The following is a 144,179-nucleotide window of genomic DNA, read 5'->3' as shown; positions in this document are numbered from 1 at the left end:
AAACATAGGTGCATGAGTCCTTTCTGATGAAACGGTGCTGTACCACAACACTTGGTCCTTTCTTACCATGCATTCTAGTGTGCAAAAACATGCCGCTAGCAAGGTGCATTCAGGTGTCATTAAGAATTAATGGCAAAACTGATGGCCTGAAGAAAGGGATGCACATTTCTGTGTGCGGCAGGACAGTACACGATTTTGGGCAAATTCCCTCAATGCACAAATGTGAACCTAGTCTTGGAATTCTCTATAGGCACATGTGAGCTGCAGTTGACCTCCTAATAACCTGCATTTGACCCGCTTCAAGCTGTTTTAGCATTAACATTTTCATCCAGCATAGGTCTGAATGTCATGTTTGTGCTATGTCTCGAATCCTTCGTATCACAGCCCCACCCCCTTACATTATGGTTTCCCCTTTACATCAGTGTCATCAGTTCTCTCTTTTACATTACAGAACCCCCTCTTTACATGACAGCACCCCCTTTACAATACATTGCCCCCCTTTACATCACAACACTCCTTTACAATACAGCCCACTCTTTACAATACAGTGCCTGCTTTACATCACAGACCCCATTGCATTCAAGTCCCTCCATTTACATCAAAGCACCCCTTTACATCAATGCCTTTTGTCCCGCCTTCACATCACAGCCCCCCTTCTTACATCACAGACCTTCCCCCTCAGGGGCGGACTGACAACTCACGGGGCCCCCGGGCAATAGGGGATCATGGGGCCCCTGTGTCCTTGCCCAAACTCAAAAAAGCCTATGAAAAAGGTACCAGGGGCATCTCATGGGACCCCCTACTGACCCCAGGCCCTCGGGCAGTGCCCAAATTTCCAGATGGTCAGGCCGCCCCTGTTCCCCCTTTAAATCAGTATCCACAGCCGTCTTCCTTGTAGCCCAGCCCCATTCACAGCCCCCCTCCTTGTATCTCAGACCCTTTCACAGCCACCTCCCTTGCATCCTAGTCTCCATCAAAGCCCCCCTTCTGTGTATCCCAAACCCCTCCAATGCCTTCCTTAATTGCACCCAGTCTTCTTCACAACCCCCCTTCATTGCACCCCAGTCTCCTTAACAGCCCCCCTTCCTTGCACCCCAGTCTCCTTAACAGCCCCCCTTCCTTGCACCCTAGTGTCCTCCACAGCCCCCCTCATTGCACCCCAGTCCCTTTCCTAGTCCACCCTCCATGCAACCCCAGTCCCTTTCACAGCCCCCCTCCTTCTATTTCAGTCTGCTTCACAGCCCCCCTCCTTGTATCCCAGGCTCCTTCACATCCTCCCTCCTTGCACCCCAGTTCCCTTCACAGCCCCCCTCCTTGTATCCCAGTCTGCTTCACAGCCCCCCCTCCTTGTATCCAAGGCTCCTTCACATCCTCCCTCCTTGCACCCCAGTTCCCTTCACAGGCCCCCTCCTTGTATCCCAGGCTCCTTCACATCCACCCTCCTTGCACCCCAGTTCCCTTCACAGCCCCCCTCCTTGTATCCCAGTCTGCTTCACAGCCCCCCCTCCTTGTATCCCAGGCTCCTTCACAGCCCCCCCCCCTTGTATCCCAGGCTCCTTCACAGCCCTCCTCCTTGCACCCTAGTCCCCTTCATAGCCCCCCTTATATCCCAGTCTGATTCACAGCCCCCCTCCTTGTATCCCAGTCCCCATCACACCCCCCTTCTGTCCCTTTTGTGTATCCCAGTCTCCTTCCCAGCCCCCCTTACTTGCACCCCAGTCTCCTTCAAAGCCCCACTTTCTTGCACTCCAGTCTACTTTACAGCACCCCTTCCTTGCACCCCAGTCTCCTTCACAACACCCCCTCCTTGCACCCCAGTCTCCTTCACAGCCCCTCTTCCTTGTACCACAGTCTCCTTCACAGCCCCTCTTCCTTGCACCCGTCCCCTTCACAGCCCCCCTCCTTGCACCCCAGTCACCTTCAAAGCCCCCCTCACAGGAGAAGGATTCATCCGGAAGAGGACACCCAGGCTGCTAAGTGGCAAAGCCGCAGTCTGGATAGGTCTGTCATGCGGTTTGTTTTCGGACTGCAGTCTGCCATTTCAGGATAGCTGCTCTAGACCTATATGGCAGTTCTGATGCTAAAAAATCCAACTGATACTGGCCCAATGATTTCTGTTAGGAATGTCACATTATAGGTAGAATCCACAAGGATCTTTATTTCCAGCCATGCAGTGAGCTTGATAGGTGGAAATTGTCACTCACTTTTGTAATGATCTTACATTGGAGAAGATAGTTAAGTGCTGACTTGTTACATCCTATGCACCTGCTAACCTAACAAGAGCTGTTGCCATGCACCGTGGAGTCAACACTCTTCTTTTAAAGCCCAACTCCATGTGAAGTTTTTGTTTGCTTTTTTCCCCATTTTGCTGTAATAGTAGCACACAATTAGCAAAAATATTTAGAATAAGTTAAGCTGTTTAGCCTCAATTGTGCTTCCAAATTTCATGTAAATTCTTTTGTGTTTTGTTTTAGATGCCATCGTCATGTACTGTATGTACGAATACGTCTCCATGCGCTCAGGGAATCGCCATTCCAGGGTGCAGAACAGCATCTTGGCGATCGGATGGATCAGCTGCCTTGGAACACTTTTGGTTGGAAGAAATCCAGTAAGTAAACATAACAAAATTTAAATCACAATAATGCTGATGTATTAGCCACTTCAATACCAGGTGCTTTCACTCCCTTCCTGCCCAGGTCAATTTTCAGCGCTGTCACACTTTGAATGAAAATTGTGCAGTCCTGCAACACTGTACCCAAATGAAATTTTTATCTTTTTTGAGACAGATAGAGCTTTCTCTTGGTGGTATTTAATCACCACTGTGTTTTTTTCTTTTTTTGCTAAGCAAAGGAAAAAAGAACAAAACATTTTTCTTCTTCAACGATGTGCACTGATGCAGCTGCACTGATCATCTGAGCACTGATGATCAGTGCCCTGATTATCAATGTAAACAATGTACTCAGTGTGCCCTGTCAAACTTGCCGGCTATGGACTCTCCTTTCCTCACACAGAGACAGCGTGTCAGAAAAGAAATACAGATAACCGGCAAGTCTGTTTACATGTGACCAGCTGTGATTGAACACAGCTGATCACAACTAAAGGACTGGTGTGATTGGTCCTTTACTGCAATCTGTGATCATTTGTGTCCAAAGGACACAGCGGTCACAGAGTGTGCCCGTGACCATGGATGTGCTTCTACAACTGGAGAGTCGCACTGTAGCCAACTCCCGGCTATAGCGCGGTCGGGAAGAATTTATAGTGATTATACTGCAAAATACCTGTGATCACCTTTAGATGGAAGCTGCCATGCTTGGATTGTGTCTCTACATAACCAGCAAAGTGGAGATTCAGTGGACCAACACATTGAGCGAGGTTACTGCTTTGGAGCGATTATGCATCCCTATAGTCAGAAAACAGTTGCTTCCCTCAGAGGCTTTTCTCATAGGCATTTTGCCTTGTGACAGATTCCCTTTAAAATGTCAACATGCAGATTATTTTTGGCTGAACATCATTTTGACATAAAACCTGTGAAATAACCTACATTCTGACACACAATAGCTTATTTATTAAAGTGGTAGTAAACTCTCATTTATAACGCGGACCTACCAGGAAGCTTACAAGTCTTCCCTGTAGGTACAATGAACATCTCCTAAACTTGCACTGTTTAGGAGATATTCATCATTTCAGCAGCCAGTGAAGTCACGCACACTGCACTCTACATTGAGGGCACACTGGGCGTGCTGTCAATTCAGAGCACTGTGCCAGGATTGTGACTCCTGTGTGCATGAGCAGGAGTGAACCTTGTGTGCATGGCAGCAGTGACAGCACGCCACTGAAGGGCTTTGTTTAAAAGATAAATCTGCCATAATGTGCTAGTATGCATACTAGCACATTATGGCATTAACCTGCAGGGGATCGGCTGATTTTATATTTTTTTTTGGTTTTATGACTTTACTTCCACTTTAAGAGAGTTGAGAGAGCAATGATTACATGTAGAGTGCAGCATTGGGTAATAACCAATCAGAATCCAGCTTACATTAGCCTTAACCAGTCATAGCTCTGATAGCTGCAAACCTATAAAATGATGAAATCTGACCCAGCAATGAAAGACATTTGAGCAGAGCTTCCAGGTTATTGCCTTTATTATGCTTACTTTATGGTGCAACTCCAGCTAAAACAAATGTCTCCATTGTTTAGATCCCCACTTTTCACCCCATTGGGTACACAGACATGTATAGTATTCTCTGTAGTGAAGCTGGAATTTGTGATCTTCTGAATGTTGTCAGGGTTCCTGTTTGGTAAAACTACTTACTACCTGTGCAAACATGGGGAGAGGATGTAAGGAAATCACCAATGTGGGATATAGACAGCAGTATAAACACCACAGAGGTTCTAACACATCCATTCCCACTCCACACCACAAAAAAAAAAAAAAAAAAAAAAAAGTTCAAGTCCATCCCAACCTGAAACATCAGCTTTTTGAATAGTTATTGGAATTTCAACTGTTTCTTCATTTTGTAATATTTAGGATTATTGCATGAGCTGGAATGTAATTTGCGTATTTTTTGTTATTCTAGGTGAATGCCAGACCTGTACTACATTGTATCGGAACGGTCATGGCGTTTGTAGGAGCACTGATATACAACATCTGGATGGCTAAAGATCAGTTTAAGCTCAAGATCAGCAGCCGACGCATGTTCTACACAAGGATTGCTAACGCCATCATAACAACTATCTGTATATCAATCCTTTTTATTTGTCATTTACATTTTATCTGCTCCTCCAGTCAATGTCAACAGGTATGTAACATTTGGTGTATACTTCAGAACGGTTTACTCCCTATACAAATCAATGGGATCACAAAAGCAGAAAGCAGAATGAGGATTCATTCACACAGTCCATACAATAAAATGTTCCATTTTCTCATGCGTTCAGCTACCAGTGTTGCCCTGCACTTAGCTGCAGGAAAATGCAGCAAAGTAGACTGGTTGTCTCAGTCAGGTTTCAGATGACTTTTCCTAATGGAAGGCAGAATGTAAAATCTGACAACTTTCATTTTTCACTAGTTCTCTTTTTCTAAAACCCATTTCAGTGGCATTTAATGGTCTATGGGCCTCTAGTAGAGCAAATTCTAAGCGCTTAGGTTCTGGGACTTCGTACAAAGAAAGTCAATGCAGGTGTGATTTGAGCAGTATTTTTGACCAAGTTATGCTGCAGTAAGGGTTGAAAAACTGGCTGTGTAGTTTAACAGGAGCGCTTGAATCACAAAACTGGCTTTGTAGGTAAAACAGTAGTAGTGCTTTAAGTAGCATTGGTATGGAGTCCACTGACTGTTTATCATGAGTTAAGAAGAAGCATTAACCTGTGCGGTGCGATTCCTGTCCAAATCGCATGCGGTTTCCTCACTGCTCCTGTGTGAACCCAGGCTTGTCATAGTGATTTCCGCCTAGGTTCACACAGGAGAGGTGAGGGAAACCACATGCAATTCGGACAGGAATCGCACCGCATTCATGTTCAAACTGCATGCCATTCTTTGCAGTGCAATTTGCTCCCAGTCATTTTGTATGGATGCAAATCACACCGCAAAGTATCAGTTTCAGGTATTGGAAGCATTTTCACGAGTACAAGCACTCATGAAAAATATTCGGCATCGGTGCATCCCTAATTGTCAGTTTGGTAAAAACAGAACCTCTTGCACATACTACCATTCTGTAAATAATGGACCCTCATCATTTCTTAAAGTTCTGAAAGGCTTTCATTTCATATGATTCAACAACAAAAAAAAACTGAATTTATAACACTTTTTGTATTGTTTTTAGATTTTGCACAACACTGCTGTCATTGCAGAGTGGATTGGAGCCTTCACCCTCGTCATCAACAATCTCAGCTACTGTAAGGATCTTAAGGTCAGTATTTTCCATCCATATATGTCCATTGCATTGCAGATGCTTATTTTAAACACCTAATGTTTAGCACAGAGGCATCAGTAAATGTAAAATATTACAACACGTTTTAACACATTGTATTTTCTCATACAGGATTTTCAACCTACAAGCCAACATAGTATTACGGTATACTGGGGTATAGAGGTTTCTGACACAGACTGTGTGAACATGAGGGTTCAAACGTATAGACTCAGGGATGATCCAAGTCAATAATTGGATCATGCCCGTCCTCATTATTAGCAGAGAGAAGAAAGGCCACCTGCCCTGACCTATGCCTGGATAATGGATCTCACCACGGATTGCTGCCTACCTCGACCTTTGCCTGGATAATGGATCACGTCACAGATTGCCGCCTGGATAATGGATCACACCACAGATTGATGCCTGCCTTGACCTTTGCCTGGATAATGGATCGCACCACGGCTTACCTCGACCTTTGACTGGATAATGGATCACGCTACAAATTGCTGCCTGCCTTGACCTTTGCCTGGATAATGGATCGCACCACTGATTGCTGCCTGCCTTGACCTTTGCCTGGATAATGGATCGCACCACGGCTTACCTCGACCTTTGCCTGGATAATGGATCACGCTACAAATTGCCGCCTGCCTTGACCTTTGCCTGGATAATGGACCGCACCACTGATTGCTGCCTGCCTCGACCTTTGCCTGGATAATAGATCACACCACAGATTGATGCCTGCTTTGACCTTTTCCTGGAAAATGGATCGCACCACTGATTGCTGCCTGCCTCGACCTTTGCCTGGATAATGGATCGCACCACAGATTGCTGCCTACCTCAACATTTGCCTGGATAATAGATCACGCCACAGGTCGATTCCTGCCTTGACCTTTGCCTGGATAATAGATCACACCACAGATTGCGGTCTACCTCGACCTTTGCCTGGATAACAGATCACGTCACGAATTGCCGCCTGGAAAATGGATCACACCACAGATTGATGCCTGCCTTGAACTTTGCCTGGATAATGGATCATGCCACAGATTGATGCCTGCCTTGACCTTTGCCTGGATAATGGATCACACCATGGATTGCTGCCTACCTCCACCTTTGCCTGGCTAATGGATCACGCCACAGATTGCCGCCTGGATAATGGATCACGCCACAGATTGATGCCTGCCTTGACCTTTCGCTGGATAACAGATCACACCTCTCCCTTTCCTCCCCCTCTCATCTTTCCCTTCCCCCTCTTTCACCCCCTCCCTACCCCCCTTTCCTCTTCCCCTCCCCCCTCTCTCAACAGGAGGAGGGAGGGAAAAATAGAGGGGGGAGGTAGAGACCACCCCCTTCTTAACCCCCCTCCCTCTCTTCTCCTTCCCACTTCTTCCCCTCCTTTCTCTCTCTTCCCTTGCTTTGCCCTCTCTCTCCCACCCCTTCCCTTCCTCTTCTCTATCTCTCCCCCATCTTCTCTTTTCCTCACCCTCTCTCCCCCTCAGCAGGAGGAGGGAGTGGGAGGGGTAGAGATGGGGGAGGTGGGACAGCAAGGGGGTGGGAAAAAAAAGAGGATGTCTCAGTGTTTGCTGATGATACAAAGCTAAGCAGGGCAATAGCTGCGTAACAAAATACAGAAACTTTACAAAGACTCCTTGATAAAAAAGGGAAGTCAGCAGCTATGTGGCAGACAAGAGTTAATACTGAAAAATGTAAGGTAATGTGCTTGGGAGCAAAACATGAATGCTCATGAATACTCACTAGTGGGCAAATGTATAGGAGGAAAAATGTGCACAGGGGTGCTGTGAGGCTGGGGGACCTAACCAATGGTGAGAGAGAGAGAGAGAGAGAGGGGGGGAGAGCGAGGAGGAGGTAGATAAAGAGGGAAAAGGGGGTAAACAAGGGAATTCTCTCTCCCTCCCCTTCTGTCTCTCTGCCTCTACTTCTTACCTTCTCTCCCTCCCCCATCTCCTCCCTTCTCTGTGCCCATCTCCCTCCTCCTCTCTCTCTCTCTTTCCCATCCACTCCCCCACCTCCCTACTCCCCCCCTCTTTCTTCCCCCCAGAGGGTGGGGTTTTGGAAATGGGCAGGGATAATGGAGGAAGAGGGGGGAGAGCAGAACAAGGGGAAAGAGGTAAATAGGGAAACTCTCTCCCCTCCAGTCTCCTTTTTGAGGGAGGAGGAGGGAAAGAGAGGGAAGGGGAGAGGGAGAAAAAGAGGGGGGGAAGAGAGAGGGGGGGGGAAGAGAGAGGGGGGGGAGAGAGAGAGGGGGGAAGAGAGAGGGGGGGAAGAGAGAGGGGGGGGAAGAGAGAGAGAGAAGGGGAAGAGAGAGGGGGGGGGGGAGAGAAGAGAGGGGGGGAAGAGAGAGAGAGAGAGAGGGGGGAAGAGAGAGAGGGGGGGGAAGAGAGGGGGAGAAGGAGGGAAAGGGGGAGAAGGAGGGAAAGGGGGGGGAGAGGAGGTAGAGGGAGGAGTAGAGATGGGGAAGGTAGGGAGCGAGGAGGAGGGACAGTAAGGGGGTGGGAGAGAAGAGGAGAGCAAGACGAGGGGGAAGAAGCAAGAATAGAATAAGGGGGAGGAGGAGAGAGGGGTTGGGGGGAGAAAGAGAGGGAAGAGGGGGAGAGAGGGAAGAGGGGGAGAAAGAGTAGGGAGGCGAAGGAGTGGATGAGAAAGAGGGAGAGAGAGGAGAAGGGAGATGGGCACAGAGAAGGGAGGCGATGAGGGAGAGAGAAGGGGAGGGAGAGGAGGTAAGAACTGGAAGCGGAGAGAGAGAGAAGGGGAGGGAGAGAGAACTCCCTTGTTTACCCCCTTTCCTCTCTTTATCTCCCTCCTCCTCGCTCTTCCCCTCCTCTCCCTAGCTCCTTCCCCTTCACTCTTCTCCTCTCTCTAATACACTTTTGGTTAGGTCCCCCAGCCTCACAGCACCCCTGTGCACATCCTTCCTGAAGACTGGTGATCAAAACTGATTGGCATGTAAATTGGTAGAATTATATTATGGCATTGCATGCTATAGCGGAGTCTGTGGTCGACTGGGATCCCCAGATCCTTTTCCATCTTTGATTCCCCTATAGATTCTCTGCCAAGTCAGTAATGTGGATTTATTTTTTTTACTCCCAAGCACATTACTTTTCATTGTCAGTAATAAGGCTCATTTACACTTGCTTTTTCTCATGTGTTTTTGATGATTCTTAAAAGTATGCTATATTGCATAAAGTTGCTATACTTTGTTCTGAAGTTATTTCCCTGCCTAACTTTGAAAACTCAGCAAACTCTGAGACTGAACTATTTATGAGCAGCACAGTGGCTAAGTGGTTAATGTGACGAACGCGAGATCGCTGCCACCAATATGCGACGATCCCACGATCGCGGTCACCAATATGTGACGGGCGCGGCGTCAGACCCCAGCCCCTCTCACCAAACTCGTGACCGAAGCACTAGCCAATCTAAAACCGCGCTGTCACGTGCGTAACAATGCCACACCCAGCTGCACCCTGCACAATGATTTTACAGCTAATTGGACCACAATCGATGTACCGATGTGCCTGAATGCGATTGTTACTGGGTCAGGTTAATTATGCAATTAACCCTTCACACCACCACCTTTTGTACAGAGAAAGAGGAAACTCGGCGATATCAGCTATAACACTATAATGATTGAAATAATCATCTGCATAACGCGGTCACCGCAGGCTGGTTATACAGAGGGTTAAACAAACACGGTAGCGCTCTTTTAGAGGCAGGAATTCGTAAATTGCAATAAAGAGCTATGGAAACAGTTCAACACTTTCAGAAGGAAAGATTTATTACTAAAAGGTCAAACGGGTGCAATAAAAATATTTACAGAAAAAGATGTAACTAATTATATATTTATATATACACAGTTGTGTTCAAAATAATAGCAGTCAGACATCACTAACCTGATCAATCACTGTTTTTGGTAGAAATGATATTTCTACATGGCAAATAATTTACTAGCAGGTGTAGTAGAGTAATAGAAATCCAACAGACCCAACAGTCATGACATGCATGCTGCTGATTCTGTGTAATTGAATCACTAATTGAAAGGGGCATGTTCAAAATAATAGCAGTGTGGAGTTCTATTAGTGAGGTCATTCATTCTTTGAAAAACAGGTGGCAATTATTGCCCTTATTTAAGGAAGGAAGGCAGCAAATGTTGTACATGCTGGTTACAGTGCATTTCTCTCTGAAATTCTGAGGAAAATGGGTGGTTCCAGACATTGTTCAGAAGAACAGCGTACCTTGATTAAAAAGTTGATTGGAGAGGGGAAAACATATAAAGAAGTGCAGAAAATGATACGCTGCTCAGCTAAAATGATCGCAAATGCTTTAAAATGGCAACCAAAACTTGAAAGACGTGGAAGAAAGCGAAAAACTACCATTCGAATGGATAGAAGAATAGCCAAAATGGCAAGGACTCTGCCAACAATCAGCTCCAGGAAGATCAAAGAAGGTGTAAAGTTACCTGTGAGGACTGTTACAATTAGAAGACGCCTATGTGAAGCCAAGCTATCTGCAAGAAGCCCCCGCAAAGTCCCACTGTTGAAAAAAAGACATGCTGCAGAGGTTACAATTTGCCAAAGAGCACATTGACTGGCCTAAAGAGAAATGGCGCAACATTTTGTGGACTGATGAAAGTAAGATTGTTCTTTTTGGGTCTAGTAGCCGGAGACAGTTTGTCAGACGACCCCCAAACACTGAATTCAAACCACAGTACACTGTGAAGACAGTGAAGCATGGTTGCGCAAACATCATGATATGGGGATGTTTCTCATACTACGGTGTTGGGCCTATTTATTGCATACCAGGGATCATGGAAGGTTTGAATACATCAGAATACTTGAAGAGGTCATGCTGCCTTATGCTGAAGAGGAAATGCCCTTGAAATGGGTGTTCCAACAAGACAACGACCCCAAACACACCAGTAAACGTGCAACATCTTGCTTCCAGACCAACAAGATTGACGTTATGGAGTGGCCAGCCTAATCCCTGGATCTTAATCCAATATTAAACTTGTGGGGTGACATAAAAAATGAACAGTCTAATATTCACTTTTCTTCACTTTTTTTAGAGGAACAACACAAATTTGATATATTTTTCATCATGTTTTGATTTGGAATAGAATGTGTAGTGTTCCCAATGCATTTGTGTGTATGGAAATAAAAGCTATTAGAAGGATTTTGAGCTTTATTCACTTTTTTCAACACACTGCTATTATTTTGAACACAACTGTATATATATGTATGTATGTATGTATAATAATAATATATATAAATATACAGAGAACAACAGCACAGCAAAGAGATAACAGAGGGAGGTGAAAGGGTTAAGGTACTTGCCAAAGTCCTGGGTTAGCAGATCAAGTTTCCGAGCGAAAGGGCACGAATCTCCCCGGGTGGTGCTGATGTTAAAATGGGAGACGTCTTCAACTTACTTTCTTAGGCCTGACAGCCCATTTTGTAGTCCCCCAGCAGGGGGTGTCTCTAAAGTCAAGGACCAATACCCTGTTTAGGGCATGGAGGTCTGGGCGTAGCCCTAAACTAGAACCAAAATCTTGTGTAGTTCATATTTTGGCTCATAACTTTTCCTATGCACAAGTGACACTCCACCCGCGGGTAGATTATGATGCAGACACGTCTGAGGATTGATTAGATATGAATTATGAAATTATACACTGAATGGTTCCCGAGATCTACTTTTCTGCTTTCCTATCTATTAGAGACTAGGAGAGTGAACCATCAAATTGTTCGTCTCCTCTTAGCCAATCTGACGATATGTCTGATTTTTATGTAAGTCTCTCATATTCTAAGATATGAGACATAGGGGAAAAATGGATTTTGAAAACTGTTTATCTGATTCGTGCTTCGTTGGAATGCCTTGAACTCCTGGGAAAGCTTGCCTTATCTTATACGAGGTGTTATATGGTACACCTCACCCAGACAGCCAGGCACCTAGCTCAAAAATGTTTTATAGCTCTGGGGTTCCCTGCTGTGCTAGCCTGCCAGTGACACACAACCAGCACACACACACTGGCCAAATGTCTCTGTGCCTCTCAGAGAGGGAGGGGGAGGGAGTGAGGGGAGAAAATAGAGATTCTTAACAAAATGGAGGCTGCGTCCTGCCTCTGGTGCGCACGTTCGCGACAGTTAGCACTTCCGCCTAGCAGTACTAGCATTGTCGGTTCGAATCCCAACCACGGCGCCACCTGCCTGGAGTTTGCATGTTGTCCCTGTGCCTGCATGGGTTTCCTTCGGGTACTCCAGTTTCCTCTCACACTCCAAAGACATGCTGGTAGGTTAATTAGATCTTGTCTGAATTGGCCCTAGTATGTGTATGAATGAATGGGAGTTTGGGACTGATGTGAATGTACGCAGGGATGTTGAATTCCTACCACCCGACGCCCGGGACTTTTAGTTCCGGGCAGGTAGTTTTTTTCTACCTTTAGCCCTGGTGCGGGCAAGCAGCGGGCTGACCTGTCAGGTGGAAATATTCGGCAGCAGCGCTGATGCCGATTGCTTCCACACAGTGCCAGTCTCTCCGCGCCCCTTGAGGGTTAGGGACTGATGTGAATGTACACAGGGATGTTGAATTCCTACCACCCGACGCCTGGGACATGGAGTTCCAGGCAGGTCGTTTTTTTGTCTACCTTTAGCCCTGCTGCGGGCAAGCAGTGGGCTGACCTGTCAGGTGGAAGCATTCGGTGGCAGCGTTGACACCAATTGCTTCCACGCAATGCCAGTCTCTCTGCGCTGTAGGCATCATCCTGGTATAACCAAAGTCCAGTGATGTACCAGTACGTTGCTGGTCCTTGATGGGTATATATGCTATGTTCTTTTTTTTTTTTTTGTATGCAGCCTGTGGGCTGAATGAAAAAAAAAGAAGAAATCTCTGCCAGAAAAAGTGGGTGGTATGCCATTAGAATATACCGCCCTGCATCCACCCACTTTTAATGGTGAGCACACATTAGGTCGCACGGTGCCAGTTGCGCCAATTCCAAGATTGTACAAATGTCTAAATAGTGACACGCTTGAATAAAAATTGTACACATATAATTGGTACGCCATATGGAAAAAGGATGACACCAAGTCCCAAACTATCTTGCCACTGCTCCTCATGTAGTCTAAGCATCCGGTGGGCTCCACGTGAGTAAATTTTCCCTCGTAATTTCGAAACTTATATGTATAGCCTGTTGCCCTCTCGCAGGTCTTATACATCTTGACCCCATATCTGGCACGCTTGGTGGGGAGAAATTGTTTGAATGCAAGACGGCCAGAAAAATTAATGAGGGACTCATCAACGCAGATTTTTTTTGCTGGGGAGAATAGAATAGACATCTGCAAATTTTTGGTTAAGATGATTTACAAGGGGACGAATTTTGTGGAGCTGGTCAAATTCAGGGTCACCCCGAGGACGATAGACTGTGTTGTCGTTGAAATGCCTAAAACATATTATACTCTTATATCTATGCCTGGCCATGGCGGCAGCAGAGAACACGAGCATATGATGAATCGGGTCTGTGGACCAATACAACCGCAATTCATTTTTTTTAGTAATGCCCATGTTGAGGGTTAGGCTCCAAAAAAATTTAAATTTGGAAACCGTAATGGGTTTCCATGCAGATGGTCTGGCAAGGTTTGAATTTGGGTTTGCGGCGATAAATTGTTGTGCGTATAAATTGCTTTGATCCACAATCCATGCATACAGATCTTCCGTGAAAAACAGCTCCAAAAAATCAAGGGGAGTTAACTTTGCTGTTTCCACCTGAATTCTGGGTTGGGCAGTGAATGGGGAAAGTACAGGTGCTGATTATGCGAACACTGCAGTTTTGTGTGCAATGTATCAAGTGACAGTGACCTACTGACACTGCACTTGCTGGGTGCGAAGGGGGGGGGGGGGGTGTAAGCATAGTGGCTAAACGCAGGTGCCAGGACTGATCCCGCTAACACTGTTTTTGGGGACACTATATTAATGTGAACACTGTTATAGTGCTGATCTGATCAAAGATATTTATCCGTTCAGACACTATAATAGCAATGGAAGTGTATTGTGCATGAGCGTGTTCCTGGCAATCAAGGGGTTAAATGTGATTACTGGTGTACCGATGGGCAATCTGACACTATCTGAGAGGCGCATGAAAACCACGGGAGCGTGAATCACGTATATATACACATTATTTTGTGCACCGTGCCTCCCTGTAGCAGTATTTCTGCTATAGGGCGGTCAGGAAGCGGTTACAGACGCGGTTGTAAACAATGCAGCCCTCCTCCATGTCGGTGTTTGCCGGTAATCACCGGGCGCCGGCGGGTAATCACTAGCCAGAACCCAGTGATTGACACCCGTGACCGGCGCACCCCCTACCTGGAAATGCATAATCACGTATATATATGTGCGCTAGCCACCGCACCAGCTTGTACTACACTTATGGGACTCGCCACGTCACCAAGTGATACTGCAGTGCTGGTATGTGAAAGATCAGGATGTACTAGGCTACTGGTGCTCGCCATTTCAACAAAAGGTAGCGTGGTACTAGTACTGTAACTCTGCTGCATATGAGAGTCATCAAAATTTACCGACAAGTGATAATAGAGATCAGGCCTGACTCTGTGAATAGTGCGGTTTTGTGTGGAATGTATCAAGTGACAGTGACCTACTGATACTGCACTTGCTGGGGGAGAAGGGGGGGGGTAAGCGTAGGGGCTAAACACAGGTACTGGGTTGATCCCGTAACGCTGCATTTTTAGGGATACTATACTAATGAGAACACTGGTATAGTGCTAATCTGATCAAAGATATTGATCCCTTCAGACACTATACTAGCAATGGAGGTTTATTGTGTATGAGCATTTCCCTGGCAATCAAGGGGTTAAAAGTGATTACCGGTGTACTGACGGGCAATCTGACGCTATCTGGAAGGGGCGTAAAAACCACGGGAGAGCGAATCACATGTATATGTGATTTTTCGCACCCGTGCTGCCTTGGTGCTGCGTTACCTTAACTGAAAATTGCGCGGTCATGCAACGCTGCACCCAAATGAAATTTACATCCTTATTTCCCCACAAATTGAGATTTCTTTCAGTGGTATTTGATCGCCTGTGCGGTTTTTATTTTTTGACCGACAATTTTGAGAAAAAAAACACAGTATTTTGGACTTTTTGCTATAAAACATGTCCAGTAAATTTAAAAATCAAATTTCGTCATAAATTTCGGCCAAAATGTATTCTGCGACATGTCTTTGCTAAAAAAAAATCCCAATACATGTAAATTAATTGGTTTACATGAAAGTTATAGCGTTTACAAATGGCGGTATATATACTGGATTTTATTCTTTGATACTAATAATAGCGGTAATCAGCAACTTATGGCAGGACTGCGGCGGACATTCTGACACTGGGGGGGAACTGACTTGGGATCACTGACATCCCCAGTGACACCAATACAGTGATCAGTGCAAATAAAAGCACTGACACTGTACTAATGGCACTGGGGAGGAAGGGGTTAATGTTAGAAGGCAAAGGGTTAACTATGTGAGGGGAGTGTTTTACTAGGGGGCGGAGGGTGTGTTCTTCACAGTAACACACTGATCCTGAAAGCTGAGCTCAGCAATCCGGAACAGTGTGCTGAAAACTAACAGGGAGGAGATCTCTATTTAAAACAATGCAACTGTGCTCACTGTCAGTGTTTGCCGGCAATTGCCGGGCTCTGGTGGGTAATCACCGGCCGGGACCCGGCGATTGACATCCGCGGCCACGATCGGTACCGCTGGTAGGATGACGTTTATAGGGGCCGCCTTGCTGCGGTATATGTACTGTGGGCGGTCCCCTAGTGGTTAATATATTTATAAAGGAAATAGGGTCTGGGATTAAAAATACCATTTCTGTCTTTGCAGATGACACCAAGCTGTGCAGTGCAATAAAGTCTTAAAAGGATGTCTCCAATTTACAAGACGACCTCAATGCACTGTTTAACTGGGCAACTATGTGGAAAATGAGGTTTAATATTGATAAATGTAAGGTTATGCACTTGGGGGCTAAGAATATGCATGCATCATACAAACTAGGGGGGTACAACTGGGGGACTCAATGGGGGGGGGGGGGATCTGGGAGTTCTTGTAGATCACAAGCTTAATAATGGCATGCAATGCCAAGCTGTGGTTTCTAAAGCGAGCAAAATCCTCTCTTGTATTAAAAGAGGTATAGACTCCAGAGAGAGATATCATATTACCCCTGTACAAATCATTAGTAAGACCTCATCTGGAATATGCAGTTCAGTTTTGGGCACCATTTCACAAAAAGAACATTGGGGAACTGGAGAAAGTGAAGGGAAGGGCAACCAAACTGATAAGAGGCATGGAGGAGCTCAGCTATGAGGAAAGATTAGAGGAACTGAATTTATTCTCTCTTGAGAAGAGGAGATTAAGGGGGAATATGATCAATATGTATAAATACATCAGTGGTTCATATAGTGAACCACCATGACAAATGCTTATGATTGATGAATTAATTCTGCATGTTGAACCAATATTCATTTCAGCCTAATGATATCAATAATATCTTTTAAAGCTTATTTTAAAACTTGGCATGCATGAAACAAACAATATATCACACCAAAGTCTGCTTTAGGCTCCATGCACAGTAGCTTTTAAAAACACCAGTGATCTTGGCAGAAAAAAAATGGTAATTTTGAGCGCTTTTTGTACTAGGGTTTAGGAGTGTTTAGCGTTTTTTTTTTCTGCCAGAAAAACACTCTCAAAAACACAAAACAGAGAGGTTTTTCTCTGCCTCTAAATGCGGAGCTTAAACTTTTGCCGCCCGGCCAATGGCCGATTGGCGGCCGGAAAAATCACTCAGCGTTCCGGGTGGACACAATATGGACGCCATGCGCAGTGGCGCGATCTGTCACCGGCCGTGTACCTCGGACACGGCCGATGACAGATCTGAGTACCAGCCCCCGTTGCCGATACCATGTGACCTGCTGTGACCAATCACAGCAGGTCACATGACAGTTGTATACGATGGATGGCTTCATTCATGCCATCCATTGTATACTAGTGTGCCTAGTTGTGAATGGTCACAGCGATCACATGCACAAGCTGGGCCAATCACAGCCCAGCTGTGTCATGTGATTAGCCGTGGCCAAATCACAGCTAAGCACAAAAAAAAAAAAAACCCTGAATGAATCAATGTCATTCAGGTAAATGTTTGCTTATAGCAAAGTAATTCTTTGCTATAAGCAAATTGTGTAAAAAAAAAAAAAAATACTGATCACTTCCCCAAAGTAGTACAATGTTACTATGGTAACATTGTACTACTTTGGTCATAGTGAAATATGAAAAAAAAAGAAAAAAAAAGTAATAAAAAATTTAACATAAACAAAATTAAAAAAATATTATAGTTTTTATTTCACCAGTCACCAGTCAGTGTTCCTGATCACCGCCATGCCAGTCAGTACTTCAGGATTGATCAATAGTGAGATATATCCCATAGTTTGTGAACTCTATAATTTTCCTACAAACTAAAAAATCCATCCTAATTTGGGTTATTTTCACCAAAGACGTGTAGCAGAATACATCTTGGCCTAAATTTATGAAGAACAATTATTTATTTGCAAACTTTTATAACAGAAACAAAGAAAAACGTGTTTGTTTTTTTTCTAAATTTTCAGTCTTTTTTTATTAATTTAGCAAAAAATAAGAACCCCAGTGGTGATTAAATACCACCAAAAGAAAGCTCTAGTTGTGTGAAGAAAATGATAAAATTTTAGTTTGGGTACAATGTTGTATGACCGCGCAATTGTCATTCAAAGTGCGAGAGCGCTGAAACATGAAAAATGGCCTGGGCAGGAAGGGGGTAAAAGTGCCCGGTATGGAAACGGTTAAAGAAAACACCTCTAGACCACCTAATGTGCATGGACACATAGAATAACATTTTTTGCTTCTACAGGCAAAACGCTAAACTCCTCTAGGAGCGGCTTTTTTTTTAAGCCAGTGTGCATGGAGCCTTAAAGCGTTATTAAAGGGTAGGTTCACCTCTAGGAGCATGTTACATGATACACCCAGGTCTTGTCTTCCACCACGGCAGACTGAATTGTAGTTTCAATGGACCACAAGTGTGCTGATCAGCCCCCTTGTAGACCATTCACACTGCCTACAACTCTGTAACAGATACAGGAGGTATGGGCAACAGAGCTGCAGGTAGTAAGTGCCTGGAATATATAAGACAGCAGGCAGCTTGTACTTCTCAATAGACTACGATTACGCTGATCAGCAGGCTTGCAGTCCATTGAATCTTTCTCCAGCTTTCTAAATGAAAGCCTTTATGGAAGAACAGACAGAAAGCTGAAGGGGGAGTTTGCAGCAGCCTGGCATTGCACCTGCTATCAACTGATCTTCGGTGCAATGCTCTGCAGGCTCATGTGGAAAAAAATAATGCAATCCTGCAAATATATGTACATTTATTGGTAAACTTAGTCTTTAAAACCAGAACTATAATATATTGCAGCTTACCAGCCCTGCATTAGTTTTATATTTTTAGGTTTATTTCCTTTTTGGTTTCACTTGGTAATCTACCCAGTAACACACCTCCTATATTAGCATGCCTAGTCACTCTGGATGAAGGAGAAAATGAGATTCCTTTGGACAGCAGCATTGTCAGTCTGTGGGAAGAGTAGTTATGGATGCAATTGCAGATTTAAATACACTTACAAATTGAAGCCAAACTCCAAGATGTTATAAGCAGTTACAGAAAACAGTTTTTTTTGTTCATTTTGGGATAGAGGTTTTACATACAGTCAGGTCCATAAATATTGGGACATCGACACAATTCTAACATTTTTAGCTCTATACACCACCACAATGGATTTGAAATGAAACAAACAAGATGTGCTTTAACTGCAGACTGTCAGCTTTAATTTGAGGGTATTTACATCCAAATCAGGTGAACGGTGTAGGAATTACAACAGTTTGCATATGTGCCTCCCACTTGTTAAGGGACCAAAAGTAATGGGACAGAATAATAATCATAAATCAAACTTTCACTTTTTAATACTTGGTTGCAAATCCTTTGCAGTCAATTACAGCCTGAAGTCTGGAACGCATAGACATCACCAGACGCTGGGTTTCATCCCTGGTGATGCTCTGCTAGGCCTCTACTGCAACTGTCTTCAGTTCCTGCTTGTTCTTGGGGCATTTTCCCTTCAGTTTTGTCTTCAGCAAGTGAAATGCATGCTCAATCGGATTCAGGTCAGGTGATTGACTTGGCCATTGCATAACATTCCACTTCTTTCCCTTAAAAAACTCTTTGGTTGCTTTTGCAGTATGCTTTGGGTCATTGTCCATCTGCACTGTGAAGCGGCGTCCAATGAGTTCTGAAGCATTTGGTTGAATATGAGCAGATAATATTGCCCAAAACACTTCAGAATTCATCCTGCTGCTTTTGTCAGCAGTCACATCATCAATAAATACAAGAGAACCAGTTCCATTGGCAGCCATACATGCCCACGCCATGACACTACCACCACCATGCTTCACTGATGAGGTGGTATGCTTAGGATCATGAGCAGTTCCTTTCCTTCTCCATACTCTTCTCTTCCCATCACTCTGGTACAAGTTGATCTCGGTCTCATCTGTCCATAGGATGTTGTTCCAGAACTGTGAAGGCTTTTTTAGATGTCGTTTGGCAAACTCTAATCTGGCCTTCCTGTTTTTGAGGCTCACCAATGGTTTACATCTTGTGGTGAACCCTCTGTATTCACTCTGGTGAAGTCTTCTCTTGATTGGTGACTTTGACACACATACACCTACCTCCTGGAGACTGTTCTTGATCTGGCCAACTGTTGTGAAGGGTGTTTTCTTCACCAGGGAAAGAATTCTTCTGTCATCCACCACACTTGTTTTCCGTGGTCTTCCGGGTCTTTTGGTGTTGCTGAGCTCACAGGTGCATTCCTTCTTTTTAAGAATGTTCCAAACAGTTGTTTTGGCCATGCCTAATGTTTTTGCTATCTCTCTGATGGCTTTGTTTTGTTTTTTCAGCCTAATGATGGCTTGCTTCACTGAAAGTGACAGCTCTTTGGATCTCATCTTGAGAGTTGACAGCAACAGATTCCAAATGCAAATAGCACACTTGAAATGAACTCTGGACCTTTTATCTGCTCATTGTAATTGGGATAATGAGGGAATAACACACCTGGCCATGGAACAGCTGAGAAGCCAATTGTCCCATTACTTCTGGTCCCTTAACAAGTGGGAGGCACATATGCAAACTGTTGTAATTCCTATACCGTTCATCTGATTTGGATGTAAATACCCTCAAATTAAAGCTGAATCCATTGTGGTGGTGTATAGAGCCAAAAATGTTAGAATTGTGTCGATGTCCCAATATTTATGGACCTGACTGTAAATAAAAGCTGATCATTGTAGGCAACCCTGTCAGTGGTAAATTGTTTGTTTCAATCCTCTAACTGCTACAACTGCAGGACACCTTGTTCTGTTGAAAAACAGACTAAAGCTGGCCATAGATTAATCATTTATTTTTTCATTCAACCAACAGAAAAAAAAAACAACCCAATTCCCACATCCACCCAATTTCTCCATCCACTGTGCTATTGTGTTCTGACGGCGGGGAGCTTTCTCCGCCGTCAGAATACACCGCTCAGTGCTGCCAGCAATAGCCGGCAACACTGATTGTTTTGGAAAAACCCAACAGGCTGGTTTTACAGAAGTCATTCAGTAGATCAATTTCTGCACAACCAGCCTGCCCATACATGGATACAATGCGCCCATTGTAGGAGGAAGAAGAGGGCAGAGAGGACCCATTATTGAACCTGGCCAAAGTCACTTGGAAATACAAAATAATGTATACTGATTTTTGTTCTTCATTGTAGGGGAGCACCAAAGGGAGACTGCAAATGGGAAGGGTGGGGGTGGCTGTGGGACCCAAGCCTGGACCATACGCTAATTCCATAATGTCTGTATAACTGTCTTGACAGCCTGAAGGAACTTGAAGAGAAAATCACTATAGCCAAATGGGAACGCGACCTTGCCATCAGAGAGAGAAATATCCTATGTAGTGAAAACGAAGCTCTGCAGAACCTAAACACTGAGCTCCAGGCCTTGGTTAGACGGCTACAAGAAACAGTCTTTAAGTCTGACCTAAAGGACAACAGGACTCTCCACTCCCAAGTAATGGACCTTGGCTTCAGCATGGATTACTTACAGGAAAAATCCAGGACATTTTACCCACATACACACTTAGGTCTTGTATACAGGTGAAACCACGTACCACGGGGAAGTGTGACATCAAATTCAGTGTTGGATTTACAGAACTGAACCCAGAAGCTACATAATCCTTCAAGAACTATACATCACCATGTTTATTAAGCACAACTCTTTTATGCAGGACATATCATGCTTGTGATATTGTGAAACAGATTATTTTCTAACAAATGAATGATCCCTTATTGTACACATGCCACTTGTTATCTTGCTGCTATCCCTAAAATGACTATATATGCCATTCTGTCAGGTACAAATGTACAACTCAAGGGTGTATAGAAGCCAATGGCTCCTGCTGCTATCAATCTGCCCAGGGAGTAGGGAGACAGCGGCAAGAGCCAATGCTCTCGTGCATATTGCTGGATCAGATCAGCTCAGGTAAGAATAAGGGGGGGCTGGGGGGGGGGGGGGAATTCTGCAGCACAGAAGGTTTTTTTACCTTAATGCATAGAATGAATGTATTATGGTGAAAAACCTTAAGGCTTTAGAACCACTTTAAACAATATCCTTATTCTCCATAATCTATACACAGCCACTACTTAATGGCCCTGTAATCTATTTTTCATTAAATCATTTCTTACTGTGTTTTAATGTCCCTCATGTGCTCCCAAACCTCTCCTTCTCCCACTTTCTTCTATTTGTTTGGAATTAGTCCATTTTGTGAGCCAGCAAGAGAAGGTGGCTACACTCCATCATACAGTGGGACCACGAAAAACAAACGTAGCCACCCTCTAACAGGAAGAAGGTATTTTTCTTTATTTAGAGCTTAGGGTCACTTTAAGCTTTACCTAGAAGAACATTTTCACAAAGGAAAGCTCAACTGAGAGTAAAATGTAGGCTGCCTTTTTAACCCGTTCCCGCCCAGCCTATAAGAGAATGACAGGCAAGCAGTACTCTCGTTGGTCCGTGTGGACATCATATGACATCCTCCCACACCACAGCCTAGCATGCACCCTCAGGTCCATGCTGCGGCAAGATCTGTGAACACAGCCAATGACTGATTTGTGTACCAGTCTGTTGCCGGCACCATGTGACTGCTGTGACCAATCACAGCAGGTCACAGGACAACTGTAACAGTGGACGGCTTCCTTTCATGTCATCCATTGTATACAATTGTGTTGTTAGCTGTGATTTGTCACAGTGATCACATGTACAAACTGGGCCAATCACAGCTCATCTGTATCAAGTTATTAGCTGTGATGCCAGTGTTTTATTAAAGAAAAAAAATAAAAATATATACACACACACACACACACACACACACACTGTATATAAATTTCCCCGCTCAGTCACCATTCAGTGTCCTTGATCGCCACCGCTGTACTGCACTGGTGATATTATGTGAAAAAGAAAAGTAAAGTGTAATTCTTCATTTTCCAAAAAATTACAACCAGGGGCGGACTGACCATTTGGAAACTCGGGCGCTGCCCGAGGTCAGTAGGGGGCCCCATGAGATGCCCCTGGTACCTTTTTCATAGGCTTTTTTGAGTTTGGGCAAGGACACAGGGGCCCCATGATTCCCTATTGCCCAGGGGCCCCATGAGTTGTCAGTCCGCCCCTGATTACAACTTCAAAAAAACTCACCATGCCTTTTACTAAATAGTGCACATAATTGACTTTCCAAAAAGGGGTCATTTGGGGGATATCTGTACTTTCCTGACATTTTTGGGCCTCAAGAAATACGATGGGCCATCAGTACATCAGGACTGATCATTTTTCAGATATATACCATAGTTTGTGGACTCTATAACTTTCCTACAGATTAAATAATATACACTAATTTGGGTTATTTGCACCAAAGAAATGTATTAGAATACACTTTGGCCTAAATTTATGAAGAACAATTATTTATTTGCAAAATTTTATAACACAAAGAAAAATCCAATGGTGATTAAATACCACCAAAAGAAAGCTATATTTGTGTGGACAAAATGATAAAAAAAATTTAGTTTGGGTACAATGTTACATGACTGCGCAATTGTCATTCAAAGTGCGAGTGCCAAAAGCTGAAAATTGGCCTGGGCAGTAAGGAGGTAAAAGTGCCCGGTATTGAAGTGGTTAGTCAACAACTTTTGATTGGACCAAAAACATTCGGTGGGCTGGGACTCCCGGACAAGGCGAAGCATATGGCTGTATCCTGAGTTGGTGCCAGTCTAACTCAGACAAGCTGTTGACACAACTAGAACAGTCCTTTTCGAGCTGACATGCACTGTGGCGCGTCATAGTACTTCATTGAAGCTTCCTGTCAGTATATCTGCTTGCCCGTATGGGATGTACTGACAGATCTGCAGGAGACCTGCATGGCACCAGTAATCTGCTGATCGCTGGTGCAATGCTTTACAGACTCCTGCAACAAAAAATAATAAATGCACATTTTTTTTACCTGCAAAAAAATGTGCATTTATTATTTTTTGTGAAAAGGTGAACTTATCCTTTAAATGAGACTAGTTTACACCATTGTGGTGCATTAAAAAAAAACCCCAGAATGCTGCATTTGTTCACATGTAAAATTCACTGGACCACATAACTGCACAAGAATGCACCGCAAACACAGAAACTAAGTGAAAAAAATATAATGCCTCAAAAATGTACTACTAATGCACTGCAAATGCAACAAAAATGCACCAAATTACCATTTTTGTTAAAGCTGAATATCAATATTTTCATTAGAAATTAATGGAATTATCAATACCAGCATAGATCACACCTCTGTACCATGCTGCTCAGTTGTTTGCACATCCCCTGACATTTTATCACATTTGATAGGCGTGAGGTGGTGTTGTCCCACTGCCTTCTCATCTTCTCATTTAAACCACCTAAATGCCAGACTACTGCTTTGCAAGCATGTACATTGTTTTTCGTTGCGGTGTGGTTGCAGCATGGCTCTGTTCACTAGAATGGGTTGTGTTTGGGAGATAGTATTGCCCACCGAGCACAACAGAAGGTATTGTTCCTGCCGCAGCCATGAAGCAGACCATTGTAGTTACAGCATGAGTATACCCCCAGCCTCTGCCTCTTTAGCTAAAGAGGGAGTGGTTGGGGGAAGGTAAACACTGAGCAACCACAAGATCTTACCAACCCCCAGCCACTAGTGTAAACATGTCCTCAAACTTTAATGATTCTAGCATGGTAGTGATCCCTAGCATCTAAGGCCCCATTCAGTTTGTGTAGCAGGAATGCCCGCTCACAGGTTTTATTTTAGCGCATATCATACGTTTCCATGTGTTGTGGATAGGGCAGCCCATTCACTTGAATGGGCTGCCCTATGCGTGTTAGTCATGCCAAAGAAGCTCCTACAGTTTTTTGGACTACAAGCTTTGTGCAATTCTTTCGTGTGCATTTTTCCACAATTGCTGCATGTTGTCATTCAACAATCGCAGTAAAATAGCACCACGTTAAAGGTTAAGAGTGAATGGCACTCAAACACGCGGTGCACGTTTTGCTGCACAATTTGGAAACACCCACAATTCCAAATTCCTATGTATGAATGCAGCATTATATCTACTGCAAAAAATGATAGATCTTGTTACGTTTTCACATTTTTTTTGCTCTGATGCACTACATACTAGCCCAGTTTTGCTTCAGTGAAAAAGGACATGTTTTCCTCTGTGTGGGGTAAACAAGCAGACCCAAAAGTGGACTGTATACGCTTGCCTCCCACAAGGGAAAAGTGCAAGTTTTCCACTGTGTGGGGTAAATGTATGCAGACCCAAAAGGGGGATGTATACGCTTGCCTCACGTAGAAGAAAGGGACACTGGAAAAACCGTATTTACCTCCGATGTAATGCGTATGTGGATAGCAGTAAGAGCTACAAGAGGAATAAAAAAAAAAAAAAAAGACAAAAAGGTACCTTTGAAAAAAAAAATGTATTCAAAGAGAACAACTATTTTGTTAACTGCAGTAAGCAGAAATAATGCAAAAACAACAAAATACATTACACATATTGATCCTGCCATGATGCTTCTCTTTATGGTGATACAAGAAAATCTGATTGCGGATGGTCAAGGCTCATACATTTGTCCATAAACAGCACACAATGACTTGGATTTTGTGGCTGTGGTTCAACAGTGACTCTCTCCTTGTCCTGCAGAAAGTAATGAAGCACACAGCAGGCCAGGACCACTTTGATGGCATTTTCAGCATGTGTTGCTGGGCCGATAATTGAAGATTTTTTGCTTCTGGTTGAGATTATAGCCACTGTATGACCTCATTAGATTTTCTGCCAGTCCAAAGGCCTCATCCGCTACCATGACCAAGGGTAGACTGGGTTCTTCTGTACAAGGTGGAGGCCTGCTGGGTGGAATGTGAAGGCGTCCTTCATGCAGACGACGTCCAAAGGCTGACTGGTGAAAGATACAGGCATTACACTGGCTGCCGTACGCTCCAACATCCACAGCTATGAAGCGTAGGTTGGCATTAGCCAATGCCAGGAGGACCTCAGAGAAATATTTCTTATAACTGAAGTATAGCAATCCAGACTGAGGAGCCTTCTATACCCTGACGTGCTTGCCATCAAGGGCACCAATGCAAATGGGGAACTGGGTCTTCTCCCAAAACTTATTTGCTATAGCTTTCCAGATGTCCTCATTAGGCTCAGATATGACCACTTCCCTAAGCTCCTCCCATAGTGCCAAGCAGGTTTCCCTGGTTACCTTGGACATTGTGGAGACACCCAGTAGAAAATAGTGGTGTAAGGACACAAATGTTTGTCCTGTAGCAAGAAACCTAAAAAATAATACATAAATATTTAAAAAAATAGAAAACAAAAAAGGGTACTACCCTTATACATGTAAACAAAAAAAGTTGAAAATCAAAAACTAAAATAAATAATTTTAACAAAAAATATATTATCTGTACATTGTTCAATATAACAAAAATGTAACATACCCGATTGTCACAAGCAGCTGTTCCTCCAGTGACACACTTGTTCCCCATAAAATACCTAAAGTACCCCATAGAGAGACGTTGGAATATATTGGGATGCTTCCAGAAATGACAAAGGCTGCTTCTCTCCTCCTCCAGCGGTCTCCTTCTCCTCAACCTTCTTAACGCAATCAGCAGGATGGCCTCATCCATTTTCACAACAAGATCCATTACAGTTATCAAATACTTGCAGATGCTCTCAATTGCTCTCTCTCCAACCAACATCGCACCGAGAAATGATCATTATATGCATTGTGGGAAATTTGAGAGTGGAAAATAGAAGAGGGCAGTGTTTTTGTTTAAAAACAACGCTTTTAAATGCTAGCGTGGTTAACGCACATTGACGCTTGTACGAAACGCGGCTAAAAGCGCATTTTTATACAGCTTTATCCTGGTGGCAGTACTGACATTCCAGCTTGTTTTTTTTAAATGTCCTGTTTGCATGAAAGCTTATGATTAAGAAAAAAAATGACATATCAAACTGTGGGGTTGATTTAAAAAAACTGGAGAGTGCAAAATCTGTTGCAGATGTACATGGTAGCCAATCTGCTTCTAACTTCAGCTTGTTCAATTACACTTTCACAATAAAACCTGGAAGCTGATTGGCATCTATGCAGACTTCACCAATTTTAGTAAATCAACCCCAGTATGTCAGGGAGGTCAGATCATCATTCATGAGATATAACTGCCTCCAGTGGGAACACCAGTAAAGGAACACCTAAAATGAATCCTGTAGTTAAGTGTTCTTGCATAGCAAGGAACACTTATTGTTATCTCACAAGTATATTCTTATTCTTATTATTATAGCAAATTTGCCACGCTAACTCCTCCCACAGTTTTTACACTACAAAGACAAGTAATATATCAAAACGTGCGGATTGTTCCCGTTCGGATTGCTATTACTTTGTGGAACGTTTCGCCAAATCGTTCACGAAATATCGCGGTTTTTGTGGCGAAATTTTCCCATAGGAATGCATTGAGCAACTAGAGTGAGAAATGACAAAGCTACAGGGTGTAAGGAAAAATCAGAACATGATTTGTAAACTGCCATCACTCTTTCATTTTCAAGCCCACCTACACATATCTTATATCAAAACGTTCAGCTAACCCTGCTGTCAATAAAAATGTTCACGGCTAGGACATACTCTTGATAGTTTTCAGAATATGACCATTTGTTTGCACATCACCCCTCCCATTGACTTTCATTGAAACTCCACTGTAGACACCAGACATTTTAAGGGACGTTTTTAAACTGCGACTGTGCCTTCATTTTTTATCTTTCAGAGACATACTATACATCAAACTGTAGGTATTTTTCTTGTGATTGTCACACTATCAACCTTTTCACGGTAGCTTTTATACTTTTAAAACTACAAGCGTTTGAAGATGGCAATCGCCAGTGAACTTGCCAAGTTTAAAAAGCCTGTTCAGAGCACAGCTAATGACATTCCTGACAGAGTGAGTTGCTATAGCAACCAAACATGACTCACACGCAGCTGAGTCACACAGGCTGGACTGTGAGATGGTAAATACAAGCTGAAATGCATTTCTCCCTCTGTCAGGCTTGCAATGTGCACTGCTTACATGTCATCATTACTTGGTAAAGGATGCGGCAAGAACACTTTACACAATTTCCCCAGAAATTGTAGATTTTTTTGATTATCCTATTGTAAGACAGTCAACAGTTAGTGTGGATGGACATAGCAGACAATGGGCCAAACACTAGAAAAGCAGAGCAACATTGAAAAAAAAAACACTAAAATGTTTGCTTACCCGAGAGAGGAACCCTCTTTGATGACAACTGCTATTAATTACTTGCATACTTCAGAATGTTATCTCTGGGAAGTGATGAAATCTGTGATAAAGTGTCATTATAAACTTTTCTTTATTCCAAAATCCTTGCTAGAATTTCCTAACCGGTGATTTCATTGAGCTATATTGCTGGGTATTGTGCATGGCTAAATCTATCATGTATCTTTATATATATTTTTGATTTCCTGAAATTGATCTGTGTATGGTGAGATAGTCTGCTAATCTGTTGTGAAGTTGAGGGTTGTTGTTGTCGGTAGAAACTAGAGGGTTATTTTCTCTATTAATATGCTGTAAGCCTATCATCTTTAAGGATGCATTTAAATTGTATTTTATTATTGCCATTTATATCCGAATTAGTCTCCTCCCTCCCTTCCTTCGGCCGCAGAAGGTAGGGAAACTGCGCTGAGTATTTTGCAAAGCTTTGATTAATCACAGTTTATACATATTTATGGCTTTTCTTGTGTTTAGATTTGGAGTTTGATTTTACTTGCATTTAATTGTTGCCAATTCCTTTGATGGTGTGTATGAACTACAAATCACCAGTCAATTATTATTTATATATATATATATATATATATATATATATACATACACACACATTTATATATACACACACACACACATATATATATATATACACACATACATACACACACACATTTATATATACATACATACAATGAATGGTCTGGTATATAAATTATCTTTATTTACTAATCATATTTGGAGATATTTGTATATCTGGTAAGAAATCTGAATGATTGAATATTATTCCTGAAGTAGTTTTGCCATAACGGCTGGAGGTAATGTGCTGTAGTTCTATATATAAGTCAGACCCCGCCCCTTATATTCATCATTCATATTGCTGGTCACTGTTGTGTTAATCACTATCACTACACCCAATCAATGCCGGTCATGAAGGGGTTAAAATCTCCCAGAGGTGACCTCACTGTGAGGGTTGCCATGGTAACGTGCTCTGGCAGTTTGGAAAGGTCACAGCTGTGAGTCCAGTGGTCAGTGTACAGTTGGGAGGAGACAGAGGAGCACACACCCCTGAGAAGCTCGCGAGATTTCAGATTTGAAAACAAATATCTACGTGAAAATGATCTTTTTGGCATTTTTGCCAATTCTTTGGGCCCTTTGGGTCTCTGGAGGACTGATTACAACATATGTCCTCACCATGGAAAATCATCATTATGATACCGGCATAATATACATAAGGTAAACGTCCATTACAGTTTTATTAGGGAGGAGAGGGGATTTTAGGAACATGTGAATGTAAAGTCTGAGCTCCACACACAGTACAAGACTTTAGGAGGATCAGTAAGGTTTAGGGAATGATACGAGATGCCTGGCTGCCTCTGGCTGTACAATTATGGGGAAGAAGACATGATATAATGAGGCTGTGGGGTCGATTTACAAAAAAATGGGGGGTGCAAAATCTGTTGCAGCTGTGCATGGTAGCCAATCAGCTTTTAACTTCAGCTTGTTCAATTACGCTTTGGCAATAAAACCTGGAAGTTGATTGGCTCCTATGCAGAGCTGCACCAATTTTAGTAAATCAACCCCAGTTAGACAAACAAACACTGCTATGGAAATGATTTTGACAGAGAGTCCTCTGCAACACTTTCATTACCTGTTGATCCTGCCAGTAGATTTGTTATATTCCCACTCCCTGTAACAGATCGCACTGTCCAGTGAGCTATAAGAAGCTTCTGTCTCAGCTGCTAAATGTTCAGAACAATTCGTGTTTTAATCAGATTGGATGAACTATTCTAGTTTACAGAGGAGGGTTACAGCCATGACACTGGGACCTGGGGTCACACTAATGCAGGCCATAGACGGTTCGTTTATCGGCCGATTTTCTGTCCGAAAAACAAAATATCGTTCGTTCTGTAAACTGATGTTGCCACCAATGATTGCAAAAATCGTCCGTTTTTCACACATTTTCAAACATAACCGATAAACTAAATGAGGAGGAACCGTGAAAATCGGCCGATTGTTCTTTCGGACAAAAAATTGGCCGATAAATGAACCATCTATGGCCTGCATTAGTCTAGGTTCACACCTATGCATTTTCCACTGCATTTTGCAGAAACGCACAGTAGTCCATTTAACATGATTTCCTATGGGACAAGTTCACATCTGTGTGGTTTTTTTTTGAAAGGGTCAGGGACAAAATGTTGTGTTTTCGGTTCTATAGACTTCAATGGAGAAGCTGCAGAAAAGCATGTAGTGCATTTGTGATGCGTTTTGCGTTTTATTCCGCCCAGCAACAACTTGAAAAAACAAAAGAAAAAAAACACAAACAGCATCAAAAACGCATGTGCAAAACCGCAAAACACACCGCAAAAAGAAAAACTGCATAGGTGTGAACCTAGCAGGATCAACAGACATTTATTAAACATTTATTAACCAGTAAAAAAATAACTTCCACTACCACATTTTCAAGGCTAAAAGGCAATTTTTAAAAATATAACTTCATGATTTGGGATTAGATACACTTTATTACTCTAAATACTTTCCCTGAACAAGCATGTAGTCACCAAAAAAAGATGAAGTCAGAATGATCGGAATACTCCTTATCAGAGGCTCTGATATTATTCAAGCCATTGGATTAGTATGGCAGACATACAACTAACATTTTCATCCAAAAAGGTCAACGCACAGAATTCGCTGCGTTTCCCGCAATGCATATATATGAACCTAGGCTTAAAGTTTACTGTAATATATAGATATTACTAGGAATATTAGGTAACAAAGAACAGAAAGGTACTACTAGAGGAAACAATATCATACTGTACTAATATACTAGACTTTGTGTAACATTAACTCACACCTGTTCCCTTTTATTTTACAGCTACACCGGATGCTACGAACCCGAGAAATCCTTGTTCACCCTCATTCTGGCAGTGGCCTGTGCGCTAGGTAAGTGATCATATACAGACTGACCTTCTTTATGAGAGTAGGGTACTTTTCCTGAGTGTAAGTGTAGTATCCACGGGCTTTAGGTGCAAATGTAGCAAGCTTTTTACTTCAGTTCTAAGATCATTTAGGCTCCGTTCACACCTATGCAGGTGCGAGTGTGTTTTAGAGTGTTCTGCTTAGGGCAGCCTGTTCATTTCAATGGGTTGCCCTACATGTGAAAACAATCACACAAACATAGGTGCATGAGTCCTTTCTGATGAAACGGTGCTGTACCACAACACTTGGTCCTTTCTTACCATGCATTCTAGTGTGCAAAAACATGCCGCTAGCAAGGTGCATTCAGGTGTCATTAAGAATTAATGGCAAAACTGATGGCCTGAAGAAAGGGATGCACATTTCTGTGTGCGGCAGGACAGTACACGATTTTGGGCAAATTCCCTCAATGCACAAATGTGAACCTAGTCTTGGAATTCTCTATAGGCACATGTGAGCTGCAGTTGACCTCCTAATAACCTGCATTTGACCCGCTTCAAGCTGTTTTAGCATTAACATTTTCATCCAGCATAGGTCTGAATGTCATGTTTGTGCTATGTCTCGAATCCTTCGTATCACAGCCCCACCCCCTTACATTATGGTTTCCCCTTTACATCAGTGTCATCAGTTCTCTCTTTTACATTACAGAACCCCCTCTTTACATGACAGCACCCCCTTTACAATACATTGCCCCCCTTTACATCACAACACTCCTTTACAATACAGCCCACTCTTTACAATACAGTGCCTGCTTTACATCACAGACCCCATTGCATTCAAGTCCCTCCATTTACATCAAAGCACCCCTTTACATCAATGCCTTTTGTCCCGCCTTCACATCACAGCCCCCCTTCTTACATCACAGACCTTCCCCCTCAGGGGCGGACTGACAACTCACGGGGCCCCCGGGCAATAGGGGATCATGGGGCCCCTGTGTCCTTGCCCAAACTCAAAAAAGCCTATGAAAAAGGTACCAGGGGCATCTCATGGGACCCCCTACTGACCCCAGGCCCTCGGGCAGTGCCCAAATTTCCAGATGGTCAGGCCGCCCCTGTTCCCCCTTTAAATCAGTATCCACAGCCGTCTTCCTTGTAGCCCAGCCCCATTCACAGCCCCCCTCCTTGTATCTCAGACCCTTTCACAGCCACCTCCCTTGCATCCTAGTCTCCATCAAAGCCCCCCTTCTGTGTATCCCAAACCCCTCCAATGCCTTCCTTAATTGCACCCAGTCTTCTTCACAACCCCCCTTCATTGCACCCCAGTCTCCTTAACAGCCCCCCTTCCTTGCACCCCAGTCTCCTTAACAGCCCCCCTTCCTTGCACCCTAGTGTCCTCCACAGCCCCCCTCATTGCACCCCAGTCCCTTTCCTAGTCCACCCTCCATGCAACCCCAGTCCCTTTCACAGCCCCCCTCCTTCTATTTCAGTCTGCTTCACAGCCCCCCTCCTTGTATCCCAGGCTCCTTCACATCCTCCCTCCTTGCACCCCAGTTCCCTTCACAGCCCCCCTCCTTGTATCCCAGTCTGCTTCACAGCCCCCCCTCCTTGTATCCAAGGCTCCTTCACATCCTCCCTCCTTGCACCCCAGTTCCCTTCACAGGCCCCCTCCTTGTATCCCAGGCTCCTTCACATCCACCCTCCTTGCACCCCAGTTCCCTTCACAGCCCCCCTCCTTGTATCCCAGTCTGCTTCACAGCCCCCCCTCCTTGTATCCCAGGCTCCTTCACAGCCCCCCCCCCTTGTATCCCAGGCTCCTTCACAGCCCTCCTCCTTGCACCCTAGTCCCCTTCATAGCCCCCCTTATATCCCAGTCTGATTCACAGCCCCCCTCCTTGTATCCCAGTCCCCATCACACCCCCCTTCTGTCCCTTTTGTGTATCCCAGTCTCCTTCCCAGCCCCCCTTACTTGCACCCCAGTCTCCTTCAAAGCCCCACTTTCTTGCACTCCAGTCTACTTTACAGCACCCCTTCCTTGCACCCCAGTCTCCTTCACAACACCCCCTCCTTGCACCCCAGTCTCCTTCACAGCCCCTCTTCCTTGTACCACAGTCTCCTTCACAGCCCCTCTTCCTTGCACCCGTCCCCTTCACAGCCCCCCTCCTTGCACCCCAGTCACCTTCAAAGCCCCCCTCACAGGAGAAGGATTCATCCGGAAGAGGACACCCAGGCTGCTAAGTGGCAAAGCCGCAGTCTGGATAGGTCTGTCATGCGGTTTGTTTTCGGACTGCAGTCTGCCATTTCAGGATAGCTGCTCTAGACCTATATGGCAGTTCTGATGCTAAAAAATCCAACTGATACTGGCCCAATGATTTCTGTTAGGAATGTCACATTATAGGTAGAATCCACAAGGATCTTTATTTCCAGCCATGCAGTGAGCTTGATAGGTGGAAATTGTCACTCACTTTTGTAATGATCTTACATTGGAGAAGATAGTTAAGTGCTGACTTGTTACATCCTATGCACCTGCTAACCTAACAAGAGCTGTTGCCATGCACCGTGGAGTCAACACTCTTCTTTTAAAGCCCAACTCCATGTGAAGTTTTTGTTTGCTTTTTTCCCCATTTTGCTGTAATAGTAGCACACAATTAGCAAAAATATTTAGAATAAGTTAAGCTGTTTAGCCTCAATTGTGCTTCCAAATTTCATGTAAATTCTTTTGTGTTTTGTTTTAGATGCCATCGTCATGTACTGTATGTACGAATACGTCTCCATGCGCTCAGGGAATCGCCATTCCAGGGTGCAGAACAGCATCTTGGCGATCGGATGGATCAGCTGCCTTGGAACACTTTTGGTTGGAAGAAATCCAGTAAGTAAACATAACAAAATTTAAATCACAATAATGCTGATGTATTAGCCACTTCAATACCAGGTGCTTTCACTCCCTTCCTGCCCAGGTCAATTTTCAGCGCTGTCACACTTTGAATGAAAATTGTGCAGTCCTGCAACACTGTACCCAAATGAAATTTTTATCTTTTTTGAGACAGATAGAGCTTTCTCTTGGTGGTATTTAATCACCACTGTGTTTTTTTCTTTTTTTGCTAAGCAAAGGAAAAAAGAACAAAACATTTTTCTTCTTCAACGATGTGCACTGATGCAGCTGCACTGATCATCTGAGCACTGATGATCAGTGCCCTGATTATCAATGTAAACAATGTACTCAGTGTGCCCTGTCAAACTTGCCGGCTATGGACTCTCCTTTCCTCACACAGAGACAGCGTGTCAGAAAAGAAATACAGATAACCGGCAAGTCTGTTTACATGTGACCAGCTGTGATTGAACACAGCTGATCACAACTAAAGGACTGGTGTGATTGGTCCTTTACTGCAATCTGTGATCATTTGTGTCCAAAGGACACAGCGGTCACAGAGTGTGCCCGTGACCATGGATGTGCTTCTACAACTGGAGAGTCGCACTGTAGCCAACTCCCGGCTATAGCGCGGTCGGGAAGAATTTATAGTGATTATACTGCAAAATACCTGTGATCACCTTTAGATGGAAGCTGCCATGCTTGGATTGTGTCTCTACATAACCAGCAAAGTGGAGATTCAGTGGACCAACACATTGAGCGAGGTTACTGCTTTGGAGCGATTATGCATCCCTATAGTCAGAAAACAGTTGCTTCCCTCAGAGGCTTTTCTCATAGGCATTTTGCCTTGTGACAGATTCCCTTTAAAATGTCAACATGCAGATTATTTTTGGCTGAACATCATTTTGACATAAAACCTGTGAAATAACCTACATTCTGACACACAATAGCTTATTTATTAAAGTGGTAGTAAACTCTCATTTATAACGCGGACCTACCAGGAAGCTTACAAGTCTTCCCTGTAGGTACAATGAACATCTCCTAAACTTGCACTGTTTAGGAGATATTCATCATTTCAGCAGCCAGTGAAGTCACGCACACTGCACTCTACATTGAGGGCACACTGGGCGTGCTGTCAATTCAGAGCACTGTGCCAGGATTGTGACTCCTGTGTGCATGAGCAGGAGTGAACCTTGTGTGCATGGCAGCAGTGACAGCACGCCACTGAAGGGCTTTGTTTAAAAGATAAATCTGCCATAATGTGCTAGTATGCATACTAGCACATTATGGCATTAACCTGCAGGGGATCGGCTGATTTTATATTTTTTTTTGGTTTTATGACTTTACTTCCACTTTAAGAGAGTTGAGAGAGCAATGATTACATGTAGAGTGCAGCATTGGGTAATAACCAATCAGAATCCAGCTTACATTAGCCTTAACCAGTCATAGCTCTGATAGCTGCAAACCTATAAAATGATGAAATCTGACCCAGCAATGAAAGACATTTGAGCAGAGCTTCCAGGTTATTGCCTTTATTATGCTTACTTTATGGTGCAACTCCAGCTAAAACAAATGTCTCCATTGTTTAGATCCCCACTTTTCACCCCATTGGGTACACAGACATGTATAGTATTCTCTGTAGTGAAGCTGGAATTTGTGATCTTCTGAATGTTGTCAGGGTTCCTGTTTGGTAAAACTACTTACTACCTGTGCAAACATGGGGAGAGGATGTAAGGAAATCACCAATGTGGGATATAGACAGCAGTATAAACACCACAGAGGTTCTAACACATCCATTCCCACTCCACACCACAAAAAAAAAAAAAAAAAAAAAAAAGTTCAAGTCCATCCCAACCTGAAACATCAGCTTTTTGAATAGTTATTGGAATTTCAACTGTTTCTTCATTTTGTAATATTTAGGATTATTGCATGAGCTGGAATGTAATTTGCGTATTTTTTGTTATTCTAGGTGAATGCCAGACCTGTACTACATTGTATCGGAACGGTCATGGCGTTTGTAGGAGCACTGATATACAACATCTGGATGGCTAAAGATCAGTTTAAGCTCAAGATCAGCAGCCGACGCATGTTCTACACAAGGATTGCTAACGCCATCATAACAACTATCTGTATATCAATCCTTTTTATTTGTCATTTACATTTTATCTGCTCCTCCAGTCAATGTCAACAGGTATGTAACATTTGGTGTATACTTCAGAACGGTTTACTCCCTATACAAATCAATGGGATCACAAAAGCAGAAAGCAGAATGAGGATTCATTCACACAGTCCATACAATAAAATGTTCCATTTTCTCATGCGTTCAGCTACCAGTGTTGCCCTGCACTTAGCTGCAGGAAAATGCAGCAAAGTAGACTGGTTGTCTCAGTCAGGTTTCAGATGACTTTTCCTAATGGAAGGCAGAATGTAAAATCTGACAACTTTCATTTTTCACTAGTTCTCTTTTTCTAAAACCCATTTCAGTGGCATTTAATGGTCTATGGGCCTCTAGTAGAGCAAATTCTAAGCGCTTAGGTTCTGGGACTTCGTACAAAGAAAGTCAATGCAGGTGTGATTTGAGCAGTATTTTTGACCAAGTTATGCTGCAGTAAGGGTTGAAAAACTGGCTGTGTAGTTTAACAGGAGCGCTTGAATCACAAAACTGGCTTTGTAGGTAAAACAGTAGTAGTGCTTTAAGTAGCATTGGTATGGAGTCCACTGACTGTTTATCATGAGTTAAGAAGAAGCATTAACCTGTGCGGTGCGATTCCTGTCCAAATCGCATGCGGTTTCCTCACTGCTCCTGTGTGAACCCAGGCTTGTCATAGTGATTTCCGCCTAGGTTCACACAGGAGAGGTGAGGGAAACCACATGCAATTCGGACAGGAATCGCACCGCATTCATGTTCAAACTGCATGCCATTCTTTGCAGTGCAATTTGCTCCCAGTCATTTTGTATGGATGCAAATCACACCGCAAAGTATCAGTTTCAGGTATTGGAAGCATTTTCACGAGTACAAGCACTCATGAAAAATATTCGGCATCGGTGCATCCCTAATTGTCAGTTTGGTAAAAACAGAACCTCTTGCACATACTACCATTCTGTAAATAATGGACCCTCATCATTTCTTAAAGTTCTGAAAGGCTTTCATTTCATATGATTCAACAACAAAAAAAAACTGAATTTATAACACTTTTTGTATTGTTTTTAGATTTTGCACAACACTGCTGTCATTGCAGAGTGGATTGGAGCCTTCACCCTCGTCATCAACAATCTCAGCTACTGTAAGGATCTTAAGGTCAGTATTTTCCATCCATATATGTCCATTGCATTGCAGATGCTTATTTTAAACACCTAATGTTTAGCACAGAGGCATCAGTAAATGTAAAATATTACAACACGTTTTAACACATTGTATTTTCTCATACAGGATTTTCAACCTACAAGCCAACATAGTATTACGGTATACTGGGGTATAGAGGTTTCTGACACAGACTGTGTGAACATGAGGGTTCAAACGTATAGACTCAGGGATGATCCAAGTCAATAATTGGATTATGCCCGTCCTCATTATTAGCAGAGAGAAGAAAGGCCACCTGCCCTGACCTATGCCTGGATAATGGATCTCACCACGGATTGCTGCCTACCTCGACCTTTGCCTGGATAATGGATCACGTCACAGATTGCCGCCTGGATAATGGATCACACCACAGATTGATGCCTGCCTTGACCTTTGCCTGGATAATGGATCGCACCACGGCTTACCTCGACCTTTGACTGGATAATGGATCACGCTACAAATTGCTGCCTGCCTTGACCTTTGCCTGGATAATGGATCGCACCACTGATTGCTGCCTGCCTTGACCTTTGCCTGGATAATGGATCGCACCACGGCTTACCTCGACCTTTGCCTGGATAATGGATCACGCTACAAATTGCCGCCTGCCTTGACCTTTGCCTGGATAATGGACCGCACCACTGATTGCTGCCTGCCTCGACCTTTGCCTGGATAATAGATCACACCACAGATTGATGCCTGCTTTGACCTTTTCCTGGAAAATGGATCGCACCACTGATTGCTGCCTGCCTCGACCTTTGCCTGGATAATGGATCGCACCACAGATTGCTGCCTACCTCAACATTTGCCTGGATAATAGATCACGCCACAGGTCGATTCCTGCCTTGACCTTTGCCTGGATAATAGATCACACCACAGATTGCGGTCTACCTCGACCTTTGCCTGGATAACAGATCACGTCACGAATTGCCGCCTGGAAAATGGATCACACCACAGATTGATGCCTGCCTTGAACTTTGCCTGGATAATGGATCATGCCACAGATTGATGCCTGCCTTGACCTTTGCCTGGATAATGGATCACACCATGGATTGCTGCCTACCTCCACCTTTGCCTGGCTAATGGATCACGCCACAGATTGCCGCCTGGATAATGGATCACGCCACAGATTGATGCCTGCCTTGACCTTTCGCTGGATAACAGATCACACCTCTCCCTTTCCTCCCCCTCTCATCTTTCCCTTCCCCCTCTTTCACCCCCTCCCTACCCCCCTTTCCTCTTCCCCTCCCCCCTCTCTCAACAGGAGGAGGGAGGGAAAAATAGAGGGGGGAGGTAGAGACCACCCCCTTCTTAACCCCCCTCCCTCTCTTCTCCTTCCCACTTCTTCCCCTCCTTTCTCTCTCTTCCCTTGCTTTGCCCTCTCTCTCCCACCCCTTCCCTTCCTCTTCTCTATCTCTCCCCCATCTTCTCTTTTCCTCACCCTCTCTCCCCCTCAGCAGGAGGAGGGAGTGGGAGGGGTAGAGATGGGGGAGGTGGGACAGCAAGGGGGTGGGAAAAAAAAGAGGATGTCTCAGTGTTTGCTGATGATACAAAGCTAAGCAGGGCAATAGCTGCGTAACAAAATACAGAAACTTTACAAAGACTCCTTGATAAAAAAGGGAAGTCAGCAGCTATGTGGCAGACAAGAGTTAATACTGAAAAATGTAAGGTAATGTGCTTGGGAGCAAAACATGAATGCTCATGAATACTCACTAGTGGGCAAATGTATAGGAGGAAAAATGTGCACAGGGGTGCTGTGAGGCTGGGGGACCTAACCAATGGTGAGAGAGAGAGAGAGAGAGAGAGAGAGAGAGAGAGAGAGAGAGAGAGAGGGGGGGAGAGCGAGGGGAGAGCGAGGAGGAGGTAGATAAAGAGGGAAAAGGGGGTAAACAAGGGAATTCTCTCTCCCTCCCCTTCTGTCTCTCTGCCTCTACTTCTTACCTTCTCTCCCTCCCCCATCTCCTCCCTTCTCTGTGCCCATCTCCCTCCTCCTCTCTCTCTCTCTTTCCCATCCACTCCCCCACCTCCCTACTCCCCCCCTCTTTCTTCCCCCCAGAGGGTGGGGTTTTGGAAATGGGCAGGGATAATGGAGGAAGAGGGGGGAGAGCAGAACAAGGGGAAAGAGGTAAATAGGGAAACTCTCTCCCCTCCAGTCTCCTTTTTGAGGGAGGAGGAGGGAAAGAGAGGGAAGGGGAGAGGGAGAAAAAGAGGGGGGGAAGAGAGAGGGGGGGGGGAAGAGAGAGGGGGGGGAGAGAGAGGGGGGGAAGAGAGAGGGGGGGAAGAGAGAGGGGGGGGAAGAGAGAGAGAGAAGGGGAAGAGAGAGGGGGGGGGGGAGAGAGAGAGGGGGGGAAGAGAGAGAGGGGGGAAGAGAGAGAGGGGGGAAGAGAGAGAGGGGGGGGAAGAGAGGGGGAGAAGGAGGGAAAGGGGGAGAAGGAGGGAAAGGGGGGGAGAGGAGGTAGAGGGAGGAGTAGAGATGGGGAAGGTAGGGAGCGAGGAGGAGGGACAGTAAGGGGGTGGGAGAGAAGAGGAGAGCAAGACGAGGGGGAAGAAGCAAGAATAGAATAAGGGGGAGGAGGAGAGAGGGGTTGGGGGGAGAAAGAGAGGGAAGAGGGGGAGAGAGGGAAGAGGGGGAGAAAGAGTAGGGAGGCGAAGGAGTGGATGAGAAAGAGGGAGAGAGAGGAGAAGGGAGATGGGCACAGAGAAGGGAGGCGATGAGGGAGAGAGAAGGGGAGGGAGAGGAGGTAAGAACTGGAAGCGGAGAGAGAGAGAAGGGGAGGGAGAGAGAACTCCCTTGTTTACCCCCTTTCCTCTCTTTATCTCCCTCCTCCTCGCTCTTCCCCTCCTCTCCCTAGCTCCTTCCCCTTCACTCTTCTCCTCTCTCTAATACACTTTTGGTTAGGTCCCCCAGCCTCACAGCACCCCTGTGCACATCCTTCCTGAAGACTGGTGATCAAAACTGATTGGCATGTAAATTGGTAGAATTATATTATGGCATTGCATGCTATAGCGGAGTCTGTGGTCGACTGGGATCCCCAGATCCTTTTCCATCTTTGATTCCCCTATAGATTCTCTGCCAAGTCAGTAATGTGGATTTATTTTTTTTACTCCCAAGCACATTACTTTTCATTGTCAGTAATAAGGCTCATTTACACTTGCTTTTTCTCATGTGTTTTTGATGATTCTTAAAAGTATGCTATATTGCATAAAGTTGCTATACTTTGTTCTGAAGTTATTTCCCTGCCTAACTTTGAAAACTCAGCAAACTCTGAGACTGAACTATTTATGAGCAGCACAGTGGCTAAGTGGTTAATGTGACGAACGCGAGATCGCTGCCACCAATATGCGACGATCCCACGATCGCGGTCACCAATATGTGACGGGCGCGGCGTCAGACCCCAGCCCCTCTCACCAAACTCGTGACCGAAGCACTAGCCAATCTAAAACCGCGCTGTCACGTGCGTAACAATGCCACACCCAGCTGCACCCTGCACAATGATTTTACAGCTAATTGGACCACAATCGATGTACCGATGTGCCTGAATGCGATTGTTACTGGGTCAGGTTAATTATGCAATTAACCCTTCACACCACCACCTTTTGTACAGAGAAAGAGGAAACTCGGCGATATCAGCTATAACACTATAATGATTGAAATAATCATCTGCATAACGCGGTCACCGCAGGCTGGTTATACAGAGGGTTAAACAAACACGGTAGCGCTCTTTTAGAGGCAGGAATTCGTAAATTGCAATAAAGAGCTATGGAAACAGTTCAACACTTTCAGAAGGAAAGATTTATTACTAAAAGGTCAAACGGGTGCAATAAAAATATTTACAGAAATAGATGTAACGAATTATATATTTATATATACACAGCTGTGTTCAAAATAATAGCAGTCAGACATCACTAACCTGATCAATCACTGTTTTTGGTAGAAATGATATTTCTACATGGCAAATAATTTACTAGCAGGTGTAGTAGAGTAATAGAAATCCAACAGACCCAACAGTCATGACATGCATGCTGCTGATTCTGTGTAATTGAATCACTAATTGAAAGGGGCATGTTCAAAATAATAGCAGTGTGGAGTTCTATTAGTGAGGTCATTCATTCTTTGAAAAACAGGTGGCAATTATTGCCCTTATTTAAGGAAGGAAGGCAGCAAATGTTGTACATGCTGGTTACAGTGCATTTCTCTCTGAAATTCTGAGGAAAATGGGTGGTTCCAGACATTGTTCAGAAGAACAGCGTACCTTGATTAAAAAGTTGATTGGAGAGGGGAAAACATATAAAGAAGTGCAGAAAATGATACGCTGCTCAGCTAAAATGATCGCAAATGCTTTAAAATGGCAACCAAAACTTGAAAGACGTGGAAGAAAGCGAAAAACTACCATTCGAATGGATAGAAGAATAGCCAAAATGGCAAGGACTCTGCCAACAATCAGCTCCAGGAAGATCAAAGAAGGTGTAAAGTTACCTGTGAGGACTGTTACAATTAGAAGACGCCTATGTGAAGCCAAGCTATCTGCAAGAAGCCCCCGCAAAGTCCCACTGTTGAAAAAAAGACATGCTGCAGAGGTTACAATTTGCCAAAGAGCACATTGACTGGCCTAAAGAGAAATGGCGCAACATTTTGTGGACTGATGAAAGTAAGATTGTTCTTTTTGGGTCTAGTAGCCGGAGACAGTTTGTCAGACGACCCCCAAACACTGAATTCAAACCACAGTACACTGTGAAGACAGTGAAGCATGGTTGCGCAAACATCATGATATGGGGATGTTTCTCATACTACGGTGTTGGGCCTATTTATTGCATACCAGGGATCATGGAAGGTTTGAATACATCAGAATACTTGAAGAGGTCATGCTGCCTTATGCTGAAGAGGAAATGCCCTTGAAATGGGTGTTCCAACAAGACAACGACCCCAAACACACCAGTAAACGTGCAACATCTTGCTTCCAGACCAACAAGATTGACGTTATGGAGTGGCCAGCCTAATCCCTGGATCTTAATCCAATATTAAACTTGTGGGGTGACATAAAAAATGAACAGTCTAATATTCACTTTTCTTCACTTTTTTTAGAGGAACAACACAAATTTGATATATTTTTCATCATGTTTTGATTTGGAATAGAATGTGTAGTGTTCCCAATGCATTTGTGTGTATGGAAATAAAAGCTATTAGAAGGATTTTGAGCTTTATTCACTTTTTTCAACACACTGCTATTATTTTGAACACAACTGTATATATATGTATGTATGTATGTATAATAATAATATATATAAATATACAGAGAACAACAGCACAGCAAAGAGATAACAGAGGGAGGTGAAAGGGTTAAGGTACTTGCCAAAGTCCTGGGTTAGCAGATCAAGTTTCCGAGCGAAAGGGCACGAATCTCCCCGGGTGGTGCTGATGTTAAAATGGGAGACGTCTTCAACTTACTTTCTTAGGCCTGACAGCCCATTTTGTAGTCCCCCAGCAGGGGGTGTCTCTAAAGTCAAGGACCAATACCCTGTTTAGGGCATGGAGGTCTGGGCGTAGCCCTAAACTAGAACCAAAATCTTGTGTAGTTCATATTTTGGCTCATAACTTTTCCTATGCACAAGTGACACTCCACCCGCGGGTAGATTATGATGCAGACACGTCTGAGGATTGATTAGATATGAATTATGAAATTATACACTGAATGGTTCCCGAGATCTACTTTCTGCTTTCCTATCTATTAGAGACTAGGAGAGTGAACCATCAAATTGTTCGTCTCCTCTTAGCCAATCTGACGATATGTCTGGTTTTTATGTAAGTCTCTCATATTCTAAGATATGAGACATAGGGGAAAAATGGATTTTGAAAACTGTTTATCTGATTCGTGCTTCGTTGGAATGCCTTGAACTCCTGGGAAAGCTTGCCTTATCTTATACGAGGTGTTATATGGTACACCTCACCCAGACAGCCAGGCACCTAGCTCAAAAATGTTTTATAGCTCTGGGGTTCCCTGCTGTGCTAGCCTGCCAGTGACACACAACCAGCACACACACACTGGCCAAATGTCTCTGTGCCTCTCAGAGAGGGAGGGGGAGGGAGTGAGGGGAGAAAATAGAGATTCTTAACAAAATGGAGGCTGCGTCCTGCCTCTGGTGCGCACGTTCGCGACAGTTAGCACTTCCGCCTAGCAGTACTAGCATTGTCGGTTCGAATCCCAACCACGGCGCCACCTGCCTGGAGTTTGCATGTTGTCCCTGTGCCTGCATGGGTTTCCTTCGGGTACTCCAGTTTCCTCTCACACTCCAAAGACATGCTGGTAGGTTAATTAGATCTTGTCTGAATTGGCCCTAGTATGTGTATGAATGAATGGGAGTTTGGGACTGATGTGAATGTACGCAGGGATGTTGAATTCCTACCACCCGACGCCCGGGACTTTTAGTTCCGGGCAGGTAGTTTTTTTCTACCTTTAGCCCTGGTGCGGGCAAGCAGCGGGCTGACCTGTCAGGTGGAAATATTCGGCAGCAGCGCTGATGCCGATTGCTTCCACACAGTGCCAGTCTCTCCGCGCCCCTTGAGGGTTAGGGACTGATGTGAATGTACACAGGGATGTTGAATTCCTACCACCCGACGCCTGGGACATGGAGTTCCAGGCAGGTCGTTTTTTTGTCTACCTTTAGCCCTGCTGCGGGCAAGCAGTGGGCTGACCTGTCAGGTGGAAGCATTCGGTGGCAGCGTTGACACCAATTGCTTCCACGCAATGCCAGTCTCTCTGCGCTGTAGGCATCATCCTGGTATAACCAAAGTCCAGTGATGTACCAGTACGTTGCTGGTCCTTGATGGGTATATATGCTATGTTCTTTTTTTTTTTTTTGTATGCAGCCTGTGGGCTGAATGAAAAAAAAAGAAGAAATCTCTGCCAGAAAAAGTGGGTGGTATGCCATTAGAATATACCGCCCTGCATCCACCCACTTTTAATGGTGAGCACACATTAGGTCGCACGGTGCCAGTTGCGCCAATTCCAAGATTGTACAAATGTCTAAATAGTGACACGCTTGAATAAAAATTGTACACATATAATTGGTACGCCATATGGAAAAAGGATGACACCAAGTCCCAAACTATCTTGCCACTGCTCCTCATGTAGTCTAAGCATCCGGTGGGCTCCACGTGAGTAAATTTTCCCTCGTAATTTCGAAACTTATATGTATAGCCTGTTGCCCTCTCGCAGGTCTTATACATCTTGACCCCATATCTGGCACGCTTGGTGGGGAGAAATTGTTTGAATGCAAGACGGCCAGAAAAATTAATGAGGGACTCATCAACGCAGATTTTTTTTGCTGGGGAGAATAGAATAGACATCTGCAAATTTTTGGTTAAGATGATTTACAAGGGGACGAATTTTGTGGAGCTGGTCAAATTCAGGGTCACCCCGAGGACGATAGACTGTGTTGTCGTTGAAATGCCTAAAACATATTATACTCTTATATCTATGCCTGGCCATGGCGGCAGCAGAGAACACGAGCATATGATGAATCGGGTCTGTGGACCAATACAACCGCAATTCATTTTTTTTAGTAATGCCCATGTTGAGGGTTAGGCTCCAAAAAAATTTAAATTTGGAAACCGTAATGGGTTTCCATGCAGATGGTCTGGCAAGGTTTGAATTTGGGTTTGCGGCGATAAATTGTTGTGCGTATAAATTGCTTTGATCCACAATCCATGCATACAGATCTTCCGTGAAAAACAGCTCCAAAAAATCAAGGGGAGTTAACTTTGCTGTTTCCACCTGAATTCTGGGTTGGGCAGTGAATGGGGAAAGTACAGGTGCTGATTATGCGAACACTGCAGTTTTGTGTGCAATGTATCAAGTGACAGTGACCTACTGACACTGCACTTGCTGGGTGCGAAGGGGGGGGGGGGGGTGTAAGCATAGTGGCTAAACGCAGGTGCCAGGACTGATCCCGCTAACACTGTTTTTGGGGACACTATATTAATGTGAACACTGTTATAGTGCTGATCTGATCAAAGATATTTATCCGTTCAGACACTATAATAGCAATGGAAGTGTATTGTGCATGAGCGTGTTCCTGGCAATCAAGGGGTTAAATGTGATTACTGGTGTACCGATGGGCAATCTGACACTATCTGAGAGGCGCATGAAAACCACGGGAGCGTGAATCACGTATATATACACATTATTTTGTGCACCGTGCCTCCCTGTAGCAGTATTTCTGCTATAGGGCGGTCAGGAAGCGGTTACAGACGCGGTTGTAAACAATGCAGCCCTCCTCCATGTCGGTGTTTGCCGGTAATCACCGGGCGCCGGCGGGTAATCACTAGCCAGAACCCAGTGATTGACACCCGTGACCGGCGCACCCCCTACCTGGAAATGCATAATCACGTATATATATGTGCGCTAGCCACCGCACCAGCTTGTACTACACTTATGGGACTCGCCACGTCACCAAGTGATACTGCAGTGCTGGTATGTGAAAGATCAGGATGTACTAGGCTACTGGTGCTCGCCATTTCAACAAAAGGTAGCGTGGTACTAGTACTGTAACTCTGCTGCATATGAGAGTCATCAAAATTTACCGACAAGTGATAATAGAGATCAGGCCTGACTCTGTGAATAGTGCGGTTTTGTGTGGAATGTATCAAGTGACAGTGACCTACTGATACTGCACTTGCTGGGGGAGAAGGGGGGGGGTAAGCGTAGGGGCTAAACACAGGTACTGGGTTGATCCCGTAACGCTGCATTTTTAGGGATACTATACTAATGAGAACACTGGTATAGTGCTAATCTGATCAAAGATATTGATCCCTTCAGACACTATACTAGCAATGGAGGTTTATTGTGTATGAGCATTTCCCTGGCAATCAAGGGGTTAAAAGTGATTACCGGTGTACTGACGGGCAATCTGACGCTATCTGGAAGGGGCGTAAAAACCACGGGAGAGCGAATCACATGTATATGTGATTTTTCGCACCCGTGCTGCCTTGGTGCTGCGTTACCTTAACTGAAAATTGCGCGGTCATGCAACGCTGCACCCAAATGAAATTTACATCCTTATTTCCCCACAAATTGAGATTTCTTTCAGTGGTATTTGATCGCCTGTGCGGTTTTTATTTTTTGACCGACAATTTTGAGAAAAAAAACACAGTATTTTGGACTTTTTGCTATAAAACATGTCCAGTAAATTTAAAAATCAAATTTCGTCATAAATTTCGGCCAAAATGTATTCTGCGACATGTCTTTGCTAAAAAAAAATCCCAATACATGTAAATTAATTGGTTTACATGAAAGTTATAGCGTTTACAAATGGCGGTATATATACTGGATTTTATTCTTTGATACTAATAATAGCGGTAATCAGCAACTTATGGCAGGACTGCGGCGGACATTCTGACACTGGGGGGGAACTGACTTGGGATCACTGACATCCCCAGTGACACCAATACAGTGATCAGTGCAAATAAAAGCACTGACACTGTACTAATGGCACTGGGGAGGAAGGGGTTAATGTTAGAAGGCAAAGGGTTAACTATGTGAGGGGAGTGTTTTACTAGGGGGCGGAGGGTGTGTTCTTCACAGTAACACACTGATCCTGAAAGCTGAGCTCAGCAATCCGGAACAGTGTGCTGAAAACTAACAGGGAGGAGATCTCTATTTAAAACAATGCAACTGTGCTCACTGTCAGTGTTTGCCGGCAATTGCCGGGCTCTGGTGGGTAATCACCGGCCGGGACCCGGCGATTGACATCCGCGGCCACGATCGGTACCGCTGGTAGGATGACGTTTATAGGGGCCGCCTTGCTGCGGTATATGTACTGTGGGCGGTCCCCTAGTGGTTAATATATTTATAAAGGAAATAGGGTCTGGGATTAAAAATACCATTTCTGTCTTTGCAGATGACACCAAGCTGTGCAGTGCAATAAAGTCTTAAAAGGATGTCTCCAATTTACAAGACGACCTCAATGCACTGTTTAACTGGGCAACTATGTGGAAAATGAGGTTTAATATTGATAAATGTAAGGTTATGCACTTGGGGGCTAAGAATATGCATGCATCATACAAACTAGGGGGGTACAACTGGGGGACTCAATGGGGGGGGGGGGATCTGGGAGTTCTTGTAGATCACAAGCTTAATAATGGCATGCAATGCCAAGCTGTGGTTTCTAAAGCGAGCAAAATCCTCTCTTGTATTAAAAGAGGTATAGACTCCAGAGAGAGATATCATATTACCCCTGTACAAATCATTAGTAAGACCTCATCTGGAATATGCAGTTCAGTTTTGGGCACCATTTCACAAAAAGAACATTGGGGAACTGGAGAAAGTGAAGGGAAGGGCAACCAAACTGATAAGAGGCATGGAGGAGCTCAGCTATGAGGAAAGATTAGAGGAACTGAATTTATTCTCTCTTGAGAAGAGGAGATTAAGGGGGAATATGATCAATATGTATAAATACATCAGTGGTTCATATAGTGAACCACCATGACAAATGCTTATGATTGATGAATTAATTCTGCATGTTGAACCAATATTCATTTCAGCCTAATGATATCAATAATATCTTTTAAAGCTTATTTTAAAACTTGGCATGCATGAAACAAACAATATATCACACCAAAGTCTGCTTTAGGCTCCATGCACAGTAGCTTTTAAAAACACCAGTGATCTTGGCAGAAAAAAAATGGTAATTTTGAGCGCTTTTTGTACTAGGGTTTAGGAGTGTTTAGCGTTTTTTTTTTCTGCCAGAAAAACACTCTCAAAAACACAAAACAGAGAGGTTTTTCTCTGCCTCTAAATGCGGAGCTTAAACTTTTGCCGCCCGGCCAATGGCCGATTGGCGGCCGGAAAAATCACTCAGCGTTCCGGGTGGACACAATATGGACGCCATGCGCAGTGGCGCGATCTGTCACCGGCCGTGTACCTCGGACACGGCCGATGACAGATCTGAGTACCAGCCCCCGTTGCCGATACCATGTGACCTGCTGTGACCAATCACAGCAGGTCACATGACAGTTGTATACGATGGATGGCTTCATTCATGCCATCCATTGTATACTAGTGTGCCTAGTTGTGAATGGTCACAGCGATCACATGCACAAGCTGGGCCAATCACAGCCCAGCTGTGTCATGTGATTAGCCGTGGCCAAATCACAGCTAAGCACAAAAAAAAAAAAAACCCTGAATGAATCAATGTCATTCAGGTAAATGTTTGCTTATAGCAAAGTAATTCTTTGCTATAAGCAAATTGTGTAAAAAAAAAAAAAAATACTGATCACTTCCCCAAAGTAGTACAATGTTACTATGGTAACATTGTACTACTTTGGTCATAGTGAAATATGAAAAAAAAAGAAAAAAAAAGTAATAAAAAATTTAACATAAACAAAATTAAAAAAATATTATAGTTTTTATTTCACCAGTCACCAGTCAGTGTTCCTGATCACCGCCATGCCAGTCAGTACTTCAGGATTGATCAATAGTGAGATATATCCCATAGTTTGTGAACTCTATAATTTTCCTACAAACTAAAAAATCCATCCTAATTTGGGTTATTTTCACCAAAGACGTGTAGCAGAATACATCTTGGCCTAAATTTATGAAGAACAATTATTTATTTGCAAACTTTTATAACAGAAACAAAGAAAAACGTGTTTGTTTTTTTTCTAAATTTTCAGTCTTTTTTTATTAATTTAGCAAAAAATAAGAACCCCAGTGGTGATTAAATACCACCAAAAGAAAGCTCTAGTTGTGTGAAGAAAATGATAAAATTTTAGTTTGGGTACAATGTTGTATGACCGCGCAATTGTCATTCAAAGTGCGAGAGCGCTGAAACATGAAAAATGGCCTGGGCAGGAAGGGGGTAAAAGTGCCCGGTATGGAAACGGTTAAAGAAAACACCTCTAGACCACCTAATGTGCATGGACACATAGAATAACATTTTTTGCTTCTACAGGCAAAACGCTAAACTCCTCTAGGAGCGGCTTTTTTTTTAAGCCAGTGTGCATGGAGCCTTAAAGCGTTATTAAAGGGTAGGTTCACCTCTAGGAGCATGTTACATGATACACCCAGGTCTTGTCTTCCACCACGGCAGACTGAATTGTAGTTTCAATGGACCACAAGTGTGCTGATCAGCCCCCTTGTAGACCATTCACACTGCCTACAACTCTGTAACAGATACAGGAGGTATGGGCAACAGAGCTGCAGGTAGTAAGTGCCTGGAATATATAAGACAGCAGGCAGCTTGTACTTCTCAATAGACTACGATTACGCTGATCAGCAGGCTTGCAGTCCATTGAATCTTTCTCCAGCTTTCTAAATGAAAGCCTTTATGGAAGAACAGACAGAAAGCTGAAGGGGGAGTTTGCAGCAGCCTGGCATTGCACCTGCTATCAACTGATCTTCGGTGCAATGCTCTGCAGGCTCATGTGGAAAAAAATAATGCAATCCTGCAAATATATGTACATTTATTGGTAAACTTAGTCTTTAAAACCAGAACTATAATATATTGCAGCTTACCAGCCCTGCATTAGTTTTATATTTTTAGGTTTATTTCCTTTTTGGTTTCACTTGGTAATCTACCCAGTAACACACCTCCTATATTAGCATGCCTAGTCACTCTGGATGAAGGAGAAAATGAGATTCCTTTGGACAGCAGCATTGTCAGTCTGTGGGAAGAGTAGTTATGGATGCAATTGCAGATTTAAATACACTTACAAATTGAAGCCAAACTCCAAGATGTTATAAGCAGTTACAGAAAACAGTTTTTTTTGTTCATTTTGGGATAGAGGTTTTACATACAGTCAGGTCCATAAATATTGGGACATCGACACAATTCTAACATTTTTAGCTCTATACACCACCACAATGGATTTGAAATGAAACAAACAAGATGTGCTTTAACTGCAGACTGTCAGCTTTAATTTGAGGGTATTTACATCCAAATCAGGTGAACGGTGTAGGAATTACAACAGTTTGCATATGTGCCTCCCACTTGTTAAGGGACCAAAAGTAATGGGACAGAATAATAATCATAAATCAAACTTTCACTTTTTAATACTTGGTTGCAAATCCTTTGCAGTCAATTACAGCCTGAAGTCTGGAACGCATAGACATCACCAGACGCTGGGTTTCATCCCTGGTGATGCTCTGCTAGGCCTCTACTGCAACTGTCTTCAGTTCCTGCTTGTTCTTGGGGCATTTTCCCTTCAGTTTTGTCTTCAGCAAGTGAAATGCATGCTCAATCGGATTCAGGTCAGGTGATTGACTTGGCCATTGCATAACATTCCACTTCTTTCCCTTAAAAAACTCTTTGGTTGCTTTTGCAGTATGCTTTGGGTCATTGTCCATCTGCACTGTGAAGCGGCGTCCAATGAGTTCTGAAGCATTTGGTTGAATATGAGCAGATAATATTGCCCAAAACACTTCAGAATTCATCCTGCTGCTTTTGTCAGCAGTCACATCATCAATAAATACAAGAGAACCAGTTCCATTGGCAGCCATACATGCCCACGCCATGACACTACCACCACCATGCTTCACTGATGAGGTGGTATGCTTAGGATCATGAGCAGTTCCTTTCCTTCTCCATACTCTTCTCTTCCCATCACTCTGGTACAAGTTGATCTCGGTCTCATCTGTCCATAGGATGTTGTTCCAGAACTGTGAAGGCTTTTTTAGATGTCGTTTGGCAAACTCTAATCTGGCCTTCCTGTTTTTGAGGCTCACCAATGGTTTACATCTTGTGGTGAACCCTCTGTATTCACTCTGGTGAAGTCTTCTCTTGATTGGTGACTTTGACACACATACACCTACCTCCTGGAGACTGTTCTTGATCTGGCCAACTGTTGTGAAGGGTGTTTTCTTCACCAGGGAAAGAATTCTTCTGTCATCCACCACACTTGTTTTCCGTGGTCTTCCGGGTCTTTTGGTGTTGCTGAGCTCACAGGTGCATTCCTTCTTTTTAAGAATGTTCCAAACAGTTGTTTTGGCCATGCCTAATGTTTTTGCTATCTCTCTGATGGCTTTGTTTTGTTTTTTCAGCCTAATGATGGCTTGCTTCACTGAAAGTGACAGCTCTTTGGATCTCATCTTGAGAGTTGACAGCAACAGATTCCAAATGCAAATAGCACACTTGAAATGAACTCTGGACCTTTTATCTGCTCATTGTAATTGGGATAATGAGGGAATAACACACCTGGCCATGGAACAGCTGAGAAGCCAATTGTCCCATTACTTCTGGTCCCTTAACAAGTGGGAGGCACATATGCAAACTGTTGTAATTCCTATACCGTTCATCTGATTTGGATGTAAATACCCTCAAATTAAAGCTGAATCCATTGTGGTGGTGTATAGAGCCAAAAATGTTAGAATTGTGTCGATGTCCCAATATTTATGGACCTGACTGTAAATAAAAGCTGATCATTGTAGGCAACCCTGTCAGTGGTAAATTGTTTGTTTCAATCCTCTAACTGCTACAACTGCAGGACACCTTGTTCTGTTGAAAAACAGACTAAAGCTGGCCATAGATTAATCATTTATTTTTTCATTCAACCAACAGAAAAAAAAAACAACCCAATTCCCACATCCACCCAATTTCTCCATCCACTGTGCTATTGTGTTCTGACGGCGGGGAGCTTTCTCCGCCGTCAGAATACACCGCTCAGTGCTGCCAGCAATAGCCGGCAACACTGACTGTTTTGGAAAAACCCAACAGGCTGGTTTTACAGAAGTCATTCAGTAGATCAATTTCTGCACAACCAGCCTGCCCATACATGGATACAATGCGCCCATTGTAGGAGGAAGAAGAGGGCAGAGAGGACCCATTATTGAACCTGGCCAAAGTCACTTGGAAATACAAAATAATGTATACTGATTTTTGTTCTTCATTGTAGGGGAGCACCAAAGGGAGACTGCAAATGGGAAGGGTGGGGGTGGCTGTGGGACCCAAGCCTGGACCATACGCTAATTCCATAATGTCTGTATAACTGTCTTGACAGCCTGAAGGAACTTGAAGAGAAAATCACTATAGCCAAATGGGAACGCGACCTTGCCATCAGAGAGAGAAATATCCTATGTAGTGAAAACGAAGCTCTGCAGAACCTAAACACTGAGCTCCAGGCCTTGGTTAGACGGCTACAAGAAACAGTCTTTAAGTCTGACCTAAAGGACAACAGGACTCTCCACTCCCAAGTAATGGACCTTGGCTTCAGCATGGATTACTTACAGGAAAAATCCAGGACATTTTACCCACATACACACTTAGGTCTTGTATACAGGTGAAACCACGTACCACGGGGAAGTGTGACATCAAATTCAGTGTTGGATTTACAGAACTGAACCCAGAAGCTACATAATCCTTCAAGAACTATACATCACCATGTTTATTAAGCACAACTCTTTTATGCAGGACATATCATGCTTGTGATATTGTGAAACAGATTATTTTCTAACAAATGAATGATCCCTTATTGTACACATGCCACTTGTTATCTTGCTGCTATCCCTAAAATGACTATATATGCCATTCTGTCAGGTACAAATGTACAACTCAAGGGTGTATAGAAGCCAATGGCTCCTGCTGCTATCAATCTGCCCAGGGAGTAGGGAGACAGCGGCAAGAGCCAATGCTCTCGTGCATATTGCTGGATCAGATCAGCTCAGGTAAGAATAAGGGGGGGCTGGGGGGGGGGGGGAATTCTGCAGCACAGAAGGTTTTTTTACCTTAATGCATAGAATGAATGTATTATGGTGAAAAACCTTAAGGCTTTAGAACCACTTTAAACAATATCCTTATTCTCCATAATCTATACACAGCCACTACTTAATGGCCCTGTAATCTATTTTTCATTAAATCATTTCTTACTGTGTTTTAATGTCCCTCATGTGCTCCCAAACCTCTCCTTCTCCCACTTTCTTCTATTTGTTTGGAATTAGTCCATTTTGTGAGCCAGCAAGAGAAGGTGGCTACACTCCATCATACAGTGGGACCACGAAAAACAAACGTAGCCACCCTCTAACAGGAAGAAGGTATTTTTCTTTATTTAGAGCTTAGGGTCACTTTAAGCTTTACCTAGAAGAACATTTTCACAAAGGAAAGCTCAACTGAGAGTAAAATGTAGGCTGCCTTTTTAACCCGTTCCCGCCCAGCCTATAAGAGAATGACAGGCAAGCAGTACTCTCGTTGGTCCGTGTGGACATCATATGACATCCTCCCACACCACAGCCTAGCATGCACCCTCAGGTCCATGCTGCGGCAAGATCTGTGAACACAGCCAATGACTGATTTGTGTACCAGTCTGTTGCCGGCACCATGTGACTGCTGTGACCAATCACAGCAGGTCACAGGACAACTGTAACAGTGGACGGCTTCCTTTCATGTCATCCATTGTATACAATTGTGTTGTTAGCTGTGATTTGTCACAGTGATCACATGTACAAACTGGGCCAATCACAGCTCATCTGTATCAAGTTATTAGCTGTGATGCCAGTGTTTTATTAAAGAAAAAAAATAAAAATATATACACACACACACACACACACACACACACTGTATATAAATTTCCCCGCTCAGTCACCATTCAGTGTCCTTGATCGCCACCGCTGTACTGCACTGGTGATATTATGTGAAAAAGAAAAGTAAAGTGTAATTCTTCATTTTCCAAAAAATTACAACCAGGGGCGGACTGACCATTTGGAAACTCGGGCGCTGCCCGAGGTCAGTAGGGGGCCCCATGAGATGCCCCTGGTACCTTTTTCATAGGCTTTTTTGAGTTTGGGCAAGGACACAGGGGCCCCATGATTCCCTATTGCCCAGGGGCCCCATGAGTTGTCAGTCCGCCCCTGATTACAACTTCAAAAAAACTCACCATGCCTTTTACTAAATAGTGCACATAATTGACTTTCCAAAAAGGGGTCATTTGGGGGATATCTGTACTTTCCTGACATTTTTGGGCCTCAAGAAATACGATGGGCCATCAGTACATCAGGACTGATCATTTTTCAGATATATACCATAGTTTGTGGACTCTATAACTTTCCTACAGATTAAATAATATACACTAATTTGGGTTATTTGCACCAAAGAAATGTATTAGAATACACTTTGGCCTAAATTTATGAAGAACAATTATTTATTTGCAAAATTTTATAACACAAAGAAAAATCCAATGGTGATTAAATACCACCAAAAGAAAGCTATATTTGTGTGGACAAAATGATAAAAAAAATTTAGTTTGGGTACAATGTTACATGACTGCGCAATTGTCATTCAAAGTGCGAGTGCCAAAAGCTGAAAATTGGCCTGGGCAGTAAGGAGGTAAAAGTGCCCGGTATTGAAGTGGTTAGTCAACAACTTTTGATTGGACCAAAAACATTCGGTGGGCTGGGACTCCCGGACAAGGCGAAGCATATGGCTGTATCCTGAGTTGGTGCCAGTCTAACTCAGACAAGCTGTTGACACAACTAGAACAGTCCTTTTCGAGCTGACATGCACTGTGGCGCGTCATAGTACTTCATTGAAGCTTCCTGTCAGTATATCTGCTTGCCCGTATGGGATGTACTGACAGATCTGCAGGAGACCTGCATGGCACCAGTAATCTGCTGATCGCTGGTGCAATGCTTTACAGACTCCTGCAACAAAAAATAATAAATGCACATTTTTTTTACCTGCAAAAAAATGTGCATTTATTATTTTTTGTGAAAAGGTGAACTTATCCTTTAAATGAGACTAGTTTACACCATTGTGGTGCATTAAAAAAAAACCCCAGAATGCTGCATTTGTTCACATGTAAAATTCACTGGACCACATAACTGCACAAGAATGCACCGCAAACACAGAAACTAAGTGAAAAAAATATAATGCCTCAAAAATGTACTACTAATGCACTGCAAATGCAACAAAAATGCACCAAATTACCATTTTTGTTAAAGCTGAATATCAATATTTTCATTAGAAATTAATGGAATTATCAATACCAGCATAGATCACACCTCTGTACCATGCTGCTCAGTTGTTTGCACATCCCCTGACATTTTATCACATTTGATAGGCGTGAGGTGGTGTTGTCCCACTGCCTTCTCATCTTCTCATTTAAACCACCTAAATGCCAGACTACTGCTTTGCAAGCATGTACATTGTTTTTCGTTGCGGTGTGGTTGCAGCATGGCTCTGTTCACTAGAATGGGTTGTGTTTGGGAGATAGTATTGCCCACCGAGCACAACAGAAGGTATTGTTCCTGCCGCAGCCATGAAGCAGACCATTGTAGTTACAGCATGAGTATACCCCCAGCCTCTGCCTCTTTAGCTAAAGAGGGAGTGGTTGGGGGAAGGTAAACACTGAGCAACCACAAGATCTTACCAACCCCCAGCCACTAGTGTAAACATGTCCTCAAACTTTAATGATTCTAGCATGGTAGTGATCCCTAGCATCTAAGGCCCCATTCAGTTTGTGTAGCAGGAATGCCCGCTCACAGGTTTTATTTTAGCGCATATCATACGTTTCCATGTGTTGTGGATAGGGCAGCCCATTCACTTGAATGGGCTGCCCTATGCGTGTTAGTCATGCCAAAGAAGCTCCTACAGTTTTTTGGACTACAAGCTTTGTGCAATTCTTTCGTGTGCATTTTTCCACAATTGCTGCATGTTGTCATTCAACAATCGCAGTAAAATAGCACCACGTTAAAGGTTAAGAGTGAATGGCACTCAAACACGCGGTGCACGTTTTGCTGCACAATTTGGAAACACCCACAATTCCAAATTCCTATGTATGAATGCAGCATTATATCTACTGCAAAAAATGATAGATCTTGTTACGTTTTCACATTTTTTTTGCTCTGATGCACTACATACTAGCCCAGTTTTGCTTCAGTGAAAAAGGACATGTTTTCCTCTGTGTGGGGTAAACAAGCAGACCCAAAAGTGGACTGTATACGCTTGCCTCCCACAAGGGAAAAGTGCAAGTTTTCCACTGTGTGGGGTAAATGTATGCAGACCCAAAAGGGGGATGTATACGCTTGCCTCACGTAGAAGAAAGGGACACTGGAAAAACCGTATTTACCTCCGATGTAATGCGTATGTGGATAGCAGTAAGAGCTACAAGAGGAATAAAAAAAAAAAAAAAAGACAAAAAGGTACCTTTGAAAAAAAAAATGTATTCAAAGAGAACAACTATTTTGTTAACTGCAGTAAGCAGAAATAATGCAAAAACAACAAAATACATTACACATATTGATCCTGCCATGATGCTTCTCTTTATGGTGATACAAGAAAATCTGATTGCGGATGGTCAAGGCTCATACATTTGTCCATAAACAGCACACAATGACTTGGATTTTGTGGCTGTGGTTCAACAGTGACTCTCTCCTTGTCCTGCAGAAAGTAATGAAGCACACAGCAGGCCAGGACCACTTTGATGGCATTTTCAGCATGTGTTGCTGGGCCGATAATTGAAGATTTTTTGCTTCTGGTTGAGATTATAGCCACTGTATGACCTCATTAGATTTTCTGCCAGTCCAAAGGCCTCATCCGCTACCATGACCAAGGGTAGACTGGGTTCTTCTGTACAAGGTGGAGGCCTGCTGGGTGGAATGTGAAGGCGTCCTTCATGCAGACGACGTCCAAAGGCTGACTGGTGAAAGATACAGGCATTACACTGGCTGCCGTACGCTCCAACATCCACAGCTATGAAGCGTAGGTTGGCATTAGCCAATGCCAGGAGGACCTCAGAGAAATATTTCTTATAACTGAAGTATAGCAATCCAGACTGAGGAGCCTTCTATACCCTGACGTGCTTGCCATCAAGGGCACCAATGCAAATGGGGAACTGGGTCTTCTCCCAAAACTTATTTGCTATAGCTTTCCAGATGTCCTCATTAGGCTCAGATATGACCACTTCCCTAAGCTCCTCCCATAGTGCCAAGCAGGTTTCCCTGGTTACCTTGGACATTGTGGAGACACCCAGTAGAAAATAGTGGTGTAAGGACACAAATGTTTGTCCTGTAGCAAGAAACCTAAAAAATAATACATAAATATTTAAAAAAATAGAAAACAAAAAAGGGTACTACCCTTATACATGTAAACAAAAAAAGTTGAAAATCAAAAACTAAAATAAATAATTTTAACAAAAAATATATTATCTGTACATTGTTCAATATAACAAAAATGTAACATACCCGATTGTCACAAGCAGCTGTTCCTCCAGTGACACACTTGTTCCCCATAAAATACCTAAAGTACCCCATAGAGAGACGTTGGAATATATTGGGATGCTTCCAGAAATGACAAAGGCTGCTTCTCTCCTCCTCCAGCGGTCTCCTTCTCCTCAACCTTCTTAACGCAATCAGCAGGATGGCCTCATCCATTTTCACAACAAGATCCATTACAGTTATCAAATACTTGCAGATGCTCTCAATTGCTCTCTCTCCAACCAACATCGCACCGAGAAATGATCATTATATGCATTGTGGGAAATTTGAGAGTGGAAAATAGAAGAGGGCAGTGTTTTTGTTTAAAAACAACGCTTTTAAATGCTAGCGTGGTTAACGCACATTGACGCTTGTACGAAACGCGGCTAAAAGCGCATTTTTATACAGCTTTATCCTGGTGGCAGTACTGACATTCCAGCTTGTTTTTTTTAAATGTCCTGTTTGCATGAAAGCTTATGATTAAGAAAAAAAATGACATATCAAACTGTGGGGTTGATTTAAAAAAACTGGAGAGTGCAAAATCTGTTGCAGATGTACATGGTAGCCAATCTGCTTCTAACTTCAGCTTGTTCAATTACACTTTCACAATAAAACCTGGAAGCTGATTGGCATCTATGCAGACTTCACCAATTTTAGTAAATCAACCCCAGTATGTCAGGGAGGTCAGATCATCATTCATGAGATATAACTGCCTCCAGTGGGAACACCAGTAAAGGAACACCTAAAATGAATCCTGTAGTTAAGTGTTCTTGCATAGCAAGGAACACTTATTGTTATCTCACAAGTATATTCTTATTCTTATTATTATAGCAAATTTGCCACGCTAACTCCTCCCACAGTTTTTACACTACAAAGACAAGTAATATATCAAAACGTGCGGATTGTTCCCGTTCGGATTGCTATTACTTTGTGGAACGTTTCGCCAAATCGTTCACGAAATATCGCGGTTTTTGTGGCGAAATTTTCCCATAGGAATGCATTGAGCAACTAGAGTGAGAAATGACAAAGCTACAGGGTGTAAGGAAAAATCAGAACATGATTTGTAAACTGCCATCACTCTTTCATTTTCAAGCCCACCTACACATATCTTATATCAAAACGTTCAGCTAACCCTGCTGTCAATAAAAATGTTCACGGCTAGGACATACTCTTGATAGTTTTCAGAATATGACCATTTGTTTGCACATCACCCCTCCCATTGACTTTCATTGAAACTCCACTGTAGACACCAGACATTTTAAGGGACGTTTTTAAACTGCGACTGTGCCTTCATTTTTTATCTTTCAGAGACATACTATACATCAAACTGTAGGTATTTTTCTTGTGATTGTCACACTATCAACCTTTTCACGGTAGCTTTTATACTTTTAAAACTACAAGCGTTTGAAGATGGCAATCGCCAGTGAACTTGCCAAGTTTAAAAAGCCTGTTCAGAGCACAGCTAATGACATTCCTGACAGAGTGAGTTGCTATAGCAACCAAACATGACTCACACGCAGCTGAGTCACACAGGCTGGACTGTGAGATGGTAAATACAAGCTGAAATGCATTTCTCCCTCTGTCAGGCTTGCAATGTGCACTGCTTACATGTCATCATTACTTGGTAAAGGATGCGGCAAGAACACTTTACACAATTTCCCCAGAAATTGTAGATTTTTTTGATTATCCTATTGTAAGACAGTCAACAGTTAGTGTGGATGGACATAGCAGACAATGGGCCAAACACTAGAAAAGCAGAGCAACATTGAAAAAAAAAACACTAAAATGTTTGCTTACCCGAGAGAGGAACCCTCTTTGATGACAACTGCTATTAATTACTTGCATACTTCAGAATGTTATCTCTGGGAAGTGATGAAATCTGTGATAAAGTGTCATTATAAACTTTTCTTTATTCCAAAATCCTTGCTAGAATTTCCTAACCGGTGATTTCATTGAGCTATATTGCTGGGTATTGTGCATGGCTAAATCTATCATGTATCTTTATATATATTTTTGATTTCCTGAAATTGATCTGTGTATGGTGAGATAGTCTGCTAATCTGTTGTGAAGTTGAGGGTTGTTGTTGTCGGTAGAAACTAGAGGGTTATTTTCTCTATTAATATGCTGTAAGCCTATCATCTTTAAGGATGCATTTAAATTGTATTTTATTATTGCCATTTATATCCGAATTAGTCTCCTCCCTCCCTTCCTTCGGCCGCAGAAGGTAGGGAAACTGCGCTGAGTATTTTGCAAAGCTTTGATTAATCACAGTTTATACATATTTATGGCTTTTCTTGTGTTTAGATTTGGAGTTTGATTTTACTTGCATTTAATTGTTGCCAATTCCTTTGATGGTGTGTATGAACTACAAATCACCAGTCAATTATTATTTATATATATATATATATATATATATATATATATACATACACACACATTTATATATACACACACACACACATATATATATATATACACACATACATACACACACACATTTATATATACATACATACAATGAATGGTCTGGTATATAAATTATCTTTATTTACTAATCATATTTGGAGATATTTGTATATCTGGTAAGAAATCTGAATGATTGAATATTATTCCTGAAGTAGTTTTGCCATAACGGCTGGAGGTAATGTGCTGTAGTTCTATATATAAGTCAGACCCCGCCCCTTATATTCATCATTCATATTGCTGGTCACTGTTGTGTTAATCACTATCACTACACCCAATCAATGCCGGTCATGAAGGGGTTAAAATCTCCCAGAGGTGACCTCACTGTGAGGGTTGCCATGGTAACGTGCTCTGGCAGTTTGGAAAGGTCACAGCTGTGAGTCCAGTGGTCAGTGTACAGTTGGGAGGAGACAGAGGAGCACACACCCCTGAGAAGCTCGCGAGATTTCAGATTTGAAAACAAATATCTACGTGAAAATGATCTTTTTGGCATTTTTGCCAATTCTTTGGGCCCTTTGGGTCTCTGGAGGACTGATTACAACATATGTCCTCACCATGGAAAATCATCATTATGATACCGGCATAATATACATAAGGTAAACGTCCATTACAGTTTTATTAGGGAGGAGAGGGGATTTTAGGAACATGTGAATGTAAAGTCTGAGCTCCACACACAGTACAAGACTTTAGGAGGATCAGTAAGGTTTAGGGAATGATACGAGATGCCTGGCTGCCTCTGGCTGTACAATTATGGGGAAGAAGACATGATATAATGAGGCTGTGGGGTCGATTTACAAAAAAATGGGGGGTGCAAAATCTGTTGCAGCTGTGCATGGTAGCCAATCAGCTTTTAACTTCAGCTTGTTCAATTACGCTTTGACAAAAAAACCTGGAAGTTGATTGGCACACTGGACGTTTTTACAGCGGCTGTTTTTGGCTTTTGACGTTTTTTTCTACAGCCAGTAAACCCCCCAGCATGTTATCCTATATGCCCATGCACACACAGACTGTAAGCGACATTTTTTGGCAGGGGCGTTTTTTCAGCTGGAAAAAATTTCCAGAACTAGTGGGTTTCTAGAGGAGTTTCTTTGCTGTAAAAACGCTCCAGCGCTGAAAAATGCGGTAAAACACGGCAAACCGGCGTTTTTGGACTTTTTTTGAGCAAAAAAAAAATATTTTTTGGTAAATGAAAACGGTAAAAAACAAAAAAGTGGAAAAAACACAGCACAATGCCGCTAAATGATAATGCAAAAATGCTTAATAATTCAAGTTTTTAACGCAACTTTACACAGCTAACGCTACCAGCGTTATTAAAACGCACAGCGTGCATGGAGCCTTATGGTGATATGCTTTTCTTGTGTTTACATTTGGAGTTTGAATTTAATTGCATTTAATTGTTGTCAATTCCTTTGATGGCGTGTATGAACTACAAATCACCAGTTATTTTATATACACACACCTTATGAATGGTCTGGTATATAAATAAATTATCTTTATTTACTAATCATATTTGGAGATATTTGTATATCTGGTAAGAAATATACAACACACAGTACAAGACTTTAGGAGGATCAGTAAGGTTTAGGGAATGATACGAGATGCCTGGCTGCCTCTGGCTGTACAATTATGGGGAAGAAGACATGATATATGAGGCTGTGGGGTTGATTTACAAAAACTGGGGGGTGCAAAATCTGGTACAGCTGTGCATGGTAGCCAATCAGCTTCTAACTTCAGCTTGTTCAATTACGCTTTGACAATAAAACCTGGAAGTTGATTGGCTCCTATGCAGAGCTGCACCAATTTTCGTAAATCAACCCCAGTATGTCAAAATCATTTACATAGCAGTGTTAGTTTGTCTCAGAGTCCTCTGCAACACTTTCATTACCTGTTGATCCTGCCAGTAGATTTGTTATATTCCTACTCCCTGTAACAGATCGCACTGTCCAGTGAGCTATAAGAAGCTTCTGTCTCAGCTGCTAAATGTTCAGAACAATTCGTGTTTTAATCAGTTAGAAGATTGGATGAAATATTATAGTTTACAGAGGAGGGTTACAGCCATGACACTGGGACCTGGGGTCACACGACGTCTAGGTTCACACCTATTCGTTTTCCACTGTGTTTTGCAGAAACGCACAGTAGTCCATATAACATGATTTCCTATGGGATAGGTTCACATCTCCACGTTTTCACCCGGTGCGTTTCTTGGAAAGGGTCAGGGACTTTTTTCAATGCAAAATGTTGCGTTTTCGGTTCTATAGACTTCAACGGAGATGCTGCAGAAATGCATGTAGTGCATTTTTGATGCGTTTTGCGTTTTATTCTGCCTAGCAACAAGTTGAAAAAAAAAAAAAAACCACGAAACGCATCAAAAACACATGTGCAAAACTGCAAAATACACCACAAAAAGCACTACAGAAACGCATCAAACGCAAACTGCATAGGTGTGAACCTAGCCTAAAGAGAGCAGAAACTGGCAGGATCAACAGGCATTTATTAAACATTTACTCACAAGTAAAAAATACCTCCCACTACCACATTTTCGAGGCTAAAAGGTCATTTTTTAAAAATATAGAACTTCATGATTTGGAATTAGATACACTTTATTACTCTATTATACTGTACTAATATACTAGACTTTGTGTAACATTAACTCACACCTGTTCCCTTTTATTTTACAGCTACACCGGATGCTACGAACCCGAGAAATCCTTGTTCACCCTCATTCTGGCAGTGGCCTGTGCGCTAGGTAAGTGATCATATACAGACTGACCTTCTTTATGAGAGTAGGGTACTTTTCCTGAGTGTAAGTGTAGTATCCACGGGCTTTAGGTGCAAATGTAGCAAGCTTTTTACTTCAGTTCTAAGATCATTTAGGCTCCGTTCACACCTATGCAGGTGCGAGTGTGTTTTAGAGTGTTCTGCTTAGGGCAGCCTGTTCATTTCAATGGGTTGCCCTACATGTGAAAACAATCACACAAACATAGGTGCATGAGTCCTTTCTGATGAAACGGTGCTGTACCACAACACTTGGTCCTTTCTTACCATGCATTCTAGTGTGCAAAAACATGCCGCTAGCAAGGTGCATTCAGGTGTCATTAAGAATTAATGGCAAAACTGATGGGCCTGAAAAAAGGGATGCACATTTCTGTGCGTGGCAGGAAAGTACACAATTTTGTGCAAATTCCCGCAATGCACAAATGTGAACCTACTGAACCTTGGAATTTTTTATAGGCACATTTGAGCTGCAGTTGACCTCCTAATAACCTGCATTTGACCCGCTTCAAGCTGTTTTAGCATTAACATTTTCATCCAGCATAGGTCTGAATGTCATGTTTGTGCTATGACTCGAATCCTTCGTATCACAGCCCCACCCCCTTACATTATGGTTTCCCCTTTACATCAGTGTCATCAGTTCTCCCTTCTACATCGCAGAATCCCCTCTTTACATGACAGCACCCCCCTTTACAATACATTGCCCCCCTTTACATCACAACACTCCTTTACAATACAGCCCGCTCTTTACAATACAGTGCCTGCTTTACATCACAGACCCTTTCTCATTCAAGTCCCTCCATTTACATCAAAGTACCCCTTTACATCAATGCCCTCTGTCCTTCCTTCACATCACAGCCCCCCTTCTTACATCACAGACCTTCCCCCTTTACATCAGTATCCACAGCCGTCTTCCTTGTAGCCCAGCCCCCTTCACAGCCCCCCTCCTTGTATCTCAGATCCTTTCACAGCCCCCTCCCTTGCATCCTAGTCCCCTCCACGGCCGTCCTTACTTGCACTCAGTCTCCTTCACAGCACCCCTTCCTTGCACCCCAGTCTCCACAGCACCCCTTCCTTGCACCCCAGTCTCCTTCACAGCACCCCTTCCTTGCACCCCAGTCTCCTTCACAGCCCCCTTCCTTGCACCCCACTCTCCTTCACAGCCCCCCTTCCTTGCACCCCAGTCTCCTTCACAGCCCCTCTCCTTGCACCCCAGTGTCTATCACAGCCCCTCTCCTTGCACCCCAGTCCCTTTCCTAGTCCCCCCTCCTTGAGACCCAGTCCCCTTCTCAGTCTCCCTCCTTGTATCCCAGGCTCCTTCACAGCCTCTCTCCTTGCACCCCAGTCCCCTTCACAGCCCCTCTCCTTATATCCCAGTCTGCTTCACAGCCCCCCTCCTTATATCCCAGTCTGCTTCACAGCCCCCTTCCTTTTATCCCAGGCTCCTTCATAGCCCCCTCCTTGCACCCCAGTCCCCTTCATAGCCCCCCTCCTTATATCCCAGTCTGATTCACAGCTCCCCTCCTTGTATCCCAGACTCCTTCACAGTCCCCCTCCTTGTATCCCAGACCCCTTCGCAGCCCCCTTCCTTGCATCCCAGTCCCCATCACAGCCTACCTTCTGTCCCTTCTGTGTATTCCAGTCTCCTCCACAGCCCTCTCCTTGCACCCTAGTCCCCTCTACAACCCCCCTTACTTGCATCCCGGTCTCCTTCACAGCCCCCCTCCTTGCACCCCGGTCTCCTTTAGAGCCCCCCTACTTGTTTCTAGTCTCCTTCACAGCACCCCTTCCTTGCACCCCAGTCTCCTTTAGAGCCCCCTTACTTGCTTCTAGTCTCCTTCACAGCACCCCTTCCTTGCACCCCAGTCTCCTTTAGAGCCCCCCTATTTGCTTCTAGTCTCCTTCATAGCCCCCCCTTACTTGCACCCCAGTCTCCTTCACAGCACCTTTATGTGTTTCTAGTCTCCTTCACAGCCCTCCTTTCTTGCACCCAAGTCTCCTTCACAGCCCCCCTTACTTGCACCCCAGTCTCCTTCACAGCCCTCCTTTCTTGCACCCCAGTCTCCTTCACAGCCCCCCTTACTTGCACCCCAGTCTCCTTCACAGCCCTCCTTTCTTGCACCCCAGTCTCCTTCACAGCCCTCCTTTCTTGCACCCCAGTCTCCTTCACAGCCCCCCTTACTTGCACCCCAGTCTCCTTCACAGCCCTACTTTCTTGCACCCCAGTCTCCTTCACAGCCCCTCTTCCTTGCACCCCTCTCTACTTTACAGCACCCCTTCTTTGCACCCCAGTCTCCTTTCCTTCACAGTACCCCCTCCTTGCACCCCAGTCTTCTTCACAGCCCTTCTTCCTTGAACCCGTCTGCTTTACAGCTCCCCTTCCTTGCACCAGTCTCCTTCACAGCCCCCATTCCTTGCACCCCAGTCCCCTTCACAGCCCCCCCCCCCACTTGCACCTCAGTCCCCTTCACAGCCTCTTCCTGGCACCCCAGTCCCCTTCAAAGCCCCCCTCACAGAGGGAGGTGTCATCCGGAAGAGGACACCCAGGCTGTTAAGTGGCAAAGCCGCAGTCTGGATAGGTCTGTCATGCGGTTTGTTTTCGAACCGCGGTCTGCCATTTCGGGATACCTGCTCTAGACCTATATGGTACGAGATGCAGTTCTGATGCTAAAAAATCCAACTGATACTGGCCCAATGATTTCTGTTAGGAATGTCACATTATAGGTAGAATTCACAAGGATCTTTATTTTCAGCCATGCAGTGAGCTTGATAGGTGGAAATTGTCACTCACTTTTGTAATGATCTTACATTGGAGAAGATAGTTAAGTGCTGACTTGTTACATCCTATGCACCTGCTAACCTAACAAGAGCTGTTGCCATGCACCGTGGAGTCAACACTCTTCTTTTAAAGCCCAACTCCATGTGAAGTTTTTGTTTGCATTTTTTCCCATTTTGCTGTAATAGTAGCACACAATTAGCAAAAATATTTAGAATAAGTTAAGCTGTTTAGCCTCAACTGTGCTTCCAAATTTCATGTAAATTCTTTTGTGTTTTGTTTTAGATGCCATCATCATGTACTGTATGTACGAATACATCTCCATGCGCTCAGGGAATCGCCATTCCAGGGTGCAGAACAGCATCTTGGCGATCGGATGGATCAGCTGCCTTGGAACACTTTTGGTTGGAAGAAATCCAGTAAGTAAACATAACAAAATTTAAATCACAATAATGCTGATGTATTAGCCACTTCAATACCAGGTGCTTTCACTCCCTTCCTGCCCAGGCCAATTTTCAGCTTTCAACGCTGTCATACTTTGAATGAAAATTGTGCAGTCATGCAACACTGTACCCAAATGAAATTTTTATCCTTTTTTTGAGAGACAGCTAGAGCTTTCTCTTGGTGGTTTTTAATCACCACTGTGTTTTTTCTTTTTTTGCTAAGCAAAGGAAAAAGAGACCGAAAATGTTTCTTCTTCTATGATGTGCGCTAATGCGACTACACTGATAATCCAGGCACTGATGATCAGTGCCCTGATTATCAATGTAAACAATGTACTCAGTGTGCCCTGTCAAACTTGCCGGCTATGGACTCTCCTTTCCTCACACAGAGACAGCGTGTTAGGAAAGAAATACAGATAACCGGCAAGTCTGTTTACATGTGACCAGCTGTGATTGAACACAGCTGATCACAACTAAAGGACTGGTGTGATTGGTCCTTTACTGCAATCTGTGATCATTTGTGTCCAAAGGACACAGCGGTCACAGAGTGCCCGTGACCATGGATGTGCTTCTACAACTGGAGAGTCGCACTGTAGCCATCTCCCGGCTATAGCGCGGTCGGGAAGAATTTATAGTGATTATACTGCAAAATACCTGTGATCACCTTTAGATGGAAGCTGCCATGCTTGGATTGTGTCTCTACATAACCAGCAAAGTGGAGATTCAGTGGACCAACACATTGAGCGAGGTTACTGCTTTGGAGCGATTATGCATCCCTATAGTCAGAAAACAGTTGCTTCCCTCAGAAGCTTTTCTCATAGGCATTTTGCCTTGTGACAGATTCCCTTTAAAATGTCAACATGCAGATTATTTTTGGCTGAACATCATTTTGACATAAAACCTGTGAAATAACCTACATTCTGACACACAATAGCTTATTTATTAAAGTGGTAGTAAACTCTCATTTATAACGCGGACCTACCAGGAAGCTTACAAGTCTTCCCTGTAGGTACAATGAACATCTCCTAAACTTGCACTGTTTAGGAGATATTCATCATTTCAGCAGCCAGTGAAGTCACGCACACTGCACTCTACATTGAGGGCACACTGGGCGTGCTGTCAATTCAGAGCACTGTGCCAGGATTGTGACTCCTGTGTGCATGAGCAGGAGTGAACCTTGTGTGCATGGCAGCAGTGACAGCACGCCACTGAAGGGCTTTGTTTAAAAGATAAATCTGCCATAATGTGCTAGTATGCATACTAGCACATTATGGCATTAACCTGCAGGGGATCGGCTGATTTTTATAATTTTTTGGTTTTAGGACTTTACTTCCGCTTTAAGAGAGTTGAGAGAGCAATGATTACATGTAGAGTGCAACATTCAGAAATAACCAATCAGAATCCAGCTTACATTAGCCTTAACCAGTCATAGCTCTGATAGCTGCAAACCTATAAAATGATGAAATCTGACCCAGCAATGAAAGACATTTGAGCAGAGCTTCCAGGTTATTGCCTTTATTTTGCTTACTTTATGGTGCAACTCCAGCTAAAACAAATGTCTCCATTGTTTAGATCCCCACTTTTCACCCCATTGGGTACACAGACATGTATAGTATTCTCTGTAGTGAAGCTGGAATGTGTGATGTTCTCATTGTTGTCAGGGTTCCTGTTTGGTAAAACTACTTACTACCTGTGCAAACATGGGGAGAGGATGTAAGGAAATCACCAATGTGGGACATAGACAGCAGTATAAACACCACAGAGGTTCTAACACATCCATCCCCACTCCACACTACAAAAAAAAAAAAGTTCTAAACAAAGGCCAAGTCCATCCCAACCTACAATGTCAGCTTTTTCAACAGTTATTGGAATTTCAACGGTTTCTTCATTTTGTAATATTTATAATTATTGCATGAGCTGGAATGTAATTTGCATATTTGTTTTATTCTAGGTGAATACCAGACCTGTACTACATAGTATCGGAACAGGCATGGCGTTTGTAGGAGCACTGATATACAACATGTGGATGGCTATATATCAGTTTAGGCTCAAGATCAGCAGCCGACCCATGTTCTACATAAGAATTGCTAACGTCATCGTAACAATTATCTCCGTAATAATCTTTATTATGTATCAGTTACCTGTAAGCTACTCCTCCAGTGAATTTCAACAGGTATGTAACGTTTGGTGTATACTTCAGAACGGTTTACTCCCTATACAATTCAATGGGATTGCAAAAGCAGAAAACAGAACGAGGGTTCATTCACACAGCCCATATAATAAAATGTTCCATTTTCTCATGTGTTCAGCTACCAGTGTTGCCCTGCACTTAGCTGCAGGAAAATGCAGCAAAGTAGACTGGTTGTCTCAGTCAGGTTTCAGATGCCTTTTCTAATGAAAGGCAGAAGGTGAAATCTGACAACTTTCACTTTTCACTAGTTTTCTTTTTCTAACATACATTTCAGTGGCATTTAATGGGCCTCTAGTAGAGCAAATTCTAAGCTCTTAGGTTCTGGGACTTCGTACAATAAAAGTCACTGTAGGTGTGATTTGAGCAGTATTTTTGTTATTTGTTAGTTATGCTGCAGTAAGGCTTGAAAAACTGGCTGTGTAGTTTAACAGAAGCGCTTGAATCACAAAACTGGCTTTGTAGGTAAAACAGTAGTAGTGCTTTAAGTAGCATTGGTATGGAGTCCACTGACTGTTTATCATGAGTAAAGGAGAAGCATTAATCTGTGCGGTGCGATTCCTGTCCGAATTGTATGCGGTTTCCTCACTGCTCCTGTGTGAACCCAGGCTTGTCATAGAGATTTCTGCCTAGGTTCACACAGGAGAGGTGAGGGAAACCACATGCAATTCGGACAGGAATCGCACTGCATTCATGTTCAAACTGAATGCCATTCATTGAAGTGCAATTTGCTTCAAGTCATTTTATATGGATGCAAATCGCACCGCAAAGTATCAGTTTCAGGTATTGGTAGCATTCGTGAAAAATACTCGGTATCGGTGCATCCTTAATTGTCAGTTTGGTAAAAACAGAACCTCTTGCACATACTCCCTTTCTGTAAATAATGAACCCTCATTCCATAATTTCTTAACGTTCTGAAAGTCTTTCATTTCAAATGATTCAACAAAAAAAAAAAAAAAAAAACTGCATTTATAACACTTTTTGTATTTTTTTAGATTTTTCACACCGCTGCTGTTATTGCAGAGTGGATTGGAGCCTTCACCCTCGTCATCAACAATCTCAGCTACTGTAAGGATCTTATGGTCAGTATTTTCCATCCATATATGTCCATTGCATTGCAGATGCTTATTTTAAACACCTAATGTTTAGCACAGAGGCATCAGTAAATGTAAAATATTACAACACGTTTTAACACATTGTATTTTCTCTTACAGGATTTGCAACCTACAAGCCAACATAGTATTACGGTATACTGGGGTATAGAGGTTTCTGACACACACTGTGTCAACATGAGGGTTCAAACGTATAGACTCGGCGATGTTCCAAGTCAATAACTGGATCATGCCCGTCGTTATTATTAGCAGAGAGAAGAAAGCTCACCTGCCCTGACATATGCCTGAATAATGGATCACGCCACAGATTGATGCCTGCCTTGACCTTTGCCTGGATAACGGATCACGCCATGGATTGCTGCCTGGATAATGGATCACGCCACAGATTGAGGCCTGCCTTGATCTTTGGCTGGATAACAGATCACACCTCTCCCTTTCTTCCTTTCCTCCCCCCACCCCCTCTCTACCCCCCCATCCTCTTTCCCTCCCCCCACTCGTTCACCCCCTCCCTCTCTCTCTCCCTCAACAGGAGAAGGGAGGGAAAAATAGCGAGGGGGGACGTAAAGACCTATTCTTGGATAATGGATCACACCACGGATTGCTGCCTACCTCAACCTTTGCCTGGATAACGGATCACGCCACGGAATGCCGCCTATATAATGGATCACGCCACAGATTGATGCCTGCCTTGACCTTTGGCTGGATAACAGATCACACCTCTCCTTTTCCTCCCCCCTCCTCCTCTCTACCCCTCTTTCCTCTCCCCCCCCCCCTCTCTCTCCTCTACAGGAGGAGGGGGGGTAGAGGAAGGGGGGAGGTAAAGACCACCCCTTCTTAACCCCCTCCCTCTCTTCTCCTCCTCTCTATTTCCCTCCTCTCTCTCTTTTCCCTTGCTCTGCCCTCCCCCCACCCCCTCCCCTCCTCTGTCTCTCCCCCAGAGAGAGAGATACAGAGAGGGAGAGATACAGAGAGGGAGAGATACAGAGAGGGAGAGATACAGAGAGGGAGAGATACAGAGAGGGAGAGATACAGAGAGGGAGAGATATAGATACAGAGAGAGATATAGATACAGAGAGAGATATAGATACAGAGAGAGATATAGATACAGAGAGAGAGAGAGATATAGATACAGAGAGAGATATAGATACAGAGAGAGATATAGATACAGAGAGAGATATAGATACAGAGAGAGATATAGATACAGAGAGACAAAGATACGGAGAGATATAGATATATAGAGAGATATAGAGAGAGATATAGATATAGAGAGACATAAAGATACAGAAAGAGATATAGATACAGTGAGATAAATATATAGATACAGACAGATAGATATATAGATACAGAGAGAGAGAGATAGCGATATATATATATATATATATATATATATATATATATATATATATACACACACACATACATACATAGAGAGAGATATATAGAGAGAGAGATACAGAGAGATATAGATACAGAGAGAGAGAGAGAGATATAGAGAGACATAAAGATACAGAGAGAGATATAAAGAAATAGATACAGACAGACAGATGAGAGAGGGAGAGGGAGAGATAAAGAAATAGATATAGATACAGAGAGAGAGAGAGAGAGAGAGAGAGAGAGAAATATAGAGAGAGCTATAGATAGAGAGAGAGATATAGATATAGAGAGACATAAAGATATAGAGAGAGATAGAGAGAGAGATATAGATACAGAGAGACAGATATATAGATATAGAGAGAGAGAGAGATACAGAGAGAGCTATAGAGAGAGAGAAATATACAGAGAGAGATACAGAGAGATATATAGATACAGAAAGGTATAGATATAGAGAGAGAGATATAGATATAGAGAGACAAAGATACAGAGAGATATATAGATACAGAAAGGTATAGATATAGAGAGAGAGATATAGATATAGAGAGACATAAAGATACAGAGAGAGATATAGAGAGATATAAATACAGAAAGAGATATCGATACAGAGAGAGATATCGATACAGAAAGAGATATAGATAAAAGAGAGAAATATAGATACAGAGAGAGAGAGAGAGAGATATAAAGAGAGAGAGAGAGAGAGAGAGAGAGAGAGAGAGAGAGAGAGAGAGATACAGATATATAGAGAGATATAGATATAGAGATATAGCTATAGAGAGACAAAGATACGGAAAGAGATATAGATACAGAGAGAGAGAGAGATATAGATACAGAGATAGATAGATATATAGATACAGAGAGAGAGAGAGAGAGAGAGAGAGAGAGAGAGAGAGAGAGAGAGAGAGATGGATGGAGAGAGAGATATAGATAGAGAGAGAGATATAGATAGAGAGAGAGAGATATAGATAGAGAGAGAGATATAGATAGAGAGAGAGATATAGATATAGAGAGAGAGATAGATATAGAGAGAGAGATAGATATAGAGAGAGAGATAGATATAGAGAGAGAGATAGATATAGAGAGAGAGATAGATATAGAGAGAGAGATAGATATATAGATATAGAGAGAGATAGATAGATAGATATATAGATATAGAGAGAGATAGATAGATAGATAGATAGATAGATAGATAGATAGATAGATAGATAGATAGATAGATAGAGAGAGAGGGAGAGAGAGATTTAGATATAGATACAGAGAGAGATATAGATACAGAGAGAGATATATAGATATAAAGAGATAGATACAGAGATATATATATATATATATATATATATATATATATATATATATAGATATAAAGAGAGAGATACAGAGAGAGATATACAGAGAGAGAGATAGAGAGATAGAGAGAGAGATATAAATATAGATATAGAGAGAGAGATATAAATATAGAGAGACATAAAGATACAGAAAGAGATATAAATACAGAAAGAGATATAGATAAAAGAGAGAAATATAGATACAGAGAGAGAGAGATAGAGATATAAAGATAGAGAGATACAGATATATAGAGAGAGATAGAGATATAGATATAGAGATATAGCTATAGAGAGACAAAGATACAGGAAGAGATATATAGATACAGAGAGAGAGAGATATATAGATACAGAGAGAGAGATAGATATATAGATACAGAGAGAGAGATAGATATATAGATACAGAGAGAGAGAGAGATATACAGAGAGAGAGAGAGAGAGAGAGAGATAGAGAGAGATCGATATAGAGAGAGAGATATATATAGATATAGAGAGAGATAGATATATAGATATAGAGATATAGCTATAGAGAGACAAAGATACAGGAAGAGATATAGATACAGAGAGATAGATATATAGATACAGAGAGAGAGAGAGATATAGAGATATAGAGAGAGAGAGAGAGAGAGAGAGAGAGAGAGAGAGAGAGAGAGAGAGATCGATATAGAGAGAGAGATATATATAGATATAGAGATAGATAGATATATAGATATAGAGATAGATAGATATATAGATATATATATAGAGAGAGAGCGAGATCGATATAGAGAGCGAGATCGATATAGAGAGCGAGATCGATATAGAGAGCGAGATCGATATAGAGAGAGAGATCGATATAGAGAGAGAGATATAGAGAGAGGGATATAGAGAGAGGGATATAGAGAGAGGGATATAGAGAGAGGGATATAGAGAGAGGGATATAGAGAGAGGGATATAGATAGATAGAGAGAGAGAGATTTAGATACAGAGAGAGATATAGATACAGAGAGAGAGAGAGATATAGATATAAAGAGAGATATAGATACAGAGAGAGAGATATATAGATATAAAGAGATAGATACAGAGAGAGAGATATATAGATATAAAGAGATAGATACAGAGAGAGAGATATATAGATATAAAGAGATAGATACAGAGAGAGAGATATATAGATATAAAGAGATAGATACAGAGAGATATACAGAGAGAGAGAGATATATAGATATAAAGAGATAGATACAGAGAGAGAGATATATAGATATAAAGAGATAGATACAGAGAGAGAGATATATAGATATAAAGAGATAGATACAGAGAGAGAGATATATATAGATATAAAGAGATAGATACAGAGAGATATACACAGAGAGAGAGAGAGAGAGAGAGAGAGAGAGAGAAATATAGAGAGACATAAAGATACAGAGAGATATAGCTATAGAGAAATATAGATACACAGAGAGAGAGATAAAGAGAGAGAGAGAGAGATAAAGAGAGAGAGAGAGAGATAAAGAGAGAGAGAGAGAGAGATAAAGAGATAGAGATAGAGATAGAGATAGAGATAGAGATAGAGATAGAGATAGAGATAGAGATAGAGATAGAGATAGAGATAGAGATAGAGATAGAGAGAGAGAGAGAGAGAGAGAGAGAGAGATGGAGATATAGCTATAGAGAGACATAAAGATACAGAAAGAGATATAGATACAGAGAGAGATATATAGATATAGAGAGATATAAATATAGAGAGACATAAAGATACAGAAAGATATAGATATAGAGAGATATAAATACAGAAAGAGATATAGATAAAAGAGAGAGAGATAGATACAGAGAGAGAGATAAAGAGATAGAGGGATAGAGATATAAAAAGAGAGAGAGAGAGAGATATGGAGATATAGCTATAGAGAGACATAAAGATACAGAAAGAGATATAGATACAGAGAGAGAGATATAGATAGAGAGAGAGAGAGAGAGAGAGAGAGAGAGAGAGAGAGATAGATATATAGATACAGAGAGAGATAGATATATAGATACAGAGAGAGAGATATAGATATAGAGATAGATAGATATATAGATAGAGAGAGAGAGATTTCGATATATATATATAGAGAGAGAGAGAGAGAGAGAGAGAGAGAGAGAGAGATTTAGATATAGATAGAGAGAGAGAGACAGAAACAGAGAGAGATATAGATACAGAGAGAGATATAGATACAGAGAGAGAGATATATAGATATAAAGAGATAGATACGGAGAGAGATATATAGATATAAAGAGATAGATACAGAGAGAGATATACAGAGAGAGAGCATGTTGTACATGCTGGTTACAGTGCATTTCTCTCTGAAATTCTGAGGAAAATGGGTCGTTCCAGACATTGTTCAGAAGAACAGCGTACCTTGATTAAAAAGTTGATTGGAGAGGGGAAAACATATAAAGAAGTGCAGAAAATGATAGGCTGCTCAGCTAAAATGATCAGAAATGCTTTAAAATGGCAACCAAAACCTGAAAGACGTGGAAGAAAGCGAAAAACTACCATTCGAATGGATAGAAGAATAGCCAAAATGGCAAGGACTCAGCCAACAATCAGCTCCAGGAAGATCAAACAAGGTCTAAAGTTACCTGTGAGTACTGTTACAATTAGAAGACGCCTATGTGACGCCAAGCCAAATCTTCAAACATTTTTCAGTTTATATAGTGAATGTTTGAGTTTGTAAAGAAGAATACAAACACTGCTATTTTTTTGAACAGTCTAATATTCACTTTTCTTCAAGTTTTTTAGAGGAACAACACAAATTTGATATATTTTTCTTCATGTTTTGATTTGGAATGGAATGTGTAGTGTTCCCAATGCATTTCTGTGTATGGAAATAAAAGTTATTAGAAGGATTTTGAGCTTTATTCACTTTTTTCAACACACTGCTATTATTTTGAACAAAACTGTACAGAAAGAGAGAGAGATAGATATAGAGAGAGATATAGATATAGAGAGAAATATAGAGAGATATAGATATAGAGAGATATAGATATAAAGAGAGATATAGATATAGAGAGAAATATAGAGAGATATAGATACAGAGAGAGATATAGATACAGAGAGAGATATAGATACAGAGAGAGATATAGATACAGAGAGAGATATAGATACAGAGAGAGATATAGATACAGAGAGAGATATAGATACAAGACCCTTTCTTTTTAATATATTTATAAACAATATAGGATCTGGATTAAAAATCCCATTTCAGTCTTTGCAGATGACACCAATCTGTGCAGTGCAATAACATAATGCATACAAGGGAGAGGTGCAGCGCTAACTGAATGAATATACACTTATATAATTAATAAATATACACTTATATAGACCAAAAAAAGTGCTGTTAAAGTGCAAAACGGTGACTAAAATAATGAGTATAGTCCATAGCGTGCTTAAAATCCAAGAGAGTCCTCAAAGAGCTCCAATCCCTGGATTCGTGGATGAGGTGATAAAGGTAAAAATTGCGCACTCACCAGATACGCAATTCAAATGCGCATTCAAAGCTGACAATTCCAGGGTCCTCATATGGATCTGGTCAGATCTGGTCACAAAAGCCCCTCGCCACTTGGTAGTGTATGCCACACATAGAAGAAAGGGCCGCTCTGCAGATGTAAAGGACTCCCACCGGAGCCCAAAGAACAAAGGAGGCCGAATAGTGTGATACCTTATAGGCAAGGGGTATTTATTCCCAAAGACACACAATATACAGGCAGAGGTAGGAGAGATACTGACCATACAATAGATAGATAGTAAATGGCCGCCGGGGCGCTCGTTAGCTAACCCCCTATGACTACGTGCCTTCGCACGAAACGCGTCAGAGAGCGGCTACAAGCGGTGTGACGTCACGCCGACCGGTGACTCATTATTTTAGTCACCGTTTTGCACTTTAACAGCACTTTTATTGGTCTATATAAGTGTATATTTATTAATTATATAAGTGTATATTCATTCAGTTAGCGCTGCACCTCTCCCTTGTATGCATTTTGATTATTGTGAAGGTTCATATGGTACCTTTCTGGTGTTCAGCTGCTATTTTTTATTTCATTTTATTCACTAATTGATTTTATATAAGTTGTTTTAAGCGCTCACTTATCTTGAGATTTAGTGCAATAACATCCTTACAGGATGTCTCCAACTTACAAGTCGACCTCAATACACTGTTTAATTTGATAACTATGAGGTTTAATGTTGATAAATGTAAGGTGATGCACTTGGGGGCTAAGAATATGCATGCATCATACATACTAGGGGGAGTACAACTGGGGGAATCAATAGTGGAGAAGGATCTGGGAGTTCTGGTAGATCACAAGCTTAATAATGGCATGCAATGCCAAGCTGCGGTTTGTACAGTGAGCAAAACCCTCTCTTGTAATTAAAATAGGTATAGACTCCAGAGAGATATCATATTACCCCTGTACAAATCATTAGTAATACCTCATATGGAATATGCAGTTCAGTTTTGGGCACCAATTCACAAAAAGAACATTGGGGAACTGGAGAAAGTGCAGAGAAGGGCAACCAAATTGATAAGAGGCATGGAGGAGATCAGCTATGAGGAAAGATTAGAGGAACTGAATTTATTCTCTCGAGAAGAGGAAATTAAGGGGGGATTATGACCAACATGTATAAATACATTAGTGGTTCATATAGTGAACTCGGTGTAGAGTTATTCACCCTGAGGTCATCACAGAGGACAAGGGGGCAATCTTTAAGTCTGGAAGAAAAGAGATTTAATCTCCAAACACAGAAAGGTTTCTTCGCAGTAAGAGCTAAGAAAATGTGGAATAGACTATCTCAAGAGTTGGTTCTGGCCAGCTCAGTGGATTGCTTAAAAAAGGCCTGGATTCTCTTAGATACACAGAATATAACTCAATACTAACATTTATAGCTAAAGTTGATCCAGGGAATATCCGATTGCCTCTCAGGGGATCAAGAGGGAATGTTTTCCCCTGCAGGAGCAAATTAGATCATGCTTTGCAGGGTTTTTTTTTGCCTTCCTCTGGATCAATTGTGGGTATAGGATTACATTATAACCTTTTTTTTTTTTTTGGTTGAACTGGATGGACTTTTGTATTTTTTCAGCCAGACTAACTAGGTAACTATGTTTCCTTCATATGTAAATAAATCAGTTCACAGAGTGCAGGGATCTGAGGGGCGGAACTCCCCCTGTTCACACTAGTCGGCATATTTAACTGGGCGGGATTGAATGCCAATTGTGATCCATTCAATCCCACCCAGCATTTCCACAAAGACACTAAGGGAACATCTTTCCTTCCTAGAGAGAGCAGCGATCTGGGGGTGGGGTCTGAAAGGGAGGGACGTTCCCTCTATTACATGGAGCAGCAAACGATTTAGCTGGGTGAGACTGAATGCAAATTGTGATCCATTCAATCCCAGCATCAGCACAGCTATCTTTCAGAGCAGGCAGAATATATTTTGTGAAGGTGTTTCCTTCCTGAATGATTTGATCTGTGAGGTGGGATTTGGGAGGTTTGGTCTCTTTGTGTAGGCGTGACTGGGTGGGTTTGAATGCGAATTAGGATGTATCCAAGCTCACCCACCATCTGAGCTGTGATGGAAATTACATAATTTCCAGAGTCAGAAAGACTACAAAGGGGAGTGCACAGACTGTAGTCACTGCAGGAAGCGGCTATGACACAACAAAGTCACTCAGCAGGATATGTAGAGTGTCACATGACACAAAGTATTAAAGGGGAAGTTAACCTTTGGGAACATATTACATGTTACATGTTCCACCTGTTTTAAGGGTGGAAACATGTAGCATATTTCCACTGCTGCTGCCACTCCCTGATCCCCCCTCCCTGTGATAGTGAGAAGTTCCCTGTACTAGCTGTCAGTTATTTTAAAACAGAGTTTTGTGAATGAATGAACTACAAGTACTGACATTCTTTGCGGATGATAGCTTGTAATTCTCAATGAACTACCATGGCACTGTGGACGCTGTGGTAGTTCACTCAGTTTTCCTGTCAGTGCTAAACTGTCTGGTCATATGAGAACACAGACTAAACTGACAGTGTGCTGGAGACCTGCATGGCATCAGCGATCTGCGGATAGCTGGTGCAATGCTTTACATCTTCTGATCATCTTTTATGGGGCCAATATGTTCTGACCTATATTTTTTACTAACAAGAGATTTGAAAAAGTTTTTTGGGGTTTTTTTTTTTTTACGTTCCTTAGCAATGTGTTTCCAGCAATCTATTTTAGGTGCCATGATCGCACCCTCACATTTTCTATTGCATTCTTTGTAGTTTTGGAATGCTCATGGCAACCCTTCAGCCTTATAGTACATTATTTAGCTACCCTGGTTGACCTTTTGTTTTGTTTTTTTCTTCTTTCTTAAATTCTTTAGGTTTTAAAAGTAAAAAGGGATGAGGACATCACAAATAAACAAAAAAAAAACCCAGCAAATTGGGCCCTATACCAATTAAAAATGCATGTAAAAGCATAAAAGAAAAAAAAAAAAAAAAAGGAAGAACTAGGACCAAAAGTTAACTATTGTCACCCACACAACACCTATGCCAAGTCCACATGCCCTATGTAAAGATAGGGCATGTGGATGGATATGCTCCAGTAATAAACAATTAGAAATGGATGCCGTGTGAGTGAAACATATGATACACTCCTATTGTTGGTCTGACAATTATATATACACACAAACACACAATGAATGGTCTGGTATATAAATAAATTATCTTTATTTACTAATCATATTTGGAGATATTTGTATATCTGGTAAGAAATCTGAATCTGGGTCGGTTTAAAAAAACTGATAGGTGGACCTGATCGGTCCAACCGTGTGAAAGTCAAGTGAGGAATACAAAAAAATGTCTAGAAGCAAAGTGAAGTCTATTATTAAGTGGAAGGTATTTGGTACAACACAGATCTCCCCTGGATCAGGATGTCGATCCAAACTGGATGAAAGAGCCAGAAGGAAACTGGTCAGAGAGGCTACCAAGAGGCCTACAGCAATTCCACAAATGTGGCTTGTATGGGAGGGTAGTAAAAAGATAAAAAAAAAAGCCACTCCTCAAGAAAGGCCACATGCAGTGACAACTGAACTTTACCAAACCACACCTTGAAGATTCTGAGGCCACATGGAAAAAGGTGGTATGGTCAGATGAGACTAAAATTGAATTATTTGGCCTCAACACTTAATGATATGTCTGGCGAAAATCCAATACAGCTCACCATCCAAATAACGCCATTCCTACAGTAAAGCATGGAGATGTTAATATCTTATTATGCGGGTGTTTGCAGGAGGGACTGGAGCACTTGTCAGGATAGAAGGAAAAATGAATGGGGAAAATTACTGTCAAATTCTTGAATTCTTCAAATCTGCTGCCCTCTGCCAGAAAGTTGTCATTGGGAAGAAGGTTTACCTTCCAACATGACAATGATCCAAAGCCCACCGCAAAAATGACCACACCGTGGTTGAAGGAGAATAAGCTCAATGTCCTTGCATGGCCTAGTCAGAGCCCAGACTTATATCCCACTGAAAATTTGTGGAATGACTTGAGGACTGTAGTCCACAAATGGTCAACATCAAATTTAACTGAACTTGAGCTGTTTTGCAAAGAAGAGTGAGCAAATATTGCAAAGTCTAGATGTGCAAAGTTATTTTCTATACCCACTGTATCAAATGAAAAAAAAACTGGAAATTATATCACCTCTATCTGCACAAATATCATGAATCTGCTGTATCCAGGATCAGATTTCCTGCATTAACATTCTGTGTAGGCGAGTCATGAACCAGATACTCAGCATCTGCAACAACATTTAACCACAAACACTGGACAGTGACCACAGCCATACAAACTCCTGCTGACAGGCTTAAATGGAGGGAGAAAAGAAATCCTGATATAGTGTTAGATTGTGGCAATATAACAAGTCTTCTCTGTATGGATATTATTGTGATTAATTGGTTAACACACCGCACTGAGATTTATTCATTTGCAGAGGATTGCCAGAATTGAAAAATAAATATATTTATGTTACACTGAGTGGCCCGTTATTCTCACTTTGTAAAGCTGGTTATACACGCACATTTTTTTTTTTGCTATTTTTTTTTCGGAGGGCTGATTGCCCCATCCACACAAATGGAATCCTCTCTGCTGTGCTATTGTATTTTGTCAGCAGGGACTCTTCCACTGATCAGTGCTGGCTTAAAGTGGCTGTGAAGCTCATTTTTTTTTTTTTATTAAAATAACAAGCATGTCATACTTACCTGCTCTGTGCAAAACCATTCTCCTGTTCTCGGGTTCCCCGCTGGCGCTCCTGGTTCCTCCCCCTACCGAGTGCTCCCAGAGTTGCTTGCTGTGGGGGCACTCGTGCGTGCTCGCTCCCGAGACAGACCTGTATGTGCCAATGAGGAGAGAGAGACCCGAAAGAGCTGAGGCTCTTGTGCACAGCATTGTATCGGGATCCTACTCAAGTATAAGGGGGGTGAGGGGGGAGCTGCACATTAAAGGTATTTTACCATTTTTACAACCAGTTTAACCCTGTACTCCATCCTGTATGTAACATACTGCGGGCAGCTACTTAACTATGTGCCATCCGGTAAAACACATATTGTGGGCACACCATACCTCCAAATTGTCCCGGATCCTGCAGGACTGTCCTGGCATTTGACCAAGAGCCAGGCATCCCATGGATCCAGAACATGTCTGGCTGCCGAGTACTGGAATCGTTTTTCAAGCACCTGACAGCAAGCGCCGCCAGGTGCAGTGATCTCCTGCCTGACAGTACTTAGCTGCAGTGCTGATGTCACTTGTTACTTGGACCCTAAAAACCACTCCCAATATTTAGTGCACTAAGGCCATGCCTAAATTTTATCAGATTATCCTCCCTTCCCAAAATGTCTCCATTTCTCATCAGATCCACTAGCCGTATAGGAAATGGATTCCCATCCATCTGTTTTTAGCGGATAGGATTGGGTCCCATGTAGGGGACTGTAAACGGACACAAGCCCGTTTACATCCACCACTCCATAAAGAATATTGATGGGTCCGATTGGGTCAGTCTAAAACAAAACCTGATAGGTGGACCCCATCGCTTTGCCCATGTGAATAGGGGCCTACTGCAGCTAAAAACCTTTTAAAAACAAAAAAACAAAAAACAACACCTATACTCGTCTTGTATTAATTTCCTGGAAGTCACAATATTAAATAGTAAAAGATAATACACATCTTTAAATAATCAGGATGGTACAGAGTGCCGTCCTTGCTTCATAGATTTGATCCTGATGTCCCGGATTTGTGCTGGAGGTGTCAACAGGCAAAGGGTACACTCCTACATATATGGTGGGACTGTCCGCTACTACTGCCCTTTTGGAGAAAAGTGCGAGACTTAATCTCACAAATAACCACGTACAATCTAGACTTCACCCCTGCACAATTTTTACTCCATCATTCCTCACTTCCTTTTCGGACTTATCATAAGTCTCTTGCCTTACACATGATAAACGCGGCAAAACAATGTGTCCCTGTTCACTGGCGATCAAAACAAGTTCCCACTGTGCGGGAGTGGTTTATTAGGGTCATCAGGATTGCGGAGATGGAGGAGCTGATTTCAGTGGCAAAAGAACACCCCGAGAGATTCAGGAAGACTTGGGCGTGTTGGAAACATTTTCAAACCACCAGTACTTATCGTCTTTCTATGAATGAATAAGACAGGATCCAAGAACACAAAAACCTTTTGAGCTCTCACCTCTAGAATTGCTCCATAGACTGAATCTACCCGGACTATATCTTACATAAAGGTATACGCTAAGTTACCATAAATAATGCTCCATGATACGATGGATTGACAACCAATATTTCTTATTTGATCCACCCCCCCCCTTTTTTTTTTTTTTTCTTTTTTTTTTTTTTTTCTCCCTCTCTCCCCTTCTTTTCCCTTCCTACTTTTCTTCACACCTTTCTCTTCTACAAGTAACTACATCTTTTATGAGGGACAGAGTGTCCTCTCACATATAGGTATGATTGTCTTCCACAATAAGAACCATACATTCCCCGGTTACGGATACAGAAGAACTGCACGACTTCAAATGATATATTGTACCACGCTTCATAGTCCCATTATTTGAGTAATCCCTACTCATTAGAACAGCATCCACTATAATTCTCCAGACTACCTATCATACTCAGTGCTTTAATTGGTCTAGTTCACTCATTTACTATAATGTGATCTTTTGTATCAGGGTAATTTATACTTCAAATAAACAACTTATGACCCGTCTGCGCTACGGGAGATTATGACAGATGTTTATGCGCGGACTGTGTTCCGTATCCGTATATGACTTGTTATGCCTTTCTTATTTCAAAATAAAATAAAAACTTTTTTTGGAAAAAAAAAAAATAATCAGAATTTCCTGTTTTGTAAAGTATTTTTGTAAAGCCTTTTGCTGAGCTAATTAGAGGACAACCAGTGCTCTGACTCAAATGTTACTCACATATACAGTATGTTATACAATGAAAGGAACAGGAATTTTCACAAAACAAATATCACTATTTTACTGGAATACAATCATTGAATGGAATAGCATGCAAGAGTCTTATGTTGCTCATAGACAGTCAGATATCTCCTCGAGAATGCTGGGAATGCAGTGTCCGGCCTATCCTCAAGCCGGACACTGCAGCAGCAGAACCCGTCATGATATCAAGCCAACGATGACAGGATTAGTAATCATGGTTCCTACATCTCGATAGAATAGTAAAAAAAAATGAGGAACTACTTGCACAGAGATTTTTCTAAAAGACTGTAAAAAGTCCATTTGTGGTATTTTTGTGGTATTTTATGGGCAGCGGCACAGAAATGGTCAAACAGTACAAGAGAACCTAGAATGGGATACACCGCTTGTCATTATGAACTTTTTTACCTTGACCCCTAGCCTGGCTTTACACTACCTGACAGGTTGTAGATATTTAGATATTTTCCAGTATGGTAGAATTTCTCCTACAAAAAGCATTCATCAAACTGGAAATAAAAAGCGCCCGCAACTCGCCCTAAGTAACAACAAAAAGTCAGAACCATTGCAATATTAAATACACATGTGAATACATTATATTTGGTTAATCTCTGCGAGCCTGGCATGGGGTTTTCTCCTACATAAAGTGCCAGATTACAACTACCTTGGCTGAGTATTCACAAGTCAGGTGTACAGAAAAGGTATTAGGATAAGGGTACCTGGATCACTTCTCAGGTAAGTTATGAAGTCTTTGGCGTGATCCCCTCTGGTGCAGTCCACCGGCCTTCATTACTTTCAAGTAATAGTATATCCTTCCGTTTTGTCTTCAGCCATGAGCTTTCCTGTTCTGCTGTGGGAATAATACATATATTTTAGTGAGGGAGGTCGGCAAGTTTCAATCTGGTCTGCAGTTAAATCTCAATAGAATTCACATAAATTGATAATCAGGCATTGATATTACCGTCACTGTCCTTTTTTGACAGTTGGGCAGCGGGTTTAATTATGAGACAACAGAGATTTACCATACTGCACAGTACATGCAGAAATCTAACAGACTTGGTCAGACACATGCTGGAGCATTTAAAGTGGTTGTAAACATCAAACATGAAATATGAGCAAAGCATATCATTCTATAGTGTGCACTTGTCTCAATTAAGAGGACGAAGTGTCATTTCTGTCTGCTGCCTAGTTCCTCTGCTATCAGTATGAATCACTTCTGACAAGTTTTCCTGAAACCAACAAAAAAAATGGAGAGACCTCTAGCAGATTGACTTCCTGTGAGCTGTCTGGAGGGGGATGTGCCTTTTCCCTCAAATCAACTTTCAGCACAGTCCTCATTGAGCTCTGCAGAGAGTAATTTCAACTCTCTGCCCCCTTTTTCTGAACTCTCAAGACAAGCTGTATAAATGTAGCACTTTGAACATTAGTGGAGAAAGGAAGATTGCAGATAAAAGGTACAACCTATGTAGGAGAATTTGTTTCATCTGTGTGTATCCTCTGAGGCCAGTCACTTCACTGGGTATATGTAAGAGTTTACAACCACTTTAAAGCGGAGCGCCACCCAAAAGGGGAAGTTCTGATTGGAAGTAGATGTCCTCACCCCTCCCTCCCCGTAGTCTTCTGGGACCTGTTACGTGTCCCAGAAGACTACGGGACCATTCACTGATACGTATTACCAATTCTTATAGAGAATAAACTATTCTGCTTTCAATATATTACAGTGAACATCTATGTGGTATAAAACTGTTAAAAAGGAAACACAAAGGAATGCAAATTCAGTGCTAACCCCCATGTAGATAAGGTAATGAGCACTAAATCACAGTTAGGCAAGCCATAGATGGAGCAATTTTCTTTCCTGTAACCAATGCTTGCAGACAGTGTTTATGTAGGAATCCTTCCCACCAAGCCAACTCAGCAACTCAGTGAATATTGCTAGCCGCTATAAAAACCACTAGCAATAATCACATGTAAAATCCAGCAGGCTCAATTGATCAACTTGGGTACATTCAGCCTGCCCATACATGCTTCCAATCTATGCTGAACCGGCCAAGATTTGAACCGTCTATGGCCAGCTTTAGTGCTAGGACCCATCTGGTTTTTGCCACCGAGTTTTCGATGTTGGAAACTAAGGTAAACCAGTAAGAACCTGTTCTGCCTCTGCAATCTAAGCACTGCAAGTGTGATCTCTACACCTTATCCAGTTGTGGTATGATAGCTGTAACACACAGTCTCAGTAGAATTAGCAGAGAGTGACTCGATCCAAATGACATTTTGCAGGTCCTAGAAAGCTTTGATCGAAAACTTGTGCAGATCTTTACAGATGAACATCAGATACTGTAGGTTAAAAGATCATAAAATGTTTAGCTCCAGCTATTATATCTCAGAATACAAACTAAGGACACACTGAAAAGTGGGTGAGGCAAGCTAATAGAAAGCAATCTTCTAGCTACTTTGGGAGGAAGGACAAAATTATTTGGGATAAGTTCACCTTTGTAACACGTTACATCCTCAATACAGGATAAACATGTTACAGTACAGTACCTAAACAAAGAAACACAGCGCCTCTAAGTCTGTACACACTTAGAGGCGCTGTGTTTCTTTGTTTCCCTTCTGCAGAGTTATGCTTCGCTCCTAAGCAGCTTGCCTTTAGTGCCTACTGGACTACCTTCACCCCTGCCCATTTGGAACTCATCAAACATACAAGGACTGCCACACCATGTGCCTGTTATCTCTTTTGTACAGTACAGTACCTGCCCGCACTATGAAAACGCTGGTGAATACGCTCGTAGTTCTTTGATTCTTCCTGCTCATCAGTAACTGTCGGCTCGTACTGGTACTGAGGTACAGGCAGACAGCTGATCTTGGTCTGCAGGATCCCAGCATTGTATCCACAATCTGCTGTTGGCAGGTGCAATGTTTTACAGGCTGCAGTGTACAAAATAATAAATGCAAATTTTTTACCTGCAAAAAGATGTGCATATTTTTTTTCTTTTATAAAAATGTGAACTTATCCTTTAGAGGCAAACAAACAACAATGCATGTGTAACATGATAGTAATCCAAAAACCTAACATTACCCCACCTGATCACTTAAATGTAAGCTTAACCCCAAACACAGGCCCTTTATCATATAGCCTCCCCCATCAAGGTACAGTGAGGAACAGAAGTATTTGAACAACCTGCGATTTTGCAAGTTCTCCCACTTAGAAATCATGGAGGGGTTTGAAATTCACATTGTAGGTGCATTACCACTCTGAGAGACAGAATTTCAAAAAAAAAAAATTCAGGAAATCACATTGTATGATTTTTAAAGAATTTATTTGTCTTGCACTGCTAAACATAAGTATTTGAACACCTGAGAAAATCAGTGTTAATATTTGGTACAGAAGCCTTTGTTTTCAATTACAGAGATCAAACGTTTCCTGTAGTTCTTGACCAGGTTTGCACACACTGCAACAGGGATTTTGGCCCACTCCTCCACACAGATCTCCTCTAGATCTGTCAGGTTTCGGGGCTGTCGCTGCGAAACACGGAGTTTCAGCTCCCTCCAAAGATGTTTTATTGGATTTGGCTAGGCCACTCCAGAACCATGACACTCAGGACTTTGGCGTGTGGGGTGGCAGAGATGGTGGCGTTGTTAGTAGTGATGGAGAGGATGGGGGGGCACGGGGTGGGGGGAAGACCAGGAGCTCAGTTTTGGATAGGTGAAGTTTGAGGAAATGGAGCGACATCCAGTCTGATAAGTCGTTTAGGAGGTGGGCAATGCGGGCAGAGAGTGAGGGGGTGAGGTGGGGGGTGGAGAGGTAAATTTGGGTGTCGTCGGCATAGAGGTGGTAATTGAAGCCGTGGGAGTGAATAAGTTTGCCAAGGGAGGAGGTATAGATGGAGAAGGGGAGGGGCCCGAGGACAGAGCCTTGGGGGACCCCGACAGAGAGGGGGAGGTGGCAGTGTTGTAGGTGACGCTGAAGGAGTGTTGGGAAAGGTAGGAGGCGAACCAGGAGAGAGCAGCGTCCTTGATGCCAAGGGAGTGCAGTTTGGCAAGGAGGAGAGGGTGGTCAACAGTGTCAAAGGCCGCGGAGAGGTTGAGGAGCAGGAGGATAGAATAGTGGCCATTTGCTTTGGCAGTTAGCAGGTCATTGGTGATTTTAAGTAGGGCGGCTTCGGTGGAGTGCAGGGGGCGGAAGCCAGACTGTAGGGGGTCAAGGAGGTTGTTATCGGTGAGGTGAGCGCTTAGGCGATTGTAGACCAGGCGCTCAAGGAGCTTGGAAGTGAAGGGCAACAAGGAAATGGGTCTAAGGTTGTTAAGGTTAGTGGGAACAAGGGAGGGTTTTTTGAGTATGGAGGTGATATGTGCGTGCTTTAGAGGGGAGGGGAAGGTGCCGGTGGAGAGGGAGAGATTGAAGATGTGGGTGAGGGAGCGAATGATGGAGGGGGGGGGGTGACTGGAGGAGCTGTGAAGGGATAGGGTCCAGGGGGCAGGTGGTGAGGCGGCCTTCAGTGAAGACCTTAGAGACCTCCTCGGGGGTAGTTTGGCTGAAGGAGCGGAGTGGTGGGAAGGTGATGATGTGCGGGGCGTTAGGTATAGTGGGGGGTAGTGCGACTATGAGGTCAGGGGAGGGTTGAGGGGTTGAAGGAGGGCGGGAGGCTGGGTGGAGAGGTGTGTTGTAAGTTGACAATGTCCTTACGGATTGCGTCAATCTTGTTTTGGAAGTGAGTGGCAATCTCGTGGGCGGTGAGCGAGGTGCTGGGTGGGGGGGAGAGAGCAGGGATTTGAAAGTGGAGAAAAGGCGACGAGGACAGGTGGAGAGGGTGTGGATAAGGGTTATGAAATAGGCTTGCTTGGCGGAGTGGAGGGAAATGGTGTAGGCGAGGTAGGCGGCTTTATAGAGGGAGAACGCGGGAGGGGGTCTGGTTTTGCGCCATAAGCGCTCCAGCGCGCTGCGTCGTTTGAGGCATTTTGTGTGGTCGTTTTGCCAAGGTTGAAGCGGTCGGGGTCTAATGCTACGTGTGGTTAGGGGAGTCAAGGGCAGCTGACAGTGAGTCGTTGTAGATAAGCGCAATCCGTAGGGGGGTGGGAGAGAAGAGCCGGATGCAGTGGGCCACGAAAGAGAAGAAGGATAAGGAGGGGGGGTTAGGGAGAACCTGGAAGGTACTCAGCGGTGGTAGGAGCATACCGACCCCTCCGCCTCTGAGTCCGCTCGGTCTGGTTGAATGGGTCCAGACGAGGCCTCCATAGGAGAGGGCAGCAGGGGAGGTGGAGTCAGTGGCTTGGATCCAGGTTTCGGTAACCACTAGAAGGTTGAGGGAGTGGGAGACAAAGAGGTCATGGATGGCGGTGAGCTTGTTGCAAACCGAACGGGCGTTCAGGAGTGCAACCGAGAGGGGAGGGGTGAATGTGGGGAGGAGGGAGACAGATGTGAGATTAAGGGGGTTGCGGTGGTTGGCGTGAGTAGGGGGGTGCCGGGAGGGGGAGTGGGGAGATGGAGGGCCAGGGTTCGGGGAGATGTCACCGGCGGTTAGGAGGAGGGTGAGAAAGGTGGCATGGAAATGGGAGGTGCAGGAGCACGTGGGTCGGTTTGTGGTGGCTTGTGGGTCGGCGGGGGGAGTGGAGTAAGAGGAGGAGGTGGTGAGAGCCGTAGAGGGGGGAGGGAAGAAGTGAGGGTGCGATGTAGAGGTGTTTCGGGGGAGTAGAGGGAGGCAAGTTTGGGGATGGAGGAGAGGAGAACGAGGAGCAGGAGTGCAGGTGGCATGCTAGGGTTGGCAGAATTCTGATCGGGTCAGAGAGGAGGGAGGTTTCAGTCAGGACGTTAGGATGGAGAGAGTCCGTTATGCCATGTCGGAGTTCATCAGTGACCGATCGAAAAAGGGGAGAAGGAGTGGTTAGAAACCATGACAGCGTAGTGTTCTACCGACAGTGACCTTTGAAACTGTGGTCCCACCTCTCTTCAGGTCATTGACCAGCTCCTCCCTTGTAGTTCTTGGCCGATTCCTCACCTTTCTTATCATCAGTGATACCCCACGAGGTGAGATCTTGTATGAAGCCCCAGTCCGAGGGAGACTGACAGTCGTCTTTAGCCTCTTCCATTTTCTAACAATTGCTCCAACTATTTTCTATTTTCACCAAGCTGCTTGGCAATTGCCCCGTAGCCCTTTCCAACCTTGTGGAGGTCCGCAATTTTGTCTCTAGTGTCTTTTGACAGCTCTTTGGTCTTGCCCATGGTAGTAGTTGGCGTCTGACTGACTGTGGGGTGGACAGGTGTCTTTAAAGAGCTCAGACAGGTGCTACTAAGTTAGATTAATGAGTGGATGTCAAGGTCCTACTTTTCCTCAGAGCTTGTGCTGCTCCATGTGCTGGCAGCCATCTTAGGTTTCTGCAAAGCAAGGTGGGAGCCTTTATGCTTTCAGGCCTCTGTGGCTCCTCCACCAGGAGGGTGTGGCTGATCACATTTAAGCCTGCTGTCTGCAGCTGCTCTTTGCATTCGTGTCCTGCATGTTTCATTGCCGCAAGCTCTTGTTCAGCTCTCGTTGCTCTACTGGAAACCGACCCGGCTTTGTCAAGACATTTCTCTGCCTTATCCCATTACCTAACCTCCCGTTGCTGAACCCGGCCCACGTGACCTGAGTATTCTTGCCTACCGTCTTGTACTGTCTGCTCCGCTGTTATCGACCCGGCCTGTCCGACCACGCTATACGTCTTCCCGTCTGGCTCCCACCAGCTATATGCCATTGGCGGCAGCTGGGGTTACTCAGGGGTCGCGACCTGGTCTCAGGCTGCGTCAAGTCCATCCCCACCATCAGGGGCCCTGGTGAAAGGCAGCCTGGGGCTTAGACTCCTCGCCCTGAGGGATTCCGGTCTGTGGGTGGTGGCTGTCGCCAGTCGGTGCGTGACCTTAGCATAAGGCCTGCCTTTCCATTCCCCTGCTCCGGCCCTGACAGTGGAGTAGAGGTGGACTTTTTAAAGGCACAGTAACAGGTCTTTGAGAGCCAGAATTCTTGCTGTTTCTTAGGTGTTCAAATACTTCTGTTCAGCAGTGCAAGACAAATAAATTCTTTAAAAATCATACAATGTGATTTCCTGAATTTTTTCAGAGTGAGAATGCACCTACAATGTGAATTTCAGACCCCTCCATGATTTCTAAGTGGGAGAACTTGCAAAATCGCAGGGTGTTCAAATACTTCTGTTCCTCACTGTATATTCACTGACCTAAGTTCCTTCTCCACCTCCCCACTGTAGGGGTACACCATTGACCAATACGATTTTTAGTTTTGGATAAAGTGGAAAAGGGGTGTTCAACTTTTGACTTTCCTGAGCTACTTTGGAAGAAGAGGAATTATCTTGGGCCACACATAAAATACACTAACAGTAAGGATAACTGATGAGCAGAAAAAGTCAGGCAGATCACAAGTTAGCAATCGCTGATACATGCAGTCCCCAGGTTTGAACACGATACGGCCTGGAGGTTTGTTCTTCAGTGGAATTGTATGTCAGTTGTAACGCATACATTTTCTAAGTGTAGCTCCAGCCAAAATGTCTTTTGGATAGAATAGGGAAGGGTTATACACCCCTGTAATGTTTGCTTTGTTGTCTGTGCTCCTGTTCAGAATTTCACCTCACCTTCTGTCTCTCTAACATTTGGATTTTGAAATTTTTGGGTTGTCGTGGAAACAAGGATTGGTGGTAAACCTACAGTGGAGAAACCTTTTTCCCATGATAAGATGGCAACTTAAACCTAGTGCGATATTTGACAGTTTTGTTTATAAACTAACGCATCAATATCAGGTTCGATGGATGTAGTAGCAATTCTCAATGAAATCTCAAGGTGCTCATCAAATATTTTGGTTGCAATTTTGCCCTTCATCTGCTTCATCCTTGAAAATAGTTGATCATAAATACAGGTGCTGCTGAAAACTGACAACATGAATAGTGGTGATTGAGAAGAGAGGGAGATTTTTCTTTGGGAAGAGAACACTTTATAAACTCCAGTAAAGAGACACGGTCACATTTTTCTTTGGCGGCATGTGTTGGTTAAAGAACTTTTACAAAACAATTAGGAAAAATGTTCATATTTTTAAGTAAATTTTGGATTCAGTGTTGGGCTTCATTCATAGCTGTTGTGGTCCACAGGTTGGTCCCCCCTGGGTTAGAATATCTGTCATACTTTAAATGCTGTCTGTGTTCCCTTTAGGGGGATTTCCACTCTTCTTTAGAATGCACAGTGAGCTGCACATTCACAGCTCAGTGTACATTCTCATCACACCTCAGTGCTGGAATTAATACATTCCCCTGCGCATGTGTGGTAGTTACATCACTCGCAGCCAAGTAAGATGGCCAAGAATCACAAATGCGGAAAAGGAGCCGGTAAAGATGTCGGCATTGGCAAGGGAGTGAGGGCAGAGAAGTTTAGTTCTACTTAGGACTCCAGTTGGAGAACAGTTGCAGAGCAGCCTCAGATCCAGAGGAGGGAGTCTCTTCCTATACTGTCTGGTCCACCTAAAGGGGGCTTCCTGCAGATCTTATGGTCATTATATGATTCAATACATTGTGCTTTTACTTTGCGCATCTGGTGAGTATGCATTTTTATCAAATTCCCTCCACGGATTAAAGTCACATGAAATTCTTTGATACCACCTGTGCAACAAGATCTGTATGCGGCACAATTTTCTGACCCGTGTTTGTCAGACCCTCACCATTATATGAACACTTTGTTTTTTGACTTTCACATTTGCACTTATTTGTGCTCATTGTAGCGATTCACTCCCATGATATCACTTGTGTTTAATAATTTCATATTTTTATTAGTGCACTTTTATATATTAATTTCTTCAGCGCTGCACCAATTTTTGATGTATGTTTTATGTAAGGTTTTTAGATTCCTTTCTAGTGCATATTCTGCTGACCTCATCAGAATCTTGAATGCTCGCTCATCTTTCAACATTAAACAATATTTTTTACTTTCAGTTACAAAACATATCTAATTAAGAAAAAAAAAATGTCTGTAAGAGCCACCCGTTCACAGTAAAATGCAGACAGGGGGTCGGCAAGTGATTAAACTGAGTGGGTTGTTTTACAAGGTAAGGGTCAGTATTTAAAAAAAGGAGAGTGAAGAGGGTCTGGGGGGGAGTGATTGCTGAGGAGGGGGGAGTGATGATGATCAGAGGGGGTGAGTGATGAGGGTCCCTGGAGGGGTGAGGGCGGTGGAGAGTGATGAGGGTTCGGGGGGGCGGTGGAGTGATGGATGAGGGTCCCGGCGGGGGGGTTGAGACGAGGGTCATGGGGGGGTTGAGTGAGACGAGGGCCATGGGGGGGGGGTTGAGTGAGACGAGGGCCATGGGGGGGGGGGGGTTGAGTGAGACGAGGGCCATGGGGGGGGGAGGTTGAGTGAGACGAGGGCCATGGGGGGGGGGGTTGAGTGAGACGAGGGCCATGGGGGGGGGGGGTTGAGTGAGACGAGGGCCATGGGGGGGGGGGTTGAGTGAGACGAGGGCCATGGGGGGGTTGAGTGAGACGAGGGCCATGGGGGGGGGGTTGAGTGAGACGAGGGCCATGGGGGGGGGGGTTGAGTGAGACGAGGGCCATGGGGGGGGGGGTTGAGTGAGACGAGGGCCACGAGGGGGGGGGGTTGAGTGAGACGAGGGCCACGAGGGGGGGGGGTTGAGTGAGACGAGGGCCACGAGGGGGGGGGGGTTGAGTGAGACGAGGGCCACGAGGGGGGGGGGGTTGAGTGAGACGAGGGCCACGAGGGGGGGGGGGTTGAGTGAGACGAGGGCCACGAGGGGGGGGGGTTGAGTGAGACGAGGGCCACGAAGGGGGGGGGGTTGAGTGAGACGAGGGCCACGAGGGGGGGGGGTTGAGTGAGACGAGGGCCACGAGGGGGGGGGGTTGAGTGAGACGAGGGCCACGAGGGGGGGGGGTTGAGTGAGACGAGGGCCACGAGGGGGGGGGGTTGAGTGAGACGAGGGCCACGAGGGGGGGGGGGTTGAGTGAGACGAGGGCCACGAGGGGGGGGGGTTGAGTGAGACGAGGGCCACGAGGGGGGGGGTTGAGTGAGACGAGGGCCACGAGGGGGGGGGTTGAGTGAGACGAGGGCCACGAGGGGGGGGGGTTGAGTGAGACGAGGGCCACGAGGGGGGGGGTTGAGTGAGACGAGGGCCACGAGGGGGGGGGTTGAGTGAGACGAGGGCCACGAGGGGGGGGTTGAGTGAGACGAGGGCCACGAGGGGGGGGGTTGAGTGAGACGAGGGCCACGAGGGGGGGGGGGTTGAGTGAGACGAGGGCCACGAGGGGGGGGGGTTGAGTGAGACGAGGGCCACGAGGGGGGGGGGTTGAGTGAGACGAGGGCCACGAGGGGGGGGGGTTGAGTGAGACGAGGGCCACAGGGGGGGGTTGAGTGAGACGAGGGCCACGAGGGGGGGGGTTGAGTGAGACGAGAGCCACGAGGGGGGGGTTGAGTGAGACGAGGGCCACGAGGGGGGGTTGAGTGAGACGAGGGCCACGAGGGGGGGGGTTGAGTGAGACGAGGGCCACGAGGGGGGGGTTGAGTGAGACGAGGGCCACGAGGGGGGGGGTTGAGTGAGACGAGGGCCACGAGGGGGGGGTTGAGTGAGACGAGGGCCACGAGGGGGGGGTTGAGTGAGACGAGGGCACGAGGGGGGGGTTGAGTGAGACGAGGGCCACGAGGGGGGGGGGTTGAGTGAGACGAGGGCCACGAGGGGGGGGGGGTTTGAGTGAGACGAGGGCCACGAGGGGGGGGGGGTTGAGTGAGACGAGGGCCACGAGGGGGGGGGGGGTTGAGTGAGACGAGGGCCACGAGGGGGGGGGTTGAGTGAGACAAGGGTCATGGGGGGGTTGAGAAACGAGGGTCATGGGGGGGGGTTGAGAAACGAGGGTCATGGGGGGGGGGTTGAGAAACGAGGGTCATGGGGGGGGTTGAGAAACGAGGGTCATGGGGGGGTTGAGAAACGAGGGTCATGGGGGGGTTGAGAAACGAGGGTCATGGGGGGGGTTGAGAAACAAGGGTCATGGGGGGGGTTGAGAAACGAGGGTCATGGGGGGGGTTGAGAAACGAGGGTCATGGGGGGGGGTTGAGAACCGAGGGTCATGGGGGGGGGGTTGAGAAACGAGGGTCATGGAGGGGGGTAGAGTGAGAGACGAGGGTCCAGGGAGGGGGTGAGTAATGAGGGCCGGGGGGGGGTTACTACTTGGGTCTGAGGCGGGCAAGTGATGAGGGTCCGGGGGGAGTTATGATGAGGGACTGAGGCGGGAACCTAGCGGCAACTCCCCCGGACTTCTGTCAGTCGTCACCTCAGATGCCATCGCCCATGCCCCTTCTATCCTCACTCACCGTCCAGATCCTTATAACCCTCCACTTGGCTGTATATGGACACCCCATAGAAGGGTCGGGTGTAGCCCCGTCGCGGCCCCTCCTCCCCGCACACAACGCAGTTACACTAACTGCTCTCCTCATCGCCGTTTACCCCTCTTCCTGTCATGTCCGTGTCTGGACGCTCCAATAAAGTTTTGTCAATAATCAATAACGATTGGATCACAGGATGATCGCGGCAGTGAAGGGAAGATTTTTAGGCCACACCCCCATGCGGAGCGGGGAAGGTGTGGATTGGCTGGGCTGCGGCCGGGCGGGTGATTCGGTGTGATGGCGGAGAAAGGCTACGGAGAGGGGTCGGTGCTGAACAAACTCCGGGAGCGGAGCGCCGGGCTGTACAGGGTGGCGGTGATCAGACGGCCTCTCTTAGGGTGGAGGAGGACATTGTGCGGAGGTGACTACATACCGGGGACAGCTGTCGGGGTCCCGCCGGGTGGGGGAGGGCGGTGTTATTACACCCGTTATCAATGCTCCGGCTCCCCCAGGCCATACAGAGGTACCGACCTACCTTCATGCGGCTGGATTGTAAACCACAAGGGCCGCTGCAGCCTATGAGGGCCGTTCTAGTCCGTGAAAACCGTTGCGGTCCATGCAGGACTGGTCTGGCCCCGGAGGGCCACTGTATTCTGGTCCGTGAGGGCTGCTGCGGCCCACGAGGGGTGCTGCACTCTGGTACGTAAATGCCGTTCTAATCCGTGACGGGTACTGCAGAGGACCATTGGTGACAGCTGGTGCAGCCCATGAGGGGCGCTGTGGTATGTGAGGACCATTCTGATCCTTAGGGGGGCTTCTGAGTTCTGTTACATAAAGGCCAGTACTTGCCCCCGAGGACTGTGAGGAGCTCTGAGGGTCTTCCACAAGTGCTGCTGCCGCCCATGCGGGCTGTGAAGCTCAATTGAGGGCTGTTTTTTATGGTCCTCGAGGGCCATTTGTGGTATACCAGGGCCGTTCTGGTCCATGAAGGCTTCTGAGTTCGGCAATGTAAAGGCCCTTGTAATCCATGAGGGGTGCTGCAGTCTGCAAAGGCCAATGCGGGCCAACTCTGCCCCCCCCCCCTTCCCGAGGGCCATCCACAAGTACTGCTGCGGTCCTCGATGTCACAATTTTGACAAGGCCTTCATTGAATAAAAATGTCCCCACACCAAAAAAGCCACGCGAACATGTCCACTCCCGAATACTTGTCACCTGCAGAATGACAGCGCCGCTTCCCCCACATCGCTAAATAAAGGGATGTTGTAGGAGGTGGGGTTTCAGGTGTGGAATGTGTCATCAGAGCAGCAATGCCACCCAGTGGTGTCACTACGTGACCCCCCATGTACCCCATACTCATTCACATAGAGGGGATATTCTGCTGAGCTGCCCTACCCCCCTCATGTTGAGGGCATGTTGCCTGGTATGGTTCAGGGCACTCACTTGTCCGCACCCCCCCCTCTCCATTCCTGGCTTCCATGCTTGGATAAGGGTCTGGTATGAATTTTGGGGCGTCCACACCATTTTTTGGGGGGAGGGCGTGGGGTTCCCCTTAAAATCATATCAGACCAAAAGGGCCCGGTATGAACTAAAATCCATACCAGGCCCAATGTTTACGTTCCGCTGTCAGCAGGTAAGACTCCCCATGGGTGAGAAGCCGGCAGGCGCTGAGAGCGGGGACGAGTCATCGGTTGTTGGGCACCTAACAACCAAATCCCAAATCACTTTGGTAAAAAAAAGGGGGGAAAAATGCATCGAAACGCATAAAAATGCACATGCAGAAATGCATCTGGAGTGTGTTTTTGTGCTGTGAACCGGTCCTCCAGGAAAATCTAATCCATGCACATATTTTTGCAGGAATAGTGCCTGTATTATTTTTGTTCCCCACAGGAGCCTGTGACCTGTGATCAGTGGATGGTGGTGCTATGTCAGCCTCCTGGACACTCTTCCTCCAGCTTTCTGTCTGCTCTTATTATTGGCTTTCAGTTAGAAAACTGGAGGAAATGGCAAAGGACTACAATTTGTGCTGATTACCCCACTCAGTCCATTGACAATTACCCGCCTGTGGAGGCAGTCCCGACTTGGACTTTATTCACAGATCCCTGCTTATGGTTTTCTTTCAATAGGCTGACAAATGGGACTGACCGGATGGCAACTTTCAGTTTTACATTTGGATAGAGTGGGGGAAGAGTAGAACCCTGGTCAGGTTTTTATTTGCTGTTTGTGTCACTGTTAGATGAGTTTACGCTCTGTAATTGATCTGATCACCAATGTCGCCAGTAATGAAAGTGAATGTAAATTCAATATTTTGAGTTGCTGCTAGAACAGGAGTTCTTGTTCCAATGTCAAGTGTCTTAACTGCTTGCCGCCCTGCCACTGTATATATACGTGTGCAGGGCGGCAGTGGAGCGCAAAACCACGTTTTAAAACGGGTTCCCGCCGACCCGCGGGTGACACGATTCGATCCAGGAGGGATCAATCATTAGATTTCAGCCAGTGATTTCTGGCTGAAATCAGATGATCGGTCCCTGTCCTATCCTGTCCTGTGTTGACATTTACACAGGGCAGGATATGATGTCATTCTTCTCTGCCTGGACACATTCCTTTCCAGACAGAGAAGAAGACACAGTAAAAGTGAGTAAAACACTACACATTTACAGTTAGAACACACCTAGGACATTTAACCCCCTGATCGCCCCCCCCCCCCCAGTTAACCCCTTCACTGCCCTGTCACCAGCGTCACTGATCAGTGAAGCGATTTTTACTGATCACTGTATCAGTGTTGCTGGCGACTTCCGATAGAGTTCCCTCCCCTCCCAGATAGCGCCAATTTGCCCGCCAGTACACCAGTAATCCCGTTTAACCCCTTGATCGCCCCCCCCCCCCCAGTTAACCCCTTTACTGCCCTGTCACCAGTGTCACTGATCAGTGAACCAATTTTTACTGATCACTGTATCAGTGTCGCTGGCGACTTCCGATAGTGTTAGCGCCCCTCCCAGATAGCTCCAGATTGCCCGCCAGTACAACAGTAATCCCGTTTAACCCCTTGATCGCCCCCCCCCCCAGTTAACCCCTTCACTGCCCTGTCACCAGTGTCACTGATCAGTGAACCAATTTTTACCGATCACTGTATCAGTGTCGCTGGCGACTTCTGATAGTGTTAGTGCCCCTCCCAGATAGCGCCAGATTGCCCGCAAGTACACCAGTAATCCCATTTAACCCCTTAATCTCCCCCCCGTTAACCCCTTCACTGCCCTGTCACCAGTGTCCACTGATCAGTGAACCGATCTTTACTGATCACTGTATCAGTGTCGCTGGCGACTTCCGATAGTGTTAGCGCCCCTCCCAGATAGCGCCAGATTGCCCGCTAATACACCAATAATCCCGTCTAACCCCTTGATCGCCCCCCCCCCCCCGAGTTGACCCCTTCACTGCCCTGTCACTAGTGTCATTGATCAGTGAACAGATTTTTACTGATCACTGTATCAGTGTCGCTGGCGACGTCCGATAGTGTTAGCGCCCCTCCCAGATAGCGCCAGTTTGCCCGCTAGTGCACCAGAAATCCCATTTAACCCCTTGATCACCCCCCTTCACTGCCCTGTCACCAGTGTCATTGATTACAGTGAACAGATTTTTACTGATCACTGTATTAGTGTCACTGGTGACTTCCGATAGTGTTAGCGCCCCTCCTAGATAGCGTTGTTTGCCCGCTAATGCACGGGATTTTTTTTACCGAAAACATGTAGCAGAATACATTTTGGCTTAAATTTATGACTATCTTTGAGTTTACGATATATTTTTTATAGCTGAAAGTAGAAAATATTGTTTTTTTCCAAAATTTTCGTGTTTTTGTTGATTATAGCGCAAAAAATAAAAAGCGCACAGGTGATAAAGTACCACCAAAAGAAAGCTCTATTTGTGTGAAAAAAAGGACATAAATTTCGTTTGGGTACAGCATTGCATGACAGCGCAATTATCATTTGAATTAGTGCAGCACTGTATAGCAAAAAAAAGGCATAAATTACAGTATCTATACCATGGTTTGTAGACGCTATAACTTTCACACAAAGCAATCAATATACACTTATTGGGATTTTTTTTACCAAAAACATGTAGCAGAATACATTTTGGCTTAAATTTATGACTAACTTTGAGTTTACGATATATTTTTTATAGCTGAAAGTAGAAAATATTGTTTTTTTTCAAAATTTTCGTGTTTTTTTGTTTATAGTGCAAAAAATAAAAAGCGCACAGGTGATAAAATACCACCAAAAGAAAGCTCTATTTGTGTGAAAAAAAGGACATAAATTTTGTTTGGGTACAGCATTGCATGACCGCGCAATTATCATTTGAATTAGTGCAACGCCAAACAGCAAAAAAAGGGGGGTAAATCCTCTGGAGCTCAAGTGGTTAAGTGCCCGTTCACATTAGGAACTGCACGTGAATCGCGCAGGAACATTGTGTGGTTCATGTGCGATTCACATGCACTTCTATGCAATGTGATTTCTATCCTATTAATTTTGAATGTGCTGGAATCGCACCGCACCAAAAGTAGTGCATGCATGCACTACTTTTTGAAACACATGGCAACCACTTTGCATGGCAATTATGTACCATTTGATCTGGTGTTTGCAAACGCAATGTGTTTGCGACCTGCATTTGGGGTCTCGTCAACTTTGAACTGACCCCCACAGCCGTTTGCAGGAGCATTGTGATGGGAATTTGGTGCTGGAAGCGGCACAGGCCCGCGGTTCTCCCGTACTGCATTTTAGTGTGAACGGGGCACTTAGACTGGATGTACCTTTATCTTTCATCTGTTGATTCTAAAAGACAAGGAGTGAGGGGGAATCTCCTTAACCTCCTTGGCGGTATTCCCGAGTGTAGCTCGGGGTAACATTTCAGTACCAAAAGCGGTAACCCCGAGCTACACTCGGGCTTACCCTGCGGCACTGCTCCGGCAAGTGTTCTTCACTTACCTTACCCTGCGCTCCCACGATGTGTCCCCTGCAGCGTCCCCGGCCATCTCCTCCGGCCGATGCCGGCATCCGGCTTCTGTGTCCTGTCCCTGTGACGTCGGGACGTACGGGCGCCGCCGCCGGCGGCGGGAAATTTAAAAATTTTAAAAAATGTCATTTTTTTTTTTTTACATTTTACATAGTAAAACATTGCTGTCTCAACCAATTTCACATACATATTGTCCCTAGTGCTTTGTCCTGTGCCCTGCCTGCATTTTGTCTGTTCTTTCTGCCTGGAAACTGAGAAACGTCCATGGCGTCCAAAAAGTGTCCCTTTATGTCAAAAGCGGTTTAGATCAGCTAGAGAACAGCGATAGTAAATCAGAACCACTTGCAGAATTGAGTGATAATGATTCGTGGGGGAAATTCGTCATCAGACACTGAAAACGATTTTGCGACTGAGCTCAGCAATGTGCGAACTTGGCGCTATATTTCACATTTCAGTGTTTTTGGTTTGATTATATTATTGAATTAAATTTTTTATTTTTATATTATTTTTATGATTATTTATTAAATTATAATTTATGATTTTGTGTTTCAAATTTTATCATACCCGGGATGTTTACTAGACTCTTGTTCGGACAGATTTCAGTGAGTTTTTCCTAAAAATTACAGCCTACAATAAAAAAAATACATATTTCCATGCAAAAAAATGGTACCGCTTTCAGCACCAAAAATCTGAAATAATCATACCGCTAGGGAGGTTAATGATACACAGGTGGAAAATTCACAGATGTTGGTTTTAATCCTGCCCTACTCTGTCCAAAATGGGGGAAAAAGAGGTTTTAGCTTTCGATATACTTTATTGCTGTATTTGTATGTGACAGTTAAAGTATTAAACAGAGGCACCTCATTATTTTTAGGCTGCAGTGGTATGTGTGTACGGTGTCCTACAGTCGTGGCCAAAAGTATTGGCACCCCTGCATTGCTGTCATATGATGCACCACTTCATCCAGAAAATTGTTGAAATTACAAATGTTTAGGCATTCTCATGTTTGTTTCTTTTGTTTGTATTGGAATGACACAAAAACGTGGAGAAACAAAAAGCCAAATTCCACACAACACTCAAAATAGTGTGGACAAAATTATAGGCGCCTTCTCAAAATTGTAAGAAATAATTGCATTCTGAGTTTGTGATGCTCCTGTAATTTGTAACTCAACTCGCCTGTATTAACTACTTGCCGACCGCAGATAGCCGAATGACAGCTACGTTGCAGCCAGCCAGTTTTGGGAGGGCTTCATATGACGTCCTCCCAGAACGCACTCTCCTGCGCGCCCCCGGCGATCTCCGTGATCGCTGTGTCCTACAGACACAGCTGATTATGTGATGTGGTAAAAGGCCAATCACAGCGGCCTTTTACCACGTGATCAGCCGTATCCAATGACACGCTCATCACCTGGAAATGCAATTGCCGGTTCTCGGCTGCACTTTCCTCACGCTGTCAGAGCGTGAGGAAAGTACTGCCGAGAATCGGCAGTTGTCAGAGCAGGGATCGGCACCGATCATCAGGGCACTGATGATCAGTGCCCTGATGATCGGTACCTACCTATGCCCAGAAGTGCCACTTAACTGTGCCCAGCAGTGCCACCCACCTATGCCCACTAGTGCCACTCATCAGTGCTACCAGTCAGTGCCACCAGGCAGTGCCGCCTATCCGTGACACCTCATTCGTGCCACCTATTAGTGCCTTCTATTAGTGCCCATTAGTGCTGCCTCATCAATGCACATCAGTGAAGGAGAAAAATTACCTGTTTGAAAAATGTTATAATAGAAACAAAGAAACTTTTTTTTTTTGCACTTTTTTTGTTTATAGCGCAAAAAGTAAAGTGCCCAGCTGCGATTAAATACCACCAAAAGAAAGCTCTATTTGTGAGAAAAAATGATAAAAATGTCATATGGGTACAATCTTGCATGACCGCGCAATTGTCAATCAAAGTGCGACAGCGCTGAAAGCTGAAAATTGGCCTGGTAAAGAAGGCGGTATAAGTGCCCGGTAGGCAAGTGGTTAACGGGTGCTGACAAAATAGAAATCACACCGGCAACCAGTTAAAATGGTGAAAAATTTACTCAACCTTTCTGTGTGTTTCTGTGTACCACATGGAGAAGAGAGAGAGCAGCAAATAATTGAGGATTTGAGAACAAAAATTGTGGAAAAGCATGGACAGTCTCAAGGTTACGAGTCCAGCTCCAGAGATCTTAATGTTCCTGTATCCACGGTGCGCAACATTGTGAAGTTTACAGCCCATGGCACTGTATCTAATCTCTCTGAACGTGGACAAAAAATAAATATTGATCAAAGATTGCAACAAAGGAATGTTTTTGGTGAATAAAGAACCTCGATCACCTTCCAGACAAATTCATGCTGACCTTCAAGCACAGGGTACAACTGTGTCAGCTCGCATTATACATTGCCATCTGAATGAAAAGAGACGCTATGGTAGGAGACCGAGGAGGACCCCACTGCTGACACAAACGGGTGGAACCTAGTGACATCACTTCCGATCATGCTCAAATTGGCATGAGTGATGTGAGGAACCATTTTGATTGATGGCTATAATATGCTTTTGATTCATTATCTTTGTGAGTGCATTTTTTTTACTTGAATAAAAGTGTCTACATTTTATGGGGTTGCATCTATTCCTTTTTATCTTTTGATCATATACACCTTAATCCCACTGGATATCCGAGAGTATGTTCCCTTAAAGGGCCAGAATGAATGAAGTAGCTACTAAGGACTGCCAGCAGATAAGCAGAATCTGGTATCGTCCCTAAGCGTCTATCTGTTAGGTCAGGGAAGAAGGTGAGTGCACGGTGATGGGAAACACCACAATATAGTCGGCACAGTGGAGCAATACATATTATTGTGAAAATGGTGAAAGTGTATGACCATCAAACTGCGCTAAATGTGTAGATAAGTGATAGTTATCACTACTATATCACATCTATATTTAAGTAGAAAGATGAGTGTCCTAGAGTACTTGAAGATTGTGCAGGGCGGATGAGAAACATGTTTCAGTTTTTGATGGGGTTTGCCATAGGGAATGTGGTGGGAATGTACTTGGCTCAGACCTACGAGTGTGGAGCATTGTGAGGAGATGTCTATGTGCTAGAGTTTGGGAGCGTTTATCTTGGGATTCCAATATTTCAAGAATAAAAGAGTACAAAAAAACATCAGAGTAACCTGATTTGGTCCTTGGTTATGTCATTAACATATAATGTGTTTAATGTGAGTGGATATTGTAGCTCATTTAATTTTTGGTTATACAAAAGTGTGTTGCACTATGGTATGTTTTTGTTTTATTTTGCACAAATCTGGAGTTTAAAGAGGCATAATACGTGGAAGGAACATGTCACGGATCAGAAATTTGGAGACACATTTTCCTTATAAAGCGTTTTTGGCCTATTATAATTTTATAGGTCAATGTGAGCAGGGAACGGGACCAAAATTCAAGCACAGTGTTGATTATTGCTGGATGATAGCACAATATATACTGGATTCGATGTTCATTATCATAATTCTGTTACACATTTCTTTGGACTGTCACTTTATGTTCTCAAAATGTATGGTTTTATTTATGAGGAGAGAGCACACCACATTTGTCTCATTTAGCTTGCATTATACGTTGTCATCTGAATGAAAAGGGACACTATGGTAGGAGACCCAGGAGGACCCCACTGCTGACACAGAAACATAAAAAAGCCAGAATGGAGTTTCCCAAAACTTACCTGAGGAAAATCCTTTTGGGAGAATGTGCTGTGGACAGACGAAACAAAATTACAGCTTTTTTGGTAATGCTACTGTTTTCAGAAAAAGCAGTGAGACCTTTAACCTCCCTGGTGGTATTCCGGAGTGTAGCTCGGGGTAAAGTTTCAGTACCACAAGCGGTAACCCCGAGCTACACTCGGGCTTACCATGCAGCGCTGCTCCGGCATCTGTTCTTCACTTACCTTGTTCTGCACTCCCGCGATGTCCCTCCTGCAGTGTCCCCTGCAATGTCCTCTGGCGAATGCCGTCATCTGGGATCCGTCCCCCCCCGACGTCGGGACATACGGAGACGGAATGATGGGAAATTTGAAAATGACAAAAAGTGACTCACTAAATACACTAAAATCACATAGTATAACATTACTGTATCAAACCATTTCACATACATTTTGTCCTGCGCCCTGCCTACATTTTTACTGTTCTTTCTGCCTGGAAACTGAGAAATGTCCATAGCGTCCAAAAAGCGTCCCTTTAGGTCAAAAGCGGTTTTAGACCAGCTAGAGAAGAGCGATAGCAAGTTAGAACCACAGAATTGAGTGATAATGATTTGTGGGGAAATTCGTCATCAGACACTGAAAACGATTCTGTGACTTTGCTCAGTGATGTGCGAACTTGGCGCTATATTTCAAATTTCAGTGTTTTTGGTTTGATTATATTGAATTAAATTTTTATTATTTTTTATGATTATTAAATTATAATTTATGATTTCGTGTTTCAAATTGTAACATACCCGGGATGTTTACTAGACTCTTGTTTGGACAGATTTCAGTGAGTTATTCCTAAAAATTACAGGCCTACAATAAAAAAATACATATTTCCATGCAAAAAATGTACTGCTTTGAGCACAGAAATATGGACATAATCAGACTGCTAGGGAGGTTAAAGAAAATAATACAGTCAATCATGGAGAAGGTTCACTGATGTTTTGGGGTTTCTTTGCTGCTTCAGGCACTGGATGTCCTGACTGTATGCATGGCATAGAATCTGAAGACTACCAAAGAATTCTGGGGTGTAATGTAGGGCCCAGTGTCAGAAAGTTGGGTCTCCGTCAGAAGTCATGGGTCTTACAGCAGGACAATGACCCAAAGCACGTCAAAAAGCACCCAGAAATGGTTTCAGACAAAGTGCTGGAGCGTACTGAATTGGCCAGTGAGTCCAGATCTCAATCCCTGTGGAAAGATCTTAAAACAGCAGATGAGAAAAGGATCCCTTCCAATCTGAGAGACCTGGAGCAGCTGGTGAAAGGAGAATGGTCAAAAATTCCAGTAGAGTGGTGTAAGAAACTCATTGCTGGTTACAGGAAGCGATTTGATTTCAGTTATTTCCAAGGGGTGTGCTAACATAATAAATTGAGGGTGCCAATCATTTTGTCCAGTCCATTTTTGAGGGTTTTGCGTGTAATGTGTCAGATTTGGCTTTTTGTTTCTTCACTTTTTTGTGTCGTATCAATACAATCAAAAGAAATAAACATGAGAATGCCTAAACCTTTGTAATTGCAACTATTTTTTCTGGGCGAAGTGGTGCCTTGTCTGACAGAAATGCAAGGGTGCCAATATTTGTGGCCATGACTGTAGCTGATATAGTGACCACAAGATCAGGAACCACTGATTAGTTTCTGATAATTAGTGGGATCTGAGGCTGTCAGTGATAGGCCTGATAGAAGCTGTTCAGTGTCGGCTACTAGCTGTCAAAGGGAGACCATAGTTTAACATCCCTCAGTAGGGGGAGCAATAACCTACAGATCAGAGATGCCATGGGGTTAAGGCTGAAGTGTTCACAACATGTGTTTTTTATTTTCCCGCAAATTCGCTCTATGCACATTTTTGTTTTTGTATGTTTGTTTCCTTTTCTACTGTATTCTATTCCACTTAATTTTGTGCTTTCACAGGCTGCTGGAACAACTGAAGCAGCAGAAGTTTGATCTCCAGAACAGACTGAGTGCAGGTATATCTTAGCTTTTATTATTTTAGTCCCTATTTCTATATCTACTCCACAATAGAACACAGTTTGTGATTCTTTCACACATACACAGGGTTGATTTTTCTTTTAGTTTTGCAGCGCTACCATGTAATTTCTAATGTGAGTTAGATCTTGGTAATAAAAAAGGTAGTGTATCTAAACCCAAGAAAAAAAATGAATATGCTGCAGTTTACTGGTACTTGGATGTGGTGGCTGCATTCATTTCTCTTTGATTTCTCCCTTTATTTTCATCTGTGATCCTGCCTGTAGCACACTTCCTGTTTAAGATGACAACACTCACATACTGTATTTATGGAAGTGCAGCATTGTCGCCCTAGGACAGAATGTTTGTTAGAATTACAAAACGCCTCCCCACTCCTCTTCATACCTTGTTGGGGAGGTGCTCTGTAGTCTCAAAACACTTTCTGATAACACTGGTTAAAGCAGTAGTAAGCTCCTTTTTTCTTTGATAGATTGGCCCCTGCAGTGTTCTGACAACACTGCTGCAATGCTCTTGCATTCAGAGCAGAGTTTTCACCCTCAAGTATGCAGTGCTTGCATTGCAGTAAGATTAGATGCAAGTAGGCTCAATTTATAAAGCTGACGGACCACAGGGATTTCCATTAAAAAGGTGATTGTTTGCAACCAATAAGATTTAAAAATTGCACTCGTGACATTACATAAAGATTTTTATCCTTGTGTAAAGATTTGTGGATTAAGCCCATTGTGAGAGGCATTGGCTACCAGCGTTGTCACTAATGATTCACAAGCATGTGGTTTGTGAATCGGCAGCTGGCCGCACCTAGTCCTGCCCACCGTTTTATGGATTTATAGCACTTCCTCTGCTGCTCAAACCCTTGCAGTGCATTCTAGGGGAGCATGTAAGGCACAATTTAAAGAGTATTTGACTCACTTGGGGGAGGTAAATTTGCCTGCTTAGGAGTCGCATCATCCCCTACCAGCCACTGCAAATGTCCCAACATCCTGAACCTGGTGATGGCCAGGTGAAGATATTGGCCTTGGCTTGGGAGCTTGCAGATGTCGTGTCATGAGTATAATTTGGTTTGTACCTGTTCCACTGGCCGTTTGCATATAGTTGGTGGGTGGGCTTTAATGTCAAGCTACCGAACATATTCATCCATGGGGAGTGGCTTTTCCGTGCTGAGAGAGATTAGATAATTTACTGACATATGAAATCATTTGCTAATTTAGGAGACTTGCTAACTCCATACTGCATATTTATTTGTTGATGTTTCCTATATGACTCAAGCATGTTTAGTTTAACATTCTCTAAAACTAAAAAAAAACAGATTTCAACTTTAAGGTTGAGCTGTCGCAAACATATGCTGAAACAATACATAGGTGGAGGTTGGATGCTATAAAAAAAAAAAAATCTCAGCACAATCAGTAAACTTGGATATTCAGATAACTGAAGCTGTATATGCAAAGCTTTTACTGTAAAAGTTGAGTTTATCTGATGTTCATATTAAGCCTCCTGTCTTATTTAGGAACCAGTTTGGAGGTTCAAGAGATCAGGGCTAAGCTTGACTTTTTACAGGCAATGTTTTATATGTGCTTATATATGACCAGTCTATATCTCTAGATTTGCTGTACAATTTCGATTTTTGTTTTCCTGAAGATACTGTACATCTTCTGCTTAAGTCTTACCAGTTGCTGCATGTTTTTGCCATTTCTTTCTGTCGTTACTGCCATTTGTCAGCTTAATTAATTATTACTTATGAGCTCCCTGATTAATTTTTTTTTTTTAACATTCATCGCAGGTGAAATATCTGTCGACGAAGTTGAGTATATCCCTGAGGAGAATCTAAAGGAGGCGTAAGTGTGTTTTTGCCCATCCAAGTATCTGCATCTTACATCCTTGTCTAACTTTTATGTAGAGAAAACTTGCCATCATTGTAAAGTCTGAAATGGGGAAGACGTATGTACTTGCATCAGGTTTCCCTCTGTGCGCCTATTATGTCAGCATTGTTTACCTCCAGACACATTAGACATTTGTTCAAGGTTCTGAGGCAAGAGTTGTTATCTTTAACAGTTCAGTTTTCCTTTCAGTCTTCCATGTTACATGTACATGTCAAATGAGGAGCAATTGCTTGCTTTGGGCAGCGTTTCTTTAAACATTTCATGCCAGTCAAAAAACAGATCCAGATATATGTTAGTGGTTATAAAGCTCAGATATGAAATATGAACAAAGCATATCCCTCTATAGTGTGTACTTGTCTCAATTAGGAGCACTGTCATTTCTGTCTGCTGCTATGTTCTGCTATCTACATGAATCACTACTGACCTGTTTTTCTGACATCAAGAGAAAAATGGTGACGGGAGGGACCTCTAACAGATTGACAGCATCAGCTCTATTCCTCTGTGCTGTATATACGGGGGGGTGTCTCTACCTTTCAATCAGCTCTAAAAGCTCACACTGATCTCGGCAGTGTGTAATTTCAACTCTCCGCCACCTTCCTTTTTTTTTTTTTTTTTTTTTTTTTTTAACTCTCAGACAAGCTTTATAAATTCAGCACTTTGAAGGGATGCAGAGAACAGTAGACTGCAGATATACAGGTACAACTTATGTTGGAGGATTTGTTTCACTTCTGTGAATCATCTGAGGGCAGTCACTTCAGTGGGTATATGTAAGGGTTTAAAACCATTTTAAAGGTACCCAGCAGACAAAAAAATGAAGATGAAACTGTTTGTAAACTCCAAAACCATACATAATGTACTTTGTGCAACTTTTGTTTGCCTAGTCCAGTGGTGGGCAACCTTTTTTTTCAACTGAGCCAAATCTCGCCAAAACCACGATTGAAATTTATTTTGAGAGCCACATTTTTAAAACTGAAAATACATCCCCCATATAGTAATTTATCTCCCATAGTAATTCATCCCCCATATAGTAATTCATCCCCCATATAGTAATTCATCCCCCCTATAGTAATTCATCCCCCCTATAGTAATTCATCCCCCCTATAGTAATTCATCCCCCTATAGTAATTCATCCCCCCTATAGTAGTTCATCCCCCCCATAGTAATTCATTCGCCATATTAATTCATCCCCCCTATAGTAATTCATTCCCCATATTGTGTCAGTTCACTTACCTTTGCTCCGTGCGTTCCTCTCGCCGTGTTCCCGCGCCGTTCTGGTCTTCAGGGCGGACTGTGAGAGGAGAGGAGTTTGTCACGCTGCCCCGCCTACATCCTGGCTGCCCCGCCTACATCCTGACAGCTGCAGAATCCTGACTTTTGGGGCGGCCGCCCGAGAGGAGGGAGGGGAGGGGGCGGCCGCCCGAGAGGAGGGAGGGGAGCGAGCGCCCGGCACACAGAAGAGCCGCATTTAAGTTTGTAAAGAGCCGCATGTGGCTCGCGAGCCGCGGCTTGCCGACCACTGGCCTAGTCTAATGTATTTTCTTTATTTGACCTGTTGTCATTTTGCTGTGCCTGCTAATAGAGATATGGTGACGCACAGTAAGCCTGTAGACTTGCAGCATGCTGCCAGTTAGTGTTACACATGCTTTATGTGTTGCCCTGGCAAGTTCATAGATGGCGGCTCAGGGATGCTGTAGACAGCATCTAAATGCACCTTTGTACTTTACACTGCTGAAGGCATGGCGTGGAAGGGGCCATCAATCAGTGACACCACTGCTGCTGCGTTAGACCCTTATACTGCTCTGGCCATGTACAGCAGGGATAATTCAGCAGTGGTGATGTAGCTTAAGAAATAGACTTTGAAAAGATATTTAGGGAAGCCTTTTTAATAGTTTTTTTAATGCAGTGTATGGTAGGATGAGGATCCTGTATAATATTAGGATCCACTTTCACTTTTGCTTCAAGTATATTGCCATTCCACCCCGAGCACAGCCCTTTTGTCTTTCTGCTATATCCTACCCTCATTACAAACTGTATTTCGCATTATCCATAGCAGGAGTTATATGACCTCTCCAGTAGACAGAGGAGACATCAGGTGTCTTAACGAACCTCTGTCTGCATAGAGAGCCTGTCCTATTACAAACATATCCTGTCCCTACTTTCAACCTTTTCCTCTGCTTTCTTACACAACCTGTCTTCGCATTGTGAATGCTCTCTTACCTCCCTGTCCATACTACCCACCTTAATACCCTTCTCTCCTGCACATACTGCCTGCTGTCATGACTGTAACAATTGTGCACTATAGAGACATGGAACCTGTACGTGACAGCCATTTTTGTTCTTTCATCAGTAATGATCTTCCTCCCCTCCCATCTCCTGAAACCTGGAATTTGTAGCTGTAAGTTTTAATGAACTTCAAGAGAGCCTCTTATCTTAATTAAAACAAAATAGACACCAGAACCTAGGCCTGAATGACAGCTGTAAACAGCTAATTAGAACCATGGAAACCACTTTCCTCTGCCCTATTATAAAACAATAACTCAGTCAAGCAGTCACACATGACCTGTAAGGCCATTAAGGCTCTAGGAATGCAGAGCGTGCCATAAAATGTCTATTCCACATGTAACAATTCCACATACAGTTCATAGAATTCAACAGGAACAGGGCACCTTAATGTTAGGTATATATTTGAATAGGGAATATCATACCGAACAAATCAAGGTCTTACATGACTGTTAGCAGTCTCTTCCCTCCTGGGTGACAAAGGTACACAGTGTTTGGTATCCCTGGGTTTGAACTATCATTCTGAATAATAATCTGCCATTTGCTAGAATACCACCTGCACGTATTGAAAGTTGTTAATATTAGTATAAAACTGTAGTTGGGACTTGGTCATAAATTTGGTGACCTACTAGCACCCATCCCCTAAACCGGATGATTGGTCAATTGTTCTCAGGCGACACCCCTTTGATATCATAGAAAGGGACTGACCGGATCTAGTAAGTGAGCTCTGGTTTAACATCAACCAGGGAACTTCTTAACAGACTTGAGAGCCAAGCCAACGCTTTTCATGGAAAATTGGGCTGTGCTAAACCAAGGACTTTGAAAGTATTCTGCCTTCTTAACTCCTTTCTTATATTTCTCTGTTGCATTATTGTTCTCTTTATTTCTTTGTAGCATCCTTTTCTGTAAATATTTTAATTGCCCCATATGACCTGTTCATTAATAGACCCTATTTTGAAAAGTGTTAAATTATCGCTAAGGCTTTTAATGCAAACTAAAGAATCCCTGTCTCTTGAAGAGTGCTACTGTATATAATAATCCTCTGAATATACTTGTCTGTGGTGACCGTGTGTGTTACAGATGTTTATTGTTCACATTTGTTCTTGCTAACATAGTTTTGGGACTAGCAACCCTTCACAATCTGGTGGCAGTTTGGAGTTTGTCACTGGGTTAATTAATTACGTAATTAACCCTTCAATTGGTCTCAGGCTGCTGGCACATTATTATTATTATTATACAGTATTTATAAAGCGCCAATAGTTCGCTCAGCGCTGTACATTACAAAGGGGGACAGAACATGTGACAGAACAATACCAATACAATGCAAAACATGAGGGGATTGAGGGCCCTGCTCTTTCAAGCTTACAATCTAGGAGGGAGGGGATGGTGGCACAGGAGGAGATAGCTGTGGGGGATGGAGTGGTAGGAAGAGTGGAGGAGGTCGGCAAGTTAGCAGGGGGCGGGGTAGGCTTCCCTGAAGAGATGGGTTTTCAGGGTGCGCCTAAAGGAGAGGAGAGAAGGTGATAATCTGATGGGTTGGGGCAGGGAGTTCCAGAGGATGGGTGACACCCTGGAGAAGTCCTGGAGGCGGGCATGGGAGGAGGAGACCAGGGAACTAGAGAGAAGGAGGTCTTGTGAGGAGCGGAGTGTGCGTGCTGGGCAGTACTTGGATATTAGGTCAGTGATGTAGTTCGGGGCAGTATGGTGGACAGCTTTGTACGTCAGCGTTAGGATTTTGAATTTGATCCGTTGCGCAATCAGAAGCCAGTGGAGGGATTGGCAGAGGGGGGTGGCGGAAACGGAGCGGTTGGAAAGGTGAATGAGTCTGGCAGCCGTATTCAGGATGGACTGAAGCGGGGATAGCCAGCGGCGAGGCAGGCCAGTGAGGAGGGAGTTGCAGTAGTCGAGTCGTGATATGATGAGGGAGTGGATGAGCTGTTTAGTGGTTTCTGGAGTTAGGAACGTGCGGATTTTGGCGATGTTGCGGAGGTGGAGTCTGCACGAGTTTGTTAAAGAGTGGACTTGGGGCTGGAAGGATAGGTTGGAGTCCAAAATGACACCAAGTACTCTGGCCTGCGGGGCGGGTTTGATGGTGGCGTTGTTGGACATGATGGAGAAGTCAATGGGGGGTGGTGTCCGGGCTGGAGGGAAGACAAGAAACTCGGTTTTGGAGAGGTTCAGTTTAAGGAAGTGGAGCGACATCCAGTCTGATATGTCGCTCAACAGGTGTGTGATTCGGGCAGAGACCGAGGGGGTGAGGTGGGGGGTTGAGAGATAGATTTGTGTGTCGTCGGCATAGAGGTGGTAGTTGAAGCCGTGAGAGTGTATGAGTTGGCCAAGGGAGGAGGTGTAGATGGAGAAGAGAAGGGGCCCAAGGACAGAGCCTTGAGGGACCCCAACAGAGAGGGGGAGTGAGAGGGAGGTGGTGGCATTATAGGTAACGCTGAAAGAGCGTTGTGACAGGTAGGATGAGAGCCAGGAGAGAGCAGAATCTCTGAGGCCGAGGGAGTGTAGTTTTTTGAGGAGGAGGGGGTGGTCGACTGTGTCAAAGGCCGCAGAGAGGTCAAGGAGTAGGAGCACTGAATAGTGGCCATTAGCTTTGGCGGTTAGCAGGTCGTTGGAGAGTTTGAGTAAGGCAGTTTCGGTGGAGTGTAGGGGACGGAAGCCGGACTGTAGGGGATCGAGGAGGTTGTTGTCGTTGAGGTGAGAGCATAGGCGGGCGTAGACTAGGCGCTCGAGGAGTTTAGATGTAAATGGGAGCAGGGAGATGGGTCTGAGGTTGTTCGGGTCATTGGGGTCCAGGGAGGGCTTTTTAAGTATGGGGGTGATGTGTGCATGTTTCAGAGGGGAAGGGAAAGTGCCGGAGGAGAGGGAGAGATTGAAGATGTGGGTGAGGGAGCGTAGGATGGAGGGGGAGAGAGGTTGTAGGAGTTGTGAGGGGATAGGGTCAAGGGGGCAGGTGGTGAGGCGGGCATCAGAGAGGATCTTGGAGACTTCTTCGATGGTAGTAAGGTCAAAGGTGCGGAGTGTTGGGGGAGCTTTAGTATGAGGAATGTAGGGTGGGGTGGGAGAGGAGGTCAGAGCAGTGGTGGGGCCGTGGGAGAGGGGTGTAGAGGGGGTAGCTGAGTGAGGGGGAAGGGGGTTGGAGGGAGTTTGAGCAGCGACGAAGTCCCTGTGGGTTATGTCGAGGGGGAGGGGGGATGAGGGGGTAGCTGTGTGAGAGGGGACGGGTTGAGAAGGCGTGTGAGTTGCGGCAATGTCCTTGCGAATTGTGTCAATCTTGTTTTTGAAGTGATTGGCAATCTCAAGGGCAGTGAGTGAGGTGCTGGGTGGAGGTGGGGGTGGCGAGAGTAGAGAGTTGAAGGTGGAGAAGAGTCGGCGAGGATTGGAGGAGAGGGCCTTGATGAGGGTAAGGAAGTAGGCTTGTTTGGCAGTATGGAGGGAGGAGGTGTAGGTGTGGAAGGCCGATTTGTATCGGGTGAAGGCTTGTTGGGATTTGGTTTTGCGCCATAGTCGCCCCAGGGCACAACTGTGTTGTTTGAGGGTTTTGGTGTGATCAGTCTGCCAGGGCTGGAGCGGTCGGGGTCTGATGTTGCGTGTGGTTAAAGGCGCTAGTGAGTCAAGGGCTGTTGACAGCGCATTGTTGTAGGCGGTCATAGCCAAGTCGGGGCAGGACAGGGGGAGGATGCGGTCGTGGAGTTGATCAACTGCGGAGTGGAGGGAGGCAGGGTTAAGGTTGCGGAGGTTACGGCTGGTAGAAGTGTGACATTTGGAGGGGTAGGCATTGGAGGATGAGGAGATAGAGAAGGTAATCAGGTTGTGGTCAGAGAGAGGGAAGGGGGTGTTAGTGAGGTTGTGGGGAACGCAGCGGTTGGAGAAGACTAGATCAAGGATATTACCGTCGGAGTGGGTGGTGGATTGTATGCACTGTGCAAGTGCAAAGGAGGAGGTTAAGTGGAGGAGACGGGCTGTGTCCGGGTTGTCGAGGTTGACAGGGATGTTGAAATCCCCAAGGATGATAGTGGGTAGCTCAGAGGAGAGGAAGAAGGGTAGCCAGGAGGAGAAGTCTTCCAGGAAGCGGGGTATGGATCCAGGAGGCCGGTATATCACAGCAATCTTCAGGGGGGTTGGGGAGAATAGTCGGACGCAGTGGGCCTCGAAGGAGGAGAAGGATAGGGAGGGGGGGTTTGGGAGGACTCGGAAGGTGCTCAGCGGTGACAGGAGCAGGCCAACCCCACCACCTTTACGACCGTTGGGCCTGGGTGAGTGGGTCCAGGTGAGACCTCCGTAGGAGAATGCAGCAGGGGAGGTAGAGTCAGTGGCCTGGATCCAGGTTTCCGTGATTGCCAGGAGGTTGAGGGAGCGGGAAACAAAGAGGTCGTGGATGGCGGTAAGCTTGTTGCACACCGATCGGGCGTTCAGGAGTGCACATGAAAACGGGGGGGAGATTTTAGGGAGCAGGGGGACAGATACTAAGTTGCGGGGGTTGCGACAAGACGTGGAGGCGGGAGGGTTTTGTGCGGGTGAGGGAGGTGGTGGAGGGCCAGGATTCGGGGAGATGTCCCCCGCGGTTATGAGGAGAAGGGTGAGAAAGGTGGCATGGGAGCGGGATGTGCAGGAGCGTGAGAAACAACTAGTGGAGGTGTTCGGGTCAGTGGGATAGTGGAGTAATAGGAGGAGGTGGTGGGTGCCATAGAGGGGTGAGGGAAGCAGTGAGGGCACAATATACAAATGTTTGGGAGGAGCAGAGGGATATAGTGAATGGATTTTGGGAACAGAGGAGAGGAAAATGAGGAGGAGGAGTGGAAGAGGCATTTTGGGGAGGGGATGAAAGCAATAGTAGGGAGATGATAGCAATGAGGTGTAGATGTACAAGTTTTGGGGTGGAGCAGAGGGGTAAAGAAATGAGATTTGGGAACAGAGGATAGTAATATGAAGAGGAGAAGAGGGGTGTATTATATAAAAAGGTACACGGAGTGGGACTCAGGTATGTAAAAGATGTTTCCCAGGGTGTTTCCTTGCAGTCTGTCCAGCATGCAGTAGAGTTTCTTGCTGTTGTCTTCCTGCTGCTTAAGTTCTCCTGCTTTAGTTCAACTGCTGTGTTTAACTGCTCTGCACTCATTCAAAGCCGCACTCCATCATAAGCAGCACCCCCATCAGAGACTGTGCCCCCCATCAGAGATCTCCCCCATGAGCTGAACTAAATTTATAGGGAGATGCTCAAATGAGCATTCAACTCCGCCCCAATTAGAAGCTGATAAGGCTCACATGAATAGGGGGGGATGTTTCTTAGGAACCAGGCCACAGTCATAAACCTGAGTGCGCCTAGAGGTGAGGACAAGTCAACAGATACACAGATATAATTACAACATTTGTTGAGAATTTAACAGGAGTCAATGCGTTTGTCTGGTTAAGAGTGGAGGTAGCAGATAAATGCAGTTACCTGTGAAAGTAGAGAAGGCATAATTAAAGTGCTGTGTTTAACTGCTCTGCACTCATTCAAAGCCGCACTCCATCATAAGCAGCACCCCCATCAGAGACTGTGCCCCCCATCACATAGATTGTGGTCCTGCAAGCTGGAAAATCTTTGTGCAGGGTGCAGCGGAGAATGGAATTATTACACGAGTGACAGTGCAGTGTGACAATGGCTGGTCCGTTGTCAGAGTTGGTGAGAAGGGCAGGGGTCGGGCACTGTGTTCATCACAATGACTTCTGCACTTTTCTCCTGAAAATATTGCCTGCTGTTCCAACATTCGCACTCCTCTCCTGCTCATGCTGCCCACCTTCATACTCCCTGCCCTGCATGCCTGTACATACTACCTGCTGTCATACCCTTTGCACTCCTCTCCAGTACATACTGTCCGCTGTCATGCCACCCACATCTCCCCTGCGCATACTGCCTGCCGTCATACCCTTTGTGCTCCTGTCCTGCACATACTGCCTACTGTCATAACCTGTGCACTTCTCTTGTACATAATGTCTCTCACAACTGCCCCAAATGGGCACACTTTCAACTTTTAACACTTGTGAAACAAAAAAATCGTAATTAAAGCTACCACCAGGCAAGAGACATTTTCAGAGATAGGTAAGCAATTGCAGCATGTCACTCTGCATATGGTCAGTTTGGTGTGTATTGCTAGTGAGGAGTTAGTGTTTTTTTGTTTTTTTTTCCTTCTTGGGAGAGTGCATGTGATTAGCACAGGGCCAATGAGCACTGTCCAGAGAGAGGTCAGGGGTTCTGCATCCACCTAGAGCAAAATTAAATTAGCTTTCACATGTGCTCTGCTGGACACTGATAGAAGTCACAAGACAGCTCCATCTGCTAATCCGAAAAGGTATTTAGCATTTATATTTACTAAAATAATTGCACTTCCATGTTCTGTGTACTGTGGGAGACCAGGTATAGTGAATGTAGGGTCCTGGGTTTAGAAACACTTTAAAGGCTTTGTTCACCTTTTTAAGTAAAAAATAAATACATGCATACATACATTGCAGATGAAAAAGTTTGCATTTATTTTTTTTTCTTGCACAGGAGCCTGCAAAGTATTACACCCATGATCTGTGCCATGTCAGGCTCCTGCAAACTCCCTCTCCAGCTCTCAGCCCTTCCGCCATACAGGCTGTCAGAAAGCTGGAGGAAGATTCAGTGGAGTACATGTGCACTGATCAGCCTACTTGTCCATTGAGAACTACAAGCCATCTGTTGTGGTATATTCCAGGCTTTTGTGTTGGTGGGAAGTATGTTTTCCAAAGAATCTAATCATTAACGTTTCTTTGACAGCGTTCGACAACTGGTTCTGGGAATTGAAAATGTCAAAGTTTCATATTACAGTAAGTCACTATTATTGCAAAGGTAAGACCAGCTCCTCTTCATGTTCACTGTTATTCTTCTTTAAAGAACTTATAGCTGAGGTGCTCAGCCCGTGGCCTACGGGGCACATGTGGCTTCTGACCTCAAACTGAATGCAGGAGTTTTGATGTGCTTTCAGAAAGTGCACCACTCTCAAGATATAACAGAAGTCTATGGCAAAGCGTTTGCATTGCTCTGCACCTGCAGTGCTGGTAAACTGCAGCGCATCAGTGTGAAAGCAGCTGTATTGGGGGCTAAAGTAAGGGCTTGTTCACACTTGTGGTTTGGGGGGGCGGTAAAACCCCATAGTTATCATGGGCAGTTACTACTTTGACCTGTATTGGTTAAATTGAAACATAAAAGGAGAAGTACAGCCAAAGCTTTTTTGACTGTACTTCTCGTGTGGATCACAGAAGTACAGTTCGTTCCTTTGACCCGGTTTCAGATGACAGTGGTCTCACATCACTCAGCCATTTCAGGCTGGGTGAAAGAACCCAACTTTAAAGTCGGGATCAACCCCAGACTCTGGAGCAGCACCTGGATCAGCTTCTCAGCGAGCTAGCTGCTCCCTCCCCCTCCACAGCCCAGTGCTCTAGTGAGTTTGAGGGGGTGGGGGCAGAGCAGACAGTGGAGACTGACAGTGGTCATGTGGTCGCTGAGGTCTCACACTTACAGCCTGCAGGGGACTGATGTTGCATCCACTTAGGTAAGTATAATTGGGCAAAAAGGGAAAAAAAACACCCCTACTTCTCTTTTTAATATTGTATATCTCTTGTATTGAAAAGTTATTGCTTAGATTCTCTTTTGTATACCAAACTTGTAAAACCATTAAAATGTATAGAACAACATGGTGTTGCCAGGTGTTAACTAGTGACCAGTCATATGTGTGTATATACAGTATATGGCAGGTTACAAATACATTTGGCGATTTAGTAATATTTTATAATCTGTATTCTTGTACATCGAATTTCAAATAATTTCACATAGAACTGCATTGATTATTTTTCTTTATCTTGTATGCATACAAGAATGCAGGTATTCTACAGCATTCAGAACAAGTTCCTGGAGAAAAATGCAGATTCTGAGTAAGTTATCATTGTGACTTCCCGGTTATTAGTTTTGTGCACATACTGCAGTTTCTTAATAAATTCACACATTTTATTAAATTTATGATTATGGGTTTTGTGAATTCAAAACAATGAGCTTTTCAGCATGGTCCTTTAAAACCTGCAGCCTGCTTTAAAGCAACCCTATCAAGAAAACCGAAAGCAAACTTCTATCAGATATAACACGCATGTACTTAGAGGTGCCTGCCCATATCTGCACATAAGTGGAAAACTTCACTTCCTGAAATTGTCAATTGTCCACTGATTTCTGCCTTTCACTCATTCCTATTGACCAGAGAGGGAGCCCATCTGATGATGATTTATTAGTGTATAAAAGGGTGCTGGCAGACTTTAACACGACAGAGCTTTTACCTTGGATTTATGTTTAGTGGTGGAGGCTTATCAAATACCTCTATCACCCCAGTTAATAAAAACCTTAAACGTTTGTGGGTTTAAGCCTTAACACTTCACATTCAATTGCCAAATGCCAAAAATTCTCTGAGCAGGAGAAGCCTATTTGGTAGCTGAATGACAAGGTTGAGGCCTAGTGCTAGAAATGGAAGGGCACGTTCCTGATCTTCATGTACTAGGGATAATGTGAGTCAGGACATCCGTACCATCTGTTAAATAATTTGACCACCTATAAATGGGAATGAGGTTAGGTCAGAGCTGACATTATGGACAAGCAATAGCTGAAGATAATTCGTAGAAGTGACAAACGTAGGATTTTCTTTGTTAAAAATTCTTAATGTCAGTGAGTGGATGTTTGATTTTATTTCAGGGCAATAACAAAAATCATGAATCACAGTTTGGACTATTGCGTCTCTGATACTTAAGGAACAGAGGGTAAGTTATTCCAGTTTGGTCTACACGAGGCTCAGGAAGTGGACTTTAACTTCCTCCAGTCATATCTAGTGACAAATCAATATTGCCAGTTTGTTTTTATTGAGCTGAATAGTTTCCTGCAGATCTAGCCTGTGGAAAACCACACCAGCGATACATGAACTGCATGATAAGTGTACATGTGATAGAAAACCATATTCGGTTCACTGATGTTCTTGATTAGTTAACTTACTAATCACTAGTCCTGTACACCAGTGGCATAATCGTGAACACGCAGTTCCTGTGAAGTTGGAAACCTATTGATATTTGTCCTTGCTGACAGGAGTGATCGAGTCTTAATGAACATATAAAAAATATTTAGAACCTCTGCAGTTGTCCTCAGGATAACAAGTTAAGGCCGCTAAATAGAAGTTTTAGTGTTTTTGCAGCCTTGAAAACTGTGAAAGATTACATACTATCTGTATCCAGGCATGGGGCCTATGGAGGAGAGCAGGTTGTGTAGGACCTATTTTTTCGAGTGTTTATCAAAAAATAACCAGTTCTGGCAAAAAAAAAACCATAGGGAGAACTCTTCTGAATGTAATAGGTCAGACTCCGGTGCGCACAATATTTTTAAAATAAAAATGCTGTTTCTTGGGGCACAAATGAACACACTGGATATGATTTCTTAAAATGGTGTATTTTTACAGGAATCTCAGGCTATGGAGAAGCAACTTATTGAAATAAGAGAGAAAAGAATGGGTACGTTGTGACCAGCCTTAAGTTACCTTTCTGTTAAGCTGCACTTGCAGAAGCTGGCAGATCAGCTGAGATACTTGGAGTCCATTTACTAAACTGAGTTACTTCAACAGTGTTTATTTCCATAAAGAATTTGTAAAAACTTCAAAGTGTTCAATTCATATGCATAATATCGCATACCGTTGATGTGTGAGTATTTTTTTTTTTTTTCTCATCTCCACCTTGAGTGGGTTTATTTACTGTAGACATCTCACCCAGGTATCTCAAGCTTGGTGCTAGCATAATGTTAACCAGTTGTGGATACTGGACACACTACACACTCCCAGAAGAAAAGTAATCAGTAGTCCAGTTTATCTTCTGCAGCTCAGCCCTTGCATTTGCCATAAATCTCAACTGTAAAAATGATAGCTGGGAGGAGTTGTATAAATAGTTGCAAAAGCTACTGCTGTCAAATATGGATTCTGACACAGCGTTTATAAAGGTTTATACAAGGTTTATAAACCTTGGCTCAGACTGAGATAGAGATAACCAAGTAACACTGTTACATTTGCAGTTACTGTATTCTGTTTCAATCACCTGCAGATCAAGGGATGAGCTTTCAGTTATATCAACCTGACAAGTAAAACAAAAACATCATCATCAAATGAACACTGACTCAAATATACATATTTTTTTTTTCTTTTCAACCACTTGCTCTGTAGAGAATTTACCCCCCCCCCCTTCCTGACCAGGCCATTTTTAAAATCCCAATACATGTACATTGATTTACATGAAAGTTATAGTGTCTGCAAATATCAGTATATATACTGGAATTTTTATTTTCTTTCTTTCCTTTTTCTTTTCGTCTTTGTCTTTTTTCCTTTTTTTCCTTTTCTTTTTATCAGCGACTTGTAGCGGAACTGTGGCGGGCATTCTGACACTGGGTGGGAACTGACTAACTGCCACTGACATCCCCAGTGACACTAATACAGTGATCAGTGCTAATACAAAAGCACTGACACTGTATTAATGACACTGGACAGGAAGGGGTTGACATCTGGGTCAATCAAAAGGTTAACTGTGTGCAGTGTGTTTTTACTGTGTGCACTGTGCTGTGGTTTACTAGGGAGACATGCTGTTTTGTATCCCTCTGCTGGGCAGAGAGATGAAAAACAGCATGTCTATGCTGAAAGGAGAGAGACCTGTGTTGTTTACACACAGGTCTCTCCCCTGTTGGCTTTCCCCGATGATCGCCAAGTACCAGTCGGGACCCAGTGATTGACATCTCCTTGCTGCGGGTAGGGGAGCGCGTACGGTGGAGGGTAAGAGGTTTTTAATTTAGCTGTATTATTCATGCTGTTACCATAACCTACTGCCAAAGAACAACCCAAAATAAATTTGGCTTCTGAAAATTGCAAAGATACCACGTATGTGTATTATTTGATGTTTGTACCCATAGTATAGCCCAGAAACAATAGTGAACATATTGCTTCTTTTTTATTCTACCTACCACGAACACTAAATTTAAAAAAAAAATTTCATCTTAATTGTTTTGTTTTTATTTAAAAAAAAAAAAAAAAAGATCTTCAGCAGATTGTCAGTTTAATACTGACAGACTGAACTACTATGTCACTCCACAGCGGCGTGCTAGTTCATTGAGAGCTATAAGCCGACATCCGCAAAGGATATTGGGATTTGTAGTTCACTCACGCTGATTTAAAAAACTGACTGCTAGTAGGGGAAATTTCTCCATTGGGCAGCAGCTGAATCTGTGGGAACATGTTACATAAACGTCGTCGTCCCCCCCCCAAAACAGTTGGAACAAGTAAGCCTGCTCCAAAAGGTGAACTTAACCTTTTAACACACTGCTTTGTTTACCCTTTCTCTTCTAGCAAGGGGCAAAAAAATACAATGTACTTTTTTTTTTTTCCCTCCAAACACAAAAATCAAAAAAACTTGAGGTAGGCTGAACGGGTGATCAGGAACCAGGGTTTCTGATTGTTATTATGAGGGCCTTGGTGAGAGCCTGCTCTCTGTGCTAGGAGCCTGCTGCACAAACACAATTATGCATATATGTCTCCCCACAGGGTCCACTTCTGTGAGGCATATACTCTGTGTACACTCAGCATGAATGGCTTAAAGGCTAAGTTCACCTTTTGGAGAAAAAATAATAAATGCATATATTTTTGCAGAAAAAAGTGTGCATTTTATTTATTTTCCCCCCAGGAGCCTGCAAAGCATTTCAAGTATGTCTTCCAGCTTTCATGTCCGTACCTCTCTGTATGGGCTTTCTGTCTGAAAACTGGAAGAAGTATCAATGGATTAGGTGGGTACTCTTCAGAGCCCTCAAAGTTCAGTGAGAACTACGAACAAAGTTTCAAAAGGTGGTCTAAGCCTTTTATTCAGCAAAGCAAACCAGTTAAAGATACCCCTTTCCAGCAAATGTATGATTAAAAGCAGCACAGCACTTATGGAGATGTAACAGTACCTAGAATGTTTTTTTTTTCTACCCTTACAGTAGCTTGATGGGTAAACCTTGCCCTCTCCTGCTTTGATTACTATTATACAGGGGTTGGACAAAAATATGGAAACACTACCCGAAAACACTAGCCTGTGTCCACACAAACTGCGGAGGGAACTCCATAAGCAAAACATTCACAGGTTAGCTGCAATTGCAAAACCACTAGTGACAAATATTAACCACTTCTTGACCGCACTATAGTCTGACTGCTACAGCGTGGTCATCTAGTTCTGGGAGGGAGTCATGACGTCTTCCCCAATGCACCCCCAGCCGCGTGCATCCGATGTATCTGTGATCATGGTGTGCTTTTGGACACAGCTGATCACATGTCATAGTAAAATGCCAATCACAGCTGCCGTTTACCACGTGATCAGCTGTGTCCAGTCACAGCTGATCACCATGTAAATACAGTAGACGGTTATCGACAGTACTTTCATCACTCTGTCACAGCATGAGGAAAGTACTGCCGATAGCCAGCAATTGTCAAAGGAGACATCTACACTGATCATCAGGGCACTGATGATCAGTGCAGCCCCAAAGTACCCAGCAGTGCTGCCCATCAGTCAGTGCCCTTCCGTGCTGCTTATCGGTGCCCATCAGTCCAGCATATCAGTGCAGCTTCGTCAAGCACATCAGTGAAATGGGTTTTTTTTTTCAACATTTTTCAGTCTTATTTATGGGCAGCACCCATAAATCGTGGACTATCGATCAATGGAAAACTGTAATATGCTCCACTGAGTCGATGTCAGGAATGGACTGGCCAGCAATAGTGGGACTCACCTGCCTTATGAGCTGCAGTACCAGGGCTGGCCAGCGGGTGCTCCCAGCAATCAGAGACTCAACCTTGCAGCCAGTCAAACACCTGGAACTAATTATACTGGTGTATTTAAGGGACATTCAGACCTGCAGACTCGGCCTTGGTGTGTGTTTCTCCTGGGCCCTGTTTCCTGTTCCTGTTCCTGTCTGATTCTCTGCTGACCCTGCTCTGATCCCTGGCTTGTCTGACCCTTCTCCTGCTCCTGATCCCTGGCTTGTCTGACCATTCTCCTCTGCCTGACCCTCTGTACCACGCTGCCCGCTACCTGCTGAACCTGGCTTGTGACCCCGACCATTCTCCGCTTGCTCCCCCTGTACCTACCTGCCCGATTGATATTGACCCGGCCTGCCTGACGACGCTTGCATTGTATGTACTGTTATCTGTGAGTGGTTGGTTTGGTTTGTTTGCACTGTGTTATGTTTTAGTATTGCACTGCGTTTATGTTTGTATTGTTAGTGTTAATAAATTACATTGTTTATAACATATCTGAAGTCTGCGTTTCCCTGCGTCAGTCACATACCTCTGGTCATACCCGGGAGCCCTGACAGTCGAGCTTCACACTGTTTCCAACCACCAGACGTGTTTATGTGTGGCAAACCCTGTCTCAAGCTTACGACGAGCACCGTCTTCTGTAAATGGTAAAGCATGGTGGTGCCGCTATCATGGTTTTGGGGGGACGCAATATCTTGGTATTCTGAAGGCCCCATCATCACCTTGAAAGGTAGAGTCACTGCCAGTGACTATGTACTGTTGTGGGCTTTTGGAATCATGTCAAAAATATGACTTTTATCAAGACATAATGTTATATAGCCAACAGCTCAGCAGAACCGGATGTTAAGAGTTAATTTTGTCTTGGTTAAACCTTCAAGAATTCTAGTTAAAGAAATGAAGAGAACAGGGAATTAAGACTTTTCCAAGACAATGGGATGTTTGAACTGTCAACAAGGACTATTTGTATATGGAAGTGAGAAGAATGCATCTACAGAAAGTCAAACACATAGGACTCTGACTTGTAAACATTTCAACAATAATGAGACGGGAACTCAACTGTTTGGAAGCTTAACCAAAACCTGTAGAGTGTGATGAACCAACAAACCTCTGAAACTATTACTATCTACTATTGTTCACCAAGGGTGAAAGCATTAACAATTGTTTACTATGAGTCCGATACAAGGGCTAGGCAAACAGAGATTTTTTCCCTACAACAGAGGAAATGTTGATGCTGAAACCAAGGGGTGAAATTCAGGACATTTAAGTTTAAAAGTTCACTGTATATCATTACAAAAATGTACTACAAAAACAGATTATGAATAAGATGTCATAGACTTTAAACACCACTAAATACTCAGCAATGGGAACTATATATCACTAACTTGAGTATTGAGATGATGGGAAGTAAGATGTATTATAAACTAGCATTAGTTACATGTCTTATCAGGAAACAAACAGGATGATACTTCAAGGAGGAATAACCGAATATACACCTATATTCCATGGTCCCTATTTAGAATATCATAGGTATGATCACTGCTATATCTGGATAGAGCCGTATATTTTATTCCTGAAATTACCTGAAGATTCCACCCAAGGTATGAGTCATCTCAAATGCTCACATTGTTCTGTGATACATGACCGCCACCTGGCGGGCAGGTGAGAAATAGCTTATGTACACACATTTCTCAACTAGCCAATCAGGAAGCCTGGTGGGAAGGTATCTTAGAACAATGGACTAGTGGATATAAAAAGCCCATGTGCTGTAACATAAGAAAAAAAAAAACCTCATGAAAAAGAAGAACCCTCATAAGACCTCATGGAAAGACCTGACATCTGAAGAAGATCTCTGCTGAAATAACTACTCTTCCATCTTTTCAAACTTCCTAAAACTTTAAACCTCTAAACTTATAACTTCCTACATTCTCCCCTATTGAATCTCTCACTTGCCTATATATCAGTCTAAAGGCGTTCCACTGCCAGCTAAATCCACGGGAGAGTTGCCTAGTCTGACGTCCGGGTGTGGTGAGATGTTTATTTGATTTGTATTAATTACTTTCTCTGTTGTGTAGAATCATAAAATTACCTTAGTGTATTACAACAATATTGGATAGTTAGATATATGTAGTCAGATACTGTGTTACTGTTAAAAAAAATTGTTTATTGCCATATTATAAATTTTTCCATATTTCATAATTTATTGAATATTAATAACCAGAGTATCATATATCAAGGGCTTACTTCTTGCAAGCCTATGGCCACGGCATGTAAGAATATAACCTTTGAGATATTCGAAATTATTAATTATTAATAAATTTAATAAATATCATATCATCTAAATTTGTGATTGATGTAATTAGTTAGAGACATTATTAGTGTGTCTTACATTGGTAGGATATATTTTTGATTGTGTGTACCAATATTCATTTATCACCAGTCTTTTGTGTTTTGTGTTAATATATATATAATTTTTGTACATAAATAAATTTTTATATTTATCTATTATAAGGCAAATTTTGTGTGTATGGTACGAAATCATATTGGCTAAAAGAATTCAAGGTATAATAATAAGTGGTGATCAAATTATCAAGGTGTCCAAATTATTGGTTTACTAAATATTTGCCGTATTTTAACGGCTGGAGGCACTGTAATATTTCATCTAAGGGAAAGGGACACGCCCTTTATAAATAATATATATCCTTACATAAACCACCACAACATAAATTTGGAGGCGCTGCTGAGAGCCATAGAAATCGTACCATAACACAAAACGCACTGGTGATTGTATATTTGTACACTTTATCAAACATATATTTTGTATCAAAATGGCATCCAGTAATCACGGATCCACCTCTTCCAAGCATAACGAGGAAAATATGGCGGCTCAAGGCATTGAGCAGGAAGTTATGAAGCCAGCTCGGAAAGCTGCCGGTGCTTGGCAGAAGTATGTTGAAAATGAAGTAATAAATTATCTCCGCAAGAAATTGAATTTGGGGGATAGCAATAATGAATTTGTGGATGAAGAGACAGAGCAGGCCATGGGCACCTTTGAGGACCTGTTTAACCAAAAGGGCCAGGTTGTTGGGTTTTTAATGGCATTTGCTGGAGCAGAAAGTGATAGGGGCCGTGACAGACTTCTCCTAGAAGCTTGGCCCATGTTATGGTTCATGACCGCTGGAGCTGCCCAGCAGACCAGGATTCTAAGGGAAGAGTTGTCAGAGGCCCGCCTCTTGTTAGAAAGCAAAAATCAGGACATTGAGTCTTTGAAAGGGAAGCTTGGTCATGCCGGTGTTCGTTTAGACGAATCCGAGAAACATTATGATAGATTGGTCGGAGACTTTCGAAGTGCTCAGGACCTATATGAAAGAAACTTTCAGGAATTAAAACAACTTCAAGAGAAGTATCAGGACTTAAAAGATGAGGTGAAGTACTTCAGATCAGAGAGGTTATCTCCTGTCAAAATTAAAGTTCACCCAGGGGATAAGCATGACCAGTCAGAACTTACCTTGATAAAATCTGAGCAGAAAACTCTGGAGGAGCAGATTATAAGGTTGACGGCCCAAATAAATTCTGGGGTCCAAAGACGGACTAACCCAGTCAAGCCAGAGGCTGATGAGCGGAGATACCCGCATCACAGCGAAGTATCTGATAGTGAGTCAGGGTCAGAATATAGGTCACCTCCTAAGCTTTCAAGATACACTCCAGAGCGCTCTGAAGAAAGATATGAGGTTTCATATAGGCAGGAAGGGAAATCCCAGGGGTCATTCAGGAGATATGACACCCCAAAGGTCATTAAGTTCCTGAAGGACACTGTTCCTATGTTTTCTAAGAAAGGGTCCCTTGAAATCACCGAACACATGAAAACATATGAACAGACGTTAGAGATTCTGGGCATTAGAGATGACCACACCAAAATAGAATTGCTGCCATGGGTGTTTGAGGAGAAATACCGGCAATTCTTTGAGACCTTGAGGGCCTATTCCAATCAGTCCTGGAGAGAGGTTAAACATAAGTGCCACATGGAATTTGGGCCTTATAAAACCGTAACCTCTGCCAAGGCTGCGGCCTACAATTTAAAGTGTGGTCCTCACCAAAGCCCTGCAGAATTTCTGGCTGTCCTCAGAAATGCCTATTTCCTGGCTGAAAAGGATCCCAATCCTAACCAGCCAGAATTCAGGACACTATTCTATGAAGCATTACCTGCTTACATAAAATTGGGACTTGCAAAGGATTACAGAAAGGGATGCTCTCTTGATTGGTTGGTGAGAGAGAGTGACTATTTATTCTCGATCCAACAGTCCAGTGAGGGCGGGATAAAAAGAGAACCTAAAAATAGCCCCAAGATAGTAGCAGCCACTACCGTTTCCCCTCCAAATCCAAATTTGCAGGCAGAGAAGAAATCATATGCGGAAGTAGTCCGTGGGGGTAAAACCAATGGTTCCCCTAGATTTGTACCTCAAACCCAGCAAGTGAAGGAGGTCCAAAACTTTGCACCCCAAAACCAGTGGGTGAGAAAGGATAGACAAAAGCCAGGGAACTACGGTAGTGGAAGTGAGAAGAATAAAAAGTATGGTAAGGGTCAGTACAGTGATGAAAATCAAAGGAGGCAATGGTATCCTCAGAGGTTCTATTATCCTCGCCAAAACCAACATGGGAATTTTTATGGGAACCCCAATTTCAACAGGAACCATAATTACAATAAGAATCCCAATTTTAATAAAAACTCCGATTTCCAAAGATTTCCTCCACGCCAAGAACACCCTCAGGCTCAAAGGGGGGATACAGTACCCCAGGCTCCCTTTAATAACAGGGAGACCCCAAAACCTCAGAGAGAACAATGGCGTCGGGACCAGAGCAGTAGTTCTGACTCTGAGTCTCATTACCAGTCTCGTCCAAAATACAAGCGCAAGTATAGGAAAAGGGAGAATCAACAGAATGACTCCTCTGAGCGTATTGGACAAATAGAGGCACAGGTCAGCAAAATGGCTGAACAAATGGACAGGCTTGTCACTCAATTTCCATCCAATCCTTTTTTAGGAGCAGCTCCTGTGACCAACCAAGGGTCACAGAATTAACAGGCAACCAAGCCTTAAACCAACAGGGGAGGACACTGAGTCAAATGACAGGAGATGTGTGCCCCGTCCCTGACACGCCTACTAATGGAGAAGCTAGTTCTCAGGCAAAGGGGGACCATTTGTTGGTTATTAACGATTCTCCTGCTTTTCAGTGTCCATCTATTGCCCCTAATATAGTCGCGGCATCGGAAGTCATCAGGATTGACAAGCCAGACGGAGCACCAACTTCTAGTTGTGCTTCTGTCTTGAGACAGTCCAAGAATCCCACCAGGGAGGATAAGGGTAATGTGTCCACCACATGCGGTGAGATAAGAGCCAGTCACATGTTATTGAAGGGCCCACAGATCTTCAACCACACTAATTTCATGTGTGAGCTGACTGAATCTGATGGGAGATATTATGCCACGGTGCAGGTGCAGGATGCCAGTGATCTTTCGATTGTCGGCTTAATAGACACTGGATCCCAAGCAACCATCATGTCACAGGAACACTTTGACAAAGTGGCGAATGTCATGCCCACCAAGCCGAGACTTAAAAGCTTTGACAGCTCATTGATTGGTGTAGGTGGAGACCCTTTACAGGTCATGGGTACCGCCTGGCTTAAACTGAAACTGGGTAATAAGGAACTGAGACACCCCATCATCATTGCCAGCATCTCCCGGCACCACATGATAATTGGGATGGACTTCCTAAAAAGGCTGAACACCATAGTTGACTGTGTGAACCAAGTACTGTGGTCACAGGTAAATACCCCGATTAAATATGGGAAACTTAAAACTCCCCATTCCCGACAACACTGCCACCTGGTGGAAGAAAGGCCTGGATCATTAGAAATCCATTTCAGGAACAGCCAACTTCCTGATGTAACGGTTATCAAACCTGATGACCATAACCCTATCAGAAGAGATGAGGAACACATTTTTAGAATTCCCCAAGATAAAATAAAAGATATTTCCCTCCAAGATGACATCCTTACGATATCTTTTCATCAGGAGGATAAACCAAGAAAAGGGGGAGATCACACCCAATTCTTGACAGGTATTGAAAGGGTTAACAGCGATTTGTTTATCCCCATCCGGATAAATGGTCTTAATAGGTCAAAATATGCCAAACTAGATTTGAGACAGGAACACAGCTTTGTAAGCCATGGGTTGATAAAACACCTGACCGAAATGGAAATGATCCGTTTCTCCACACCTCAGCGTCATTGGATTTCAGACTCCCTTGATGACTCTGATGATCACAATTCAATGGCTAGGTGTCTCTTAAACGTCACTGTAGGAAACAAAACAGCCACCCATGTGTTCCTAGTCTTGGATAATCCCCAAACTAAAATTTATTTTGGCAACGATATATTACATCGCTTTGCAATGCAAGTCGACCTAATTAATGACTGTTTATGGAGTCGACTAAAGGGGGACCCCGAAAAATACCAAAATCTGGACTTAGCTTTAAAATCCCAGCAACAGATGCCTTATGCTGTTAAAGTCCAGGTAGCCCAAAAGATTACAATTCCTAAGGGCATAAATAATTTCATACTCCCCATCCAAGTTAAAAAGGGACATAGACTGAAGGGGTCAGATGCATTAGTATGCCTCTCCCATAAAATGCAGGGGGAGGGACTGAACATTACACACACGCCCCTAGTCAACACACATCAATCCCCGATGTACATTTACGTACATAATCTGTCCAATCAGGACATCGTCTTACCCAAAGAGACCCTTATTGGTCTAGCGGTAGAGACTGAATATTATACCTTTGGGGTTACTAACCAGGTGATTGGACTCATCCCCGATGAATATTTGTCGGAGGAACAATTAATTGAACAAACATTCCATTCATTACCAGAGGGTATTTTCACCATAGAGTCCATTTATCCATTCGATTCTAAAGATGGCACCTGTCGAATCGAAGAGACATCAATTGTCTTTGATCACCCAATCAAAGAACAAGAGTACCCCAAAGAACCTGGATGGCAGGAGAACACACACACACATCACATACCCAATGACCTCACCACGAAACTTGAAGAGGCATATGAGATAGGTCAGCCGGAAAGCTTTCCTGGATTCAAGGAGTTAGTGGAAGAGATGGTGGCCCTCGCCGACGCGTGTGCCAGTGATCTCGACCGACAATTGCTCCGAGAGCTTCTCCTTGAATTCCAAGAGATCTTTGCCAAGGATTCTTACGATTGTGGGACTACTGACCTACACATCGCTAGGATCCAAACAGATCCAGATGCCCCACCAGTATTCGTAAGACAGTATAGGTTACCATTAGCTTCCTATGAATCTCTAGCTGAGATTATCAGGAAGTTACATGAAAGGGGTATAATTAGGCCCATCCACAGCTCCTACAACCACCCGATCCTGGGTATCTTAAAACCCAATGGACAATGGCGTTTGTGCGCTGATCTCCGTCAGCTAAACAAACGTGTGTACATGTCAGGATGGCCTGTCCCATACATAGACCAGTGTCTCGCCCAGCTCCAAGGATCCCAAGTTTTCACAGCTTTAGATTGTGCACAGGGGTATTGGACCATAAAGGTGAGTGAGGAAGACCAATACAAACTGGCCTTCAGTTTTGGGAATCGACAATATTGTTGGGTACGAATGCCTTTCGGATTCATAAATTCCGGACATGAATTTGCTGTGTTCATGCACAAGGCCATGCCAGACGCCTTCGAAAGGGGGACGTTGGCATATGTGGACGATATCCTGATCAAAAGTACAGATATGACCAAACATATTACAGAACTTCGGCATGTCCTGGGCCAATTAAAAGCAGCAGGAGTTAAACTGTCCTTACAAAAAGCCCAGTGGTGTCGCACGAAGGTAAACTTCCTAGGCCATGAAGTTACTGCTGAAGGTTTGAACCCACAAAAGAAGAAAGTTGAGGCGGTTCTGAACTGTAAAGTCCCTACTAACCTTAAAGAATTGAGATCATTCCTAGGTATGGTAAACTACTCGCGTAAGTTTATTGACAATTACGCCGAGATAAGCAAGCCACTGCTTCACCTACTGAAGAAGGATGTCGAATGGTCGTGGGGTAAGAAACAGGAGGACGCCATGAAGGAATTAAAGGAACGTCTCACACAAGCGCCGTGTCTCGGATATCCCGAAGGGGGTAAAAATTTCTATCTAGAGACAGGGTTTACGCAGGTAAGTATGAGTTCTGTTCTTTACCAGAAACGTGATGATGTCAGTAAGGTGATTGCCTATGCCAGTAAAACTTTGTCCCCGGTTGAAGTAAAGTTCAGTGACTGTGAAAAAGCTCTATTGTCCACCGTGTGGGCATTACAGAATTTTCGCAGTTACATTCAGGGAGAGAGAATCATTGTTGAAACGGCACACCAGCCTTTACAGTATTTAAAGAGTGAACGTATCAAGGGAGGAAATGTGTCTAATAGCCGCATCACTGCTTGGACTTTGTCTTTGCAAGGGTGGCCTCTTGAAATTCGGTACAAACAGAACAAGGAAAGTCCAGTAGCCCAGGGCCTAGCCGAGCTCCATGATTGTTCCGCAACTACGCCTGCTATGGAGGCCCCGGACACTGACTTTCTGGAAGAACAACTGTTCTCTCCCTACAAGGTTTATGATGAAGAATACTGTAAACAGCTGCCGTGTGTATATGTGGATGGTTGTGCTTTTCATCACAAGGATGGGGAACAGCTCCAACTAGTGGCAGGTATTGGAATCGTTTGGACCCAAGGTGTCACCCCAATTTCTGTGGGATACAAACTTGGACCAAAAAGCAGTCAGGTTGCTGAACTTACTGCAATTCTTAGAGCAGTTGAGATGGCTATAGAGTTCAACATTAAAGAGTGTGCCATCATAACCGATTCCAATTATGTCAGGAATAGTTTTGTGGAGTATTTTCCTAGGTGGAAGCGAAACAACATGAACAAGAGTAATCACAAACCCGTGAAACATGGTAAGCTCTTTTGTCACATCGATGAACTGGTAAGGTCCAATGATCTCACCCTGCACTTCAAGAAGACCAAAGGCCACTCCAAGGTTCTAGGTGCCGAGAAAGAAGGGAACGATCTGGCCGATTCTCTAGCCAAGGAAGGGGCAATCACCGGTGAACTGATAGACATTGACCAATTTTTAGGTACCGTACAGGTTGAAGCTGTCACCAGGCAACAGGCCAGAACAGCTGGTGATCCGAATGCATTACAGTGGAGTCACGATTCTCCTAGTGAGGATTTAATTACTGCCCAAAAAGAAGACCCAATAATTGGCTTGTTTTATAGTCATATAGAAGATCCCAACCAAAATCCCATAAATAAGGAAGTATATAGTGGGAAGGAGGATTTACGTATCTTAATGAAATCTTAATGAAATCCAAATCCCAATTCTCTTTATACCAGGGATTGTTGATACGAACCTCAAAGGGTGGCGTACAACAATGGGTCGTCCCACTTAAATTTAGAGGTTTGATGCTACAGCATGCCCATGATGCTCCCACTTCCGGTCATCGTGGAGAGAAGATCACGTATGAGATCCTGCGGGATTATGCCTACTGGCCTCATATGTTACGTGATGTGAAGGAATACTGCCAAGGTTGCCTAATATGTCCCCAATTTCAACCTACCAAGCCAACTCACAGAGCACCTCTCCAGAAGAGGGGGATATGTATGCCTTGGTCAGACCTTCAGATGGATTTTATTGGGCCAGTAACAAAATCTTCACGAGGAAATCGGTATATGTTAACAGTTACATGTTTATTCACCAAGTATGTCGAATGTATACCAGCACCAAATAATAACTCCGAGACATGTGCTGCATTGCTAATAAATCATGTATTTTCTCGTTTTGGTTTACCTCAGAGGATAGAGTCTGATAGAGGATCGCACTTCACTAGCGAAGTGATGGCCAAATTGTGGAAAATTTTGGGGGTTAAAAGGAAATTGCATATCGCCTATCGGCCAGCCTCTAGTGGTGGTGTAGAACGATACAATCAGACCATCGTTAACGTCCTTAAGAAATTTGTTAAGGAAACAGGCAAAGATTGGGATGTCAAACTCCCGCTGGTCCTGATGGCGTTGAGGGCTACTCCGAATACAGTTACAAAAATGTCATCTTTTGAACTGATGACAGGTAGACGGATGGTACTGCCCCAGCACTTATTGTATCGCACTACAGATCAAAATCTGATCAATGCTACCACCACACACCAGTACATAGAGGATTTACGTAAACATCTGCAATATGCTTTTGCCTTTGCCCAGCGAAATTTGGAAAGAGCTGCAACTAGTGCTAAGACATACTATGATCTCAAAACCTCCAAGAAGGAATATGAGATTGGTGACAAGGTCTATCTATACAACTTTGCAAGAGACCAGATCAAGGAACGGAAATTCCTTCCATCTTGGAAAGGTCCGTTCTCTATCATTGATAAAATCTCTCCGGTCGCATATAAATTGCAGGTGACACGGTATGGTGAAATCAGTGGTAGATGGGTGCACATTAACCAATTACGTGCTTGCCATCCGAAGTCTCAATTGCAGTTGTTGGAAGACTAAACCCACCAATTCCTATCTGGAGATATTGAGATCATTCTTAAACTTCCTTTAAACATATAATTCATATTTTGCCTTACAGGATCCAATAATATAATTTTATGTATATCCATTACTCAAACTGTTCATTTTAATAATTTAGAAAGGAAGGCCCAGACTATGACCAGACCGGCGATCGGAGGTGTCAATGACCGGACCCTAGAAGGAAGCTATAATGTCCTGTGGGAAAGACCAGATGCCAGAGATCGATCCGGAGACGATAACCTGATGTCCCAGGCCACCAAGGGCCAGTCCAGAGGAAAAGACCCGCCTAGGAGACCGTCTAAGAGACCTGTCGTGCGGAGGACCCATGGACCCCAAGGTGGATGTGTCAGGCCAGGCCGGCCTCATCACAAGACCAGGATCGTCATCGGAAGTGTCCACCAGACGTGTTTATGTGTGGCAAACCCTGTCTCAAGCTTACGACGAGCACCGTCTTCTGTAAATGGTAAAGCATGGTGGTGCCGCTATCATGGTTTTGGGGGGACGCAATATCTTGGTATTCTGAAGGCCCCATCATCACCTTGAAAGGTAGAGTCACTGCCAGTGACTATGTACTGTTGTGGGCTTTTGGAATCATGTCAAAAATATGACTTTTATCAAGACATAATGTTATATAGCCAACAGCTCAGCAGAACCGGATGTTAAGAGTTAATTTTGTCTTGGTTAAACCTTCAAGAATTCTAGTTAAAGAAATGAAGAGAACAGGGAATTAAGACTTTTCCAAGACAATGGGATGTTTGAACTGTCAACAAGGACTATTTGTATATGGAAGTGAGAAGAATGCATCTACAGAAAGTCAAACACATAGGACTCTGACTTGTAAACATTTCAACAATAATGAGACGGGAACTCAACTGTTTGGAAGCTTAACCAAAACCTGTAGAGTGTGATGAACCAACAAACCTCTGAAACTATTACTATCTACTATTGTTCACCAAGGGTGAAAGCATTAACAATTGTTTACTATGAGTCCGATACAAGGGCTAGGCAAACAGAGATTTTTTCCCTACAACAGAGGAAATGTTGATGCTGAAACCAAGGGGTGAAATTCAGGACATTTAAGTTTAAAAGTTCACTGTATATCATTACAAAAATGTACTACAAAAACAGATTATGAATAAGATGTCATAGACTTTAAACACCACTAAATACTCAGCAATGGGAACTATATATCACTAACTTGAGTATTGAGATGATGGGAAGTAAGATGTATTATAAACTAGCATTAGTTACATGTCTTATCAGGAAACAAACAGGATGATACTTCAAGGAGGAATAACCGAATATACACCTATATTCCATGGTCCCTATTTAGAATATCATAGGTATGATCACTGCTATATCTGGATAGAGCCGTATATTTTATTCCTGAAATTACCTGAAGATTCCACCCAAGGTATGAGTCATCTCAAATGCTCACATTGTTCTGTGATACATGACCGCCACCTGGCGGGCAGGTGAGAAATAGCTTATGTACACACATTTCTCAACTAGCCAATCAGGAAGCCTGGTGGGAAGGTATCTTAGAACAATGGACTAGTGGATATAAAAAGCCCATGTGCTGTAACATAAGAAAAAAAAAAACCTCATGAAAAAGAAGAACCCTCATAAGACCTCATGGAAAGACCTGACATCTGAAGAAGATCTCTGCTGAAATAACTACTCTTCCATCTTTTCAAACTTCCTAAAACTTTAAACCTCTAAACTTATAACTTCCTACATTCTCCCCTATTGAATCTCTCACTTGCCTATATATCAGTCTAAAGGCGTTCCACTGCCAGCTAAATCCACGGGAGAGTTGCCTAGTCTGACGTCCGGGTGTGGTGAGATGTTTATTTGATTTGTATTAATTACTTTCTCTGTTGTGTAGAATCATAAAATTACCTTAGTGTATTACAACAATATTGGATAGTTAGATATATGTAGTCAGATACTGTGTTACTGTTAAAAAAAATTGTTTATTGCCATATTATAAATTTTTCCATATTTCATAATTTATTGAATATTAATAACCAGAGTATCATATATCAAGGGCTTACTTCTTGCAAGCCTATGGCCACGGCATGTAAGAATATAACCTTTGAGATATTCGAAATTATTAATTATTAATAAATTTAATAAATATCATATCATCTAAATTTGTGATTGATGTAATTAGTTAGAGACATTATTAGTGTGTCTTACATTGGTAGGATATATTTTTGATTGTGTGTACCAATATTCATTTATCACCAGTCTTTTGTGTTTTGTGTTAATATATATATAATTTTTGTACATAAATAAATTTTTATATTTATCTATTATAAGGCAAATTTTGTGTGTATGGTACGAAATCATATTGGCTAAAAGAATTCAAGGTATAATAATAAGTGGTGATCAAATTATCAAGGTGTCCAAATTATTGGTTTACTAAATATTTGCCGTATTTTAACGGCTGGAGGCACTGTAATATTTCATCTAAGGGAAAGGGACACGCCCTTTATAAATAATATATATCCTTACATAAACCACCACAACAGTACAAATTGATTCCCAAAGACCACACCATTTACCAAAGCAATAATGATCTATTTCACACAGCTGGTATTGTCAAATCATAGTTTGACAAGCATGCAGATGAAGTCTCCCATATTCCCCGGATACCGCAGTCACCAGACCTCAATATCATAGAGCCCTATAGTCAATTTTGGAAACAAGTTTCGGGCTAGTTTTCTGCCTCTGGCATCCCTCCGAGAACTACAATGGTTTTTGCATGAAGAGTGGTATCTGATTTCATTATCCACCATCCAAGACTTATATTTGTCAATTCCCAGGATATTTCAGGCTGTCTTGGATGCCAAAGGCGGTCCCACACCATATTGGGTAGCGATTTCGTTCAACACCTGTAGTATCTTTAGGGGGAAGAGTTAGGGAACAGAAAAAGCTGTTCAACAAAGACACTGTAAAATAGGTGAAAAAGTGGGCTTAGGCCAATATATATTGTAGCATTTACTGACACTTGACTTTTCTCACACTGCTTGAAAGATATGGTTGCCTGAGTGTAGGTCTGCTTTAAGTGTAAGTTCACTTTTTCACAAAAAAATGGAAAGGTGGACTAATACTAATGGTCCCAAATGCATTTACTTCCGTGGATAATTGGCTTTTAATGCCCATACAGCTGGTGCAATGGTCCGAGGGTTTGAAAGACGCTCTCTTCTTCCCTTCTTTCCTTAGGGATGCTGAATCGGATGATTCCAGTTTGTCAAAGTGGACATGTGCCAGCATTTGCCAATCAGAATCACTCTGATTCGATTGAGGACTAGTGGGGGAGCATAATGGTGTAGCGTGTTCACCTTTTTTTTTTTTAACATTTTTTGTGAAAAAATAAAATTCCCCTTTTAGGGAATGGACCTACTGCAAAAAAATAAATACAAGCAATTTCTCTTTCGATAAATATTAAATGCATAGTTTGCATTTACAATTGTATTTGTGTTTTTTGTTTTTTTGGTAGCCCTGAAAGAAAAGGGCACTGCGCTGATGGCAGAGCTTCTATCCGTCGTAGATGAACTACGATTCCAGAAAGAACCAAAAGAACAGAAATTAAAAAAAAAATTCAAGCATGTAAAAAGGGAAACAGATGCTGCCTTCATTTTGCAGAATATATTTCAGGTATGAAAGCTTCCTGCATACTTTTGGTATTTCCTGTGACGAATATAACCATGGGTTGGTGAAAGGTGGGGAGATTGCTCCACTAACAAGTGTAACAAGAAGTATTATGAAAGTTCTGACAATCATTTACCAAAGCACAAACAAATTGGTTAAGTAAAACGGCAAACAAAAAAGATTGCCATTGAGGAAGACTAGGCCTTATTTATTTCAACACAGCATTAAAAAATGATTCAGGTAAAATGAGCCCCATTCTGAGTTGGTTAACAGCTTCCCATCCACCCTATAGCAGTAATACTGCTACAGGGCGGCACGAGTGCGCAAAATCAGGTGTATATATGTGATTTTGCATTTCCGGGTAGGGGGCATGCGTGAGCCCTACTCGTGCCGCTATTCGCCAGTCGCCAGGTCCCGGCCGCTGATTACTCGCCGGCACCCGGTGATCGAGGAGCATTACAGACAGAGGGAGAGAACAGTAAGTAAACAATACAGTTCTCTCCCCTTTCAGCTCCTGCACACTGTTATGCATGGCTTTGCATAGCAGAGCCATGCAAAGCAGTGTGCTTACAGTAAAGCACACACACGCAACACGCAGTTAAACAGCACAAAGTTAACCCTTTGATCGGCTCACATGTTAATCCTTTCCTGCCCATTACCGACAATCACCGACTGGGAGGAAGACTGTTTTGTGCACAGGACAGCCATCCTGATCAGTGTACACCCTGTTCCAAATTATTATGCAAATTATATTTTTCTCATTTACCTAAATAATTGATGTAAATAACAGTCAGCATAATTCTCATGTTATCAACTATTAAGAGTACAATTCAGATTTTATTGAACAAACCTCCTAATGATAACAGTATTTTTTTAAACATAAACTTACAATGCACTATTCCAAATTATTACGCACAGTAAGTTTCAAAACACTTTATAGGTTGTAAAGAACTGAAAATTGTCATTTGTTGTGTTTGCAGCATATTTACTGAAATCAAAAGCTATTTCAATCAAACTTTCAACAACATTTTAACTTTTTAAACATTTTAACAAGTCACGTTACATTGTAACATAGGACCCCTTATTTGATAGCAGCTTCACAAGTCTTGCATCCATTAAACTTTTGAGTTTTTGGACAGTTTCTGCTTGAATTTGTTTGCAAGATTTCAGAATTGCCTCCCAGAGCTGATGTTTGGATGTAAACTGCCTCCCACCCTCATAGATCTTTTGCTTGCGAATGCTCCAAAGGTTTTCAATAGGATTGAGGTCAGGGGAGGATGGAGGCCACACCATGACTTTCTCTCCTTTTTATCCCCATAGCAGCCATTGATGCAGAGGTATTCTTTGCAGCATGAGATGGTGCATTGTCATGCATGAAGATGATTTTATTACGGAAAGCATAGTTCTTCCTTCTGTACCAGGGAAGAAAGTGGTCAGTCATAAACTCCACATACTTTGCAGAGGTCATCTTTACATCTTCAGGGACCCTAAAGGGGCCGACCAGCTCTTTTCCCATGATTTCGGCCCGAAAACATGACTCCACCAGTGCCTTGCTGACGTCGCAGCCTTGTTGGAACAGGGTGGCCATCCACCAACCATCTATTACTCCATCCATCTGGACCATCCAGGGTTGCACGGCACTCATCAGTGAACAGAACTGTTTGAAAATTAGTCTTCATGTATTTTTCTGCCCAATGCAGCCGTTTCTGCTTGTGAGCATTGGTTAGTGGTGGCTGAATAGAAGGTTTATGCACAGTTGCAAGACTCTGGAGGACTCTACACCTTGATGTCCGTGGGACTCCAGAGGCACCAGCAGCTTCAAATATCTGTTTGCTGCTATGTAATGGTATTTTAGCAGCTGCTCTCATGATCCGATGCATGGATCTGGCAGAAATCTTCCTCAATGTGCCTTTATCTGAACGAACCCGTCTGTGCTCTGAATCAGCCACAAATCTCTTAATAGTGCGATGATCACGCTTAAGTTTTCGTGAAATATCTAATGTTTTCATACCTCGTCCAAGGCATTGAACTATTTCACTCTTTTCGGCAGCAGAGAGATCCTTTTTCTTCCACATATTGCTTGAAAATTGTGCTCTGCTTAATAATGTGGAACACCCTCCTTTAGTAGTTTTTTCCTTAAATTGGGCTCACCTGCCAATCTAATTATCACAGGTGTCCGAGATTGTTTTCAGTGATCAAAAGAGCCCTGACACACAATGCCATCCATGAGTTACACTGAAAAACAAAATATTTAATCTTTGTGACACTTAAATAGAATTTGCATAATAATTTGGAACAGGGTGTACTTACAGTGAAGCCCACACCCCTGACCCCTAGTAACACTCCCTACACACAGTTAACCCTTTGATCACCCCTCATCTTAACCCCTTCCTACACAGTGTCATTAGTACAGTGTCAGTGCTGTTTTTTTAGCACTGATCACTGTATTGGTGTCACTGGGGATGTCCGTGACACCAAGTCACTTCCCCCAGTGTCAGAATACCCGCCGCAGTCCTGCAATAAGTCGCTGATCGTCACCATTACTAGTAAAAATAAAAATCCCAGTAGTTATACCACCATGTAAACGCTATAACTTTCACGTAAACCAATTCATTTACGCGTGTTGGGATTTTTTTTTTTAGCAAAAATTTAGCTAAATTTGATTCTTTAAATTTATTACTGGACATGTTTAATAGCAAAAAGTCAAAAATATTGTTTTTTTTTCTCCAAATTGGTGCTTTTTTTTTTTTTTTTTTTTTTTCTTCTCAATAGCGCAAAGATTGAACACACAGGCAATCCAATACCACCGAAAGAAAGCTCTATTCGGGGGGGTGGGGGCATAAATTTAATTCTGGTGCAGCATTGCATGACCGTGCAATTGTCAGTTAAAGTACCGCAGCGCCATAACGCAAAAAATGGCCTGGTCAGGAAGGGGGATGAATCCTCTGGAGGGCAAGTGGTTAAAGAACACCTTAGGTATGCGACTGCCAAAGAGGCTAGCAACTGATTCTTCATTTAACCGTTTCCCGACCGCCTTATAGCAGAACTACTGCTACAGGGTGGCAAGGCTGCGCAAAACCGCGTGTTTGTGTGTGTATATATATAAAATTTAGTATTTCTGGGTAGGGGGTGCGAGCACCGCCTTAACCACACCGCCATTGGTGGCTACAGCTGTCGATCACCAGGTCCTGGCCGGAGATTCCCCATCAGCAATCGTCGAACACTGACTGGGAGAGGTCGTTAAGTAAACAATACAGATCTCTCCCCTGTCAGCACCAGCATGGTGCTTTGTATTGCTCTGAGCAAGCAGAACAATACAAAGCAGCATGCTTACACAGTAAAACAAACACAGGCCACATAGTAAGACAGCACACCCTTAACCCTTTGATCACCCCAGATGTTAACCCCTTCCTGCTTAGTTTCATTAGTACAGTGTCAGTATTTTTATTAGCACTGATCACTGTATTAGTGTCACTAGGGATGTCAGTGGCTGTTAATCAGTTCCCTCCCAGTGTCAGAATGCCCCCCCCCCCCCCCTGCAGTCCCGCTGTAAGTCGCTGATCGCCGCCATCACTAGTATACCCAAAAAAATTCCAGTACATTTGTAAATGCTATAACTTTCATGTAAACCAATTAATTTACACGTATTGGGATTTTTTTTTAGCAAAGACCTGTAGCAGAATACATTTTGGCCTAAATTTTTGACATTTGATATTTTTTACTGGATATGTTTTATACCAAAAAGTCAAAAATGTTTTTTTTTTTTTTCAAAATTGTCGGTGTTTTTTTGTTCATAGCGCAAAAAATAAAAATTGCGGAGGCGATCAATTACTACTGAAAGAAAGCTCTATTTGTGGGGGGGGGGGGAGACATATAAATTTAATTTGGGTGCAGTGTTCCATGACTGTGCAATTGTCAAAGTAACGCAGCGCCGTATCGCAGAAAATGGCCTGGTCAGGAAGGGGGGTAAATCTTCTGGAGGGCAAGTGGTTAAAAAAATAAATATATCCATCTTGTATATCTATTTATTTATTTTTTACACACACACACACTGCCATTTTTGTTTGCCATTGAATGCTGGTGTCATTGGCACATGTACACACTACTAAAAACAATAGGTGTTTCTTCTTAAACCCAAAAAACAATGTCCGCAATATATTCTGAATGCTGTCTTCACAGAATCCTAGGGTGAAAAGTATACTATAGCACCACTTGAGGTATTTTTTAAGTGAGTGGGAGGTTTCATTTTTGGACTTTCAGTTACGCTTAACTCAACTGATAAGCCATAAAGGTTTTTAAAGAATTGCTTATTGATGTTTTGAGCCCGTTCTTAAAATCGTGATGTGCTCTAGGAGACATTGCACAGAGCAGGTAAGTATGAGGTTTTTTTTGTTTTTGTTTTTTCTTTTGCTTTTCTTATATTGTACCTTTTACAATCACTTTTAATGTGAATATTTTTTTTTTTTTAACAGAAAATATAGGTTTAATAAACAGTTGCACACGTCATTGGAAATAAAAGAGCAGCTACAAGCTTCTCCTCGCAGCCCCCGCAACCTGGCTGCGTAATTTATTCACAGAGCTCTGTGAATGGGAGAACTACAACTACCATCAGCCATTGCGGCTGACAGTTTGTAGTTCTCAAACTACCAAGGCACTGATGAGTGCTACACTGACAGTCTGCAGGAGCCTGAGATTGCACCTACGATCTGCTGATCACTGTGGGCGCAATGGTTTACTGACTCCTAATTAAAAAAATAATCACTTTTTTTTTTTTTTTTTTTTTTTTGTTAAACTGCAAAAAGATGTGCATGTACATTTATGTTTTAACGGTGAACTTATCCTTTAAGCCAAGAATATGGATTTTAACTGTTCCCGCCCGGCCAATAGCACAAAGGCGGCCGGGGGAGCAGCTCATCCCTCCGGGTGGACGCCATATGGTAACATTGTACTACTTTGGTCATAGCAAAATATGAAAAAAAAATCTTAGTATGAAAAAAAAGTTTTAATTTTTTATTACATTTTTTCTCTTTGTCACCAGTCAGTGTACCTGATCACTGCCATGCCAGTTATATGATGACGCTGTACTGCACTGGTGACAGTATGTAAAAAAAAAAATAATAATAATAGTGAAAATAATTTTTTTCATTTTGCGAAAAATTATAACAAAAAAATTACAACTTCAAAAAACTCGCCATGCCTCTTATGAAATACGTTAAACTGTCTACTTTGCAAAAAGGGAAAATTAGATTGGCTGTCAGTACTTCAGGATTGATAAATTTTCAGATATATCCCATAGTTTGTGAACTCTGTAACTTTTATACAAACTAAATAATACATCCTAATTTGGGTTATTTTCAGCAAAGACATGTAGCAGAATACATCTTGGCCTAAATTTATGAAGAACAATTATTTATTTGCAAACTTTTATGACAGAAACAAAGAAAAATGTGGGGGTTTTTTCAAAATTTTCAGTCTTTTTTTGTTAATTTTAGCAAAAAATTAAAATCCCAGTGTTGCTTAAATACCACCAAAAGAAATCTCTAGTTGTGTGAAGAAAATGATAACATTTTAATTTGGGTACAGTGTTGTATGACGGCGCAATTGTCATTGAAAGTGTGAGAGCGCTGAAACCAGAAAAATGGCCTGGGCAAGAAGAGGGTAAAAGTGCCCTGTATGGAAGCGGTTAAAGTGTGCGTATGGGGAAAACAAAATTTGGTCTGGTAGTGAAAGGGTTAAAGGAAAAGTGCACTTTAACAAGTTCCCACCCAGCCTATAGCATATTGACGGCAGGGTGGGACTCTCCTCCTTCTGGGTGGATGTCATATGATGTCCTCCTGGTCACACCATTCATGCACACCGATTGGTGGCGAGCTTTGTCCCTCGGACACAGTGCATCATCAATTGTGGTAAAGAGACAATGACATTGGCTCTTTACCATGTAATCAGAGAAAATGTACTTTTTACTTTTTTGTTTCCTTGACCTAAATCAACCCGCCCTCCCCCTCCACAGATGCATACTTGCTTACCTCGATCCAATGGTTGCAACCTCCAGTGGTTTTTTACATTCTGCCTGTGCCTGCAGATTACAGCCACTTCTCGGTTGTCCACATCAGTGCTTGCCTGATATGCACACTTCCTATCAGATGGGCAGCAGTAGGGCTCTTTTAGAAGCGGGAAAAGGATGATGTCCTCACAGGGGAACATTGAGGGACTGGGGATCTCAAGATGGGAAACGCTGGATTAGCGGTCCCCCACCTGGAACCAGCAAGGGACCTGGATGCGGGGATGTAGGTGAATATATCTGAATTCACAAAGTAAGGGAGAGAGCCTAAAAAGGATTGGTTGCCAATGATTGGAAGGGCAGCCAGAGTGGGGCTTTCATATAAAATCACTTGCGCTTTAATTTTGATGTTTTATTTCATTTATCATAGCAGTGTGATATTCTAATATTTATGACAAATAATTTGACTATATTTCTGGTTATTGTTTTTTCATTTTTTCCAGAGGCTCATTCACGCCAGTCGTGTAAATTGGGTAGATGATCCAAAACTAAGAGAAGCTGTCATCAAAGCGGGAAAGGACTTCCACAGTTTTTAGTATTATTTTTTTTATCCACTTTTCTCTTTTAGTTTTTTTTTTTTTTTTTTTTTTTAATCAACATTTTTTTTGTTTTATTTACCGTTTATTTTTATTGAAATGTACATTTTATTTAAAATCAAACATTTTGTGCATACCAAATAATTTGTTTCTGCAAGTATAAATATGTAATGAAATCATTGTTACAGAATAAGTGCATATTTACAGCCTGTATTCCCCCATCCAGTGAAATTGTTAATGGAGCTACTAAATGAGGTAACACGTATTTGTAAGATTCTAGGAATGGGGGAAAAATGTGTATATGTATGTTTGAATACCACTAATGCCTGTGTAAACACAGGTCTCTCTCCTGTCAGCATGGACATGCTGTGTTGTATCTCTGCATAGCAGAGAGGTACAAAACCGCATGTCTCCAGAGTAAAACGCACACAGTTAACCCCCTTCCTGCCCAGTGTCATCAGTACAGTGTCAGTGCTTTTTAATAGCACTGATCACTGTATTGGTGTCACTGGGGATGTCATTGGCAGTTAGTCGTCGTAATCCCCCCCCCCAGTGTCAGAATGCCCGCCACACTAATCGCTGCTAATACTAGTATTATAAAATTTTAAATTCCATTATATATACCGCCATTTGTAGACCCTATAACTTTCACATAAGCCAATTATTTAATTGTATTGGTATTTTTTTTTTTTTTATTTTTTTTTTTTAGCAAAGACATATAGCAGAATACATTGTGACCTAAATTTTTGACGATATGTGTTTTTTTTTTTTTAATTTATTAAATACGTTGTATAGCAAAAAGTCAAAAATATTGTTTGTTTTTTGTTTTTCAAAATGGTCTTTTTTTTTTTTTTGTTTTGTTTTGTTTATAGCGCAAAAAAATAAACTTAGAGGTGATCAAATACCACCAAAAGAAAACTCTATTTGTAGGAAAAAAATTACATAAATTTCATTTATGTACAGCGTTGCATGACTGCGCAATTGTCAGTTAAACTAGTGCAGCGCTGTATTGCAAAAAATGGCCTGGTCAAGAAGGAGGAGTAAATCCTCTGGAGGGCAAGTGGTTAAGGCATGCTGAGATGCGATATAATAATACTAGAGCAAATACCCAGCCTTATGAGTGTTGCAGATGCGATTCCACGCAGCCTTCTCTGTCTTCTGCTGGAAGAAGTGACATATTGCATTCCTTCTTGTTTGTGGGAAGTTGAGCTCCAGCTTTCTGCAGCAGCCCCATTATTTTTTATAAAGATGGTTGATGTATGTTTAACTATTTGTATTGATTTTATTAACAAGCAGCAAAACTGATTGGTTTTATAGCTCTTAGTAAGAGGATCAACTATTAGAAGAACATGATTTAGTAACGTAGTAGTTTAACTGTGAATGGTAGCACTGCTGTATATATTGTATTCAAACAGCTAAGAAAAATAAAACATAAAAAGACACATTTATTTGTGTTTTTCTCATTGTCCGCTTCATGTTTTAATACCACTCAGTAAAGTTTTGGAAAAAAGATGCGTAAGGTCTCTGTGAACTGATGTAGTGAACACAGACCTCAGACTGTTAAATGGGGATTTGCATTTACAGGAATCCTTGGTCATTAAGGATAAATTCTTTTCAGGCAACAAACCTAATCTGAAGGTATCGAGCATGTGGGAGTTTTACACATTTTTTGGGTTAGTGCTCAGCCTATAGACAGGTTAGGGTTTTGCATTCTTCTCTATTCTACCAAAGATATTACTCAGGTGTGCATTTCATAAACTTCGGTCAGGATCACACTGGTGCACTGTGGTTTGGTCACAGCACAAATGTATGTGCAGGTTTCTGTGCATTTTAGCTGCAGTGCCATTGATTTCTGTTTGGTTGCGTGTTTTTTTATTTTTTTACACATTTTCTGAAATGCACCAAAGACGCAGCATGCAAGACTTTTGGTGCTCTCAGAAAACACTGCAAGAACACGTAACCTACTAGAAATCAATGGGACAGTGGGTAAAATGGATGGAACTGACCTTATTGAGCTCTGCAGAGAGTAATTTCAACTCTCTGCCCCCTTTTTCTGAACTCTC

The 144,179-nt window shown here is 43.3% G+C and overlaps 1 long non-coding RNA gene and 1 pseudogene across 2 annotated transcripts; both read left to right on the top strand.

The window, feature by feature from the left end:
• The first annotated feature begins 59,997 nt into the window (after positions 1 to 59,997).
• LOC149448813 (uncharacterized) lies at positions 59,998 to 123,735 on the top strand (annotated as a pseudogene). The gene is made up of 13 exons (XR_016315485.1): positions 59,998 to 60,035; positions 62,338 to 62,405; positions 65,493 to 65,626; positions 68,834 to 68,920; positions 69,053 to 69,085; positions 93,717 to 93,910; positions 104,157 to 104,212; positions 106,009 to 106,063; positions 115,170 to 115,241; positions 116,267 to 116,323; positions 117,126 to 117,190; positions 117,877 to 117,928; positions 118,810 to 123,735. The product of XR_016315485.1 is annotated as an uncharacterized LOC149448813 (transcript).
• Positions 123,736 to 134,413: 10,678 nt separating this feature from the next.
• On the top strand, positions 134,414 to 143,560 carry LOC149448812 (uncharacterized). The gene is made up of 2 exons (XR_016315490.1): positions 134,414 to 135,525; positions 142,024 to 143,560. It is a non-coding gene; the product is annotated as an uncharacterized LOC149448812 (long non-coding RNA).
• The last annotated feature ends 619 nt before the right edge of the window (positions 143,561 to 144,179 follow it).

This window comes from Staurois parvus, unplaced genomic scaffold (genome assembly GCF_062004578.1).
Source record: "Staurois parvus isolate SC_StPar_1 unplaced genomic scaffold, SC_StPar_1.0 ptg000656l, whole genome shotgun sequence".
Classification (NCBI taxonomy): Eukaryota; Metazoa; Chordata; class Amphibia; order Anura; family Ranidae; genus Staurois; species Staurois parvus.
This window is presented reverse-complemented; position numbering and strand designations above follow the sequence as displayed.